Genomic DNA, 142718 nt, shown 5'->3' on the forward strand with positions numbered 1-142718 from the left:
CCAGAAAACCTGAGTCAAACAAAAAGTAATGAGAACGTCTGTTCATGCCTGCCGCCCTTGTTGTTTGCTCCGATCACAAAGGCTCCTTTTTTGTTGTTGTTGCCGTGTTTAATAAGTCTCTAAGCATCTGTCAAGGCAAGCATTCTCTTTTCTATGCCCACCTTACCTCCCTCCAAAACAGTGGGGCTTCTTCCTTCCATTTGGTGTAGCATTAAAAAAAAAAAAAATTGCACTTAACTTTTCCTGGGCCGGCCTAGAAGCGCATCTGTGAGCCTTCAGGCTGGAGAGCCCAGTTTGGCTGAATGTGAATCTGTTTTCTTCCTTCTGGGCATGAAGATCCATTAGGATTCATTGCAAGATGGGAAATGAAAAAAGAAAGAGAAAGAAAGAAAGAAAGGAAGGAAGGAAGGAAGGAAGGAAGGAAGGAAGGAAGGAAGAAAGAAAGAAAAAGAAAGAAAGAAAGAAAGAAAGATCCAACCATCTCGTTCTAACCTCTTTTAAAAAAGTGATAATTAAAACAACAACAAAAAATAAGGATAATTGAAACAAAGAATGTATTCATTTATACACCACCAGGGAATTCAAGCGTAGTTTGTCTCTGGACGAGGCTGGACCCAGCAGCTCAGATAATACCATCCGGACTCAAAATCTCTGCATTCATCAGCTTTGCCTTCTCTGTGGGGTTTCATTTCCTGGCTCCTCTGGGTGTTACATGGCCACTTCACTGAATCAAATGTAGAGGAAGGCAGAGTTTCTCTGTCCAATAGCTTGAAAAGACATCAAGGAATGGGGACTTGTTTTCTCTGGCTGACCCTTCGTGGGTCATGAGCCCTGTCCTCAACCAATCAGCATGGCCCGGAGGAGTCCACCTGTTGGCTTCCTTTAGGTCAAAGGCTGTGAATCTGACTTCACAGGAGACTGATAAAACAGAACACAAGTGGCCACTACCGGATGGAATTAGGATGCTCTGAGAAAGACACATTAAATATCCACAGACTCTCATAGAAGATTCCACTCACAGAAGATGCGGAAATGGTCCTTATGAACACTTGAAAAGATGCCTGAGCTCACTGGTAATCTGGGAAATGCAAAGTAAAACATCAAACAAGAAATAACATTGCCACCTCTCCCATCCAGGGGTGATAAGTGAAAGCTGTACCCAGCTAGCGTTGGTAAGAGTACAGGAACGGGGGGCGCCTGGGTGGCTCAGTCGGTTAAGCATCCGACTTCGGCTCAGGTCATGATCTCGCGGTCCATGGGTTCGAGCCCCGCATCGGGCTCTATGCTGACCACTCGGAGCCTGGAGCCTGTTTCGGGTTCTGTGTCTCCCTCTCTCTCTGCCCCTCCCCTGTTCATGCTCTGTCTCTCTCTGTCTCAAAAATAAATAAACGTTAAAAAAAATTTTTTTTAATAAAAAAAAGTACAGGAACGGGGTGCTCATACAATGACAGTGGGGTGTCAACTGGGGCACCCTTGGGGGACAACAATCTAACAATACATTCTGAAGGTTTAAGTCCTCACTTCTAGAAATCTCTGGAAATCGCTGTGAGTGCCCAAAGACAGGTATATAAATGATGATGGCCAAAGGATTGTTTGTTAAAATGAAGAGTGGAAACACCTTAATGGTCCGTCCACAAGAAATGGACACATTACAAGTAGGAGAGGTGATCACGGTCGCTTCTTGGAGGAGGTGGTCCGCAAGCTGCGACCTGAAGGAAATAGGCGGCTGAATCTATATGGAAGACCCGACAGGAGGGAAAACACAATGGGCGGGCAAGGGTGGTGAAGCGCTCACGACCAGCGTAGACTTTCTGGGTTTGAATCCTGCTCTGCCATTGACTTACGGGAGGATCTTGTGTGAGTTGTTCGCCATTCCTCCACGCCTCAGTTTCTCCATCTGTAGAGCGGGGATAACAACACTTGTCTCGTGGGGCTGTCATGGAGAGTCAGCGAAGGGATATTTGTGAAGCACTTGAAGCTTTGCCCTGCACGGATCACACATCACCGTGGACGTAAGGGTGTCGATGCGACACATCCCCTCGCTCCCCTGGCTGTCCTGCAGCCAAATGGTTTCCTGTTCTCTCCCTGCTTCCGCCCTGCAGGACCTGCATCCCTCCTGTCCACGTGGGGGCGCGCTCCAGCTCAGCCTGGAAACGCGGGGAGCTGAAGTTCCAACGTTACACGCATCAGGTGTGGACAGCAGTTGGGGGTTGAGGCCTCAGTCTCTCCGCCCTGCACCCAGCCCCCTGACCTGTACCCTGCATGGTCCCTCAGGTGACTGCACCAGCCCCGGTTAAGCTGACCGCCAGCGGCACACGGCACAAACCTGCTGGGTTCCTCAAGAGAACCCTCTGCTGGTCCTTCTGCGAGCCCTGTCTCATTTCACGCCCTCACAGAGCTTCCTGGAATCACCTCCTGGGGCGGTGATGAGACTCCGCGAGTCTGGAGGGTCAAACATTTTTTTTAGTTTATTTATTTAGAGAGAGAGAACAAGAGCAGGGGAAGGGTGGAAAGAGAGGGAGAGGGAGAGAGAGAGAGAGAGAGAGAGAGAGAGAGAGAGAGAGAGAATCCCATGCAGGCTCCACACTGTCAACGCAGAGCCTGATGTGGGGCTCGAACTCACGAAATGTGAGATTTTGACCTGAGCCGAAATCAAGAGTTGAATGCTTAACCGACTGAGCCACCCAGATGCCCCTCTCGAGAGTCACACTTGTGGAGGCCCTTCACCTGAGGAAGAAGGAATCAGCAATGTGGTCCATCCCTATGATGGAATAGTATTCAGCCATAAAAAGGAAAGAAGGTCTGATCCTTGCTACAAGGCAGACTGAGGCTCCAGAACATTACCATAAGTGAGGGGAGCCAGACACAAGAGGTCCACTGGTTCTGTACTTCCCTTTATGTGAAATATTTAATTATTTATTTTAAATGTTTATTTACTTTTGAGAGAGAGAGAGAATGTAAGCAGGGACGGGGGAGGGGCAGAGAGAGAGGGAGAGACACAGAACTCCAAGTGGGCTCCAGGCTCTGAGTTGTCAGCACAGAGCCCGACGTGGGGCTCGAACTCACCGACTGTGAGATCACGACCTGAGCCGAAGTCAGATGCTTAACCGACTGAGCCACCCAGGCACCCCTATATGAAACATAAAATATTTCAGGATTCAAACCCAGAAATACATAATACACGGAGTCAGAAAGCAGACTCTTGGTTGTAGGGGATGGGGGAGTTTGGAGAACAGGGAAATGAGGGGTGACTGCTTGGTGGGTTAAGGGCTTCCTTTTGGGGTGATGAAAATACCTTGGTGGGGTGCCTGGGTGGCTCAGTCGGTTAAGCGTCCGGCTTCAGCTCAGGTCATGATCTCACAGCTCCTGAGTTCAAGCCCTGTGTCGGGCTCTGTGCTGACAACTCGGAGCCTGGAGCCTGCTTCGGCATCTGTGTCTCCCTCACTCTCTGCCCCTCCCCCGCTCACACTCTGTCTCTCTCTCAAAAATAAACATTTTTTAAAAATTTAAAAAAGAAAAAGAAAATAGTTTGGAAGCAGATGCAGGTGATGGTTGCACAGGAGTGTGAATGCACCAAACATCACTGAGTCGTTCACTTTATTTTTTTAATGTTTATTTATTTTTGAGAGAGAGAGAGAGAGCCAGAGCATGAGCGGGGGAGGGGCAGAGAGAGAGGGAGACACAGGATCGGAAACAGGCTCCAGGCTCTGAGCTGTCAGCACAGAGCCCGACACGGGGCTCGAACTCATGGACCACAAGATCAAGGCCTGAGCCGAAGTCCTGTGCTTAACCGGCTGAGCCACCCAGGCGCCCCTGAATTGTTCGCTTTAAAGCGATTAACACTGGGGTGCCTGCATGGCTCAGTGAGTTGAGTGAGTGACTCTTGGCTTCGGCTCAGGTCATGATCCCACAGTTTGTGAGTTCCAGCCCTGCCCTGTGCTGACAGTGTGGAGCCTGCCTGGGATGCTCTCTCCCTCTCTCTCTCTGCCCCTCCCCTGCTAGTTTATAGAACTGTCTCCATCAACCTTCTTGACCCTCTGTCCTGCCTCACCATTGGATTCTTCACCGTTGGAGACCTCTGCTGGTCTCCAGCTGACATTACAATGTCATATGTTACAATGTGACATATACGTTACAATGTGACATACACAAATTTGTTCATTGTTGTTTTTTCTCCCTGGAATGTAAGCTTCATGGGGGCAGGAGTTTTGTCTGTTTTATTTACTACCACAGCGCCTTGCCTGGCACGTGGTAGGTGCTCAGTGAATCCTGATTAGGCGGAGGAACATAGCAAGATAGGCGTTAGCATCTGCAGCTCACAGACGGGGAAATGCAGGCTCAGTGATTTGCTAAGGTCCCACGATTAGTAAGTGGAAGACAGAATTTGAAGTCGGGCCATCTGGGGCCACGGCCCATGCTGCAGGGAGCTTTCCTTCATCAGCTTCCCATTCCCTGCTGGGATGAGTTAGAAGTCAGAAAATTAAAGACGTACAGGCCATGACTCATGTCTCAGGCAAGGAAGAGGGAAATCATGACCCGGAGCTGAGTCATCGTTTCTGCTTCCCTATGTGCTGACTCTTTCATACTCTGGTTCTTGGCCTTGCTGGGCTCTTCCCTGGGGTGAAGCCAGGGGCTCAACATAGTCCAAGGCTCCTTCCTCATCTTGACTCTGCCCTCTTGGCTGGGACAGTCTGATCCAGGCAAAACCACACATTCGGTCCAGGCCAGCAGGGCCCAGAGAGACACGTAGATCCTGGAAGCAAGAATCCGAGGCCCCTGTAAGGTCTGAACGCTGGCAGCGGTAAAACCTCAGACAGCAGTCCAGCTTTTAGGTTTTCTTGGATGGATGGTGCCGGGAGTAACTTATTTAAAAACGCTAGTTAAGGGGCGCCTGGGTGGCTCAGTCAGTTAAGCCTCCGACTTCAGCTCAGGTCACGATCTCGCGGTCCGTGAGTTCGAGCCCCGCGTCAGGCTCTGGGCTGATGGCTCGGAGCCTGGAGCCTGTTTCCGATTCTATGTCTCCCTCTCTCTCTGCCCCTCCCCCGTTCATGCTCTGTCTCTCTCTGTCCCAAAAATAAAAATAAAATAATAAAATTAAAAAAAAAAAACGCTAATTAAATCTAAAAAAACAAAAAACCCTGGGGTGCCTGGATGGCTCAGTTGGTTGAGCGTCTGACTTCGGCTCAGGTCATGATCTCGCGGTCCATGAGCTCGAGCCCCGCATTGGGCTCTGTGCTGACAGCTCAGAGCCTGGAGCCTGCTTCGGATTCTGTGTCTCCCTCTGTCTCTGTTCCTTCCTTGCTCAGTCTCTCTCCCTCAAAAATAAATAAACATTTAAAAAAATTTTTAACTTATTTAGCAAAACATGGAAATAAAAATTAGTAAAAAAAAAAAAAACAACCCACTAATTAAGTCACTTTTTAAAAAAGAACACAGCCTTAACATCAGAAAGAGATGGCTGTGAAACCCAGCTCTGCTGCTTATTAGCTGTGTGCCCTTGGCATGCTACGTGACCATTCTGTTCTCCAATTTCCTCACCTGAAAAATGAGGAAATATTGTCTGCTTCCCAGGTTTGGCAAGAGGACAGAACAGGACATTTCTTTCTTTTTTGTTTTTTGTTTTCATTAAAAAAATGTTTATGTATTTATGTATTTTTGAGAGAGAAAGAGAGAGAGAGAGAGAGAGAGAGTGGGAGGGGCAGGGGCGGGGAACAGAGTATCCAAAGCAGAAAGAGGGACAGAGGATCCAAAGAAAGTGGGCTCCACGCTGACAGCAGTGAGGCTGACGTGGGGCTCGAAATCACGAACCACGAGATCAGGACCTTAGCCAAAGTCGGATACTCAACCAAGTGAGCCACACGGGTGCCCCTCTTTGTGTTTTATTTTTTTTAACTTTATTTATTTTGAGAGGTAGGGGAGGGGCAGAGGGAGGGAGAGAAATAATCCCAAGCAGGCTCTGCACCATCAGCACAGAGCCCGCTGTGGGGCTCAATCTCATGAACCATGAGACCATGACCTGAGCTGAAATCAAGCTTAACCAACCGAGCCACCCAGGCTCTGCTACAACAGAACATTTGGAGTGAGGGCCATTTAGCCAGTTTGTTCAGCCTAAAGAAGGAGGAAAATGTGACTTAAGGGCATAAAGACCATGGACTGCTGAGGCCTGAGGCCCAAGGCAGATTTGGGGGGCGGGGGGGGGGGGGGAGGGCAGTTGGAGGTAACGGGATTCTGGGCGTGGGCCCCTGTCTGGCCAGTGAGTCAAAGCTTGAGGCTGCACAAGTGGTTTAACCTCTGGCAGCTTTCCTTTCTCCATCCCCACAAGAGTGGGGGTTGGGCCGTGCTAGACCCTGCCCTGTCCCTCAAAGAATGACAGTATTCCACAAAAGGAAACCTGTGAAGGGACATCACGGTAGGGGATCTGAGGGCAGGGGGTTAAAACTATTACTCTGGTCATACACAAACATATTTTTGTGAAAGACTCTAACGATTCAAATCGATGTACAGCAAAGTACGAAGTTCCTTGCCATCAGCTTCTGCCATCAACAGTTTGGAGCACATCCTTACAGCCTCTTTGCTCTGCATTTATGTGGATTTGTGCACAGGGCTATCAGCTCACGCCAACTGGGCACTGACTACATGTCAGGCACTGCTGAAAGCAATTTACATAGATGAACTGATTTAATCTACACGACCATATGCCACGAATTCCATAATCTCTCTTTTACACAGGAGGAAACGCCGACCCAGAGGGGTGAGGTAACCTCCCCAAAGCCACACGGCTTCAGAGACGAGGGGCTGGGATTCGAACCCAGATAGCCCGGCCCCAGATTCTATACACATGACCATTGCATTCTACTCTCTCATTTTAGAAATTAAAAAAAAAATTTTTTTAAGTTTATATATTTTGAAAGAGAGACAGCACAAGTGGGGGAGGAGCAGAGAGAAAGAGGGAGAGAGAGAATCCCAAGCAGACTCCGAACTGCCTGTGAACTCACTGCTCAAACTCATGAAACCCTGAGATCATGACCTGAGTCGAAACCATGAGTCAGACACTTAACTGACCGAGCCACCCAGACCGTCTCTTAAATATTGTCTCTTTTCCACAAATGGGATCATACCTCCTGCATTTTTTGCATGTTGCTGTTTGCACTTGATACATTGTACTTACTTGCTTGCTTATTTATTTATTTACTTCAGAGGGTGGGGAGGGGAGGGGCAGGGACAGAAAGGGACAGATGACCTGAAGCGGGCTCTGCATGGACAGCAGAGAGCCTGATGCAGGGCTCGAACCCACGAACTGTAAGATCATGACCTGAGGCGAAGGCAGACACTTAACTGACTGAGCCACCCAGGCGCCCCTGCACTTGATACATTTTAGAAAGCATCCCATGTCAGTTCATACTGGGCCTACCTCCCTCACTTCAAGGGTGGCACAGAGCAGGAAGATGCTGTAGTACCTTTGGCAGAGATCTGTTTGTTTTCCTCATTGCACTTAACAGTTTGTAATAATTTTCTCTGTTGCTTTACTTACTTACCATCTGCGACTATAAGCTTCATGAGGACAGGGGCCCATCTGTCTTGTTCACTTTGAATTCCTACTTCGTATCTCAGGGACTGGCTCCGTGTAGGAGCTTAATAAATAGTATGTGCCCCTGGAGAGTAGTTGAATAATTAAATAAATGAACCCAACATACAAAATATATTGACGTCATGTTTCTATAGGCCTGACATACACACATTGCATTGTTTTCCAAATATTAATTAATGGGGCCTTTGGAATTTCCCTGAGGGGCTGGCCGAGGGTGCTTCCATGTGGAAGACGCAGGACACAAATAGAGCGAAATGATTTATTCTGGGTCACTGATGACTCAATGTCTGGGAATAGAAACACACTCCAAAACCTTTGCTCTAATTAGTCAAGGTAATTATTAGGCACAATAATTAGGCATGAATGACCTCAGCCAGGCTGTTTTGTGACCTCTGGAATTTAAGACCTGTACTAATTTTGCTTTAATGGCAGGATTTGTTGTGGCTTGCCACCCCCACCCCTTCCCTGCTTTTTCTGAGCAAACAAACATTTGTCACAAAACACAATCTTTTGGGGGCATCTGGCTGGCTGAGTCGGTAGAGCATGTGACTCTTGATCTCAGTCTTGGGGTTTTGAGTTCGAGCCCCACATTGGGTGTGGAGCGTACTTGGAAATAAAACCTTTAGGGGCACCTGGGTGGCTCAGTCGGTTGAGTGAATAACTCTTGATTTAGGCTCAGGTCACGATCCCAGGGTCGTGTGACCGAACCCCATGTCAGGCTCCACGTGGAGCATGGAGTCTGGTTAGGATTCTCTCTCTCTCCCTCTGTCCTTCGCCCACGCGTGCTCTCTCTCTCTAAAAATAAAAATAAAATAAAATAAAATAAAATCTTTAGAAAACACACACACGCACACACCCTTTTCAATGAGATGCTTGGCCTCACCCACTGTCACATTCTGGAGTCGTCCCTCAGATTACTGCCCTCTGATACAGCTTTTGCTTTTGTGGGATTCTTTTGGTTTGGGGTTATTGTAAGAGGTGGACTCTGGTCCCTGAGAAACTCCTCTCCTGGCTCCTTCGCTTATTGAAGCGATATTTACTGCGCCCCCTTCTGGGAGCAGAGGTCTATGCACCCCAACAGAGCCAACAGGGAGTAAAACAATTCCCACCCTGGAAAAGAATTCTCAGGGCGTCCCTGGCAGGGTGAAGAGGGTTTACGGCATTTTGGTTTCCTCTTTATCTTACTCTTGGCTCGTCATCGCAGCTAGCATTTCCCATGATCTTCCTCTATATGATGCATGGTGTTATGTGAGTTTACTAGAAACAGTCCTAGAAATAGTCCTATGAAGAATGTTATTACTATTAGTGCTAGGATTACCGCCCCCGTTTTACAGATGCACAGGGGCTTAAGTGACTTGCCCAAATTCACACAGTTGGTAGGTAAGTGACAGTGGCAGGACCTGAACCCAGTCTTCAGAATGGGTGCTCTTACCCACTATACCAGGCTCACTATACCAATATTTTGGATTCTCCAGGAAGGTCTCCAAATTCTCTGACATTGTACACCCACTTCTTTTTCTGTTTTATTTATTTATTTAGAGGGAGGGGCAGAGAGAGAGGGAGACCGAGAATCCCAAGCAGGCTCCCCCACTGTCAGCACAGAGTCTGACACGGGCCTCGAACTCACAACCTTGAGATCATGACCTGAGCATTACTCAACTGACTGAGCCCCCCAGGTGCCCCTGCTCACCCACTTCTATACTCACAAGACAAAATTTCCGGGGGACCCTCTGGCTGATGGCAAGGCCCCAGTAAGGCAATGAGTAGGGATATGGAGATGAACCAAAGCCAATGCTTGCCTTAGAGTTGGGGCCGTTTGGAGGAAGGACCGGGACTTTGGAGTGGGACCCTGGCCTCAAATCCTGGCTGGGTCAGTAATTAGGGTTGCCAGATTTAGCAAATCAAAGCATAGGTCAGACAGTTACATCTGACTTTCAGATAAACAGTGAATAACTTCTTAGTATAAGTATGTTCCATGCGTGGGTTGCATTTCATCTGGCAACCTTACAGGTAATTAATTGCTGTGTGACCTTGGGTCCTTCACTCAATCTCTCTGATCTCAGATTCCCTGCTTTCCCAATGAGAAAACCAATTCCCATTGCACAGGGTTGCTTTCAGAAATAGGAAAGGGTGTGGGGCGCCTGTGTAGCTCAGTCGCATGAACGTCTGACTTTGGCTCAGGTCATGATCTCACGGTTTGTGAGTTTGAGCCCCATGTCGGGCTCTGTGCTGACAGCTCAGTGCCTGGAGTGTGCTTCAGATTTCAGACTCTTTCTGTACCTCTCCCGCTCGTGCTCTCTCTGTATCTCTCAAAAATAAATAAACTTAAAAAAAGAAAGAAGAAAGAGTGACTATATTAAGCACTAGGAATGCTGAGGTGCTTCCTAACTGGTCCATTTTCATAGCCCGCTCCAACTTGCCCTGTGCGGGAGCTGGGGTAGAGGGGACTTTGAAAACCAGCTCAGTCCACGGCCTACTGAGAACCTTTTGAGGTTCCCAGGGCACCTGGACTGAAGCCCAAAGGCATCTGGATGTACCTCAAGTCCCTTCGCAGCAGGTGGTGTCCAGGGCAGAGACCCTTCTCGGAAACCACCGCAGTGGCTAACCTAGGATTGTATTCTCTCTGCGTCTCCCCAAGTGCCCAGCTCCAGGCGTGAAGCTCCCAAAGTGAAGCAGGAGCGAAATGCAGGAGATTTCAGGCCTGAGATGTGGAAACAGTCCAGTGGGCTACCACCAGATATCCCTCCGTTTCTCTCCAGCCTCCTGAATCTTCCCCATCTCGGCCACCCCTCCCCAAACGGCTGTTTGCTGCCGAATTGCGATAACCTTCTTGCAGGCTTACCGGCTTCCAGATTAAAACTAACCGTAGCAGAATTTTTAATCTGAAAATTTTAGAGGGAATAAGGGCGCCTGGCTGGCTTAGTCGGTCGAGCATGTGACTCTGGATCTCAGCATCTTGAGGCTGAGCCCCACGTTGGGTATAGAGTTTACTTAAAGAAAAAAACAGGGGCACCTGGGTGGCTGAGTCAGTTGAGTCTGACTTGATTTCAGCTCAAGTCACGATCTCACAGCTGTGAGACCAACCCCCGCATCGGGCTCTGTGCCGACAGTACAGAGCCTGCTCGGGATTCTCTCTCTTCCTCTCTCTCTCTCTGCCCCTCCCACTCCCTCCTCTCCTCTCTAAAATAAAATTTTAAAAATTTAAAAAAGAAAAAAAAACAAGTAGAAAGAATAGAAAAATGGACTAGCTCATCAGCTCACGGTCGATGCTGTTTTCCCAAGTCTAGCCAATCCAAGAGTCATTAAAAAAAAAAAAAGTCTCTTTTGTGAATCTTGCACATCAAAAGCCTTGGCTTTCAAGATTATCATCTCTGCCATGAGTTTCAAAAGCCCGTTTAGCAACTTGGTGAAAGCCAAGAATTTGGCTGTTTGGCCACTTTCTGCTTTCTTTGTTTGAATTGGTTTGGGTCAAGCCTGTCCAAGGGATATGTAATGATTCAGGCCTCAACCTCAGGACTGGGTTTTGTGGGGAGAGGGGTCAGAGGGTTTCTTTTATAAAGGGAACATAGCATTGGTGCGTGTGCAAAACATGCTAGTCATTGCTATTTTTGTTGTCAGAATAATTTTAGTGAATTTCAATGATTTCTCAGAACACTCACAGATGTGATGGCCACTCCTTTGTTCTTCTTTTGTATTATTATTTTTTAAATTTTATTTTAAGTGCATTTATTTTGAGTGAGAGAGAGAGAGAGAGACAGAAATGAGTGCCAGAGAGGGGCAGAGAGAGAGGGAGACAGGAAATCCCAAGCAGGCTCCACACTGTTACCACAGAGTCTGGCTCAAGGCTCAAACTCACACACAGCAAGAACATGACCTGAGCCTAAAGCAAGAGTTCGATGCTTAACTGACCACCCAGGCGCCCCTCCCCCCGCCAACCCTGGTTTTTTTTCCCTGTGTTTTTAAGCTCTTCAACTACCATTTCTCCTAATTTAAACTCTTGCCAGATCCTAACTCCCAACTCTGGGGTGGTTATTCTCTGCACTGAATAAGTCAGTATCCTAGGTGTTTCTGCAAGAGCACCTTCTCAGGGCTGCATCCATCCAGGCTGGCAAACCAGTGGCTTGGCTGTCACCTGAAGCCACATGTCATCTGAAAATCTGATGCTCCTGCTTTGCGTTGCATCATCTGATTTCCGGTCATAAGCATTGGCATTAATGTTGAAGTCAGTCACCTGTTTAAAAAAAAGCACGAAGTCCCTTTGCAGCCAAATCCACTGAAATTTCCCAATGTTTTCCAACACCAGAAGTCTCCCAGAATCAGGACTTAGCCAGACAGGATAATTCAGGCCCAGACAAGATACACACTGAAGGGGAAGGAAGGATGGTTAGGGGTGAGAGCCACTTACTGAGAATAGAATCGCTGGTGTTTATCCTCAGCTCAGCCAACAACTTCCCTGGTGCCCCCACAGGCCACAGCCAGGCTCTGTTTCCAAACGGCAGTTTTCCTGATGACAAAATCGGAAGAGCCTTGTGTCCTTACAGCTAGAGGCAAGAACCCTTGTGTGTTTTTTTTTTTTAAGTGGACCAAATGATCACAATTGGTTGTGATTTTTTTTTTTTTAATGTTTATTTATTTCTGAGAGAGAGAGAGAGCTTGCACAACGGAGGGGCGGAGAGAGACAGGGAGAGAGAGAATCCCTAACAGTCCTGATGTGGACTCAATCCCACCAGCCGTGACATCATAACCTGAGCCAAAATCAAGAGCCAGATGCTCAATCAACCGATCCACCCAGGCACCCTGGGTGATTTTTTTTTTTTTTAATAATAAAGTTTTAGAACAGTTTTAAATTTACAGAAAAGTTGTGAAGATAGTGCCAGCAATTCTCCATATACCCTACACCGTCTGCGTTTCCCGCATGATTTTCCCATATTACAAACACCTTACATTATTATCATGTATTTGTCACAATTGACCAATGTTTGTATTTATTTTGTGGAATTTTTTTCAATGTTTACTTTTGAGAGAGAAAGCGAGAGACCGTGTGTGAGCAGGGGGAGGGGCAGAGAGAGGGAGACACAGAATCTGAAACAGGCACCAGGCTCTGAGCTGTCAGCACAGAGCCTGACATGGGGTCCGAACCCACCAACAGCGACACCAGATGCCATTGAACTGCAGGGTTGTCGATTTTAAAGCTAATTTCCTATTTGGGGCACTTAGGTTATTTTCAGTTTTGGGTTCCTACAAATAATTCTGTAATAAGCTAGGTTGGGTTTTCTGCTAACCAAATCTTTGCATACAGATTTGTTTTCTTCACATAAATTTCTAAACATAGAATCGAAGGGTTAGGGTGACATATTTGAAATCTTTGGATGCGAACTGCTGAACGCCCTCCGCATTTCCACTCTCACCCCGGACAGCGTATGAAATGCCTATTTCTCTATATCCCCACCAACACCGCATATTAAATAGTTGTTTAAAAATCTGTGCAAATTGCTTTGGTGTGTTTAAAAAAAAATTTTTTTTAATGTTTTTATTTATTTGAGCGCCTGGGTGGCTCAGTCGGTTAAGAGTCCGACTTTGGCTCAGGTTGTGAAATCGCGGTTTGTGAGTTTGAGCCCTGCATCAGGCTCTGTGCTGACAGCTCGGAGCCTGGATCCTGCTTCAGAATCTGTGTTTCCCTCTCCCTCTGCCCCTTCCCTACTCACACTCTGTTTCTGTCTCTGTCTCTCTCAAAAATAAACAAACATTTAAAAAAATTTTTAAAGAAATATCATAAACAAAAACAAGTGTTCTGTGGATAGGAACTTCATTGTGCCTCAATTCCTCTTTAAAATAGGAATAAAAATATCAACCTCCTTGAGGAATTATGGGGATCAAATAAGTTAATACAAAGGCGTTATCATAAATATCAACACATGTAGAATCAAAATTAACAACTCAGGAAACAACAGACATTGGTGAGAATGCAGAGGAAAGGGAACACTTTTGTACTGCTGGTGGGAATGCAAACTGGTGTAGCTACTTGGGAAAACATGTGAGGTTCCTCAGAAAATTAAAAATACAACTACCCTAGACCCAGCAATTGCACTACTAGGTATTTATCCAAAGGATACAAAAAAATGCTGATTCGAAGGGGCACATGCACCCCAATGTTTATAGCCAATAGCCAAAGTATCAAAAGAGCCCAAATTCCCATCGACTGATGAATGGATAAAGAAGATGTGGTACAATGGAGTATTGCTCGGCAATGAAAAAGAATGAAACCTTGCCATTTGTAAAACGTGGATGGAACTAGAGTATATTATGGTGAGCGAAATAAGTCAGAGAAAGACAAATATCATATGATTTCACTCATATGTGTAATTTAAGGAACACAACAGATGAACACAGAGGAAGGGAAGGAAAAATAAGGTTAAAAACAGAGAGGGAGGCAAACCATAAGAGACTCTTAAATACAGAGAACAAACTGAGGGTTGCTGGCAGGGTGTTGGGTGGGGGAATGGGCTAAATGGGTGATGGGCATGAAGGAGGTGCTTGTTGGGATAAGCCCCAGGTGTTTTATTGTCGATGAATCACTAATTTCTATTCCTGAAATCATGATTACACTATATGTTAACTAACTTGGATTTAAATAAAATAGGGGCGCCTGGGTGGCTCCATCAGCTAAGCATCCGACTCTTGGTTTCGCAGGCCATGATCTCAGGCTTTCGTGGGTTTGAAACCCACGTGGGGCTCTGCACTGAGCATGAAGCTGCTTGGGATTCTCTCCCCCCCCCCACCCCTCCCCTGCTCACACTGTCTCTGTCTCTCTCAAAATAAATAAATTAAAAAAAACCTAAATAAAATAAAAAAAAAAACCCACATGTGAAATCTTATGTGTGGCTGGGCGACCTTCTATGAAAATGTTATTAAGGATTGCCGCAACATCCAGGTCTTTGTTCTTGGGTGTCAGGAGATAGTGTTAGGCAGGGTCATATGACTGGCTCTGGCCAACAGATTATGATCAGAAGTGATGTGTCACTTCCTATCCGAGGGAGCAAAAAGCCACCGTAAGTAAGACTCTCCAGGCTTCGTCTTCCCCTTCGCGGAGGGTGGAGTCCCAAGACAGAAGCTGCCTGCATCCCTGAGTCACTGTGCATCATCCCATGGAGGGCAGCAGCTGTGATGGATTGTTGCCTGGACCCAGAGCAGGCTCTGCCTGAGCAAGGAATTCACTTCCGTGAGGTTTAGCTGATTCGATCTTCTTGTCATTGTGGTTCAGTCACTGGCAGTAGCCTGACTACTAGAACAGATGTTTGAATGTTCCCAGACAATAACCCACACAGTGCATTTGGGGGATGCAGCGTACCGCCCCCCGAATCCTTCACCCCGCCCTGAGCCTGGGCCTCTCCTGTTCTCTTACAAAAGGCTGTTGCTTCAGCTGCTGGGAGAATTCGCAGAAACACAGTCTGCCAAACATATTGGTACCATCAGCTCTTAGCACCCCTGGGGTACAGGGGACATGATTCTAATTTTTTTTTTCAGTTGAGATCTAACTGGCAATTGACATGTAACACTGTATTAGTTCCAGGTATGCAACATAACGATTCAATATTTGTATATATTGTTAAATGATGACCACAGTAAATTTAGTTAACATCCATCACCACACAGCTTTACAGACCCTTTCTCCTTGTGAATAGAACTTGTAAGATTTACTGTTTCAACAACTTTCCAGTGTACAACACGGTATTATTAACTCTAGTCTCCATGCTATACAAGTGCTGTATTTTTTAAGAAGGAAAGAAAATGTCCTTGTGATTTTGGGATTGTGGTCTGCCAGCGCCATGGTTAACGCACCCCCGTTTAGGAAGAGCTAGGGAAGATGCACATATTTGCACCTGTTCCTTGTGCTGGGCAGCCTCTGAGGGGGTCCCCAAAGATCCACACCTCCTGGTATTCATGCCCTTGTGTAATTCCCTTCCCCATGGTGTGGGCTGAACTCACTGACTTGCTTCCAATGAATAGAAATACAGCCGAAGTGATGGACGTCACCTCCAAGGGTAGGTTATAAAAAACTGTCATTTCTGTCTTGGGCACCTCCTTTCTTTTCCTCTGCTGAAAAGAATCCAGCTGCCAGGTCCTGAGCTGCCCCGTAGAGGCTTAATTAACATAACTATCACCCAAACTGTTTCCTTTCCCAAAGGAGATTACAATAGAATCTTCTTGTAATCCCTCCTTCTGGTCCTTCCCTGTCCTCCCCCACATCCCCAGGCAACCTTTCATCTGTTTTCTGTGGCTATAGATTAGTTTGCATTTTCTGTAAAGGGAATGAATCATAAGGCACGCACTTTTTTTTTTGGGGGGGGGTCTGGCTTCCTCTACTTAGCATAGTTATTCGGAGATTCACCCGTGTTGTACTGTGGACCGAGAGTTCATTTCTTCTCACTGCTGCATAGCAGTCCCCTGTATGGATGCACTATGGTCTGTTTATCTTTCCACCTGTTGGACATTCGGGTTGCTTCCAGTTTCTGCCTATTGCAGAGAAACACAGGGGGGTGCCTGGGTGGCTCAGTTGGTTAAGCATCTGATTTCAGATCAGGTCATGATCTCACACTTCATGAGTTCAAGCCCCGCTTCCGGCTTGCTGCCTTCAGTACAGAGCCTGCTTCAGATCCTGTGTCTCTGGCCCTCCCTCACCCAAATACTAAACAAAAAAAATATTTGAAAGAAGAGCATGTAAGCATAAGTGCGGATATAGGCTTTCTTTTCTCTTTGGTAAATACCTAGGAGTATTGGTGGAAATGGTATTGGAAATGGTAGAGTATTATCGTGAGTGTATGTTGAATTTTATTTTATTTTATGAAGTTTATTTTTATTATTTTTTATGTTTATTTTTATTTTTGAGAGACAGAGTACCAGCAGGGGAGGGGCAGAGAGAGAGGGAGACACAGAATTGGAAACAGGCTCCGGGCTCTGAGCTGTCAGCAAAGACCCCAACATTGGGGCTCGAACTCAGGGAGTGTGAGATCATGATCTGAACTGAAGTTGGACTCTTAACTGACTGAGCCACCCAGGTTCCCCTATGCTTTTATTTATTTATTTATTTATTTATTTATTTATTTATTTATTTTTATTTTTTTTTTTCAACGTTTATTTATTTTTGGGACAGAGAGAGACAGAGCATGAATGGGGGAGGGGCAGAGAGAGAGGGAGACGCAGAATCGGAAACAGGCTCCAGGCTCTGAGCCATCAGCCCAGAGCCTGACGCGGGGCTCGAACTCACGGACCGCGAGATCGTGACCTGAGCTGAAGTCGGACGCTTAACCGACTGCGCCACCCAGGCGCCCCTCCTATGTTTTTGTTTTTAAAGTAATCTCCACACAGTTGGATATTACCTAATTCTCTAAACTCACAATCCCAAGATCGAGAGTAAGATTCCCTACCAACTGAGGCAGCCAGGCATCCTGTATACTGAATTAACATTTTTTTTTTTTTTTAAGTTTATTCACTTATTTTGAGAGAGAGAGAGACTACGGGAGGGGCAGAGATAGAGGACGAGAGGATCCCAAGCAGGCTCTGCACCATCATCATGGATCCTGATGGGCTCAAACTCATCAACCATGAGATCATGACCTAAGCCTAAACTAAGTGTCAGGTTCTTAATGGGCTTAGTCATCCAGGCACCCCCTGTATGTTGAATTTTAAAAGAAACTCTTGGCTTATTTTTCAAAGTGATTGTACCACTCTACAGTCCCACAAACTACTCTGTAAGATGTTTAACCATTCTGGAACTAACCAGTAAACACCACAAGTCCCAGTGTCTGTGACAGCCATCTCCCACCACCCCCCATTCCAAATGCTTCCCAGAATGGGGCGATACCCCCACCTCTGCTAGACCAGAGGCATTCTTGTTCCAGTGGTAGGAACCCCCATTTATGAACCATGGAAGGAAGCTTGTGAACCCATATTTCTTTTTTTACTTCTTTTTTTTTTTTTTTTATTTTAAGAAAGAGCGCGCGTGAGCAAGGGAGAAGGGGCAGAGGGAGAGAGAGAGAGAATCCTAAGCAGCTTCCATGCTGCGCGGTGCAGATGAATCCTGACACGGGGCTTGATCCCACAGCCCTGGGATCATGACCTGAGCTGAAATCTAGAACCGGAGGCTCAACCAACTGAGCCACCCAGGTGCCCCTGTGAACCCATATTTCTGAACTGAGTTCATGGTAGCCAATGTACAAGACGGTAAGAAGAGCAGGAGGTAGCGACTAGTGGTACATCTTGGCTTGGCTTTGCATTTTGTGGTTCTTTGGTTTCTGAAAAGACCAAACTGCTCTTTATTTAGAAAACCACGGTTTACATGTAGCGGAGAAACACCCCGTGGTGGTTGGAACTTACAGTCAGGAACCATTTGTTTTCTATTCTTAACTTTGCCTCTGGCCCTGGAGCCTCCCAAAGCCTCCCTGGGGTAAAAATAAGTGGTGTTTGGTAATCTGGGGCTGAAAGGTGGTACTTAAGTCAAAAGTACACCTGAACTCAGCTAATTTTCTCTAATCACCTGTACCAGCCAAGGATCAGCGGGTGCGGGGGGCTTGGGGGGGGGACGTGATTATGATGCAACCACAACCACGCACTGCAGGACGGCACGGAACAGTGTTGTGATTCTGAAAACCTTCATCCCTGGACCTTATCAAGCTGGAGTGTGCATCAGAATCCCCAGGAGGGCTTGTTAAAGCACAGACTGCCTGGTCCCACCCCAGAGATTCTGATTTCAGGTGTCTGGAGAGGTGCCTGAGAATTGTCATTTCTTTCTTCCCTTCCTTCCTTCCTTTCAGTATGCTCCACGTGGAGCCCAAAGTGGGGCTTGAACTCACAACCCTGAGACCAAAACCTGAGCTGACATCAAGAGTCAGATGCTTAACTGATTCCTACCCCCCCCTTTCTAAAAAATTAAAAAAGATTTTTTAGGGGCGCCTGGGTGGCTCAGTCAGTTAAGCGTCCAACTTTGGCTCAGATCATGACCTCGCAGTTCGTGAATTTGAGCCCCACATCGAGCTCTCTGCTGTCACTGCCCACTTGGGATCCTCTGTCTCCCTTTCTCTCTGCCCTTCCCCAGCTCTCATGCACACTCTCAAAAATGAAAACAAATTAAAAAAATTTTTATTTTTTATTTATTAAAACTTTTTATATTAATTAATTATAGTTTTTATTTTAGAGAATCTTCGTTTCTAGTAAGTTCCCAGTTGGCACACCTGCTACTGATCATGGGGCCACTCTCTGAGATGCGCTTCCTTCCTGGAGGTCTTTGCTAAGGTCAAGTCCAGCTGAGTCAGTGACCTTCAGCTGGGGTGATTTTGACCACCAGGGGGCGAGACTTGGAGACATTTCTGGTTGCCACAGCTGGTGCGCAGTGAGCATTGCTACTGGCATCTAGTGGGTAAAAGCCACGTCTCAAAGCATGAGACAGCCCCCCACAGGAGTTATTCGACCCAGAATATCAACAGTGCTGAGGCTGAGAAACTCTGAACTGCCGAGGAAAGCATAAATACATCAGAAGATTATTATTACAAGGAGTAAATAATACGCAGCCATTAGGAAGAATGCCCTTTAGACCTTTTATTTCTTTTTTTCTTAGGCATTTTTAAAAATGTTTATTTATGTATTTTTAAGAGAGAGAGAGGGAGTATGAGCAGGGGAGGACAAAGAGAGGGAGACAGAGAATCCCAAGCAGGCTCCACTCTGTCAGCACAGAGCCCGACTTGGGGCTTGAACTCATGAACCAGTGAGTCGGATGCTTAACTGACTGAGCAAGCCAGGTGTCCCATTTTCTTATACCTTTTTGAAACTTGAGGAATTGTTTGTGATGGGGGGCAGGGGAGAAAAGGAATACGTTCAACATTATCAGTGGTTTCATTAATTTTCTTTATACTTTATCACTTCCTAGAAGTTTCTTGTTTCTGTGTTTATTTATATGGCATCTGTTTCCATTTAAAAGGACCTAATCTAGTACACTTTAGGAGAGTGTTAACTAGTCGGTGGATACGTGGCTGGGGAAACCCAATGTCTTATAAGTCAAATCAATGGCGAGTTGACAGGTTCTTAACAACTGACTCCCTGAAAAGAAAAGCTCTGGTTTGCAGTATTTGCTGATTTTCATGCTGTAAACATGCCCCCCCCCCCGGTGGCTGATTTCAAGCCACCTCATGATGTCACCGGAGAAGGAGTTGGGTAGATGAGCACAACTGGCTGGCCAAGCCCATAGGAGCCAGGGGCCCTGCTGTTAATTATGGAAATAATTATGTTAATATAAAAGACTTGAAAAATATATACATTTTTTAATGTTTATTTTTGAGAGAGAAAGAGAGAACGAGTCGGGGAGGGACAGAGAGAGAGGGAGATACAAATCTGAAACAGGCTCCAGTCTCCGAGCTGTCAGCACACAGCCCAACGCAAGGCTCGAACCCACGAACCGTGAGATCATGACCTGAGCTGAAGTCGCAGAATGCTCAACTGACTGAGCCATCCAAGAGCCCCAAGACTGGAAAAAAGTATTAAAAGACTGGAAGGAAAAATGGCAAAAGGCTAATAGTAGTACATTGGGATTATGCAAACATTAGAAACTATGAAGCTCCAGCTTAATACGAAATGAATTTGAGAGCGGGGGGGGGGTGGTGGGGGGTGGGTAGGGAAACAGAGGTGGCTCCTAGGCTGGGTTATGTCCTGGATTATGGAGGAATAGAATCACCTAGCCATTCAATCGACGGAATGGGAAAAGATATTTGCAAATGACCTATCGGATAAAGGGCTAGCATCCAAAATCTATAAAGAACTCACAAACTCCACACTCCCAAAATAAATAATCCAGTGAAAAAATGGGCAGTGGACATGAATAGACACTTTTCCAAAGAAGACATCCATATGGCCAACAGGCACATGAAAAGATGCTCAATGTCACTCCTCATCAGGGAAACACAAGTCAAAACCACACTCAGATACCACCTCACACCAGTCAGAGTGGCTAAAATGAACAAATCAGGAGACTATAGGTGTTGGCGAGGATGTGAAGAAATGGGAACCCTCTTGCACTGCTGGTGGGAATGCAAACTGGTGCAGCCGCTCTGGAAAATAGTGTGGAGGTTCCTCAAAAAATTAAGAATACAATTATCCTACGACCGAGCAATAGTGCTACCAGGCATTTACCCAAGGGATATAGGAGTGCTGATGCATAGGGGTACATGTACCCCAATGCTTATAGCAGCACTTTCAACAATAGGCAAATTATGGAAAGATCCTAAAGGTCCATCAACTGACAAACAGATAAAGAAGATGTGGTTTATATATACAGTGGAATAGTACTTGAGAAAGAACGAAATCTGGCCTTTTGCAGCAATGTGGATGGAACTGGAGGGTATTATGCTGAGTGAAATAAGCCAGGCAGAGAAAGACAGATACCATGTTTTCACTCATAGGTGGATCCTGAGAAACTTAACAGAAGACCATGGGGGAGGGGAAGGGGAAAAAAAGTTACAGAGAGGGAGGGAGGCAAACCATAAGAGACTCTGGGATACTGAGAACAAACTGAGGGTTGATGGGGGGGTGGGGGAGAGGGGAAAGTGGGTGATGGGCATTGACGAGGGCGCCTGTTGGGATGAGCACTGGTGTATGGAAACCAATCTGACAATAAATTAAAAAAAAAAAAAAAAAGAATCACCTAGCCATTAATGTTACTTAGCTCCCAATTTCTGGTCTCCACCCAAATTCTAAATTTGTGACAGAGAATCAGTTGACCTGATCCTATGTCAATTGTAGTGGAGGTTGGGGGCGGGGGGGAAGATGCATATAAACATGCGGTGCATGGGGGGGGCATGTGCTGCAGGTGAAATGTGGGTGAGGTAGAAGTGATGGGGGCTGGGAGACTCTGCTGTGGAACGCCCGGTCAAGGAGGACTGCTCAGAGGAAGTGACATGTGAACTGAGACCTAAATGACAAGAAGGTGCCTGACAGCCTGGGACTGTGTTTTGAGAACAGCCAGCAAATGCCTTCCCACTCAAGATGCCGTCTGTGCATTGGGGCACGGGCATCGCTGGGGGCTTATTGGATGCGCACCCACCCAGGGCGCACCCCAGCTGTGTGGAACTGGACTGTGCATTTGAATGAGATCGACCGGGGGGAGGGGGGGGGTTCAGGTGAGAATCACAGAGCTGGGGATTGAATTCGAGAGCCTGCCTTACTGTTTCAGGATGCTGGTTTCGGTCAGGTACTGTGACTCCACTGCATAGACATCTTGCCTCAATGAGAAGCTGTTTCTCTAGTGAGACCCAGGCTGGCAAACGGAACTGAGCCTTTGTTTTTCAGAGCTGTGCCATTTTATTACTTTATTTTATTTTTTAAATGTTTATTTTTGAGAGAGAGAGGAGAGCGCACACACAAGTAGAGGACGGGTAGAGAGAGGGAGAGGGAGACACAGGATCTGAAGTGGCTCCAGGCTCTGAGTTGTCATCACAGAGCCTGACATGGGGCGCGAACTCATGAACTGCAAGATCATGGGCTGAGCTGAAGTTGGATGCTGAACCGAATGAGCCACCCCAGCGCCCCTGAGAGCTGTGCCATTTTAAAACTGGTTTTGGGGGGCACCTGAGTGTCTCAGTCTGTTAGGCATCTGACTCTTGGTTTCAGCTCAGGTCATGATCTCATGGTTCGTGAGTTGGGGTCCTGTGTTGGGCTCTGCGTGGACAGCATAGAGCCTTCTTGGGATTCTCTGTCTCCCTCTCTCTCTGCCCCTCCCTGGCTCGTGTTCTCTTTCCCTCTCTCTCAAAAACAAACATTTAAAAAACCCCCACGGATTTTAGGAAAGTGAAGGAATCACTTAGCAGGCAGAAGCCGGAGGCCTGAGAAACAGCGTTATCATGAGACTTTTCACAGTGACATCACCACCGGGCTGAAGCGTGCCTTCAGCCCAAGCCCTGGGCACCACAGGCAGAGTTCTCACAAGTCGGAAAGGCCACGGGCTGTCTTTCTGAATGCACTTAATTGCCTGTGATTCACCCCTCAGAGAGGAGCCAGAAAGAGAGATCGTTCCTAACCGGAGTACTATCTGATAACTGGCAGCAACTTGCAGCTATAGTTCCAGGCTGAACACCAGCCCTGGAAGGAACACGCTGTTGTAATGGGGCAAAGTTGCATAAAAGGTGGGTAAAAGCAAAGAGGAAGCACAACCAGCAACCTCAAATTTCCCCAAGCTACAGGAGATTACATTTATTTAGCACTGCGCAGATTACTACGTCCTTTACATATAACGAGCAATGGATTGCGTTTAGCTGTTGGTGCAGAGACCCAACCACAGCTGCTCATATAAACTAGAGGGCTTTTTTTTACTTAAATAGTGGTCTGAGGACATCCACAAATTCATCAGACTTCCTCCTTTCTGCTCCACTATTCTCGGCATATGGCTGCCTTCCTCAAGGTTACCTCATGGTCAAAGATGGCTGCTGCAGCCCTGGCTACCTTGTTTGAGTTCCAGGCAACAGGAAGGAGGAAGTAGCAAGAGCAAGAGACCAAGCTAAGTCACTTCCTTTTAAAAAGCTTTCCTGGAAGCCCCACCCAATGACTTCCTCTTATGATTTCATCATCCTCCCTTCCTTGCAAAGGAGGCTGGGAAATGTAGTCCTTAAGCTGGGCACACTGCCCACTTGAATACAATTTAGGCTCTGTTTGCAAAAAATAACTGTCGAATGGATATTGGGAGAGAAGCATGCAGTCTCCAACATGCTTACATTATCCCATTCTGTGCTCAGTTTTGAGAGACCTTTGGGAGAATCTATAATTTCCCCCACAAGGTCTGAGATTCTCTGACACTTTTTTCTGTGTTATAAACAGACTAGCAGTATTTTTTCTTTCTTTTTCTCTGGGGGGGGGGGGAGGGGAGAGAGAGAGAGAGACAGAGAGAGAGAGAGAGAGAGACAGAGAGAGAGAGAATCTTAAGCTGGCTATATCTCATGACCCCGGGTTCATGATCTGAGCTGAAATCAAGAGTCGGATGCTCAATCAACTGAGTCACCCAGGCACCGCAAGATTAGCAGTATTTTCTCTTTTTCTTAAGAAAGGTAGAATTATTTGCCCAAGGTAAGCTGCATTTCATAGCAAGGGGAGGAGAACATATAAGGTTTCAAATCTGTCAAAAATCTTCTTTCACAATTTGTTTTCTGTGTTTCTACAGAAAACAAGAGTTTAGCGAGAAACACGTCCCTTTAATTTACCAAGTGAGGTGAGTTGTGACCACATTTGATCACAGGAAAGTCATGAGAAGGAATCAGAACACGTCCCTCCCACACTCCTTCCCCCACCTCCCAGAAGAGCAGATCACTGTTCCCATACGCGGTGACTGAAATGTGAGTGGGGGGAGTCACCCGCATCTCCAACAAGCCACCCCACCTTTGGAGTCCAGGACTGCACGGTCATAGAATCTCACCCTCAGTAGGAAGCTGAGTGCAGCACGGGTACAATCGAGATGTGGTGTTTTAAAGTATATCCCCATTTCTATGGCATGCCTCCCTTCAAAGGTGGAGCCAGTCCCCCTGGCCTTGACTGCGACCCAGAGTTAGTGGCTTGCTTCCATGGAAGAGACTGTACACATGCTGCATGACTTCTGAGGCTGGGTCATAAAAAGGAGAACTTCCTCCTGGCATTCTCCCTCAGCTCACCCCCTCTGGGGGAACCAGATGCCATGTCTTGCAGCAAAAGTGAAATTCAGAAACCAGCTCAAGAGTGTACTTAATAACGCCAACACTGGTGCTAAACTTGAGCAGGCAACGTATTAAAACCCAAAAAGGACTGCCTTTTTTTAAATGTATGTGCGGTGAAATGTTAAGTAAAAGATGTTTGATTTTATCTTATTTTTATTGACCTCTTGTGCTCACAATGTTATTTGACTTTTCTCATGTCTTTTGACTCATGCCCTTCATTCTAACTTTGAGCTTTCCTGGCAGTAATTGATCTATGAGGCCGCGTGTATGGCCTACTGTGATGAATGCACGCATCATGTATCACGAGAAGCTGTGGGTATCACCCATTCTCTTGACATTGCTGTGTGGTAGTCCAAGAGAGAAGGAAAAAGATGGGCTTCCATTTCAGTTTTAATTCAATCACATGGGGGCGCCTGGGTGGCTCAGTCAGTTGAATGTCCGACTTCGGCTCAGGTCACAATCTCGTGGTTCATGAGTTCAAGCCCCGCGTCGGGCTCTGTGCTGACAGCTCAGAGCCTGGAGCCTGCTTCAGATTCTGTGTCCCCCACTCTCTCTGCCCCACCCCTGCTTGTGCTCTCTCTGTGTCTTTCAAAAATGAATAAACATAAAAAAAATTTTAATTCAGTCATGTGAACAAATAATCTTGGGAGTGTGGAAAGCCTTTCTAAGCCTGATGCAAAACTCAGGAGCTATAAATTCAAAGACTGAACTCTTTAAAAAAAATTTTCAAAGCAAGAAAAATGGAAAAGGATAAACGAAACAGAAAGCCAATGACAACCTGGGAAACTAGACTAGTCAAAGTACAGCCATAAGGAGATAACCTTTTTTCATTTCTTTGATCAGCGAAGTGCAGAGTTTTTGGTTTTTTTTTAATACCATTAGTAAGACTATGGAAAAATGGCACACATGTATTTATGGGAGCCAGTGCCAATTGCTCTGCCTTTCTGAAGCACATTTTCTTTTTCTTTTTTTGTATTTTTTTTATGTGTATTTATTTTTGAGAGAGACAGAGCCTGACATGGGGCTTGATCCCATGAACCATGAGATCATGACCTGAGCCAAAGTCAGGAGTCGGCTGCTCAACCGAGTGAGCCACCCAGGAGGCCCTTTCAGAATATTTTAAAAGGATTTATGTACTGACAAGGAATGGTGTCAAACTATGTTGAGAAAGAAGAGTGCGATAGTACTCATAAAATGATCGTGTGCTTTTCCTTAAAGGGGGGACATACATACGTATAGTTACATACACACATACACAAGGACACCATTTCCAAAGGTTACATGTTAGCTCTTGAGTATAGGACACATGCCAGACAAGGTAGGTGGAATAACTTTTCACTTCTTACTTTCTGTTCTTCTGTGCAATTGGAATTCTTCCATTGAAACAAGGAGTACTTGTTAGAACCAGTGAATACAGAATACGGTGCTCTTACAGGGGATTCTACCTCATGGAATGTATAGGAAAGGAGGAATTAAAGGATGGCCAAGATGGGTTAGTTGTACAGAGACCCTGAGTACGTGTTCCTATACTACTAAAACACTGAAAACAGCCAAAATGCTTTGTGGTGATGAACTGATACATTATGATGGGCCTGTACCATGGGGTACTATGTGACTTGTTAATAAGAAGTAAGCAGGTGACTACTGTTGACATTTAAGGAACATGGGTTTGAACTGCGTTGGTCCACTTATATGCAAATTTTTTTCAGTCAATACAGTACAGTTCTGTGAATGTATTTATTCTTCCTTGTAATGTTCTTAGTCACATTTTCTTCTCTCTAGCTTCCTTTATCGTAGGAACACAGTATATAATACATACATAGCATACAACCTACATGTTAACCAACTGTATATGTTATGATGGATGAGGCTTCCAATCAATAGAAAGCTATCAGTAGTTAAGTTTCAGGGGTGTACAAAGTCACATGGATTTTCAACTGTGCGTGGAGTCATACCCTTAACCTCCACATCGTTCAAGGGTCAACTGTATATTGTTGGCATGGAAAAGATGTATTACAAAATGGAAAATAAAAGGTCAGTTTCATAACAAGCTGTGTAATATATCTTTCGTGTTTAAAAGTGTTTACGTATAGGGGTGCCTGGGTGGCTCAGTCAGTTAAGCATCCGACTTTGGTTCAGGTCATGATCTCGACGTTTGTTCGAGCCCTGCATTGGGCTGTGTGCTGACAGGTCAGAGCGTGGAGCCTGCTTCAGATTCTGTGTCTCCGTCTCTCTCTGCCCCTCACCCACTCACGCTCTCTCTCTCAAAAATAAATGAATGTTAAAAAAAAACTTAAAAAAAAAGTCTTTATGTATACATACCTGAAAGTCTGGAAGGTGTTAAAAATCAAAGTGCAGGGGCACCTGGCTGCCCTAGTCTGTGGAGCATGTAATTCTTGATCTTGAGGTCCTGAGTTCCAGCCCCACGTTGGGCATGGAGCCTATGAAAAAAAAAAAAAAGAAGAAAGTATACATTAACTCACATTTTCTTCAGTCATCAAATGCTACTTACTTTAAATTTTTTTTTTTTCAACATTTATTTATTTTTGGACAGAGAGAGACAGAGCATGAACGGGGGAGGGGCAGAGAGAGAGGGAGACACAGAATCGGAAACAGGCTCCAGGCTCTGAGCCATCAGCCCAGAGCCTGACGCGGGGCTCGAACTCACGGACCGCGAGATCGTGACCTGGCTGAAGTCGGACGCTTAACCGACTGCGCCACCCAGGCGCCCCAAATGCTACTTACTTTAAACGGATGTGAAGTTTCCAGAGTTTAGCTGAGAGATGTCACATGCACTGTGGCTCCTATAGACCTCCCAATTCCAAGGTTGGAGGCTAATCCAGGATCACTTTCTCAGGCCCCTTGAGGACTAATTTTTTTTTTTTTTTTTTTAGTGCCAGTCTATATTGAGTAATTTCGTGGATGTGTGAGGAACTCAGTTCTTTTCTCATTTATTCTCATTGAATCTTGAAAGCAAACCTCAGGAATTTCTGTTATCATCTCCATTTTTGATGCTCAAAGAGTCTTACTAATGTGCCCAAGGTCACTCAGACAGGAAGTGCCTATAAAGTTATTTAGAAAGCCAAACTAGATGGCACTATCTCATCAATAGAAAGAAAAAAAATGTGGTTCAAGTCAAACTAGATTATTACTGGTTTTGTAAGCCTTTTCCATGTCTGTGCCTTTCTTTTTATTTTATTATTATCTTTTTAATGTTTGTTTATTTTTGAGAAAGACAGAGACAGAGTGTGAATGGGGGAGGGGCAGAGAGAAAGGAAGACAGAATCCGAGACAGGCTCCAGGCTCTGAGCTGTTAGCACAGAGCCCGACGCGGGGCTCGAACCCACAAACTGTGAGATCATGACCTGAGCTGAAGTCGGATGCTTAACCCACTGAGCCACCCAGGCGCCCCTTTATTTAATTTAATTTAATTTAATTTAATTTAATTTAATTAAAAAAATTTTTTTAACGTTTTATTTTAAAAAAAAAAATTTTTTTTTTCAACGTTTATTTATTTTTGGGACAGATAGAGACAGAGCATGAATGGGCGAGGGGCAGAGAGAGAGGGAGACACAGAATCGGAAACAGGCTCCAGGCTCCGAGCCATCAGCTCAGAGCCCGACGCGGGGCTCGAACTCACGGACCGCGAGATTGTGACCTGGCTGAAGTCGGACGCTTAACCGACTGCACCACCCAGGCGCCTCTAACGTTTTATTTTTGAGACAGAGAGCATGAATGGGGGGAGGGTCAGAGAGAGAGGGAGACACAGAATCAGAAGCAGGCTCCAGGTTCTGAGCTGTCAGCACAGAGCCTGACGCGGGGCTCGAATTCACGGACCGCAAGATCACGACCTGAGCCGAAGTCAGACGGTTAACCGACGGAGCCACCCAGGCGCCCCATCCCTTTATTTTATTTTTTAATGTTTATTTATTTCGTTTTTAAAAAAAAATTTTTTTTTTTAAAAAAATTTTTTTTCAACGTTTATTTATTTTTGGGACAGAGAGAGACAGAGCATGAACGGGGGAGGGGCAGAGAGAGAGGGAGACACAGAATCGGAAGCAGGCTCCAGGCTCTGAGCCATCAGCCCAGAGCCCGACGCGGGGCTCGAACTCACGGACCGCGAGATCGTGACCTGGCTGAAGTCGGACGCTTAACCGACTGCGCCACCCAGGCGCCCCTAAAAAAATTTTTTTTTAACGTTTATTTATTTTTGAGACAGAGAGAGACAGAGCATGAACGGGGGAGGGGCAGAGAGAGAGGGAGACACAGAATCAGAAGCAGGCTCCAGGCTCTGAGCCATCAGCCCAGAGCCCGATGCAGGGCTCGAACTCACAGACCGCGAGATCCTGACCTGAGCTGAAGTCGGACGCCCAACCGACTCAGCCACCCACGTGCCCCTAATGTTTATTTATTTTGGACAGAGACAGAGTATGAGGGGGGGAGGGGAAGAGAGAGAGAGGGAGACACAGAATCTGAAGCAGGCTCCAGGCTCTGATCTGTCAGCACAGAGCCTGATGTGGGGCTTGAACCCATAAGCTGTGAGACCATGGCCTGTGCTGAAGTCAGACACTTAACCAACTGAGCCACCCAGGTGCTTTGTATCTCTGTGCCTTTCAACTTATGTGTCCCAGTGCTCTGAGGGGCCTCTGCCTTCCAGGAGCCTTGGCTGTGCTTCATGGTCTAGCAATGCTCTCCCCCCCAGGAAGTCCTCTGAAATTCCACCACTGGGAAATACCCATTTATCCTCCTTACAAATCTAACTTTCCACCATCATAGCATAGGCCATATACTGTTTTTACAGTAGCCACAGGTGAGCCTCATCCCACAGCCCTTGCAGGTTGGCTATGAGCACCCAGCAGGTATTGACGTGTAATAATGCTGCTTAGGTTTTATAAACAGCAGTTTAGAATGAAACTGACCAATAGCTTGGGTCTCCAGAGTCATCTCTGTGTGTCTGGAGGTAGGGAGGGGGAGGAAGAGAGGAAGAGAGAGAGAGAACACTCATTTAAGACCTTGGCAAGTCTCAGAAAAATCTCTATGAAAATGCCCTCAAATTAAACATTTTTTGCCATACAGGCGCCTGGGTGGCTCAGCCGGTTAAGTGCCCAACTTTGGCTCAGGTCATGATCTCGAGGTTTGTGGGTTCGAGCCCTGTGTAGGGCTGTGGTGACAGCTCAGAGCCTGGAGCCTACTTTGGATTCTATGCCTCCCTCTCTCTGCCCCTCCCCTGCTCCTGCTTTGTCTCTCTCCGTCTCTCAAAAAATACGTTAAAAAAAATTTCTTTGCCATAAAAATAACAGATTTTCAGATGTTTTCCTACTGTAATCATTGAAAAAATTCTTTTAATATTACAGAATCAACAGATAGTTTTTGCTGTGTTTGTGCAAAAGAGGCAAGCCCCAGGCTGTGTGCCTCTGATAGTGGATGGACAAAATGCATTCATGGCCTGCTGCTCCCACTCTGGCTGCCTGAAAGCTTGGGGTTCCCCTCTAACGCCCACTTTTGCCTGGCATGTACTTTCTGCGCGGCCTCCAACCCCCTTTCTTCCTAAACCTTACCTATCTTTCTAAAGATTCAACCAGGAAGAAGACTGCCAAGATTCTGACCTTGAAGAAATTACTTTTTGGAGACAGCAGTCCTGTAAGAAAACACATCAAGAGTAGATCGTTTCATGTAGTGATACGGGGTATGAAACAGTAAAACCAGGCAATAGGAGAGTAGAGGGCTCTACTTTAACAAGGCTGGTATGACAAGAGCTCTGTGCTTACAGGCCGTTTGAGCTGAGCCTTGAGAACTGAGGGGCGGGGGGAGGGGGAAGAGTCCAGAGAGAGTGTACCATGAGAGCAAAGGCCCTGTGGCAGAAAAGAGCGTCGTGTCCTGGGGAAACATAAAGAAGGCCAGTGTGAATGGGCAGCACAAGACAAGCAGGGGATGGTGTCAGGTGAAAATAAAGGAGGCGGACCCATATCCTGTAGGTCAAAGTGAGGAGGGTGCGCGAGGTGGCAGCTAGTGGGGGATGGTGGCCTGGCCGACTTCTCCAGCCGTGGGTGGCTCCTGCCCCTGACGCCGGAGTCTGGGGTGGCGGGTTTGCCTCTGTGCAGTCATCGCCCGTTTGCGTGGCTGCTTCCACTGGGGTGCCCCGGGGTCGCAGGGGCAACAGGGTCACCGCGCCGCGCGGGTTAACTGGAGGCCGCGCCGTCCACTCGGCGCGGCCACGCGGGTTCCGGCCGCGGGAGGCGGGGGCTGGCGCGTGACGCAGGCTGCCCGCACTTGGCCCCGCAGCGTGCTTGTCGGGACAGGTGCGGGGCCGCCACCCACCCCGGCTTGGGCTCCCCGTCCCGCGCTCCGTTGCGCTGGCGGCCTCCAGGGTGGACTGGCGGCCGCGACACGGGACGCTGTCCCCGAAGACCAGCCCGCTGGCCTTGCCACTTGCGAGTTTTTCGTCGAGCTCGGAGGCCCAAATTGCCCGTGAGAGAAATGGGACACTGAAATAAACAGATGGGGGAGCACTCTGCCAAGCTGGACACAAGTTGGGCGTTTCCTTCTCTTTCTCCACGTGCCTCCTCCCCTTTGGAAGCCCAAAGGGCTGGAGCAGGCTGGCTGCCACCCCCGACACCCCAGCGACTCCGAGGCGCGGAGGCCCGACTTACTTTTGCTTCCCCTGAGGCCGGGAAGCGCCTGAAAAGCCCCCGCGGGGCGCGGTCGCTAGGGCGGGTCACGTGACCCCGACTCGACGCCCCGCGGGGTGGTTGGGCCCAGCGGCGAGCAAGCGAGTGCGCATGCGTACCTTTTATCTCCCTCCCCCCCCGGTTGGCTTGGACGCAACCACTGTCAGCTCCTCCCCCTCCTCCTCCATCCTTCCCGACATATACTCCCTTTCCCCCGCCCATTGGTTACGTCAGGCAGACAGGCTGGAGAACCAATCACGGAGCTGTATTCAGAGGCCGGCACGCGGAACCGGTCGGATCGGGCCAATGGGGGTCCTCGAAGCGGGCGCGCCCCAACCGGGCCGGAGAGCTGAAGCCGAGTGGGCGGTGCTTCCCCAGTCAGCATGTGGGCGGGGGAGGGCGGAGACCAGCAGCCGCAGAGGCGTCGACGGCGGCGGCGACGACGACGTTCCTCAGTCTTCGGGGTGGGCTCGGCGGCATAGGCCGGGCTGTGCGGCGGGCTAGGCGGTCAGCGGCGGCGGCCTTAGGAGGGCCGCGGCGCCATGGGCGGGCGGTAGACGGGTTCGGGCCGGCGACGCGAGGTGCGGCGGCAGTCTTCCGGGCCGCGGCGACCTTCCGCGAAGCCCGGGGGTGGGGAGGCCCGGGGCGGGGGTCGTCCCGGGCTGCGTGGGGCCTTGGGGCGGGGCTCGCAGGCCGTCGGGGTGCAGGAGGTCTGGGCCGCCGCGAGGAGCCGCCGCCGGTCGCTGGGCCCCGTCGCCGGGCCGCTCGACGACGACGCTCCCGCGGGGGCCCCGCCTGAGGAGGACGCGGCGGCGGCGGCGAGGCCGCGGGAGGCCGCGGAGGATGGAGGAGCGGAAGGAGGAAGGCGAGGCCGAGATCCAGGAGCACGGGCCCGAGCACTGGTTCTCCAAGTGGGAGCGGCAGTGTCTGGCCGAGGCCGAGCAGGACGAGCAGCTGCCCCCTGAGCTGCAGGAGGAGGCGGCGGCCGCCGCGCAGCCCGAGCACAAGCAGCAGAAGCTGTGGCACCTCTTCCAGAACTCGGCCACCGCCGTGGCCCAGCTCTACAAAGGTGAGGCCCGCCGCCGCCATCTTGCCGCCGCCGCCCCGCCGCCGGCGCCGCAGCCGCCTCGGGGCCGGCAGGTCGGCGGAAAGCCCCGAGGGCGGCCGCCCTGGCCCTGCCGCCGCGCCACCGCCCCGCCGCCCCCTCCTCACAAGATGGCGGCGCGGGGGGCGGGCCCGGCGGGAGGGCCGCGGCTGAGCAGGGGCCGGCGCTGGGGGCGCCCCCGTTTGGGGCCGCCGGGGGCCCGCCCGCGCCTCGGGCCCGGCTGCCGGCGCCCCTCGGGCCGGGAGGGCCGGGGAGGGGCTCCCACTCACAAAATGGCGAAGGCAGGCGGCGGGGCCGGCCATTGTGCCCGGAGCCGGCCTCGGGGCGGGGACTGGGAGGGGGCGCCTCCGGCGGGCGCGGCTCGGCCCCGGGGGGCTGCACCTCTGAGCCCCGCGGCTCGGCCTCGTCCCCGCCGCGACCCCCTGCCTGCCGTCCTCGCAGCGAGTGTGGGATCCCGAAACCCTGGAACAAAATGGCGAAACCTAATATGGCCGTTCGGAGTGATTGACGCCCAAATAACATCTCTTTCTCTGTGTCTCTCCCTCTCTCTCTGTGTCTTTTGTGTTTCTTTTTTCTCCCCTGCACCCCTCACCCACTTTTTCAGACCGAGTGTGTCAGCAGCCAGGACTTTCTCTCTGGGTCCCCTTCCAAAACGCAGCCACCGCCGTCACCAACCTCTACAAAGGTAAAGATAACCTTGCTGCATTGCCGCCTGAGGGGAAGGGCAGCCTGCGTCAGGGCTTGAGTCCTGCGTTGCTAGGGAGGTAGACACCCCGGCCCGGACTGCCCGAGCCTTTTCTGCTGCCGAACCCGGCCGCCGAGTGCCTGGAGTATTTGGTGGGTAGAGAGCTCCGGGGGTGGCCTGGCCAGAGCACGGATTCTCAGCTGGGCGTTTGACTCCCTCTTCGCCTGCCTCGGGTACATTTGACGCTGGGGGGCAGTTTTGAACGTCATCGCCGAGAGGGGGCTGCTGGATATCCTGCCCTGCAGGAGACCGTGCTCCCCCTCCCCGAGTGTCAGTAGTGCTGAGGTTGAGAAGCCGAGAGGGGTGCAGCTTCTCATCGCAGAAGTCGCCCAGGGAAGAAAAGGGTTTATGGTTTGGTGCCACAGACCGACGTGAGCAGCTCCTGGAAAGGATTCTTGAGAGTTAGGCAACTTAGACCAAGGTACTTTGGTAGCATTTGAGTGCGTTGAAAATCAGCTGATGGGAATAATCTGTGCGCACGTTAACGTACTGTTCTTCCCTAGCAACCTCGAATAATTGCTTTCAGAGCTGCCATCTACCTGATTGTATATTATTGGCAGGAAACGTGTTACCAGAGTTTGTATCGGTAGATTTGTGCTTTATGATAGTGTTTTTTTGGGGCTAATCTCCCGCCCCCCCAGTGACCGGAAGATCTGTAAGTAAAGGTTCTTGCTCTTTGTGCGTTCTCAGTAACGATGGCATTAGATTTTGTGTCTTACGATTTTGAAGATTTGGAAATTTGGATTTGATGTCTTTTGGGGTTAAGGTTCCTGTGGAGAAAGGATTTGAATTTGTTAATCTTAGGAAAAATGTAATTAAATCAAACGTTTTCAAACTTGTAGAAGCTGCTGGTAGCAGTAATGGACTTTGTGCACTTCAGAATTGTCAAAACGAGTTGAAGCACAGGCTGTGGAGTGCCTTTTCAGGTTCTCATTTTTGTGTAAGAATGTGCAAATGGTGGCAGCATTCTATAGGAAAAATGTCCCTTCTTGTGAGATTTCCTGGGTGGAATTTGCAGTTTTGGGGGACAGTAATTTGAAAACAAACTGGTGAATGGAATGTTAATTCTAGGGAAGGAGGAACTCAGTCTAGGCTTGCAAGAAAAAGGAAACGATTAAATGTTGTCTCAGTGGTCAACTTTGATTCTATGTAGGTGAGTTCCTTAAATTTTGACTTTTGAGTGAATTACTCTAACATTTATCAGTGCTTGAGGGTGTTAAGCATTGTCTGGAATGGCTCTTGTTTTCATCCAGAGAATTTTGAAATATTTAATACCTGTTTTAAAAACTCCTTTCTTGGAGTATAATTTGGATATTGTGTAGTCAGTCTTCTTAAGAATCGTAGGTCAAATTTGATAAACCTACATTAAGAGAAAGCATCTACCTCCAACCCAAGCCCGCGGCACCACTGATCTGATTGCCGTGTGTAGTATATAGTTTCTCACTTCCATTAGGTCATGAGTAGAGCTTTATGGTATGCGGTCTTTTGTGCCTGGCTTCATCCACTTCCCATGTTTCTGAGATTGATCCCTTGAGTTCATACTGAAGGTGTGAATTCTGCCCCTCCTTTTTTATTTTTTACTTATTTTTTGCTGAGTAGCGATTTGTTGTGTGAGAGGTACTACAGTTCATTTGTTTGTTGCAGTTGCTTTTTGTTTGAAGCTGGGGGATGGCACCATTTTTGGTGCTTCTGTATGCCAAGCTCTTTGCCTAGGTCATGCAAAAATACGAATGTCCCCTAGATTTTCTGTTCAGTTTTTGGTGCTGTTGTGTGTTTTTATGATGTATCCGTTTAGAATTAAAGCTGGCAGTTTTGTATATTGCCTTAGGTAAGAAGATGCGTTCAAAAGCTGAACTCTGAAATTATCCCTAATTTGATTACTGGATTTGAAATTACTTTTTGTAATATATTGTTTCTGTTCAGAAGATTTAATGAGAGCGCTTCAGTTTTTTAAAAAAAAAAAATCATGTGATGTTCTTGGGTTATTGTGAGTATTAGATTGTTAGAACTCGTTGTATTTTGTGTTGTGTTACTGTAAAGGTAAATCTATCTTTCTTTACCTGTTAGGAAAGGTAAGTTGTGGTTTGTGGTATTTGGTAGTGTGGCAACATAGTCTTAACTGATTGACAGAGAAAGGATCATGCTCTGCAGAGCCTCACGTTCCTCTTTTTCAGGGTGAAGTGCTTGGGGACCAGGAATGCAGCTGTAGAAATAATTAGGTACCTTAAATAGAACTGGTACAATTAGCAAGGTAGTGTCACCAGTGCATGCAGCCTGGAGTAGTGGTAAATCTAAATCATCCTTCATAGCTCTGATTAAACGTTTACGTGTAATTTACAAGGGGAAAGCTTTGGAGGGTCTCTTTAAGTGGACACTGCTTCAGTATTTTATATGATGAAACACTAAAGCTAAAAATGGCTCCTTTTCCAGGCTGGGGACAGAGAGGTTGGCACTTGTACCAGGTTCTTGATAACCCCTAAAGGGAGCACATTGGAAGCTCAGATAGGTTGGTAAAAGCTTAACTGAGGATCTTTTGATTGCTTGTGGGCTTTTTGAAAAATCAAGTGTTAGTGTGGTTTGGCTCGGCTCGAAGGATTTAGAGGAGAGTGAGTTGTCCCTCATCGTGGACAGGATTCAGCAAAATGGAGTGTGTGGTTCCTTCTACTCCACTGAGTAGGGCCAGACTTTGGTATCCTCTTTTGGAAAGGGGAAGAAAAAATCTTGATGGTCGGTTCTCATCTCTACCTTGTTTTGGTAAATATAAAGAGGACGATGTTTGTTTACTTTTCAGTCAGGTTCTGTTCTTGGCCTGGTACAGTTTCTGATGTCTGCAACTGAAGAGGGGAGTGAAAAGTTACTTAAGTTATTTCAATCTAGCCCAAGTTCATGCTTAACCTGGGAAATACTGGACCACACCTAGTGGTTTGCTTCTGAAAGTCCTCCCCTCACCCCCCTGCATTTTCCTGGGTGCCAGTCGCAATCTGTCTCCTGATTCCTCAGTAGGAAAGTACTGGTCTCCTTATGTAATGCTAACATCTTCCTGTTTTGGGGAGGGGGGGAGGTCCTTGCCCAGAAGAGAGATTGGACTGGTGGTTGTCCTGGGATAAGGCTAATCCCATGGGCCTCAGTGGTGAGTCTAAAGTGGCTGCAAGGTACCTTAGCTCTTCAGCAGAGCTCTTGAGCCAATGCTTGCTCTCACCCTACAGGGCCACTTCTCAGCATTTCCCTAGCTGACTTTTCTTCTTTAACGTTTTTGAGAGAGAGTGAGTGGAGGAGGGGCAGAGAGAGAAAAAGAATCCGAAGCAGGCTCAATTCTGTCCCCACAAAGCTTAATGTGGGGCTTGAACCCATGAACTGCGAGATCATGACTTGAGCTGAAGTTAGAGCCTTAACCTATGGAATCACCCAGATGCCCCTCCCGTTTATCTTTAAAATGGTTTTTTTTTTTTTTTTAATTTTAAAATTTTTAGTGTTTATTTTTGAGAGTGTGAGCAGGAGAGGGCCAGAGAGGGAGACAGAATCTGAAGCAGGCTCCAGGTGCTGAGCTGTCAGCACAGAGCCCAATGTGGAGCTCGAATCCACTAACCGTGAGATCATGACCTGAACTGAAGTGGGATGCGTAACTGCCTGAGCCACCCAGGTGCCCCTTAAAATAGTTTTTAATTTTAATTTTTTGAAGTTAGCTCTACACCCAGTGTAGGGCTTGAACTCATGACCCTGAGGTCGAGAGTCACATGTTTCACCGACTAAACCAGCTAAGTGCCCTTGTGTTGACTTTTAAAAACTGCATCAGAAACTTGAGTTGCATAGTGAGTTCTGTCATCTGTGTTGGGAGGTTTCTCTTGATGCTCTTCGGGGGTTAAAGATGTTTCTGGTTCTCCCCTTGAGCACTGTTTGCCCAGGGGGCATGTCTACTCTAGCAGTGCTTAAAGAAAGCCAGCGCTGCAAGAATGGCAGCTGCTGCTATTGTCGGAGTTTGGATTTTGGGCTGTCAGTACTTAGCTGTATGGTTCTGAAGACAGGTAATGGAGGGAGATGCTTCACCATTTGTGCTCCTTCATTTTTTCCCCTGTAACTGGGGATACATTACCCATACCTTAGAGGACAAGATCTGAGTTTAGTGCTGGGGTATCTGGGGCAAGGTGAGTGTTGACCTTGTTGGTATAAAAGTTCTGTTTTTCAGCTTTTTCTGGCTCTGGGAAGTCCTTAAGATAAAGGGAAGAAATTCTAGGTTATTTTTTGCCTTTGCATTTTTTTTTTTTTTTTAATTTTTAAAAATTTAAAATTTTTTTCGCCTTTGTTTTTGAGAGACCACATGAATGGGGGAGGGGTGGAGAGAGAGGAAGACAGAATCCGAAGCAGGGTCCAGGCTTTGAGCCAGCAGCACAGAGCCTGACGTGGGGCTTGAGCTCACGAACCGTGAGATCATGACCTGGACCTAAGTCAGACGCTTAACTGACTGAACCACCCAGGTGCCCCATGTCTTTGCATTTTTTTCTTGTGTTGAAAAAAGCTTAGTGGGAAGTACTTTCCTTTTTTATCTTTCCCTAAAAGGACTAAATGTAAATTGGATTGGCAGGTGAGAAAAATAGCACGATGCCCTTTAAGTCCTTATTTTTGAGATATCTTGATGCCAAATCCTTTTTATAATATGCTGTCTCACTTCCGTGTAGCCATCTTAGACCATATGTGGAGTGAGGGTGAGCAGGATGTACTGAGAATTTGGGCCCAGTGGTGAGCATTTGGTGTCTAAATCAGTGGTCAGAGAAAGCATGTTCTACTTGGAGATAAATAGAATTTCATCTCCTTAAAATTTGACTTAGTGGACTTGGTTTGTGACTCACCTGTAAAAAACCCATTATTGACCTTTGAAGCTTTGTTCAGAAACGCCTTAATATGGATTATTGTTCTCTAAGTCTTAAGTTTTATTTTTAATATAAGGAGTAGTGGCCTCAATCGCTAATATCCCTTGTGGATTCTGTCAGTTTTTGTAGAAGACAGTCTTTTTTTCCCTTGAGTTTATTTATTTTGAGAGAGCGCGAGCAGGGGAAGGTCATAGAAAGAGAATCCCAAGCAGGCTCCACACTGCCAGCCCAGAGCCAGATGCAGGTATTGGCCGTACAAACCGCAAGATCAGGACCTGAGCTGAAACCGAGTCGGACCCTTAACTGACTGAGCCACCCAGGCACCCCGACAATCTTTTTCTTATATACAACTTTTCTGTAAAAGGATGTTTTGGATGCAAATAAAGCAGAAATTACAAGGCAGACAGGCTTCAGTGGTGTGGGCATGGGTTGGCCCCTCTCTGGCTGGAAGGCTGAGGATAGGATGGATTTAATTCAGTCTGCCCTGCTCTCGGCTCTCTACACTGTGTGTGTGCACGTGTATGTGCAAAGCACGAGCTTTGTTTTGGGGCTAGTTTCAGTTCGTTGGCAGCTTGCGTCTTCGGGTCACTCGCTGACGCTGAAGAGCCCTGGCGCTTCTTTTCCGGGAGCTGCCAGCAGATGACTTCTTTCTACCGGCTCTTGGCCAGAGTTGGGTCACATGCTTAATCTGAACCAGTATCGTAGGTACTGTTTGGGGCTGTGCAGATGAGATGAGCACTAAACCACGTGTTCCACCTCTTGAGTGAATGTGAAGAAAGCTCGCCCTAGAGCTCTCCAAACAGAAACTTTGGAATCCCTTTCGGAGAGGCAGGGTGAGGACTGGATGCCAGGCAGATGAGGCCACTGCATTTCTTCCCTGGCTCCTTTCCATTGTTGTGTGTGCCGGGTGAAAATTGAGTATCTAAGTAGCTACAAGGGAGTGCTTCTTTTTGGATACACTGCTTTGTTAGGGAATGTAGGAGTCCTTTTCTCAAAACTGTTGGAAAGGCTTTTATTTTGCCTGTAGCTCAGATCTTTGTATGTAACGAAACCTTTTTCATACTTATTTGCCCTGTGGCAGACTGGTTGGTTAGTGCCGACGCGTTTCTAAGTTCAGATATTTAGTCATTAGTATTCCTTGCAAATGTTACTTTGGTCTAGCAGTATGTTCTCACAGTGTGTAGACCCTCTAAGGAGAGTGGGAGACGGTTTCTCTTTGGTTGGGGAAGAACTGTGTCCCTTCACCTGACTCCCAGGCACGGCCCTCTGAGCCTCAGGTCCAGTTCCTTGTCTCTGAAATGGGGAGGTCTGCTCTGGCTAACTCCCATAAGGTTTGTGAGTGTCAAAAAGCTATAAACAGTGAGATTGGGTTAATCTTGTCGGTGTCGCAAGTAACAAAATTGTGCATTTGGTCTTCATCTCGGTAATCAGATGATTCTGTGCCTCTTGTCCCCTGCCAGTGGGGACAGGATTAGACCTGTAAAAATCTGGAATTCCGTTTCAGCTGCTTATATAAAACCCCCCTTTTTTTTTTTTTTTTAAAGTATGAAACATGGGACATCTACCATGACTTGTCCGAGTCCATTTGTGTTTTGAATAAGGAAATGAATGTGTTGTGCTTAAAGGTTGGGTTGACATTTTGATGCCCTTGGGGTTTGCCTAACCTTCAAGCTTCTGGCCCTGCTGCACAGAGGCTTTTTGGCTTCAGTAAAATAGCTTTGCACATAAGACTGTCCCCACAGTTTCTGTGCTCTGCATTTCTAGAATTTGGATGTCTGTTTGTCAAGGTTCAGATGTAGTCACAGCAGTCTTGGGCTGAGAGCCTTCAGAAAGCCATCCTTGCGCATGTTTACGGTGCTGCTGTTCACTAAATCAACCTGTGATGACGTTAAAATCTAGCCTAGTCAGGCCTAAGATTCTCCAGTAAGTATTCATTTGTCTCCTGTTTAGTGCAAGGTATGATGGGAGGATTTTATTTTCAACCAAGCAACAGTTTAAAGTCCTAAACATGAGGACTGTATTTGAAATGCTTTAGGGTCAATCAATGTGACGTTTTCTGTTTAGGGAAGTAACTGAGATTGGGTTAATCTGGGTGGTGAGGTGATTGGATTCGCCTTTCAGGATATGCTGTTAATGGTACAAAACCAAATTGGGCCCGGCAGTGTAAAAGGGTGTACCTGAAGACCTTGAATGTCATTTTTTGCTTTTCTCTTCCTGTACCTTCTAACCTGTAAAAAAAAGTCCATGTTTTAGAAAATGCCTCATATTTAGTGTGTTCTTGGTTGGTTCTGTTGTTTCAGACTCAATCTCTGAGGTGAAATAATTGGTCAATTGGGAAGACATTTTTTTTAGTTGTGTAAATTTTAAAAGAGCTTCACAACTTACATAACCGTCTTTCATCTAAACCAGTGAATAATTGGATTTTCCAACTTTGTTCAAATCTGTGATTGAAGCATCAGGCCCTCCTTTGGTGGGCCTGGCTGGCGCTCAGTTCGTAGAGCATACAGCTCTTGATCTCAAGGTTGTGAGTTCAGGCCCCATGTTGGGTGTGGAGCCTACTTCAAAAAAGAAAAAAAAAAAACCAGTCCCTTGCAGATCTGATTTTTGGGATTTCCTTGTGTTCTCAATCAGAACAAACCAAAATTTAGCTTTCTTCCCTGAATTGTCATTTTTTTTTTTTTAAATAACCGCTTCTGGTGGCCCCCTCCCTTTGGCCCTTGAGTTTTGTATCCAGTTTATGGAGAATTTTTTGGTGTCTGGTTTGCCAGGTGTACATTTACACGACTACTTCATCTTGGTTTGCGCTGTGCAGTCCTATTTGCACTTGTTTTTTGTACTCCTTTTGCACTTCCAACTTTTCCCCCCCTCTGTACTTCCAATTCTGGGCCTGCTTCCATTTGGTTCTTGAAAAATAAAATTTCCTCACTCTGTTTGGAAACCCCCTTCTCCAGTTATGAGCTTGAGTATAATCATTCTTTTAGGTAGGGTGGGTTTGTAGAAACCTGGTTGCTTCTAGGTACACATGTATGTTTGGTGCTGTGGCACGGGATCAGTTTTTGCTCAAAGACGTGATTTCTCTGAAAATGCTTCCGGTGCTTTCAGAATCTCTTCTTTTTAGATCCGGCTTTCCCAAGGTCATTTTAGAGTTTACCTAGTCCTGATATTAGCTTCAGTGGAGTCTTTAAGAGATGGAAAGTGCTATAGTATCCTTCTAAATGCTGTTTATCTTTAAAATGAATTTCATGCTTGCTTTGTTTCTGATGAAAGGAGAAATCAGAAGCTGTTCGTTCACATTGTAACTTGGTGTTCTAGTATGAGATACTAGAGAAATTACTTTGTTCCCAAGCTGCTTTCTCTATCTTTAAAATAAGAATAATCTTCTTCTCAAAGTTGTGATGGAGTTTACTTTTTTTAAAAAAATTTTTAAATGTTTTTATTTATTTTTGAGACAGAGACAGAGTGCGAGCAGGGGAGGGGCAGAGAGAGAGAGAGACACACACACAATACGAAGCAGGCTCCAGGCTCTGAGCTGTCACCACAGAGCCTGATGCGGGGCTCAAACTCAAGGACTGTGAGATCAGGACCTGAGCTGAAGTCAGACCCTTAACTGACTGAGCCACCAAGGCGCCCTTGGAGTTTACTATTTTTAAAGCGTGCTCCCATAGACAAATTCTTCCATTAAAAAAACTTTTTTTTTTTTTTTTTTTTTTAATAACAACAGGGATTTGTCATCTAAAGAACAGGCCTTGTTATAAAGTTCTGCTTGTGCTGCCCTCTTGCCATCTTGTTTAATAATGCAAATTCATGGCAGTTTGGGATTCTCTGTGATGTCTGGATTATTGTGTTTCTTTCTGGAACACAGCTCTTTTTTCTTTTTCTTCCTTTCTTCCCTCCCTCCCCCTTCCTTCCTTCCTTCCTTCCTTCCTTCCTTCCTTCCTTCCTTCCTTCCTTCCTTCCTCTTTCCTTTTTTCTCTTTTTCTTTCCTTTCTCTTCTCTTCTCTTCTCTTCTCTTCTCTTCTCTTCTCTTCTCTTCTCTTCTCTTCTCTTCTCTTTCTTGAGAGAGAAGGAGAGAGCAGAGGGGGGGCAGAGAGAATCCCAAGCAGGCTCTTCCCACTCCATCTGCGTGGAGTCCGTTGCAGGGATCAAACTCCCAAACTGAGATCATGACCTGAGCTGAAATCAAGAGTTGGACACTTAACTGACTGATCCACCCAGGTGCCTTGGAACCATCTTATTTTCTTTAAACTTTTTATTTATGTATTTATTTTTGAGAGAGAGACAGAGCACAAGCAGGGGAGGGACAGAGAGATGGAGACAAAATCTGAAGCAGGCTCCAGACTCTCAGCTGTCAGCACAGAGCCTGACTCAGGGCTCGAACTCATGAGCTATGAGATCATGACCTGAGCTGAAGTTGGATGCTTAACCAACTGAGCCACGCAGGCACCCCGAAACCATTTTCTTTAATGTCAATAGAAGTATACTCATGATTTTCTGCTAGCAGAGCAGTCCAACTAAAAATAAATTGCAGTGGCTTAAATTTCCCGGTTCTTTTTCCAACTGTGTAAAATCATGGGAAGAGCAGAGATTGTTTTTTTGAAAACTTGGGCTTACTGTATACTGGGAGGGGTAGTACTTACAGGGAGACTGGGAGGCCAGTCGGAGATTTTAGATGCAAGGTCTTTTGGGAATGATTATGAATGATGGGAAACTTTTGGGGGACTGGAAGCAGAATCCAAGTGTATACTAGGGAAAGGAAGCCTTTTCTGTTTCCACTGTGCTGTTTGGTGTTGGTGTTGACTGGTCAATCAGAATTAATTTTTCCTCACTTCTAAATTGTTTGCTGCTGCCTTCAGTGTGTTCCCAGTTCTTGGTGCTGAACTGATCTGTAAGAGTGTATCCCCAAAATGACATGGTAAATGTAGGTGGCCTGAGTGCTTTGTAATATTTAGTTCTCTGTTGAATGATGTGATGCTCCTATTTAGAATTGTGAGAATTCACATCCTTCCTTTTATTCTTTTTAAAGTTAATTTGAGAGAGAGAGCACGACCAGGGGAGGGACAAAGGTAGAGAGATTCCCAGGCAGTCTCCACCCTGTCATTGCAGAGCTCAACGTGGGGATCGATCTCACTGAGCCAAAACCAAGAGTCAGACTTTAGCTGACTGAGCCACCCAGCACCCCAGGAATTCACTCTTTTCTGAGTGTAGAGCTTAGTGGTTAAGAATCATGGACTCTGGAGCAAAATTCCAGCTCTCGTATGTATTCTTACACTTTGGTAGAGTTACTCGGTGTAATTCACTTCCTTGTTTCCTCATTTGCACCAGGGGGACCGTAGTACCATTTTCAAGGTCGTCTTGGTATTTTTTTTTCTAAAGTGAAGCTGAGTATAGTACTGATACACGTTTAATAACGTATCCATCAGAGCACCTGGGTGGCTCAGTCAGTTAAGCGTCTGACTTCAGCTTAGGTCATGATCTCTGAGTTTGTGAGTTCCAGTGCCTTCCAGTGCCGTGTTGGGCTCTGTGCTGACAGCTCAGAGCCTGGAGCCTGCTTCGGAGTCTGTGTCTCTGTCTCTCTTTGCCACTTCCCCACCCATGCTCTGTCTCGAAAATAAACATTAAAATAATTTTTTTAAAGTAATGAATAAAACTATTATTTTTTTAAGGAACAAGGCAGAAGCTCTAGGACTGTGATGTTAGCTCTGAATTTAGACCGTGAAGATTTAATGCCACGTATAACACTTGAAACATGGATGAAATACCATTCAGTTGACTAAATTACTGATAGATCTCCAGAACCCCAATCTTCATGATGCTCATTTTGGTTAGCTCCTGAAATGGTTTTCTCTTAGGAGAGAATGCTGCATGGCTCTGCTGATCATGATGTATCTTTTTTCTTGTTCTTTTTTCCTAACAGAAAGCGTGGATACTCATCAGCGAAGTTTTGATATTGGAATTCAGATTGGCTATCAACGACGCATAAGGATGTGTTGGCTTGGGTTAAAAAGCGCAGAAGACTATTCGTAGAGAAGATTTGATCAGCTTCCTGTGTGGGAAAGTTCCTCCACCACGAAACTCTAGAGCTCCCCCAAGACTGACTGTAGTGTCCCCTAACCGAGCTACTTCAACGGAAACTAGCTCATCTGTAGAGACTGATTTGCAACCCTTCCGGGAAGCCATAGCTCTGCATGGTAAAAGCCGTTTAAAACATATTTCTTTGGAAAAGTGGTTAAGAGTGTGCCTGTGGACCCCTTTACACATTAGGTTTAGGTCCAGATATATTGTCTTGTGTTTTGTCTCTTACTAGTAACTAAATGCTCCAGAAATGTTTACGCAGAATGTAAGCTAAGAACTTACCTGGGCCATTTTTGAATGTTAGCTAGCCTATCCTAAAAAATGTTTTTAGAAAGTTAGTTTGAGCTTATCAGTGTCACAGTAACAGAATCTTGCAACGTTGATTAGAATTTATTGCTTTATACTTCTTATTGTACATGTTTTCCTATTATTCTGAGTCAAACAGGAAGTTCTTGTGTCTTCAGAATTCTGTTATATTTCCAATTGCCTGGAGAACCTGGTTAGCAGCAGGCAAGTGAGGCAGGAAATTGTTGGGCTGTTCTCCTGGGGACTCCCTTTGGCCCTGTAAGTTACTGAGTGTGCCTGTCAAAGGTGAGAGTTGATGACCCAGGTGGGAATGGACAAATGTAAGAATGATTGATTTTCCTTATGTCTCTTGTCCCTTAGGTCCTTGATTTGATAGTCAGGACTGTCAGGACAGTCCATCTCTATCTCCCCAGGCCAGACCTGCCAGAAGGCGGCATTCTTGGCCAAGGGGTTTAAGTATTACTGGAGAAGCCTGGGATGTGCAGTCAACAAGTCTGTTGTTTGTTCCTCTCTCATACAGATTTCCAGATAGAACTGGGAGAGGTACTTACAGGACATTTAATACTGCTGTGAAAATAAAAGAACAACAAAGTAATGAGACTTAGTAGATACAGAAAAGAAAACTTGAATGGTGCATGTGATTGAGCAGAGAGAAGCAATTAGTGAATTAGGTCAGGAGTCCTGTTAGAAGTCAACATTTCTGGGCCACAGTATAGGCCATCTAAAAAACCAAGTAACCTTGTAGTAAAAAGGGTGGGATATATATGCAGAGGACATCTATATCCTTGAAGCTTTAATGCTTATGTTCTTGTTCTCTTCGGCGGACCTTGATTCTTTACCTACAACCCTCATCAGAACCTGGGGTTGGAACAGTGTTTTTTTCCCTTTTGATAGTTTGATAAGTTAAAAATACATCTGTTGCAAGAGAAAGTCCCTGATGTATGGATATAGTACTTAGGACTGCCACTGTCTCATGTAGTGGAATAGTCATGCATCAGAACCTCTGACACTCAGGCAAAAAAGAGGTCCATCTGGTCTTTGTTACAGAGTTCACATCTTTTACCGTTAAGTTTGGAACAAATGATTGGAAGCGTGTGTAGTGTCAGGTGACTGTCCTGTCTGCGCATGGTAGGGCCGTATGCGGTTGCTTCTCTAAGCATTCTGATTTTCTTTATTGTCAAGTGCAATTTAAGATTCATTCCATACCTGTCTCGTTAAGATTTCCTTTTTCTCTATTCTGCTATACTTAAGAAGATAGTTTTAAGACACACAGATGCCACTCTTGTTACGAAATGTTAGTGGCAATTGTATACCTTGTGAAAAGGCCAGCTTCCCCCTAACCCCTCTTAGACTGTTCAACTTGTGGTTTATTATTTTCCTGAACTTCTGTTGGAGTTTTAGTAACAATGTAGTTTTAAGAAGAGATTATTTATAATTTTGACTTAAGTTTAAATTGTGAGGTTTGAGAAAGTTCATAATTATAAAGCTATGTAGAAAAATAATCTTTCCCTTCAATAAAGTTACCCATTAGCACAAGTCCAGAATATAGTGGAGACTCAGTGTACTCTTTACTCTTACTCCTAAGGTTCATACCCTGAATTTGTGTCTTAAAACAGTCTAGTAATATGGCCTCTTGAAAGAGTGTACAGAAACATAATTGCATCGTGTCTTGTCCTATAGTGGTTTGTAGAGGACATCGATGTGTTGAGAATGCTAGTCTGGTTTGAGTGTTTACAATGACTGGAATGATTTCTAGAAATAGGGCATTGTAAACTAAGTTGTAAGGTAGATTAATGACCAACTTTGTAACCAGCTGTCCTAGTGATCTGATTTATTGGATAGTCTATAAATTGAAGTGAAAGCTGTTTAGATGATCTTTTAAAACATATTTGGAGACATCTCAGGGCACATACTTGTCAGAATTTAGTTTTGCATATAATTTGCTTAACCAGATCTGTGAAATGTAATTGAAGTCAAATTGAAGTTCTTAGGAATCTGCATTGGAAGGAGAGTCTAAATTTATGAAGTTTTAGGGTATGGGGTGGTGGGGGAGGGGTGCATAGGAGAAGCACTGTGTATTGAAGCAAACTTCTTAAGTTTATAACCGCAAACATGAGTGTAGGGGGTTCACACCATTCTATCCCTTTTTATAAGACAGGATGGTTCCCCCCCCCCCACACCATAGTTTTCTTTATCAGTTCCTAAACCCTGTACCAAGCACCCTAAATCTATCTAAAATACACATTTTATTTGAAGAAAAATGGCAAAGATTAAGGTACTTACAGGTACATTTATTTCTTACACTGTGTGTGATAGTAAGATCCTCTGATTAGTACCTCATCTGCCTCAGACCGAACCCAATTTCAGTCATACATCCATCAGATGGTTAGCAAGCAGTTTCAGTCAGATCTGCTGGTTACTGAAGCTTACAGAACATAATCAGTCCTGTTCTTGTTCTGGCTCTTGTCTGCAGCATAGGTCGCTTTTTTCTGAGTGCCATGGCATCTAGTCATCTGGATCTTAAACTCACCAAGAAGTCCGGGAAACACAGGCATGTGCTACACGTGCAGCTAGGACCTGCCGCCTCATTTTTAACGTAACAGAAGATTTCAGATGGACCTAAAATCCTGGACCATTTTGGTGGTTCTCAGTCTCCCTTTCTGATGATGTGGCTTAGGCATGCCTTCTCATCTGGAGTTTTCCTTTCTTGGTCTTTTTTTGTCTGCTCCTTCAGCCTCTGACGTTCCTCAGGTTCTTGACTGACTTAGATTTCACTCCCGCGGTTTCGAGCTCTCGCCACCTTCTGCAGGCCCCTTGCTTGCAGTTTTGCCCACTTCCGGCCTGCCAGGCGCGCATGTTCTCTCCTGTCCACCACGCCACCCCTGCAGGCAGGGCTCTCACACAGGGCTTCACGCGGACTCCCCTTCCCGCCCCGTCAGCAAATACCTGGCTTTTCCTCATGGAGCCATCCAGATGCGTACATGGCAGATTCTCTGCTGTCTCTGGGAATATATAAATGAAGAGTGCTTCCTTTTTTACTGAGGCCAACACATACTTGGAAAATTTAATGTCCTGAGCATGGTTTGTGTATGATGTTCTAAGGGCAGAAAGGGACATTTTACAGTGCAGACTGGCTGTACGTTAAGGGAAGGCTCTTTGGAGAAGATAAACCCTGGGCTCTTGGAATAATCTTCCTGCTCTTGCTTCCTGCCTCTGAGATGACCCAGTTGCCAGTCCGTGTTTCCTGAGGCCACTGGGGCAGTCCTTTCCGTCTCGTCACTTGACTGAAAAATGACTTTTGTTGATGGAGAAATACGTTGAAGTCAGAACCCAGCACTGAAAGGCCCTTCTGATTGGATCTTCACCGTGGGTCAGATATCTTAGCTATACTGTCTCATGTGTGAAATAGCTCCGTGCTCTTTTCCAGTTCTTTCCCTCCGCCTGCTCATACTTTAAGACTGATCAAACGCTTCTTCCCTAACGAAGCTTTCGTTCTCCCTTCTGAAGCCTTCCTTGAGCTGTTAATCTGCTCTTTCTCTTTAGATTTGCTTCTTTGGCTGTCCTTTCCAACATGGGGCTACCTTAGGGCAGGGCCTGGTCTTAAAGTTTCTGCCTTTACTAGAACTTGGCAAAGAACCTGGTGTTAGATGTATTCTAAGTTGAACAGAGAGTTCAGAGGTCTGTTATGTGAAAATATATAGTACAGTGGGTGCAGAGAACCTTTAGAAAGAGTTGAGGATCACAGATCCCCAGATGACTATAATAAGGGTAGAAGTAATGGTGTACCTTAGGAGAGCTACAAAGTAAACTCCTTAAATTAGAACAACCAAGACTTGAATGGGTTTTGAGGATGATGTACCATTACAGCTATTTTAGTGTTTACTTAGTGCAAGCAACTCAGCTTAGGAGGTTCTCATTTAACCTTACACTTGCCCGGAGTTACTACCATTTTGTTGATGAAGAAAGGGCGTATCTGGCTGTGATGGAACAGATGAGTAAGTGGTAGAATAGGTATTCCGGATCTGCCTGTATACACACTCTTAACCACTGTGCCTCCATATTTGTGCATTTATGGTCCTTCCCCCATGGGGTTAGGGGTGGAGTGGGGTGGGAAAGATCCCTAGGCTTATTTTTCTTCTCTAAAGACATCAGAAAATACATGAAATTTGTATCTTGGGGTTTTCGCCATGGGTGAACCTTGAGAAGTAGGCTTGAAGGTGAATGGTTCGGGGCCTGTATTTCTGGTTTATTTAGTAGGAAGAATATTTATTTAGGCTTTTGTGTGTAGGCTACATTCCCGGTATGACCTTGGGCAAGATGGTTTACTTTTCCAAGGCAGTCGTCTTTGTAAGGTGTTAGGTTAAATGAGAAGCAAGGTACTTACCCTTTCATAATACCTTTTTACCTTGGGAGAAGCGGGATTTTCGGTTAGTTCTGAGTCCTGTGCAAAGAGTGCTCTCTTTGCCTCTGGGTGGCATTTTATTGCAAAAGTAGACCTGGAGATCAGGTAGCCTTTGAGGGTACTTTTTCCCTCCTCTTTTCAGTAAGGATGCCCTTTTAAATTGCATATATTACTCCAGAGGGGAAGGATAATTTAAAACTTACTGTTTATAACTTATGTTGCTTGCTAGGATCTTGCACTTTTTTTATCTTGATATAAATCTGTGGAGTTAGTGAGGTTCTCTTTCTACTGGATGGACAGATTTTGACTTGACTTGCCCAAGCTAGTGTTATATCTGGAAAGCCTTAGATGAAATCTGGTCTCCTCGTTCTGAGTTCTGTTCATTATCACGCGGGTTAGGAAAGGGTCGAGAGTAAGATTGGGGCATACGTTCCTGGAAGGGGGGAGAGAGCTGATTGGGAGAAGGAGCTGGATACCAAGTCAGACTTCGCTCGCTCTTTTGATACCGACATTAAAGCCTCCTCACATCATCTTGTGGATGGTCTTTGTAGGTTCTGGCCCTGGTTCAGACTGTTCTGTAAAAAACAGAAACACTTGGTTTGTGTTCCAGAAGTCATTTTGATGGCATTCTTGACTGAAGTATTAGGAATTAACATCACTGGGCCTGGGTCGTCCTGTAGAATTCATCAGTTCAAACTCAGGCCCCTAGCATGCAGGGTGTCGTGTCATAATAGGCACTGCCGTTGCTGACATTGGCATTTGGCTTTAGGATCTCCCATTGTCCAGTTTTAAGTTCCTTTGGTGTTTAAGATAGGAAGTTTTAAAAAGGCAGTGGGATGCTACATTCACCAGTGTAAGTACTGAAAGAGGCTTAGGCAACCCAGCATTTACATGACCCTGGAGAATTTCAAACAAAGGAAAGTTTGTTTTTTCAAAGAAAGCATTTTGTGAGTTAAGCCAGCAGCTCTTTAAGTATTGAAGTCTGAAGTCTGAATCCTTTTTAGTTTGAAATCCTGCCTTTTTTTTTTTTTTTTTGGTGACTGTGGTCTTATGAGTTCTGATTTCTGCACTTCATGTCCTTCCGTGGAAGGGGTGGTCATTTAAAGATAAAGGATATATTGTCATTATGCAGCCTTTTCTATTGCCCAGCATTTTACTGAAAGTAAATACCATGCAGTCTATTAGAGACTAGTGGTAGGGGCCTGTGTGATACAAAGAGGAGTTAGGTAATGTCTTTGAGGAATTTCTAGCCTGATAGATTTCTATGAGAGCATTTGAAGTGTTCAAACCTAGGCAGTCAGATTGACGCACGGTACATTGCCTTCAGAGTTCATAGACTCCATTTATGGCTACTTGCTTTTTTTGCCTTTAGTCTTCTCTGGGCTACGTACATGGTGATTCTTGTTCTCTTAAATCATTAAGTTGCTTGACAGATTCTTGGACATGGAGAAAACTGGGTGTAGGGCTTTTCAGAAAATTGTGTAAGGTGAGGTAGGAATTTAACTTAGGAAAAATGTAGGGCCTATTCCTAGTTTGTCATACTCAGGGTATAAAACTGATACCACCTTCTCCTAGGGTTTATGGAAAGCTGTGATTCCAGGCAGCTTGAACCAGTAGGGTTTTCGTACTCCTCTGAGCACAGGTTTTTGTAGCTTTGGTTAATTTGGTCAGCACATCGTTTGGCCTGTGTGCTCTAGAGTGGTACAGAAGAGAAGTTAGGAAATTCCAGTGAGAGCAAAGCTTCTTGATACAATTTCACCTGAGATCCAGTACATTTAAGAAGAAATTAAGTAATCGTGCTTGGTTCTGTCTCTTCCTTAATGATTCTTGTCCCCTTCCATCCTAGAGCTAAATGTTTAGAAATACTCTGACCGCACCGGTGCTTAGGTTAAGCGATTTTACACTGGTGGAGTAGTGTAAAGGAGACTCTTGTAACACTGCAGAGGACTAACTGGAAATCCATGCACCTGTCAAGGTGCTCCCTTCTCTTGCCCACACTCCCTGTGCAGCGTGTGGGACAGTGCTAGAGACTTACTGTGTGCGTGTCTGCATCTTCCTGAAATAACAGAACTGTCAGTAGTTATTTTAACAGCAAAATATTTTTTTAAAAACTTATTTGGAAATAAAGATGTAAGAGATTTAATGCACCAAAACAATCGCCTCTCTTAAATGCTTAAAAAAATGATTATTTCAAAGAAGGTTCTTTAATTAAAATTCATCTCTGAAGGCTGGGATCTCTAAATTACGGCCTTTGTTCAAACCAGCTTTTGGGAATGAGGAAAACGAAGGCAATTAACAGCATTAAAATTTTTGATGAAAACTTGGCATTTCTTTATGTTAAGATTAGATATTAGCTGCTGAAGTTTCTGGGGTAGGACTTCACTAAAGCTACCATCAATGATACAAAATTGTTTGGAAGTTGCAGTAAAATTTTCTTGGACAGTTTTTCATTGATGTGAAAAAGGAGTCCATGCAGCCATGCCTCAAAGCCAGTTCGTGCACCTAGTACTTAATGTCCTCTGGTAGTTTACGAAGCACTTGAACATTTGAGTTTAAATTTTCCACTAGTCTTCTGATTTACAAATAACATTCTCTTGGAAAGTTTGAAAATTTCCAAAAAGTAAAAAATTCAGTATCTTGTTATCTGACTATACAGAGATAACCACAGTTAAATGTTTGGTGCATTTTCTTTCAGTCTTTTTTTTTCAATGTATAAATATTAAAATTATTTCATAGTTGAGATCATACTGCATATATGGTACTGTATCTTTTTTTCATTTTAACGTCGTGAGCATTTTTCCCATGGCATTAAAATTGTCTTTGAAAAACTGAAAGCATTGGGCTGTCGGCATAACTGAAAATGTTTTCTTGGTGTGACACATGTATCTTTGTAATTGGTTTGATTTAGTGTGCTTTACTTCAATAAAAATTCAGTATTACAATTTACATATTGGGGTGGGGAGTGGTATCTACTTCAAATTACTAAAATCTTAGTAGAATTCTTTTTTCAGTGATTTAAACTCCTTCCTTGGTGCATTTCAAACACGACATTTACACACAAGTGCTTGCTTGCTTCAAAACCTCAGAACACCACTTTGTGCACAGGGAGCTCTGTCCATTTGAATAGTGCAATTCATTTGAAATGCAAGAATGCCAGTTTCCTAGGGTTCCAGTCAGGAAGTTCTCACTTGGTTCAAATTGTGGGGATTTCAAATCCCCTCTCATGCTGCAGATGAAAAAAACTGGTGGAGCGTATCTGCCGAGCGTTCTGAGCCTGTGCTGAGTGGATCGACAATGACAGTCCTCCGCCTTTTCTCCTCTGGGGCTGGCCCTCTGCTCTCAGTCTTAGGGAGTTGGGGAGCAGGTAGAGAGTGTAGAGGCGGCCTCCAGGCCACCGGCTGCTGGACGGAGGAAGGGGGGGGTGCATCGGTCTGCATTTGCTCTTTCTGTGCCTATATGTGATCTAACTATGTGCTGGTAAACTGGAATTACATGTAATTAATTCTGAAAACAGGATTATCTTATTATCTGAAGCATGAACTTGGTATGAAAATAATAGTTATGTGCTGCTCTTAACATTTGACCATGTAACCTAGATACCTATAACCTGGACTGTAACTGTTTTAGCTCCAGTGGGAGCTTTCTTTTTAAAGTATGATTAAATCATCCTAATCTTTTTTTTTTTCCCCTCCCTCCTGCACTAATCATTTAAAACGAATGCAGAAACTTTAAAACTGCTAAGTTTATCTTGTATTAAGCAATGGAGACTTTTCTGTCTAATCATACTACTTGTTCTGCTTTTTGTCAACTGATACTCCCATAGCCCTTTTGAAAAAGTGTGTTTTGGTAGAAATTAAGTTGTATGCCCTCGGGCTGTACAACTTAGTTTTTAGTTCTGAAGCATGTTCAGACTCTCTGTACTTGTATAGGCCTGATTGTTCATGTGGCTTAGCTAAGGTTTCCTGAAGCATCTTCCAGTAGCTGTCATTGGTTTGTAAAATAAATTTGGGCTGTTTAAAATATATTTTTTGGTTGTTAATCTTAATTTTTTTTTTTTTTGACACGAAAGTGTTTTTGGGGAAGATTTTCAGCTAGTTAAATGTTGAAAAGAATTTTCACTGCTGAGAGTAGGTAGGAGGAAGCTCATGTTGCACATTGTGGTTGCACTTGAGCTGCCCAACTAAAGCCCCCAGTCATACACTCAACAGAAGAAAGATGGCAGTTGCCCAGCAGTTACTGGGGAATTTTCAAATTGACCAAATTGATATTTAATGTCTCTTCTTTTTCACGGAGAATAGCAGTGGAAACAATAGAAGTGTTTGCTTGATGTGCCTGTTCACTTCTGGTGGAGTATTCTGCGAGCCTTGGGTATTTGTCCTTAGGTGTTAATAAACATGTTGCTATGTTAACAAGAGGGGTTCAGGGTGGGGGGGGGTTGTTAGTTCTTTTGATGGTTTCAAATGATAAAGGGGATTAATTACTGAAGTTAGCCAAGTTTCGTGCGGAAGGCCTAAATTTTGCAGTCTAATTATCTTAGGACTTCCTGTGTTAGGAACCAGCTATGAAAAGGTTCTTGTTTTAATTTCACGGACACCTTTTAGTAGTTTGTTTCAGGCCGCTAGGTTGGAAAAAAGAAAGCACAGCACACAGAACTTGGGGGAAAAAAAAACATGCCAGCAATTTGGGAATAACTTGAGTTTTTAAAAACTTGATGGCAGAGATTTAAGAGACAAGAGCCACCTGGGTTTATTTCCTGGCTTTGGAGAGGGGATGAATGCCAGCAGGTTTGGGTTTCAGTGCATTTCAAAATGGATAGACTTTGAAGCACTCCCCTGTTTGCAGAATTGAGCGAATGCTGTGTGCCAGGCACCATGTACGTTAGGTGGAGATGAAGCTACACGATTGTACCGCGTTGCATGAAATGAGCCCAAGATGTTTCTTTCCCTTTTATTTATTTTTTAATAAACCTGCATGGCCTGAGGAAGAAGCAGAGTGTAGCGCCTTTTTGATGTTAAATGGGAGAGGTCCAGCAGGCAGTTAGAACTGTGGATGGGCCCATGTGCGCAGGAGAGATCCCCTGTGCTGTGGAAAACGATGCCCGTAGGTAAGCTAAGGGGTAGAGGACACCACCTTGCGTGGCACCCAACTTGTCCAGTGGAAGTGAACCCCGCAGAGGCCACTGAGGAAGGAGCTGGCGGGCTGCGGACAGGAAGGAGTGGAGAGTTTCAAGCAGGAGGGAAGCGGAGCCAGCCAGAGACTAAATAGGAGAGAGGTGGCAGAGTCAGGAAAGGAGCCTCAGGGCGCAATAGGTGCCGGAGGAGCTGGGGGCCAGGCGTCAGCAGGTGCACACGGTGGAAGAGAGGCGCTGGCCAACCTACCAGAGCTACTTGGCCATGCGCATCCGCTCTCCTGGTGGTGTGGGAGCACGAGGCCTGAGAGAGGCCAGGCGCAAGACCCTGTAGCCGCTTCATGCTAAAATGTTGACTTGAAGAGTGTAACAGTCAAGGGGAACATGAGATTGTGCTTAAGTTTTGAGTCGCAGCTCTTGCTTACTAGCTGTGTGACCTTGGGTCGTTACTTAACCTTTTAACCTCCATTTCCCATCCGCAAACAGACTATACGGATGTCGTAGGATCACTGTGAGGATGAAAATTAAAAGTACTTAACGTAACACCTGCCTCACACAGGAAGTACTCCCAAGATTAGTGCCTCTATTATATTTTTTTAAATAGGCACCAGCCTTGCATAATGGCTTAGAGCTAAGGAGTGACGTGCCCACCCTTCCTCTCGCCACCAGTGGGAGGGAGGACGCATCTTCCACAGGCAGAGCAAGGAGGGGCTGATGGCTACCAGGTAGGGAGTTTGAGAGCAGGAAGAGGTGTGGGCTGCAGAACACAATCAGCATAAGGGAGGCTGTTGAGGCCTGCAGCCTGAGAATGTTCACAGAGTATTTGTAGAGTCAGAATAATGTCAAAGTTGATGTGGTAGAATTTTTTCTCAGCATTCAAATTTAAATCACATTAACAGTATAAACTAGAATGGGCCCCTACCAGACCAACCTCTAAGCTCATTTTAAAATCTGAGAAGTTCTGTTCTTTGGGAACATGGAGTATCCTAGGTCATAGTCTGTGAATTTAGTCAAGCAATAACAAAAACCCTGTGTGAGGCTAGAATAACGTAAGGGGAAGTTCGTAAGGGAAATCCACCGTTCGTGATGTTAGGTTTTCAAAATCAACGCTGTGGTTAATGTTTCCTGGCGTCTCTTGGGCCTTTCACAGGTTCATCCTGAACATTTCAGAGTGGAACATATGTTTGCCTCCTTAACTGTTCAGGAATCTGAGGGATGAGTGTCCAGCGTTGGGTGCTGGGTCTATTCTGGATTTAATTCAACCTTGAAGGCAGCAGGATTTTTTTATACCGCCATAGGCACTACCTCCTTCTCAGAGGGATCATCCACAATGATAAGTGAGGTTGTCCCGAGGAGACCAATCAAGTCCAGACCTTGGGCGGTCGTATAGCTTGTTTCATCCAAGGGCAGACTCACTTTGTGCTTGAGGTCCCTGTGTACTTTTTCAGTAGTGACCCCTTTTTTGGGCTGCAGCGTGCACGGTTTTGGATGATCATTTGGGGGAAGTTGGAATGAGCCCACTCAGACCTAGAAATCATCGCTCCCCTTCGTGCACATACACACACTATAGGGGGATCTATGGGGGTCGTGACTCTGGATAACCAAAATGTCCTATTTAAAGCATGCGCTTGCTGTCCTCAGCCATAAATTATAAGTATATACCCAGTAGAGTAGACGGGAGGGTTTTGTGATCTGTGTGTCCACCTTACACGGTGCTTGCGACAGAATATGCTTCCCAGAGTTGGTAATTACCAATATTGTAAATAGTGGTAGTCTTCCCAATGAAACATCTATGCCAAAAGCCCGGCGATTCGTTTTTCCAGAAGAAAACATAACTGCCCCCGGTGACTCCTTAAGAAAACAGGCAGACCTCCTTTGACACTATGAAACATTGAAAGTAAAGTGGGTTGCTTTCAAGAGGGTTAAATAATTGAGCAACTCTAAAACCTTTTTTCTTCTTCCTAGGTCTTAGTGGTGCAATGGCTAGTATAAGCGTGCGTTCGAGTACCCCAGGCTCTCCTACACATGTAAGCAGTGGATCGAATGCTAGTCGAAGGAGAAATGGACTCCATGATGTCGATTTGAACACTTTCATATCAGAAGAAATGGCACTCCACTTGGACAATGGTGGAACTAGAAAGCGTACCTCAGCCCAGTGTGGCGATGTCATTACAGACTCACCAACCCATAAACGCAACAGAATGATCTAAACTACAGACATTTTCACACCCACCATGCTGCTTGAAAGCCACTCGATCCTCCACATATACTCTTATTGCAAAGGAAACATGAGGCCATCTTCCCTTGTTCACTGTTTAAGACAAGTGAATTCTATAGTGGTTGCCATAAAAAGGAAGCTCTAGGTATTTACAGTAGATGCCTCTTGTAACCATGGCTTTCTTAAAACTATAATCCTAGCAGAGGACATCAGACATCGTGTAGTCATTAGCAAGATCATCATAGGCAAACATATTATCCGTTCCAAGGCTAAAAGTGACCTTAACTGTATTTATTCTCAAAGGGAAAGGAACTATCAGATGTTATTTGGTTATATAGAATGCTTCCCCCACCCCCTCATACCCCCACCCCCCTTCTTCTTCTTTTTGGTCCATTTCCTGCTGCGTTGAGTATTTTGCTTCAACAGTATTGCCAGGTTCCTAAAATGATCTCAGACCCACGATTTGGCTTCCTCGTCAAATCTGCAGGCTTCCAGTTTTTGCAGCGGCCCTGTACCGTGCACCTGGTCTCTCTGTAGTCCACAGTGTGCAACTTCTAATGATGGGACTGTGCCCTGGTTTTAGTTTTCCAAGCAGTTTCTAATTCTGGTGATTGTGTGATGTAAAGAGGTGCTATGATGGTCATGCAATTAATACTTAATATTGAATCAATACACGGAACTTTATTGGATTCACTTTGTGTGTGTTAGCGCTCTAAAAGTAGCAATATGATTATTAAAGTGCCCCCCCAGATTGACCCCGTAGGCTTAAAATACTCCTGTTTTAAGACAAGTACTACTTCCCACGCAGGGTACTGTTCCTTATGGTAAATGTAAACTTGTAGACTGCATTCAAGGGGACCTACGGTAGTGAGGTCATGAACTTGGAGGATGGGCTTCCTTTTTGGCTCTGCATTAGCGAGAGGGAGATGGATGGTGGGGGAGGGTAGGTATTCCAGTCTTTCGTGTCCTTTTCTATCTACATTTTTCATGAATGCCCTACTTTGTGCAGTTTTCCATTGGAGTTGGTGGAAGATAAAGGTCTTCGATCTGCCAATAATGTGATCGCAACTTAAGTAGCAACCCCCCCACTCTCCAGTCCCCCCTCCCCTAAAGAGTGCAGTTTGGAATCTCATTCTGGAAAAGATGGAATCGCATGGAGGCTTCTCTAGATGTTAGTTAGACCTAAATAAAGGTTCTGAGTAGATTCCTCTTTTGGTCCCTTATAAGACCTCTTGTAGCCACAATGTTTTAGAGCATGCTTCACCTTCATTTTTAATATCTTGAACTGAATGATAGTCTTTTTTAGATGAAGAACTGATGTCAGCCTGCCAGGTACTGTAATTTATTCTATCATATTATTATGTTATATATCAAGTAGGACAGTGAAAATGTTTCCTTGCAAACTTGTAGTCCAGTATCAGTTAACTTCCTGTTTTTATCCTTAAAAGACCACTGCAAATCAGTGGAAGGGTTTTTCCAGTAATTACTCACAGCACTTTGTTAAAGTTTGCAATTCCTTCAGCCATTTAATAATATCTTTCTGTGAAGAAACTTTGCTAAGTTAACCATAATATTCATGGACTGGGTGGGAGGTGAATGGAATGTTAGGAATGTTCTGTATTCGTATAGATATAGCCCTATTTAAAACAAAAAAAAAACCCCAACAGAACAAAAGTCAATTCCATAGTAAAACTTAGGACTGAAAGTGAGGTATTTGAAAATTTTTGCAAAAAGTGGATCATTCTTTTTTGTTTGAATATAATAGCAGGAAGAATTATACCTGAAACAGACGAGCCTGTGTATTAGGAATACTTTTAAGCTTCCCTTTGGAATATGCCCAGAAATGCATTTGGAGTTACCATTGTTTTTTTTTTTTTTTTTTCCATCGTTGTAAATTTAGATTCTGGAATTGGCGTTTGGTGTGGTGTGAAGCGTAGCTCACAAGTGGCCAGACCCCCTGTTCCTGAAGGATTTTGAGATTGAGGAACGCCTGTATAACCCTCCCTTTATTGCCTTGGTTCTCTAGTTCCTCCTTCCGAAGAATAACAGGTTTTTTTAAATTTTTATTTTTGGTTGTTTTTTTTTTTAGTGGTGCTCTGACGCTGAATCTCAGTACCCTTTACTCTCGATTGTCAAATTTTGATAAAACATGTGCCATTTTCTTTGGTTAGAGAAAGCAGGTCTTAATGTCTGCCAGAACACAATTTATATGCCTTATTGGCTCCATTAAACTTTTTAAAAACTTTAGCATTCGTTACTTTTTTCCACTGCATTGAATCTCAAATGCGATTTGTCAACCTCCTCATAACTCCCCCCACCCCCGCTCTGTGTCCCCTGCTCTCCCGTGCCCACTGAGCACAGAATAACTCTTCACATTTAGGAGTAGAAAGGGAAACGATTTCTCTCTCATAGGAAACTTAGTTCTGACTGCTAGAATTTTGAAGCCTTTGATTGTGCCATTTTAGATGCAGACAAATCATGGAAGATTGCATATTGTGTGGTACTTTTTAAATGACATTGATTTTCTTTTTTCAGTCTCTTGAGAACAGTGTAGGCTGAATTTTAAAACTGAACGGTTTACTCTGTGGGAACAGAACCTCCCTTCATCTTAAGCTAGATCCTCGATTCTTTCAGACCTCATGGTTCATGAGACCTGTTGCTGTCGCCCTCACTTGGCATGAGTGGGTTGAGCTCATCCTTACTTACCCTGCAGTGTTCCGAGCATGGCTGAAGCATTCAAAACTTAATTACAATGTTTAGTATTTTATAGAGCAAAATTAATGGAAAGCATTTGGCTGAACTAAAGACCCACAGTCAAATTCTTCAATGTGGTTTACCCAACTGGAGTCATGGTACACACCTTAAATCATTCAATGAATAATAATTTAAAAATCCAAAAAACTATGGGGCTTGTCTGCGGTTTTGTTTTGGTCACCACATCCGAGTTAACTTTTTTGATCGAGTCAAGTTCAGTCTTTTAGAAAAGAACCAGCCTTCCTGCCATTTCCCCCCACCCTGAGGGCTTTTGAGACCGATTAAACTCACACAGCTGTGTCTTTGGGCCAGAAGGGCTCCCTGCAGCAGTGAGAGCTGGGCTGGCTGGCTCCCCCTGTAGGTCGGGTGTGGGGGGTTGGGTGGCCAGGGCCTGACAGGGGCGGGGTGTGGGGGGGTTGAGCCAGCCTCAGTGCAGTGAGGACACAAGAGGCCGAGGGATGATCTGGAAATGGAGAGAGTGGGGACCTAGTTGGGAACACGGGCCACATAGTTAATTTTAGAAAATTACCATGAATGAATCACTAAATTTTTGTCATGATTTTTTTTGAGGGGTATTGTGACTATGTCAGTATATTTATCTCATTGCATCAGATTTCGTATTGTTTGTTAGAGCTTGCCACTTAATTAGATGCATGACTCAGGTGTCCATTTGCAGGGTGGTGGGGAATCTTCACAGATGTATTCCGGACTCTAAGGGTCGCGGGGTGACTCGAAAGGTTCTGCCAGAAGAAGAAGTTTTACTTTACGGTTCAAAAGAAACTGAAGATTCATCCCTTTAATTGAGTTACAGGAGGTTGATGTGGTCAGATGCTCATGGTATCTGCTCCCCCTGCCATGAAAGCTGTTACGTTTCTGGTCAGTTCAGGTGACCAGAAACCTCATGCTGGCCAGCTTGCAAACGCCATACTTCAGGGTTTCCGAGCTGTGTGATGGTTGAGAGGGGACCGTATTTTGAGAGAGGAGCAGGCCTTCACGCCCAGGCTGGCCGTCACGTCACTCCATGTGTTGTACTGACGCATTGGACTTCTTCCTACAAGACGTGCACCATCTTCGCGGAGTTCAGCAGACGGCAGCCTTCGACACGCACAGGTTTGGAGGGTCCGACGCACATCCTGTGACCCTTGGTAAAGCCGGGAAGTCTCACTGATGCTGTTGCGAGTTTCCAGTGGCCTCTTATTTCAGTTGTATTGCATTAATGCTTTAAAAAAAGTTAAAACTCCCCCAAATCCAGCCACACAGCCACTGAACCGTGTATACACATCTTTCTGTGCCAGAGTACGTATGCTGATACTTGAGCAAATAGTAGTAGCTTCTCAAAATTCGTGCTGTGCAGTAGTGAATATTCTAGTTTCGTTAAGTTTCTGTAGGATACATTTCTGCAGGTAAAATGGTTCAAAGGAATTCATGTTTAAAATATTAATGGGTCCTACCAAAGGACCTTCTGCAAAGTGCTGGTTAAGGCTCACGCCAACATGGTTCTCCCAGCACTTGAACCAGCATTGGGTATCTGGACTATTTGCAGGCAGGGGTGATCTTACCATTTTCATTTGCTTTTTTGCCCCCTTGCATGAAGGAAGAATCTTTGCTTGAAATCCTGTGGATTTGAATGCTGGCTCCACCACTTACTAGGTGTGGGAACCTGGGTAAGTTTGCCTCCCTGGGCTGGTTTCATCATCTGTGAAATGGGGTGTATTAGGGGAAAAAAAAATGTGAAGCTCAGTGACTTGAATTTCTTGGGTACTTTACATCTACATCTATAATCTGCCTCTCATCAGTGGTACCTTGAGCACTCTGGAATGTGGCTGATAATATTTGCAATGGCATGTTAAGAAAAACGTAACACATGGTTTTTTGTTTTTGTTTTTGAAATGGCACACAAGTCGGGGAAGGGGAGGGAGGGGCTGGAGGATCCAAGGATCTGAAGCGGGCTCCTCACTGACATCACTGAGCCCTGTGTGGGGCTCAAACTCAACGAACCATGAGATCATGACTTGAGCTAAAGTCGGACGCTCAACCAAATGAGCCACTTGGGTGCTCCAACACGTGCATTTTTGTAAGGAAAATTAAAATGTCAGAGAGACCTTAGTAGAGAGGCCGTTTTAATCTCTCCTCCCCAAAGGTAAAAGCTGAATGGTTTTGGAGAGTAACCTTCCTAGTATTTGTGTTTTATGTATGTAGCCATTAAAAATACGCACGCTGATCGATAGGTGTTTAGGAATCAGTGTCGGGTAACCCACCTTGGGGACATCAGTCGTGGGAAATGAACTTGGGATTTCCAGTCTTGGAAGTGGACTGATTTCACCGTGTTCTGGTGCAGTTTGAAACCTGACAGCTTCAGGAGTCTTAGGTTTTATCCAGCTTCAGCAGTGAGGAACCTCAGCAGCCTGAATACCATGAGAAAGGTGGCCCTGGGGGGACTCAGGGCAGTCTGCCCCACCACGTTCCCGGCCGCTTTCAGCACCTGAGCCGGCGGACAGATGCTCGATCCAGATGTCCTCTACACATCCGCCAAGGTATGTGTCACTGTGACTTTGGGATTCGAGGAAGATTCTCAGACCATCGGTTCTCTTTAGGGGTGGGGTGGTGGTGCCAGGGCTCAGATACCTCGGGGGATGGGGAAACACCTACCAAACTGTCCTTGAGTGCCGTGGGCAGAGGTTGGTGGCTTCCCCCATCTCTTCTCTCAAGGCGAAGCTCCTAATCACAGTGGTGAGGTTGGTTTCAAGGTGTATCTAGAAATCAACTACCAGGAAGTTCTGATTTGGTGTTTGAGGCCTAGGTTGACATAAACCTATGGACTCGTATTTGCTTACACTTTTTATTTGGTATCTTAAGGCTTTTCTCTTGTCCATCTTCAGTGTTTCTCTGATGTTTTGGGCTGCGATCCACAGTATGAAATACCCGTGGCATCGAGACCTAGTGTGGAGACATACACATACACACAGTAACCAAAAGAAGTTAGAGTGCTCCTCTCTTTCCGTCCGGTGCACAGCACTTCACAGTTTCTCACTGGTTCACGAAACAGATTGCTGTGTGTGATCCTACTACATTGACTTCACAGCAGCTTGAAAACCCAGGCTCTCTGGACATCAGTGGCTGGCACAGAGTAGGTTCCTGGACGTTTCTTGAATGAGTGAGCAGGTACAAGGTGCCTTGAGATTTTCTAGGTTTTCACGAAGAGTCCCTATTTTTCCTTCTGGGCTTTCACAGCGTCTCCGGAACCAGGGTGTGGTGGTTAAGAGCTGAACTTTGGGGTCAGTGGGGGGGAGACAGGCCCTGCCATGGGTCTGGGGAGATTAAAGCGCCTGGGATGACCCCTGGCTCGTAGTAATAATCACACACACGTTAACCATTAAGTATGGTCACCATCATCCATCTGGTTGGATAAAATTCCCTTTTCAGAGTCTGAGAGGGATCTCTCCTGACCTCTGTGCTCCCCTGCAGCCTTGGTTCCCCCCCCCCCCCCCCCACAATTTCCTCTCTTCCTCAGATTTCGTGGTTCTCAATCTGTGCGCACACCAGAACCACCTGTGCTCAGGCTGTACCCGACAAACTAGATGGCACTCCTTGGGGTTGGCCACAGGTACCAGCATTTTCCAGGCCCCTCCAGTAGAGAAACACTGTCTGAGGGCCTCAATGTGTTCTGCAGAAGGGAGTGTTGCTCTGGCCCTTTTCCAGATTGTTTACTGGGCAGGTGTCCAGTGACATTGGACTCTGCCCGCCCTCCCTCAGCGGGCTGCCTGCCCGTCCACCTTCAGTCCCTCAGGCTTTGAGGAAGTCTGGACTTGACCAGTGCATTCCTCTGGGGCAGGGTGTTTTCCTGGGCTTGCTTGGCAGGAGGAAGTTTGCACCCACAAGGCTTCGGGGCGTGGTGCATCCTGGCTCACCAGGAGTGACCCAGCAAGTATGCCGTCCCCAAGACAGGCTCTCCACCTGGTTGGGAATGTGTCCCCTTGGGAGAGGTTTCAGATAGATTCCTGGACTCTCCTCCCACACACACACACTGAACGCAAAGGGTCTGAGTTGGGGACAGGGTATCTGAAAGAATACCTAAAACGGATCCTAAGTCCTGCCACCTCTGTTGACATTTAAAAAAATTACATTGCTAGTACGTGCACCGGGGGGGAGATTGTACAGAAAGGTCCTGGGTGAAGAGTTGTCCTCTCCGGAGCCGTCTCCCTGGCACTAACCTGTGCACGTGTGGCCTGGAGCTGAGTGGGGCCCGGGGCCGAGGTTGACAGGACAGGGAAGAGCCTGGGCCTCCAGTGTGTGGGCTATTGTATCATCTAAACCTGTAACCCTGTCACAGACACGTATCATGAGGACCAATCCCAGGATATCAGGGCGGATCTGTCACCACCACCCCCCTCCCCCAAGTCTCCCTATCTCGTCTAGAGGTGCTGGGTGTACCTTATAAAACATTGCTGTGTATGTGCACACATACAGGCATACAGAAGGGGGTCAAAGCCACTCCAGTCTGCACTTGTGTTTTCCCGAAGTAGCCCTTCCCAGCCTGTGTATCTTGTACTGTGCCCTTCGGGAAGGGCTGGAGACACCTGGGTGCTCGCCCACACATCCACTCTTCTGTCCATTTACCAGGCGAGAAGCTGAGACTTCGGTGACTGGCTTTGTGGCCACCGCCCTTGTGCTGTTGGCCACTGCTGGGGGAGCCTACGGCCTCGTGGTCATGGTGTCACCTGTCTTGGCAAGTTCTTTAGCCACCCTGCTTCAGTTTCCCCATCTATAAGGGGGTTGTGAAGATGAAATGAGGTAATGCCTAAACCTAGAGGGTCCCTGGCCTGTGGTGAGCCCAGAGGTCTTAATCCTGGCAATATGTCTTGGCTGTGAGACCGTATGTGCTCCATTTCTCCACGGGGAGCTGATGAGGTCCTGAGGCTGGTAAGTGGTGGGTTGGAAGTTGCCCTCAGTGAGAAGAGCGCTCTGGGGGGAGGACCGGAGTGCGTTGAGGTCAGTGGACTGTTTAGGTGCCGAGTGTCACCAGGAAGGGTTTAGGTGACACTCCCGGGTTCGGCATGGACCCGCCTCAAAAGGCAGGAACTGTTCCCAGCAGTGCCCTCAACCGGCCCACAACACGAGCAGGTGGGTTCCCGAGGAGCTGCCTGGGACCCAGCAGCCCAGAGATCAAGGTCAAGTTGACTCGGCTTCCTGGACCGGGCGGCTTCTGTCTACTGCGTGGGCTTCCCTCCAGCTGTGGAAGCCAGAGCGCCAACAGATGTCCCCAGCATGGGTAACTGGCCGGGGGGGTCGGTGGCCCCAGTGCTTGTGTGCAGTCCTCCCGGCCCAGCCAGTGGGGAGGCCCCATGAAGGCAGGATGGGGGAGTGGGGGTCAGTTTGCAGTCCCCCAGCGTGGAACTTGCCCTTTCTGAGGCCGGGGGGACCAAGCTTGGGGCACAGGTGCTGTCACCCTTGCTGGCATTCTCAGTGGGCGCCATCAGTGAGGATTTTCCATTTTCCTTCCCTGGGTAGGATCTGGCAGTGTCCGGGGTCCACCCCACTGGAACCTTCTCCTGTAGAGGTGTCTCCCTCCTCCTAACGTTTGCTCCTGCTGCAAGGTTTATGAAGACTGGAAGTCTTTGGAATTTTCTCCGTGTGCCCCTGGGATGTCTTTCTTCTGCCCCCTTTATGAAAAGGCTGTCCCCTTCTTTTCTGGTTCATCTTCCTTATCCTCTTGCAAGAGAGCCCGTCTGACCCTCTCTGGCTCTTGCATTGTTCTCTGCTCTCTCATTTATTCCTGGAAGGTTTATTTACTGGTCTGCTTTTGTAAGTGTGTTCCTTGTAGCTCATCTCCGCTCCTGTCTCCAAGTAGACCACCAGTAAGTAGTGGCTGAAGGGATGAGGGCATCTCCACTGAGACGGGAAGGGAGTGGCCAAACCAGGTCAAACCACATCCCAACCCCGGGTCTGCCTGGCTTCCAACCTATCTAGAAGGCACTTGCACACATTTCTTGTTGAACTGGCACTCGGGTTCCAATTCACAAGGATTAGGGGCACCTGGGTGGCTCAGTCAGTCGAGCGCCTGACTTCAACATGAGATCATGGTCTCGAGGTTTGTGGGTTCGAGCCCTGCTTCGGGCCCTGTGCTGACAGCCTGGAGCCTACTTCGGATTCTGTGTCTCCCTGTCTCTCTGCCCCTTCCCAGCTCGCGCTCTATGTCTGTCTCTATCAAAGATAAACAAACATTAAAAAAAAATTCAAATTCTCGAGGACTGGGGAGTGTGGGGTGGTGTAGGACTTGGGCAGGTGATCTTCACCCGAGCCTCAGTTTGCTCTTCTGGAAAGTAGGGATGACACAGGTGACGACCTTACAGTGTGCGAGCCCATGTAAATGATTGAGCTCTGTCTTAGTATGTGTGCAACAACCCCTGCTGTGGGGGTCCGGCCAGCAACCAAAAAGAGATGCCTGAGTGATCTGCCTGACCCTGGTCAACTCCAGTGAACTTGGGTGGAGTGTGAGATCTTGTGTCAGCTGCACCCCAGCCAGCCAAGCAGTATGAGCAGATGCTGAAATCTCGTCACACTTCCTGCTGAGCCAAGCACCCCAACGATGCCTGACCCCAACAGGGGGACCTCTGAGGTCGCCCTTGAGCGGCAGCTCCCTACGGCTGGGAGCCCTGCATTTTCCTGCGGTGACTCATTTCCTGTTTGGGGCTGGAATTCGGAAGACTGTGAAACAGCTCAGCGAGCTCCATGGAAACTGGTGGGCCCGCCCACCAGAGCCTTAAAGGGACAGTCCTCCCAGGGCAGGACTGGGTGGAGGTGAGGGTGGGTGCGGGCCCTGGTGGTGAGTGGGGTGTCGATGAAGTTAGGATTTGAACCCACGGGGTCTGCGGCCAGATCCCACAGCCCTCCCCTTTCCCCCTAAGGAGCCCCCCCCCCCCCCCCCCTCCCAACCCCCCTTCTCTGCTGCCCAGTCCAGTTGCTGATCTGGTTTGGAAGGACCCTCACTGCCAAGACCTCACTGAGTAATTTGGTCAACCTGGCTGCCTGTCTTGCCCTGTATCCTCTCCTCTCAAGTTGAGTGACAGTTTCCCAGGCTGCAGGTGAAAATCCCAGGAGATCCTGTTTGTTGGGGGTGGCACACACTCAGGACGTTGATGGGGACAGGTGAGTGAATCTGGCAGCCCTGAGACCCCAGTGAACTGCAGAGTGCACTTCCCACCAAGGACACTCAGTTCATGTGTTTAAAGACCGACCCTGCCTTTCCATCCGAGCCCCTGTGGATGAGGCTATCCTTGGGGCAGGACCCGAGGGAAGCAAACGGGTGGATGCTTTTCTAGGCTCCTTCAGAAACAGCTGCCCAGTTCTCTGGGCCTCCGCTTGTCCGCCTGTACATGGCCCCTCTCACCAGCCCTGGATTTGGGGTCCAGCGTGCTGAGCAATCTGAACTGTTACTTGCAGAAGCTTGTTCTCAGGCTTTAGACCCTGCTTCCTGTACCTCTAACTCCCTCGCGTTCCCAGGCTGTGCCACATGGAGTGCTGGTGGTGCCCTTGGCCTGGCCTTCAGGGCTCTGCCTCAAGAGTCCCTTCCTGGGATGCCGTGATGGCTGTAGTTCTTCCCTTAGCCTTTGGCAGAAGGCGAACCCCGGCTGTGGACAAAGCAGGCTCTGGCTTCTCAGTGTGGAACAAGCTGGGGACCAGACAGATAGAATCAAGTCTGCGAGTCCTGGAGGAATTGATGTGATGGCACATGAGAGGGGCCAGGCGTCCTGATAAGCGCATATCTCAACTTCCTCTTGGGTGCTTTATGTGCAAATCCCTTGGTGTGATGATGGCATGTGTGTGTGCCTGTCCTGCCAGTGGAGAAGCTGGGCTCAGAGAGGTTGTGTGACTTGTGTGGGAGAGGCCCAGTGGTGACTCCACTGTGGGATTGTGTTTCTCTGAAGTCTGGACTCTCCTCTCCTGTGTGACTTTCCCTTACCCGAAAAAGGCACAATCCTTACTTCCCTGGAACTTGTGATCCAGCAGGCAGCGTGACATTGGCGTCATTTCACGCGTTTAACTTTGCTTTTTATTCGCGCCAGTTAAATGGTATTTAGTGGTCTCGGCGTAGAGAGAGAACATCGCCTCTTCTCCCATGCAATCATGCTCTTTATTACAAGAATGGGATTCTTTATTAAAGCGGCTGGTTTAGAATATTATTATATTATGTTATGTTATGTTATATTATATTATATATATTTATTATATTATATTATATCATATTATATTATAAATAAGCCCATTATTTAAGGAAATGGAACACCATAGAAGGACTAAAAATAGTAATGCTGATGTACGGTCTCTGGACGTAGGCTGTCTGGATTTCAATCCACTGGTGAGCTGTGTGGCCTTGAGGAAACCTGCTTGACTTTTCTGTGCCTCCGTTTCCTCATCTGTAAGTGGTGGGGAATGATAGCTTTTATTTAAGTTGCTATGAGGCTTACATGAGTTTAATGACTTAATATTTATACACTCTTTAGAATGGCACTTGCCATCTAGTTAGTACAGACCTTGACCCAGAGCAGAGCTAATGGCCTCCTTTGTCCCCCCGAGTCCCAATCCTGGTTCTTTTGCAGAGGCAACCTCTGATACAATTTTGGTAGTTTTTTTTCTAGGCCAGGAGTCCGCAAACTACAGCCTGAGGGCCATGTCCAGCCCACTGCCTGGTTTTGCCAAGTTTTATTTACACCTGTTCACATTGTCGTCTTCTTAGGTGACAGATACCTTTATGGTTCACAGAGACAACAGTATTGATGATCTAGTCCTTTACAGAGAGTGTTTGCTGCCCTCTCTTCTGGAGCATTTCTTATGATTTAAAACATAGATGGACTGGGGCGCCTGGGTGGTTCAGTCGGTTGAGCATCCGACTCTTGACTTTGGCTCAGGTCATGATCTCATGATTCATGAGATGGAGCCCCATGTCGGGCTTTGTGCTGACAGCACAGGGCCTGCTTGGGATTCTCTCCCTTTCTCTCTGCCCCTCTCCTGTGCACTCTCTCTCTCTCAAATAAACATGGGGTACCTGGGTGGCTCAGTAGGTTAAGTGTCCAACTTCAGCTCAGGTCATGATCTTGCCGTTCCCAAGACAGCTGGAGGAGCCTGCTTCGAATTCTGTGTCTCCCTCTCTCCCTTCCCCTCCCCCACTCCTGCTCTGTCTCAAAAATAAACAGACATCAAAAAAAAAAGCGCCTAACAAAAAATAGATGGACTTCTACCGTAAGCATTTGTTTAGCGTGTCTGCTTGTCTTAATGTTAGATCGACAACCTCCTTCCTTCTCTGTACATGGTGCCCTGCCTGCCCGCTGCTGGTCTTTCAGATTTGGCGACACCATAGCTTATTACCCACGTCCGTGATGTCATCTAGTTTATTTCTAGTCTGTTGCAAAAAAGTGCTACAGTGAACACCTTTCGTGCCCATGTGTGAGACTTCTAGATCCCAAGAAGTGGACATTCTGGGTCAAAGCATACATCCATCTAAGAGTTTATGATTGAGGGGCGCCTGGCTGGCTCAGTCGGAGGAAGGTGTAACTCTTGGTCTTGGGGTCGTGAATTTGAGCCCCACTTGGGGTGTAGAGATTCCTTAAATAAGAACTTAAAAACTAAAAGTTTATGGTTGAGACTATACAGTTTTCTTCCCCGAAGGCCGGTTTTTACTTAATCTCTGGCTCGATCCTCAAGTACCCACTTCCCCGTCTTCGCCCTGGAGTGCTGATTCTTTTCAAATTAACTTACAGTTGGATTTATGGTTCTAATAAAAGTCCAAAGGGATTTTTGGAAACGGGTCAGCAGTATTTAAGTTCAGCTGAGTGAATTCACAGCTGAGAATAGCTAAGGCAATTTTGAGAAACAAAAGAAATTAAAACAAATAGTAATAATTAAAAGTTAGGTATCGGGGCACCTGGTGGCTCAGCCAGTTAAGTGTCCGACTCTTGATTTTGGCTCAAGTCATGATCTCGCAATTCATGAGTTCAAGCCCCGTGTTGGGCTCTCTGGACAGCATGGAGCCTGCTTGGGATTCTCTTTCTCTGCCCCTCCCCTGCTTATACGCACACGCTCTATCTCAAAAATACACAGTAAAAAAAAAAAGGTTAGGTATTAGCAGCAGGATAAAGACAGGATGGAACACTCCCGGAAATAGTCTGGTTTATGTAAGAACTTGGTGGTCGTGAGGAGATGGTGCAAAATGACAGGGGATGGACTGGTCACAACAGGTGGCATCAGAAAAATTGACTATATGGAGAAATATTTTTGTTAGAGCATCACTTCATGCTCCCTGACATATTGACAGAGTTAAATGTAAATTGACAGAGTTAAATGTAAAACCTAAACCATGAAAAACTGGAGGAAAATATATGTGAGTATTTAACTTTATAAGCATCAAGTTATTGGGGAAAATATTTTTTAAAATAAAAGCTTGACTGTAAGAATAAATTTAAACCGATAAAACAAAATGGAAAGGAAAATCAAACTCACTGTGGCAAGGATTACAGATTTAATCTCTGTATATCCATATATGTGTATCTCTATTTATACACCTCCACGCACATACTTGAATAAGAAGGTAGTATGCCAAAAAGGAAAAATAAAAAAAAATATGAATAGGGAGTTTTCAGAAACAGAAATAAGAATGACTGACCAACCCGTATATGAATAGAAATTTCAGCCTTTGTGAAACCCAGATTTGAGAAGGAGATACTGTGTTTTGAATACAATTTTTTTCTATTTATTATTGAATTGAATTGAATAGAGCGAGAGAGTGAAGAGTGCGCAAAGTGCAGAGAGAGGGAGAGAGAATCCCAAATGGGCTGTGTGCTCACAGCAGGACTCGAACTCACAATCCGGGAGACCACCTGAGCTGAAGTCGACCCCTAACTGACTGAGCCACCCAGGTGCCCCTCCCCTCGAGTAGTTTTGGAAAGATGAGTGGCTGGTACTCAGCCCTGGGAAGTCTGAGATGATGTTCCCTGGCGGAGTTAGAGAATGAGAATATATATAATGTATATGTGTATATATTATATATATAGTCCCAGTTTCCTATCCTATATTTCCATTTCTAAATATTAATCCCAACAGGGAAATAATCAGACTTGTGGGAGATGGTTGTTACACAACAATATGAAGTGTAGTATTTGGAGAACAAGGCAACACACACACCACATGACAGGGGACTGATTAAACATACCAGTTTCACTAGCTGGGAAAACCTGAAGCCTGTATAAAGCATGTTCTTGAGGAATATGGTAAGAGATGGGAGGGGCCCCTGGGTGCTCAGTTAAGCATCTGACTTGGGCTCAGGTCATGATCTCACGGTACGTGAGTTCGAGCCCTGCATTAGGCTCACTGTCCGCGCAGAGCCCCTTTCAGATCCTCTGTCTCCCTCTCTTTCTGCCCCTCCTCTGCTCGTGCCATCTCTCTCTCTCCCCCCACTCTGTGTCTCAAAAATAAATAAAAAATTATTTAAAACATGGGAGAATGCCCATAACATGTACAGTGTGATATACGATCTTAGTTTGACTGGAACAGTGCCAGCAGCAAGTTTTCAATAAATGTTAGCTACAATCATTATTGAGAACTTCACCCCCTCAAGTGATCTTTCACTCGTGTGTTCATTCATTCCTCAGTTGACACGCATCTGAGTATCCCACCAAGTATCTGAGCTGCCTTCTGCCTCCTTGCAGTTCGGCCTTTCTGGAAACAGGCTCTGTTTCTGGCAAGGCACTGCCACCTAGAGGCTCCTGGCCTTCAGGGCGGCTGTCCCTTGCAGCCCCTCACTTTGACCCTAGGCGCAGCTGATGAAGGCCCTCACTCACTGCACATGCTCTCCCTGGGAGAGCTGCTTGTTCTCTAGAAGCCTCTGAGAGTGTCAACGCTAGAAGGGCCCTTCCAGCTCCCTTATGGCAAAATCTTTATATGGATCGAGGGAGCCTTTGGGGCAGTGTTTCTTAAAATGTGGTCCTTGAACCTGCATTAGTGTCGGCAGGTGGGGAACTTTTCTTTTTAATATATATATATTTTAATGTTTTTATTTTTGAGAGAGAAAGAGTGTGCAAGCAGGGGAGGGGCAGAGAGAGAGGGAGACACAGAATCTGAAGGCAGCTCCAGGCTGTCAGCACAGAGCCCGACGCAGGACTTGAACCCATGAACTGTGAGATCATGACCTGAGCCGAAGTTGGACGCTGAACTGACTGAGCCACCCAGGCACCCCTGGGCAACTTTAATAGTAAAGATCTAGGACCCATACCAGTGCCCCTGAATCAGACCTCGCTGGAGGGAGGCAGGGGTCCTGAATATCTAGGCTTTTTTTTTTTTTTTTTAAGTTTGTTTATTTTGAGAGAGACTGAGAGCAGGGGCAGAGGGAGAGGGAGAGAGAGAATCCCAAGCAGGCTCCACACTGTCAATGAGAGCCTGACTCGGGGCTTGAACTCACACACCTAGAGATCATGAATTGAGCCAAAATCAAGAGTTGGACTCGACCTACTGATCAACCCAGGTGCCCCTGTATAGAATTTTGCCACACTCCCCAGGTTATTCTGATGCTGGCTGGAATTTTAGAGCCAGCCACCCAGACCAGTGGTATTTTATAATTTAAAAGGGGCTGGAGCTGGGCACAGAGCCTTTGACTTTCTCCTTCAAAACATACACAGATACATTTCAAGAGGTTCCTTGACTCTTTTAAGATTAAGAAAAAATTAGTTTCAAACAGAGAGGGAGGCAAATCATAAAAGAGTCTTAAATACTGAGAACAAACTAAGGGCTGATGGGGGTAGGGGAGAGGGGAAAATAGGCGATGTGCATTGAGAGGGACACTTGTTGGGGTGAGCACTGGGTGTTGTGTGTAAGTGACGAATCTCAGATCAAACCAAATCTGACCAAAGTCAAGAGCACACTGTATACACTGTATGTTACCTAACGACAATAAATTATATATATTTAAAAAAAATATTTTTTAGAGCAGTTTTAGGTTTACAGCAAAGTTGAGAGAGGGGGTACACAGATTTCCCACATAATCTCCTTCCCCCAACACCTGTACAGCCTTACCCACTATCAACATCCCTACCAGAGTGGGACATTTGTTACAACTGGTGTCAAAAAAGCTTATAGTTTATAGAGGAGTTCATCTGGTGGTGTAAGTTCCATGGATTTGGACACATATCTAATGACATGTATCCATCATATGGCATCATACAGACTAGTTTCACTGCCCTGAGAATCCCTTGTACTTCACCTATTCATGAGCCTGGGGCAACCACTGATCTTTTTACTGCCTCCATCCTGTTACCTTTTCCAGAATGTTCTACAGTTGGAGACACAGTACGTAGCCTTTCAGGCTGGTTTCTTTCACTTAGGAATGTGCATTTAACTTTCCTCCATTTCTTTTCATGGCTGGAAAGCTCATTTCTTCTTCGTGCCAAATAAGATTTCATTGTCTGGGTGTACCACAGGTTAGGAATAGAGATGCTGTAAACATCCTGTGCAGGATTTGGTGTAGACATAAGGGTTCACCTCCTTTGGTAAATACCAAGGAGTGTAATTCCTGGATCATATGGTGGGGTATGTTTTGTGTTGTAAGTAACTGCCAGACTGTGTTCCAAAGTGGCCCTGCCATTTTTGTCTTCTCATGAAGGAATAAGGGTTCCAGATGCTCCATATCCTTGCTAGTATTGGATGGTTTTGGTGTTCAGATTTTGGCTATTTTCACAGGTACTTGATGGTATCTTACTGTTGTTATAATTTGCATTTCCTGATGATATGTGATAAGGAGCATGTTTTCATATGTTCACTGGCAATCTGTATTTTCTTTGCTGAGGTGTCTATTAAGGTCTTTGGCCCATTTTTTATTCAGGTTGTTTCTTTCCTTATTGTTGAATTTTTTTAAGATTTATTTTTTTAGGTGCACCTGGGTGGCTCAGTTGGTTGAGCGTCTGACTTCGGCTCAGGTCAGAATCTCACAGTTTTTTTAAGTTTTTTTAATTTAATGTTTATTTATTTAGTGAGAGAGAGAGAGAGAGAGTGCAAGCAGGGAAGGAGAAGAGAGAGAGGGAGACACAGAATCTGAAACAGACTCCAGACTCTGAGCTGTCAGCAAAGAGCTAGATGCAGGGCTCAAACCCACAAACCATGAGATCGTGACCTCAGCGAAAGTCAGACGCTTAACGACTGAGCCACCCAGGTGCCCCTAAGATTTTTTTTTTTTAAATTTTTAATGTGTATTTATTTTTAAGAGAAAGAGTGTGAGTCGGGGAGGAACAGAGAGAGGGAGACACAGAATCCGAAGCAGGCTCCAGGTTCCAAGCTGTCGGCACAGAGCCCAACGGGGGGCTTGAACTCATGAACGGTGAGATCATGACCTGAGCCAAAGTCGGACGCTTAACGGACTGAGCCACCCATGTGCTCCTTCAAGATTTTATTTTTAAATAATCTCTACACTCAATGTGGGGCTCAAGCTCAACCCCGAGATCAAGAGTCAAATGCTGCACTGACTGAGCCAGCCAGGTGCCCCCTTATTGTTGAATTTTAAGAGTTCTTTGTATACTTTAGATAATGGTCTTTTATCAGGTAGGTTCCTTGCAAGTATTTTCTCTTGGTTTGTGGCTTGTTTCCTAATTCTTTTGGTGGTGTTTGTTTATTTTTTGAAATGTTTCTTTATTATTTTGAGAGGGAGAGGCAGCCTCCCTGGCAACTACAGCTGTGTGGCCATGTGACCAAGCTCTGGCTTAGGGGGCGTAGGTAAAGTAGAAGGAAAACTCCTAGGGAGTGTTGCCCTTCTTGTCTTTCCTCCTGCCCCTGAAGAGGATTATAGGTGTAATGGCTGGAGCTGGAGCAGCTCTCTGGAACACGAGGACCTTTTAGGAGTCGAGAATGGAAGGTGTGCATATTAGTTCTCCAAGATAGAAGAAAGTCACTTCCCTAACACCATGGAGCTGTCACACCAGCCTTGGACCCTTTTATCTCAGATTTTTATGTCACAGAGAAGTAAACATACTTTATTTAGGTCACTGTCATTTTGGGTCTCTGTTACTTGTAAACTGATCTTCGTCTTAATAAATGCATGACCTCACAGATTTCTTGGGGAGACTCAATGAGATATTGTGTGCAACGCACCTGTCATAATACCAGGCACATTGTAAACACTCTGGAAAACTAGTAGGTTCTGTAGCGCTCAGTTATAACAACTGTCCCTCATCTCCAGTGAGAGCTGCACAGAGGAGTTCTTCTGGAAAGAAAAATGGTTAAGATTGTGTTGTTACCTTCCTTTTGCTTCCAAACAGTTACAAAAAGGAAAACAGGATCATCGTAAACAACTAATTCAGCTAGAAATGACTTCACTTTGAGCTCCTCTGTTCTCCTGTTTACTCATTCTAGCTGACAAAGCCGGGCCTCACAAATTTGTATGGTATTTTCATTGGGAGCTAAGTCACACGTTCTTTTAAATAGCTGTATTTACAAACACGCAGCTCAGTTGTTCCACATTTTTTTTTTTTTAATTTTTTTTTTTTCAACGTTTGTTTATTTTTGGGACAGAGAGAGACAGAGCATGAACGGGGGAGGGGCAGAGAGAGAGGGAGACACAGAATTGGAAACAGGCTCCAGGCTCTGAGCCATCAGCCCAGAGCCCGACGCGGGGTTCGAACTCCCAGACCGCGAGATCGTGACCTGGCTGAAGTCGGACGCTTAACCGACTGCGCCACCCAGGCGCCCCTTTTTTTTTTTTTTTTTTTTTTAAATTTTTTTTTCAACGTTTATTTAAGTTGTTCCACATTTGAAACCCAGCCTTTTAAAAACAATTTGGTTCCATTCTTCTTGGTTTTCTCTCTTTCAAAACACAAGTTGGAACATTTTCCGGGAGTCGGTGGCCCCCAGTTCAACTTTATGCTCTAAGATGGTCCCCTTTATTGACTGTTTAATGATTTCTCCTGTGTCTAATTAATGTCTGTTTTTTTAATTTTTTTTTTAATGTTTATTTTGAGAGAGAGGGAGAGAGAGAGAATGAGAATGAGCAGGGGAGGGGCAGAGAGAGAGGGAGACACAGAATCCGAAGCAGGCTCCAGGCTCTGAGCTGTCAGCACAAAGCTCGATGCACGGCTTGAACTCACAGACTGCAAGGTCATGACCTAAGCCGAAGTCAGATGCTCAACCGACTGAACCACCCAGGTGCCCTTAAGTTAATGTCTGTTGACTCCATCATTCTAAGGTCCTGTTTAACTGTCAGGTTCTCTGATTCGGCAAAATGTTGCCAGTCTTCAGGACACAAACCTTGATTCCTAAGGAATCCCGAGGGTAAAAAAGCAAGGACAGTCAAGCTGAAGAAAATCGTCACAAGGTTTATTGTCAATGGTTGAAAGAAAAGACAAGAGGATCAAGATGGTTACTCTTTTTTTTTTTTTTAAGTTTTTTTAATTTAAGTAATCTCAACATCCCATTGGGGGCTTGAACTTCTAGCCCCAATATCAAGAGTTGCACACTCTACTGACTGAGTCAGCCTGGTGCCCCGGGAGGGTTACTGTTTAATGTTTAAAAAAATACAAAAATTGGGGCGCTTGGGTGGCTCAGTCATTTGAGCGTCCAACTTCGGCTCAGGTCACGATCTCGTGGTCTGTGGGCTCAAGCCCCGTGTTGGGCTCTGTGCACACAGCTCAGAGCCTGGAACCTGCTTCGGATTCTGTCTCCCTCTCTCTTTGGCCCTCCCCTGCTCATGCTCTGTCTCTCTCTCTGTCAAAAATAAATAAATGTTAAAAAATTTTTTTTCAAATACAAAAATTTAACAATATTAAATATAACGTGTGGGAGGAAGATGATGACCATACTGTTTTACATTGATATAATTTTCAAAAATGATAAATTTATAATAACTTCATTATATTGTTAATATTAAATAATATAAAATACTATAATATATTAATAAATACAAAAATAACGTATACTATTTTATATTGCATAAACAGCATTTTATGTGTTAACTCCATTTTATTTTATTTTATTATTTTTTTTAACTTTATTTTGCAAAAGAGACAGCATGAGTGGGGAAGGGGCAGAAAGAGTGAGGGAGAGAGATAATCCAAAGCAGGCTCTGTGCTGTCTGCACAGAGCCCGATGTGGAGCTCGAACTCACGAAACTGTGAGATCATGACCTGAGCCGAAATCAAGATTTGGATGCTTGACCGACTACATGTACCACTCCGTTTTACAGTACAGGGAAAACACTTCATGCAGGACTGTAGAACTTCGTGGGCTGTGTTTGGGGTGCCTGGCTGGCTCAGTTGGTAGAGCATGTGACTCGATCTCAGGGTGTTGAGTTTAAGCCCCACGTCGGGCATAGAGCCGATTTAAAAAAAAAAAAAAGAAAAAGGGCTTGGGGCACCTGGGTGGCTCACTCGGTTGGACATCTGACTTCGGCTCAGGTCATGATCTCACCGTGAGTTCGAGCCCCATGTGGGGCTCTGTGCTGACAGCTCAGATCCTGGAGCTTGCCTCAGGTTCTGTGTCACCCTGTCTCTCTGCCCCTCCCCTGCTCATACTCTGTCCCTCTCTGTCTCTCAAAAATAAATACACATAAGAGGCTCCTGGGTGTCTCAGTCAGTTAAGCATCCACTTCTTGATTTCAGCTCAGATCATGATCTCACAGTTGTGGGATTGAGCCCTGAATCGGGGTCCATGCTGACAGAACAGAGTCTCCTCTCTCTCTCCCCATCTCTCTGCCCCTCCCCTGCTTGCACTTTTCTCTCTCTCTCAAAGTAAATAACTTAAAAAAAAAAAAAAAAAAAAGAACTGAAGTTCACATACAGGCAGGACCTCGTGTCAAAGACCAAGAGTGGAGCTGCAGGCGGCATTGAAATGATTTTAGTGTGTATGCAGTGAGTGCTCTCGGTGACCTTGTCCTTCGTCCTGCACTCTCTACAGAACCCCACATTTCTTTGAGCTGTCTATAGTGGTCTGCTAAGGCTCCCGCTGCTGCAAAGCACCATGAATACGTTGAAACAAACTTTTCTCTTCTCACAGTTCTGGAGGCTACATGGCCAGAAACAAGGTGCTGACTCGGCTGGTCCCTTCTGAGGGAAGTGAGAGAGAATCTGTCCCAGGCCGCCCTCCTCCAGCACTCCCTGGCTCGTAGGTGATATCTTCTCTCTGTGCACGTCTTTGTGTGCAAATTTCCTCTTTCTATAAGGACATCACTCGTACTCAAGGCCCACCCTCACGCCCTTATCTGAACCCGGTTACCTGTGTGGGTCACATAGCTCCACACATGGTCACGTTCCAAAGTCTCAACAGCTTTTTTTGGAGCAGGGCCCAGTGCAACCCATAACATCCACCCCCTTCAAAGGGAGATCCCACAGGTGCGTGGCCGGCCAGGGCTGCCCCCTGCACTCTCTGGCTTTCCATATTTGCACATTGTGTCTCTCTAAACGTTTGAGCTCCGTATTTATCCATGCAGGGCGGTGGGGGGGTGGGAGGGCAGTGTTATGCAATGTTTAGTGCAGGAATCAGTGAGGGATCTTTGACCCAGTCCAGATGCCCCCATTCTGGGTGAAAAGGTGGAGGACAAGGAAACTGTCCAAGGTTCCCTGGACCCAGGGAAGGAACAAGATTCTCAGGAAAGTCTTTGGGAGGCTGCACAGCCACGTGGTGGAGAAGGAGGGCCTCGGGGACACCTGCGGCTCTGGGACTCGTAGCTAAATGACCTTGAGCAAGTCACGTGACCTCTGTGTGTCTCCATTTCCTCACGTGTAAGATGATGGTACTTACCTTGTGAGGGTTAGAAGACGGGATACGTTCAGGGTGCCTGGTGTCTCGGTTGAGCATCCGACTTCAGCTCAAGCCATGATCTCTTGGTTTGTGGTCGAACCCTGCATCTGGGTCTGTGCTGACAGCTCAGAGCCTGGAGCCTGCTTCCAATTTTGTGTCTCCCTCTCTCTGCCCCTCTCCTGCCCATGGTCCTCTCTCTCTCTCTGTCTCTCAAAAATAAATAAAACATTAACAATTTTATAAAAAGAGGTCACATGTGGGGTGCCTTGTGCCACACCTGCACACACATCTGCACACACATCTGCACACACACACAGTGCCCACTAAGGGTTAGCTCGGTGTTGTCACTTTCCAGGGTCATTCATTCCTCCTGTGTTGAGCCTGTCCTGCAGTCCTGCCCAGCCTGATCGTGGGACCATCGGGTCGGGGTGGGGGGATTGGGCTTGCAGTCAGGTGTGCTGAGGCAGAATGCTGGCCTCTCCCCTTCTTGGATGTGCAACCTCAGGTCCCCGAGGCTCAGTTTCCCCATCTTTAAATGGGGCCGATGGGTATTACTAATCCTAGAGAGTCATTGTGTAGCGTAAAGACCATTCCTTCTTTCACACATACTTCCTGTGGTCCTTTTCTATACACCCTAGGGTCTGTCTAGATATTGAATACATTCACAAGGGAATTATTTAGCAAGTTGGGAGGATATAAGTGCTATCGGGAAAAACAAAGCAGAGAATGGGGAAGAGAGAAAGTGGCAATTTTGTGAAGGGACCTTTGGACAAAGACCTGAAGGGGAAGAGGGAGTGAGTCATGAGGAAACAGGAAGTGTAAAGGCCCTGGGGCAGGAGTGTGCCTGGTGGGTTTGAAGGAAGGCATAGAAGCCGGTGTGGCTGGAACAGAACAGGGGAGTGGAAATGAGGAGGTGAATGCAGAAAAGGACAGAGGCTGCTGGAAGGACCTTGGTCCTACAAAGAGGTCAAGTGTAGTCATTGGAAACACTGCACATGTTTTGGGGGCATTGCTTTGCCCCAGGGATTATGCTGGGTGTTGGGCCTCGAAGAGCTCAGCCCTGCCCTTGGAACCACTGGGGGTTTGCAAAGCAGCTTTCTGGGGAGTCCTTGGGTCTCCATCTGGGTCTGCTTATTTTGCGACCAGAAATGGGTGTTCTGAAAGCCTTTGGAAATGGAGCAAATACACCCTTTCAACATCTCGTGGCTTATTTATTAGAAATCACTTAATTGGGGCCCCTGGATGGTTCAGGTGGTTAAGCGTCTGACTTCGGCTCAGGTCATGATCTCGCGGTTTGTGGGTTCGAGACCCGCGGTGGGCTCTGTGCTGACCGCTCAGAGCCTGGAGCCCGCTTCTGATTCTGTGTCTCCCTCTCTCTCTGCCCCTCCCCTGCTCATGCTCTGTCTCCCTCTGTCACAAAAATAAATATGACATTAAAAAGAAAAAAAAAAAGAAATTACTTAATTTATTTTTTTCCCTAGGGGTGGCTGAAGCCCCCTGCTTGCCTGGCTTTCTTTTTCTTCTGCCCCCGATGATGGCTGAGCTTGGTTCGTCTGCTTTTCCTGTAGCCGTCCAGGAAAACGCTGCCAGCCTTCGGGACCGACACGGATAATATATTCTTATGAAGTGCATTTTTATTATTATTCAAATCTTTAAGATGTCAGTCCATTGAATTTGGAACTGGAATCAGATGGGGCCACTGGACTCAGCTGTTCTCTGCCCCCTCCCCCTTCCCCCCCAGCCCCTTCCTGGTTTTGTTCACTCCAGATGATGCCAGTTCCTGTGTCCTTTATCTCTGGTCCTTCCCTTTTCTTCTTCGCTGCCTCCTTATCTCTGTGTTGACTCCCAGCAATATCAACATTGGGACTGGGTGCTGCTGTGTTAATGGCGTCCCTGGTCCCCCTCACTAGATGCCAGTAGCACCCGCCTCCCCAGTTGTGACAATATGACACTCACCAGACACAGTCACCTGTCCCCTGGGGACACAGTTGTCTCGAGAACCGCTGGTCTGTCCCCTTTTCATCTGTGTGTGTCTCTGATTAACTTTCTCTCTCTCTGTCTCTGGCCAACACGAGCTGGTAGTTAGGGTGGAACTGTCCCCAGGGCCTGGGAGCCAGGCTGTGCCCTGTCTCTTGGCTGTGCTCTGCCTCCTCCTCAGTTTCCATGCGGTGGGCCATGAGCTGGTGGAGGAGTAGGATTGAGGCCAGAGGCCGCGGGAACTTTGGGAGTCTCTCCTTGCATGAACCTGGGAATCTGGAGGATCCCAGGCTTCTCTCCAGCCTCGTGTGGTCCGTTCGAGACCCACCGTATTGGGCTTGGATAGACACATGTAGTGGCCTGTGGCCTGTGTCCAGGATTCCAAAAGATGCCCGAGCAGGTCGAGTAACTACGGCACTGGAGCTGTCCCTGTCTCCTGCGGGAACCCGAATCTGAACAAATCAAGTGCCCAGTGTCTCCTGAGTCCCCCATGGTGTGGGCGCTGGCCTGGCCCTGGTCAGCCGCTGGTAAATTCTGGGCTGTCACGTGAGCCATGCTGGCCCAGAACCCAGCGGTGCCTGCTCCTTGCCCTGGGCGGGCGCATGCTCCCTGCCAAAGGCATTCCCAGAGCACCGTCACCTCCTGCTCCCTTACTTGCCACATCTGGCCCTGACCTCCCATCCCACGGAGAAGCTGGGAAGTGGCTGGTCTGAGGGTCTCGGTTGTGAGCACCCTCGGGTCCCTGAACCACAGAGGGAGGGGTCCAGGCAGTGCTGAAGACGGACAATGGCAGAGCAGACAGGGGACTCACAGACCCCGCTTGAGATCCAGATTCTGCAGCTCACCACGTGTGACCTTCAAGCATATCACTTCACCTCTCTGAGCTTCTGTTTTCCTCTTCTTTTTTTTTTTTTTAAGTTTATGTATTTTGAAGAGCAGAGACTGCGTGAGTGGGGGGAGGGGGCAGAGAGAGAGAGAGTGGGGGGTGGGGGAGAGAGAGGATCCCAAGCAGGCTCCGTGCTGTCATTGCAGAGCCCTGTGTGTGACTCAAGCTCATAAAAACCTTGAGATTGTGACCTGAACCGAAACCAAGAGTCGGGTGCTTAATCGACTGAACCACCCAGCTTCCCCTGTTTCCCTCTTCCACATTATAGCAATAATACCACCCAGTGGTGTATGTGGCTTATGTACACCCAGAGTGGATTGTTTTAACACCTTTACTTTCTTTTTTGGGCAGCTTTATTCAGCTACATTCACATGCCATATACTTCACCCACTAAAGTATATTTGTGGTTTTGAGCATATTACATTATTGATTTAATATTTGTGGTAAAATATGTATCACATAAAATTACCACGCTGACCATTTAAAAAAAATTTTTTTTTAATGTTTATTTTGAGACAGAGCATGAATGGGGGAGGGCCAGAGGCGAGAGGGGAAACACAGAATCCGAAGCAGGGCTCTAGGCTCCAAGCTGTCAGCACAGACCCAGATGCGGGGCTTGAACTCACGGACCGTGAGATCATGACCTGAGCCGAAGCTGGACTTTCAACCAACTGAGCCACTCAGGCACCCCTAAAAAGTTTTTTTTAAGATGTTTATTTATTTTTGAGGGAGGGAGAGAGAATGCAAGCGGGGAAGGGGCAGAGAGAGAGGGAGACACAGATCTGAACAGGCTCCAGCCTCTGAACCGTCAGCACAGAGCCCACCGTGGGACCTGAACCACAAACTACGAGAGCATGACCTGAGCCGAAGTAGGCAACTCAACCAACTAAGCACCAGGTGCCCTCCACACTGACCTTTCAAAGTGTGCAAATCAGTGGCATTAGTTACATTAGGGACAAAATGATCTGTGATAGTAGCAATCACAGACACTTGAGTTTGCCTCATATCACGAAAACACTTAAAAAATTAAATTTTTAATTGAAGTACAGTTGACATAATAGTATATTATTTCAGGTGGACAGCACAGAGATTTGACAATTACCTACATTACGAAATGCTTAGCATGAAAAGTGTAGACACCACCTGTCACCATAGAATGTTAGTATAACATATTGGCTGCATTCTGTCTCTTGTACTTTTCATCCCGGTGACTCATCTGTTTTATAACCAGAAGCTTGTACCTCTTCATCCCTGTCCCCTATTTCACCCATCCCTGCCACTCCCCTGCTTCTTTTGAACAAAGGATTAATAGGGCGCCTGGGATGGCTCAGGCGGCTGAGCGTCTGACTGCAGCTCAGGTCATGATCCTGTGGTCCTGTGAGTTCCAGCCCTGCGTCAGGCTCTGTGCTGATGGTGCAGAGGCTACTTGAGATTCGCTCTTTCCCTCTCTCTCTGCTTCTGTCCCACTCGTGCTCGCTCTCGCTCTCTTTAAAACAAACAAACAAAACAAAACAAACACCAAAGGATTAACAGCTAAAAGAGAAGCGTCCAGTTCAGTTTTAAACATGTTACTCGAATTCACTAAATTGTTCTGTATGTGAATTGGAACTCGCACTTGCCGAGCAAAAAGAGCTCACCGCGCAGGTCCCGCCATTTCGAGGTCCTAAGCTGTAAACACAGAGTGACAGAATGGGAGTAAGTCCAGCTCTGTCTCCCTGTCACTGTGCCCTCCTTGACCGTGTTGACTCTGCTGCTCGCACCCAGGGACACTGAGCGCCACGCGGGTGTTGGAGATGTGCATTGCCCCCTGACGGAAATGCCGAGGTGCCCCCAGAGACCAGGAATTTTCTCCCAAACAAACACGGAGCCGGGTCTGTTTGGCTGTGTAGCTGGGCGTTCTCCGAATTCACTTCTGGAGAATGCGATGTTTATTAAAAGGTGAGTAATAAATATGTGCTGATTTGAAGTTTAGGTATATATTATTAAAACTCAGCGGAGCCCTGAGTAATGTATAGAATGGGGAGTCACTATGTTGTTGCCTGAAACTTATAAACACTGTATGTCAACTGTAACTTTAGTAATACGTTGAAATCCCCCTCTGTCTCCAACAGAAACTCAATGCTACACTGCAAAGACGAGGTAGCCCCCTTATTGTCTGCCCCGGGAGGCCACCCCACGTCCCACCAGGCTGTGGATTAAGGGTCAGCGTTCACATCGCAGGAAGGACCCAGCGCGCCTCACTGTGTGTCGTGGGCATTTGATGGATGACGCCTCTGTCATGGTCAGTATGGGCTATGGCCTTTCCATTGACAGGGTTCCACGGCCTGTTTAGGAATTTCTGCATTTACTCATCTTCGGTGTGGTCCTCATGCAAGGTGTAGGTCATTGTGTTCCCGTCTGGAACCCTTCTCCAACAGGACAGGTGTATGGAATGTTCAAGAATCGAACTTCATGCTGTTTTTTCCTGTGTAATTTGCTGGGGAAGAAAGAGTAACCTGCAGTGCTCTGAGCCTTCTACTTTGGGGATATCGTTGGAGCTCACGGAAGATCCCCTTTTTATTAAAGTCCTCAAAGTAAATTCCCGGGGACCAAGCGTCCACATGTCACAGACAGGAACAGAACAGCCAGGCATTTAAGGCTAGGCCGGGGGCAGTGACGTGGGAAAAGGCTCTGTCCCAGAGTAACCCTGGATCAAATCCTGACCCTGCCCTCCCAGCCTACCCCTGCCCCCTCCCCTCCCCTGTCCCAGAGCCTCCCCGCCGCACCACACCTACACGGCCCAGGCTCACACCCCCACTTCAGGGATGAAGAGACGCTGATGTTAAGTGAACGGCGTCCTGGATGCGCAGTGCAAATCTCCCAGCTCCCGAGTCCTGGGGCGCCCCACATTTGGACCCCTGGATTCCCTGGAATTGTATGTCTGTGTGTGTGCCTATGGGGCTCCCTGGTAGCTCTTGGTCCCAGGCAGGCCAGTTGCTCCGGGCCAGCTGCCTACCTACCCCGTGGCTCCTAGAAGTCTGAGGCTGCTTTGTTGGAGATCCATTTGGGTGTCCTTTTTGCCCCGCATCCGTTCCTGGGGTGTCCTGAACAAAAGACCAGGCATTGGGTGGCTTAAACCTCCAGAAGTTATTCTCTACCGGTCTGGGGGCCAGAGTGTCTCCACAGGGCGTCATCCCTCCCAGGACTCTGGCTCCAAACCGCCAGCTCCTGGTTCGGCCCCCAGCCCCTGGTGTCTTGGCTTGTAGCTACCCCACCCCAGCTCTCCCCATGACTCTGTTCGACCCCCCCTTATACAGACACCCGTCATTGGATTTAGGCCTCTCTCCTCAATTTAGGTCTCATCTCAACTCTTGCACCTGTGAAGATGCTATTTCCAAATCAGGTCACATTCTAAGGTTCCAGGTGGACCTGAATTTTGGTGGGGGACCCTCTTCGACCCATACCAGTCCCCACCATCGTCCTGATCCCCCATCCCGAATCTTCTCCGTGACCCGTCAGGGCAAAGGTCTCTGATGAGGTGTCTTCTCTGAGGGGTCATTGGATCCAGCAGCACAAGGATCCAGGCCTGGGAGCCGGATGACCGTGAAATGGTAGCTTGGTGGGGGGAGGGGATGAGAAGGGAGAGGCCGGGTGGGGTCGGGGTCCAGGTCCAAGTCCAGGGCTAGGATGGGAAGCCAGCAGGGCAGCTGGAGACACTTTTTCATGTGGTTCCTGCTTGTGATGAGAGAGTGACAGACAGGATCTGAAGCTGGAATATTCTCTGGGGCGGGGATAGTTCTCTGCTGGGATCTGGAGCTGGGTCATGGAGGAGTGCTGTCTGTGCAGCGGTTCTCAGGCCCCACACTCAGATCCTTGCAACCAGAATTGCCGGGGAGGGGAGTGGGGGTGGGGCAGGCCGTCCTGGTGGCTGCATCTTGCAGGGGAGGCTGAGCATGGCTAAGCTGGAGGTCCAGTCCCTGCAAGGCTTGCACAGCCCCCCCCAACCCCAACCCCCCCCCCCCCCCGGGGGGGCCAGGGTGGATTGCTCACATAGGTGACCTTGAAAAGCCCCTCATATGGAAACATACTCGCCTCTGCAGGGCCCAGAGTGGGGGCTGAGGGTCCCCGGGGTGATAACTCATGCAGCATCGGGCGCTTGGGCAAGGGGGGCATGGCTGAAATACCGTTCTTGGGGCTCTGCCCCTGACAGCCTTGCTTCTTTCCAATTACCCTGGTGACTGCAGTGATAAATCCTGTCCGCCCAAGTCTGGATGCTGGGCACGCTGGGCCCTACCTCCTCCCTTCTGAGTGACCCTGGGCCTTCTTCCTTGCAGACCCTCCTGCCCCTGACTCTGTAGGACAGAGGAGCCAGGTGCCCTAATGCTTTTCTGGGCTAAATTGTGCCCGCCTCCCCCACCCCATTCATAGGCAGAAGTCCTAGCTCCTAGCACCTCCCATTGTGGCTGTCTGTGGAGGTGGGGTTTTCAGAGGACGTGATTAAGTAACAAGAGATCACTAGGGTGGGCCTAATTCAGTATGATTGTTGTCCTTGCGGGAAGAGGAAATGTGGGGGCACCTGGGTGGCTCAGTCGGTTGAGCATTGCGGACTCAGGTCCTGATCTTGCGGGTTCATGGGTTTCGAGACCCACGTCTGGGGGCTGTGCTGACAGCTCAGATCCTGGAGCTTGCTTCAGATTCTCTGTCTCCCTCATCTCTCTGCTTCTTGCCGCTCATACTCTCTCTTTCTCTCTCTCTCTGTCTCAAAAATAAACAGAAACAAAAAAAAGAAGAGGAAATTTGGACGTAGACACGTGTAGAAGGAGAATGTCATGGAAACACGCAGATGGCTGTCTGCCCACCACAGAGAGAGGCCACAGAAGAAACGCAGCCTGCCTGACACCTTGCTCCTGGACTCCCAACCTCCAGGACTGTGACGGGACAGGAGAAATCCCTGTTGTTCAAGCTGCCAGGTCAGGGGCGGCCCGGGCCCCGTTAAGTGGCACGTGCTCCCACCCGGCCCTGGGACCTTGGGGCCAGCCACGATTGACGTAGCACTTGTTTGCAAGCTTTATTTCCTTGACCTCATGGTTGATTTTTCCACATGAAACCCTATGTCGCTCCTCAAATGTATGACAGAAAAGCGGGAGTGTTCTGGCTGTGCTGTTCAGCATCCTTATTCTCAACGCCCCTGCAGCCCCGGGCGCTTTCCTTAGAGGACCCTGTAAACACCCCTGCACAGAAGAGTGCTACTCATTTTGCAGAAGAGTAACTTTCTGCAGAAAAACGTGAAATGTGTTTACTTCTTTTCCTCTCGGTGCTGCTACATGCCTCACGGCTCCAGAGAATCAGTGCAGTCCAGAGTCAGGAGATGCGGTGTAGAGTGGAACGCTGGGTTTGCAGGCCCATGCCAGGGCTCAAGTCCCTCCTCTCCACTCCCTGGCCAAGTGCCATTTGAACAGGTCACCTGAGCTCTATGAGCCACGTTTTCTCCTCTGTAAAGCGGCACAAGGTGCTGAGATGTGCGTGAGTCCAGAAGCCGCCTTGTAGAAGAAATGTGAGTTTCGGAGTCAGTTCCGCGTGTGAACCCGGCTCTGCCGCCTCGTAGCTGTGTGGCCTTGGGTAAGTCGAGTGACCTCTCTGAGCTTCTTTCACGTGTCACAAAATATTCTTTAGATTTTTTGTAATTACGTTTTTAATTTGATTCCAGTATAGTTGACATACAGTGTTACATTAGTTTCAAGTGTACAATATAGTGATTCAACAATTCTATATATTTCTCAGTGCTCATCATAATAGATAAGGGTACTCTTTGGATTTTTTAAAACAATCGAGAAATGTAAAAACCATACTTACAGGTGGTTGCACAAAAACACAGCGGGCTAGATTTGGCCGGTGGGCTGTAGTTTGCTGACCTGCAGGTTAGACTGTGAAAGCCTCCAAAGCGGTGAGCAATTTCCTTTATATTCTCAGCGGGACTCCCTGTAGATTCAGCAAATGGCTGGTGAATGAGAACGTCTTGCTACGTCTTAGAGTAGTAATGTGGCTACTGGCTGGAGATATGAATGTGAACATGGCATGTTGCCAGTACAGAAGGTTGTTCTGGAAAGACAGAAGCCCCTTCCGGGGGGAATTTGCATCTTAGGAGAGAAGGCAGGGAGACCTAACACCTTGGAAGTTGCTGCAATTCTGGAGAAGCTGCCCTGGCTCCTCAGCCACTCCCCACTCAGCCAGCAGGGGGCGCTAGAGGACCGCTTTCCTTTGCGTGTCCGGGCAGCCGGGAAGCCTTGTCTGCGGCGCCCTGCCAGGAGGTGGGGAGATGCTGGGATGGCCCAGACGACCTCCGAGTGTCTTTCTGCCCATTGAAGCTTGGCTTTTTTTTTTTTTTTTTTTTTTTTTTTGCCGAGGAATCCACAGGGATGAACTTCCCGGAGCTGGCTGGCAGCCGTGAGTTCTGCAGGAGCAGCCCCCTGGCCCCAGAAATGCAATAAAATGAGAACATGCCTCATGTGCAGGGGGCTGTCTGTCATCCTGGAGTTTCAATCTTTCAGAATCGCAGCGACCACAGCTTTTGGTGTGTATGTATGTGTTGATGGAGGGATTAGTGGGGCGGGGTGGGGGGGGAATGGGTGGGAAGCCAGGACTTCAGATTACAGGCAGGCCCAGGAGACACATGGCAAACACCAGGCAGGAAGGAAACGGTCAGATTTGGGCTGTTTTGGGTGCTGAGGACCCACGAATGACACTCTCTTAGTCTTGAAAACCTCAGAGAAAGCCGAGGGGTGAGACCATCTGAAAACCTCTATGGCCGCCTGTGCTGGCTGGGCCCGTGCTGCATATGGTCTGCTCTGTGATTCTTTGTGTCCCTATTTTACAACAGGGAGAAAAGATCACAGGTCCATGGCGTTCAGCATGGTTTTCTCAGCAAGGATCCCGACCAGTAGGAGCTGCTCAGAAGTGTATGTCCTGCCCACCCCACCCCTTCCAGGGCCCCCTGCATTAGACACTGCAGTTAGGGGCCAGCAGCTGACCCCTGACAAGCCCTCCAGGTGAGTGGGATGCATGCACCATGGCGAGAATCACGGGTGACCTGTAGCTGTTTTCAGCCTTGGCTGCACTTTGCAACCTCTTGGCTTTCAAGCCACAAGGGGACCACGCCTCAGACCTATTGCATCAGGCCCTCTAGCTTGGGACCGGCACCTGTGGTTGATTCGAAGCCAGCCAAGGTCAAGCCCGGTGGTGCACTGGAAGGTGGTTTTGGGGTCAGCCAGACTCAAGTTCAAATCCCAGCTTTCTCACTTGCTGGCTGTTTGACCCTGGGCAAGGCACACCCCTTTCCTGGCCCCCAGGAAGTTTCCTGTGCTGGACAATGTGAAATCCTCGTCCTGCCTGGCAGAATTTGTTTGAGGACTGAGCAAAGCGTCCTATGTATGGAAGCACCTAGAACAAAACCTGGTGCCCCGAGGGAGTTCAGTACATGATGGCTCTTCTCTGCTCCCTTCTGTTGGACTCTGGGATTTTTCCAGAGCAGGGACCACATCCTAGTTTTCTTGCATCCCCAGGGAATAATTCATCGCGTGTGCCCTGCACGGCTGGAGAGAGCTGGGGAAGTGGCCATGTGAGAGGCTCAGCTACTGGTTTTCTTCCCTTACAGCCCGGCTGCCATGGGCTAGGATCACCTTTCTCTGCATCGTCTTAACTAAGGTCAGCCCTGGTGTCTGTTCAAACGACAAACGCTCGGTCCCCTTGACCTTCAGGAATCTATCCTGGTACAAACGAAATGGCCAGAATGTTAGGATATGTGTGCAAAGATATTTATTGGTGTGTCGTCTGCCCTGGCAATAATTGGAAACATTACTTTACCAATAGGTGAATATAAGAATCAATTCTGGCACATTCAGTATTATGGAACATCATGGGTCATTACGAAGAATTAGGTAGATCTCCCTGTATTGATCTGGGAGGCACACTATCTATTGTTCAGCAATAAAGCAACTTGCTGATTCATGCCTATGACATGATTCCTTTTTTTTTTCTTTTGAGGAAAAAGAGCCTCCATGTTATATGTGCATTTGTGTGTGTGGTGCAGGGGTTCGGAGGATGGGGCAATAAAGATAAGCAGAGCATGGAAGAGTATGGAGAATGTTACCTTGTAGGATTGCAGGGCAGGGCTGAAACCCATTCACTCATTCGTTTCGTTCATGGTTTTGTTCAATTCATAGTTATTTATTTAAAAAAAAAAGTTTGATGTTTATTTATTTAGAGAGAGACAGAGCGCCAGCAGGGGAGGGGCAGAGAGAGAAGGAGACACAGAACCCAAAGCAGGCTCCAGGCTCTGAGCTGTCCAGCACAGAGCCTGAGGTGGGGCTCGAACTCACCGACTGCGAGATCATGCCCTGAGCCGAAGTTGGATGCTTAACCCACCGAGCCCAACCCAGGCGCCCCTCACTTAATATTTTTAGGGCACTGCAGCTCTGGGGAAACGGCTGTGAACAAAACAGACCAAGTCCTTGCTTTCAGGCGGCTGGAGTGTCCCGGGACACTCCATTTGAGCCCCGCGAGGAGTGTCCTTAGGTCCTGGACACCCTAGGGTGGGGAGGGTCCCCCACGAACTTGCACGTCAGCACAGGGAAGACGGGAGAACAGGTGTTAGGGGATGCAGATGTTTTGGTGGGAAACCAGCGGTTTCTGGAACTCTCTTGATTTGCTTACAGTGAGAATGCCCCCCGCCCCCCACTGCGGCCGCCCCTAAGTTCCAACGGGCTGTCAGAGATTGAGGAGAGCGAGGGCTTGAGCAATCCAAATGTCCCAAGAGTCAGCGGCCCAGTCTCGCTTTTGCTGAGTTGGCAGCAGGACCTAATTTGTTAATTAAGAGGCATTGAGAGCTGTCCTCGTGTTTTGATTAACCTGATGGCCTTCCCAGCACCACTGGGTTCAGCTGTAGACGTCGCCGCAGCTTTTAATGAAATGATCTGGAGGGCCATTTGGAGGCACTTTGCCATTATTAGGCAGTCATCGAAAACCGATAAACTGAGCTGGCAGCCGAGCCGGCCGGAGCCGTGCCAACGAGCACTCGGGTCCTGGTTTTCAGGCCCCACGCTGCATCTTTTAGTCATGCTTGAGGGATCGCTGCCGGCCTTTTCGGCTTTCACCCGATTTGCTCTGCACTGGAAGTGCAGCCGGAGACGGCTCATGAGCTCAGAGGCTGTGGCAGACGTGTTGGTGTCCTGCCACGTCCCCCTGGCCCCGGGGTCTGCCATCTGTGAGTACCTGTGACACCCTAGGACTCTGTGCAGGGTTTCCCTCGCTGGCCCTGGGCGCGGCTGGAAGTGTGGGGGGTCATGTGGAGTTGACTTGTGTCCCCCACAAAGATGTTGAAGTCCTAACCCCCAGGAAATAGGCGCTTTGCAGATATCAAGCTAAGGTGAGGTCACTGGGGCAGGCCCTACCCCGTATGACCGTGTCCTTATAAAAGGGGTGAAGTCTGGGGTCGCCTGGGTGGCTCAGTTGGTCAAGCGCCCAACTTCGGCTCAGGTCAAGATCTCACGGTTCAAGGGTTCGAGCCCGTGTCGGGCTCTGTGCTGGCAGCTCAGAGCCTGGAGCCTGCTTCCGATTCTGGGTCTCCCTCTCTCTGCCTCTCCCCCGCTTGTGCTCAAAAATAAATAAACATTAAAAAAAGGAGGGGGGGCAGTTATCTGGACACAGAGGCGGACAGGAAAATGCTGTTTGAACCAGGAGGCAGAGATCAGGGTGATGCCCCCACCGGCCAAGGGACGCAAAAAGATGCCAGCAAGCCCGCGAGGCCGGGACAGACACCCAGAGCAGATCCCCCTCCTGGCCTCAGAAGGACCCAGCCCTGTCCTCACCTTGAGCTCACGCTTCCAGCATATTGGAAGACAGTAGATGTCTGTGGTTGAAGTCCCCGGTTTGTGGTGCTTCCTTGCCGTGGCCACAGGAGACCAGTAGGGGAGTTCCACACACTGCTGCCCCCACGGAACCTCCTTCCAGGAGGGGCGGACAGGAATTGGTGGACAAGTACCCTGGAGGGATGCTCTGCTTCCCCAAGAGCCCCCTGCTGTGGTGTGGGCTGAAGCCCACTTGCCCAGAGCAAGACCTGTTGACAGGCGTGTCCTGTATTGACCTCTGTCCTTCTTTCCCCGTCTCCTCCCTGTGTTTTCCTGGGATCATGTCCCAGATGAGCAACCTGCACCAGCATTTTCTTCTCAGGGTCTGGCTTCTGAGACAGGCCTTGATAGTAGTACGCCTCATGTGCACGCGTGTGTGTGCATGTGCATGTGTGTTCACACTGTGTGGTGGAAAGACGCTGTTCACAACCTCCGTGTGCGGGAAAGGTAGCTCTGTGTTCCGATCCCTGCACGGCTGTGATCAGTGTCTTCCTGGAGGAGACAGAGCGGCAGGGCACGGGGCTGCTGGGCAGCATGAGGTCCCTCCACCCTATGCTCCCCTGTCCCCAGTCCCTCTCTCTCTGGATGCTTGCCAGGACTGACGTTCTTGGTGCAATTGTGGCTGAGAGACGCTAGGGCACAGGCTTATTTGAATTTTAAAACTATGTTACTGTTATCCAAGTATATGAAAACAACAACGTGGAAACATTTGGAGTCAAGATGCGCCTGGGTGGCCCAGTCGGTTGAGCGTCCGACTCTTGGTTCCAGCTCAGGTCATTGATCTCGCAGTTTGTGGGTTTGAGCCCCACGTTGGGCTGCGTGCTGACAGAGCAGAGGCCTGCTTAGGATTCTCTCTCTTCTGCTGCCCCTCCCCCGCTTATGCGCATGTGTGCGCACAGGCTCTCTCTCTCTCTCTCAAAATAAATAATAAACTTAAAAAAGGTGGAGTTGCCCTTCACCTTGTCTGTTGCTATTTCCTTTCTTGACTATTAACTGATTTGGATATAGATACCGTCACAGACAGATACAGGTACAGACAGATGCACCTGTAGATAAGATATACACATAGAAACATACGTTATGTGTGTGGATACAGGTTTGGATAAACACGTAGATATATCTGTAGGTATACATAGACATAGGTAGTGTATTTAAAAATACTTTTTTAATTTGAAAGCGATAGGGAGGGAGTGAGCACAAGCAGGGGAGGGGCAGAGAAAGGGGGACAGAGAGAGAACCTGAAGCAGGCTTGGTGCTGACAGCAGAGAGCCTGGTGCTTGGCTCAAGCTCACCAACTGCGAGATCACGACCTGAGCCAAAGTCAGACGCTCAGCCTACTGAGCCTAAGTGCCCTGGGAGAGAGAGTCTTAAGCAGGTTCCATGCTCAGCGCAGAGCCTGATGTGGGGCTTGATCCCACGGCCCTGGGATCATCATGATCTGAGCCAAAATCAGGAGTCTGACGCTCAACTGACTGAGCCACCCCGGCACCCCTAGGTAGTGTATTTTTAGATTTACATATCGTTGTGTTGTCTGTGTGGTCCGGCGACCTTGCGTTATCGTTAGACAGTTGTCTTGGACGGTTTCTGAAACGCGAACATCTGTCCCCGCCTTGTACTTTTCATCCAGTCCTCTGTTAATTGTCAGTTAAGTTGCTTCTATTTCTTCTGTGGCTCTTCCCTACAGTGCCGCAACCATACACATTTTAACAAACACGGAGATATTTTTGTATTTGTGCAAGGATTTCTGTAGAACAGATTCCTGGAAGTAGGATCCCCAAGTTCAAAGGGAAGCACACTTAAAATTTGGGGAGGCATTATCCAGTTGCCCTCCAAAAAGGTTGAACCAACTTTTGCTCCCGGAGTAATTTAATTTGAATATTAAAAAGGACTGTGACCTCATTTTTGTACTTTAAGCTGGTGAAGTGGGGCAGATCCGTGACACGTAAATAGGTTATTACGGATCCAGCAGGCCTGAACCAGCTCCCACTCGGCAGTGCCTTGCTGTTTATTTCCACTGCGTGCACTTGAAAAGAAAATAACCCGCACTCCTTTAATATGTCTTATAATCTAAAATTCCTCTGAGAGATGGCAAGTCTTTCCGGCATGGCTGTGAAAAACACGCCCTGGGTAACTGCACGTGTGGAAGTCACGTGGAACAGAGTCACTTCGGGCCCTTGTAGTCCTGCGGCTGGAAGCAGATCTGCTCCAGCTGGTGCCGTGTGCCTCTAGGGATGCTTGTTCGGCAGCAGTAGCCGGCTGATACAGAGCTTTTTTCCTGTGCTCTCCTCCACCTTCTATGTTTTACCCCACGATCTCTGTTACTAAGAGACATTATAACGATCTGCTTACTTCTCTAAGATCATCACCAGACTGTTTCACCAGAAGGTTGGTGGTAGCCTGACTCTACATCACACGCCAGCGTCATTCCCCTCATTTCATCTCGTCACGTACCCATCGTATCCTCTCACATCATCACAGGAAGAAGCGTGAGGGCGGATCAGTTGGGTATTTTGAGAGAGACCACATTCACATAACTTAGCACAGTATATTGCTATAACTGTTCTATTTCAGTATTAGGTATCTGTTGTTCATTTCTGTGCTGATTTATGAATTTTAACTTATCGAAGGTATGTGTGTATAGGGAAAAAAAACTAGGTCTTGTAATAGGGTTCCAGTGCTGTCTGCGGTTTTGGGGTGTTCACCGGGGGTCCTGCACGTAGCCCCGAGGATGGCGGGATGGAGAGATAAATGAACGACGGAAAGAATCAGTGAGCTTAAGGTGCTCCCATTCCTTGGCTGTCCTGGATCTTTCCAACTTACATTTCTTTTTTGACGAATCGCTCTAATTTGGCCAATTTTTATTATCTGCCAGAACTGAACATGCAGAAAACCCAAACCTTAGCTAACGCCATACGTGCTCAGCGCTGGTTTACGAAGCACTCCTTCCTCCGCTTTTGCTTTGCTTCGTGTTTACAACGCTTCTGGTGTGAGGTATTGTTCCTCCCCTTCCTGGGAGGGCCCCCTGAGGACCAGACGGGCGGGGCTTGGCCCTCCGCTCCCTGGCTGGCAGTTGGCCTGGAGGAGGCTTGCACTTGGATCTGTTGCTGTCTCCAGGGTCTTCCCCCGGTGGGTCTCACCCGTCACCGAAATGACCCGGGGTCCTTCTCCGAGACTGTGTGTGTGGTGTTTGAGTCTGCTCTTCTCTCCAAGAAGTGTCTCTTGTCCCCTGGGGTCCAGGGAAACAGAGGGTTACTTTTTTATGGCCAGCCAGGAAAATATTAATGAAAAATGAACCATCGGTGAAATTAATTTCAAAGATTTATGCATTCCCCGTGACTAACAAGCCTGCACCTGTTCATTTGACACCTTTTAACAGCTCCCCGCTCACCCCCCCTTCCCAGCCTCTTAAAATTCTCCTCTTTCCCTGAAGGCACCTGGTTGGTGTGTCGAGCAGTGAAATAAATGTACAGTGGGATAGAGACACGACTTGTTAATTAAAAGGCTGCTCTGCTGGTTCACAGTCAGGAAGAGATGAGCCGGACCGAGCAGCAGGGGATCCCGGTGGGGAGATGGCGGAGGGGTTGTTCTGGGCCGTGTAAACGGCCCCGGTGCAGTGGGACCAGAACAGACATTGACGAGCTTTCCCTCTGAGCCCCCTCCGCCTGCCCACACTGGGTCACCCTTCCCCTGCGTGGTCATGACGGACCGCTTGTTGAATAAACGTGCAGCAGGGGGTCACCCGTCCCCATCGCCCCGCCCCCATCCATCGCGGGTGGGGGGGGCAGCATTTTTCTCTCCCTGCCCCTGCGCCTAGATCCTGTCGTGTTTCCTTGTGCGCTTTGATGGATGGGCGCCTCCATGGACGCCTCCGAGAGACTGACTCGATGGGTCCTTTCTGGCTGGCGGCTCTCAGGTTGGAAGCTTGCATTTTGGACTTTGTCAAAAGCTACTCTGAAATCTGAAATTTGGGGAGCCCCCAGGTTAAGCGTCTGACTCTTGATTTCAGCTCAGGTCGTGATCTCATGGTTCGTGAGTTCAAGCCCTGCGTCAGCTCTGCACTGCCAGTGTGGAGCCGTTTGGGATTCTCTCTCTCCTTCTTTTTCTCTCTCTCTCCCTCTGTCTTCTCCCCCACTCTCTCTCTCTCCCTCTGTCTTCCCCCCTCTCTCTCTTTCTCCTCTCCCTGTCTTCCCCTCCCCCCACTCTCTCTCTCTCTCTCTCTTTCTCTTTCTCTCCCTCTGTCTTCTCCTCCTATCTCTCTCTCTCCCTGTCTTCTCCCCGCTCTCTCCTCTTTATCTATCTTTTTCTCTCTCTCTCTTCTCTATTTCTCATCCCCCTTGCCTCTCTCTTTTCCTCTCTCTCCCTCTGTCTTCTCCTCCCCCACTCTCTCTCTCTCTCTTTCTCTATCTCCCTGTCTTCCCTCCCCCACACTCTATCCTCTCTTCTTTCTCACTCTCCCTCTGTCTTCTCCTCCCCCTGCTCCTCTCTCTCTCAAAATTAAAGAAAAGAAAAGAAAGAAATCCCAAATTTTCTTTTTTTTTTTTTTTTTTTAAATTTTTTTTTTTTCAATGTTTATTTATTTTTGGACAGATGAGAGACAGAGCATGAACGGGGGAGGGGCAGAGAGCAGAGGGAGACACAGAATCTGAAACAGGCTCCGGCTCTGAGCCATCTAGCCCAGAGCTGATGCGGGGCTCTAACTCACGGACCGCCCTGAGATCGTGACCTGGCTGACGTCGGCGGCGCTTAACGACTGTGCCACCCAGGCGCCCCCAGAAATCCAAATTTTCTATCTGTGACAACTGGGCTTTCTTTGGATGTGGCCCCATCTGTGACCAGTCGAATGTCTGCTTCATTCTCAGTCTCCTTCTCTCAGCAACATGAAAGTATTTCTAGAAATTTCTCATTTTCTAGCCTTTCAATGATCTTTTGCCTGAGGTTGATTACCCATCTCCTTCCTTAACAGAAGGGCGCCTGGGTGGCTCAGCCGGTTAAGCATCCGACTTCGGCTCAGGTCATGATCTCGTGGTTCCTGGGTTCGAGCCCCATGTTGGGCTCTGTGCTGACAGCTTGGAGCCTGGAACCGGCTTTGGGTTTTGTGTCTCCCGCCCTTGGTGCCCCTCCCCCACTTGTGCCCTGTCTCCTTCTCTCCCCAAAATAAATAGACATTAAACATTTTTTAAAAAGAGCTTAAGAGAGATCGAGGGATAACACATGTAGCGTGCATGCCTCGTAGTATGTGGCTCAAATGCATGCCTCCTAGTATGTAGCTGGGTGAATGTTTACAGATGTATACACCTGTGCAAGCACAGCCCAGATCAGGATGGCATATGGGATACTTCCACCTTCCTCAGAAAGTTCCCTCAAGTGCGTAATTGAACGTGATAGAAGTCAGAAGAGCGGTTCTTTCTGGGGAAGAAGGTACTAACGCAAGCTTCTGAGACTTTTTGAGGTGCTGATTCAGTAAGTCCCAAAAACCTTAGTGAGAGGTCATTGTCAGGGGCTGGGATTTCTCCAATGCACATGGGTCATAGACCCTTCCCCTGGCAGGTACGATCTCCCGTATGGCCCAGGAACAACCCAGATGAGACAAGAGACAGAGCTGGGTTGGAATGTTATCTCTGTGAATTGAATAGAAGCCAAGTGAACTTCAAGTTTGCCTAAAGGGGCACCTTTTGGCTTAGGTCTCTCTGTATCCCACAATCTCCTCTCAAATTTAAAGACTCTGAAGACCATGTTCTCAGGAGTCAGATTCTTGATGACACTGTGGTCGGCATCTGGACTCCTGATGCTTCCTTCTCTCTCAGAGAGAAGGATTTCATGTTTGCAATCTTAATCTCTTCATGCCAGAGGGGATTCTAGGTCTTTATCTTGGTGAATAAAGGCTATATATCTAGAAGGGAAGAGGAGTTAGCCGCCATGTCCTAAGACCAATGGAACAGACCAAAGGGATGTCTGAATGGCCCATGTCTGGTCATTCAGTCGAGTCTGCTAAATCCCTAGCAGGGAATGGAGGGTAGTTGAGAATTTTAAATATTGTTGCTGACTGGTGGGATTAATTTAGAAAGTCTTAGACTATTAGGTTTCTATAGGTTTTTTTTTTTTTTTTTTTTTTTTTTTTTACTGTTTATTTTAGAGAGAGAGAGAGAGAGGACAGACAGAGTGTGAGTGGGGGAAAGCACAGAATCTGAAGCAGGCTCCAGGCTCTGAGCTGTCAGCACAGAGCCCAACATGGGGCTCGAACTCACGAACTGTGAGATCATGACCTGAGCAGAAGCTGGACGCTTAACTGACTGAGCCACCCAGGTGCTCTGGTTTCTGTAGGTTTAATACAGGTTGCAGCCCTTAGATGTGGGGCAGGGGATCTGAAAAGAAAACGTGGAGGTGAGCAGGCAGGAAGGTGGGAAAGACCCTGGGATGGTCCCTTTTCTCTCTTCCCTGTGCATTCTGGAAATGTGCTCACATGGGGTTCTGTAACCAGCGAAGGACTGAGGGTTTGCTGCTGGATGGTTTCCCTCTGCAAATACCTTCCTGCCTGGAGTCCCATCGACATCCTCCTCCCCAGTGCATGTTTGCTCATGGCTGTTGCTCTTGGGTGTGGAGGCAGAACCAAGGATGTTGGTGACCTCCAGAGACCCCCAGGAGTTGGGGGACATCGTCTCTGGTGTTGGGGGCCCTTCCTGGAGGAGCTACAGCCTGTTCCCACGGTGGGAAGGAGCACAGGCTTTCCCAAGTTGGGATCCCAGCCCCGCCAGGACGAGCTGTGCCCCAGGAAGGTGCTCAGCTCTCTGTGCCTTATGTCCTCATCCACGACATGGGATGGTGATGACAGCTGGACCCTGTCTCACGGTGTTGTTGCATGCTGAAAGAAGTTAATGTGTTGTCTGGAGACCCAGTGAAGACTACGTTTCTGCTACTGTTATTTAGTTCGGATAACACAGACTCAGTTTCGATCTCCCATCCAGTATTCCTCAGCTGTATGACCTTGGGTCAAGTCCGGAGAGCTTTGGTTTTCTCTGCTGAGAAGAGGGAGCGTCCTATAATATCATAGGACTGCCGGGAACAGTAAAAACATGACCACCACCATTACGGATCTGCACAGTGGGTACTCAAGAAATACTACTCCTCACCAAACACGTGACTGGCTGAGGTCTAAAATGTGTTCAGAGGCCGTGTTTTGAACTAGAAAGGCTTTTCCAATAGACACCAGGCTCCAGGGCTCTTGGGTGGCTCAGTCCATGCTGCATCCAACTTCGGGCTCAGGTCATGATCTCACAGTTTGTGAGTTTGAGCCCTGCATGAGGCTTCGCTGTCAGTGTGGAGCCTGATTGGGACCTCTGTCTCCCTCTGTCTTTTCCTTTCCCTGCTCATGCTCTCTCTCTGTCTCTCAGAAAGAAAATAAAACATTAAAAAAAAAAAAAAAATAAGAAATCACTCTCAAGAACTGGTAGTGTCCCAAGATGGCCCCGCTGCATTCTGTTTCTAAGGTTTTGAGAACATTTGCGTTATGAAATATTTCAAATCTCAGAAAAGTCAGGAAATAATATGACACGCGTGTACCCACCCTCTGGAGTGAACAGATGTCAACATTTTGTCATATTTGCTTCAGATCCCTCCTTTACAAGAAGAAGAAAAAAATATTCTAGTTCCAGCTGAGACGAGCTATTTAATCGAGAATGTAGCTGAATATTGGTTCTGATGTGTGGTCTTTTATGGGTACCGGGGTCGCCGGTATGAATACGTGAGTTCCCCGGCCTCTGTGAGCTCACACATCAGTGAACAGTGAAGGTAACTTGAGAACAGAGAATTGTCCCACCCTGGGGACGTGTGATGCAGTGATGGAAAGCCCAAGCACCATGGTGGCGATGGGAGCACAGGTGGTCAGAAAAAGTTTCTTGAACAAAGCTCCCTCCAAGTGTGCTTTGGACAATGAAGTCGAATTTTGTTGGGTGCGTTAAGGGAGAAGTAGGCTTTCCAGGTGGAGGGAACAGCACTTGCAAAGTCACGGAGGCCAGACGTCCTGACTCTTTACACTGTGAGATGTATTGGTTCCTGTGGCTTCTATAACAGATCAGCACAAGGCTAGTAGCTTAACAAACGGAATGTGTTGTCTCACTGTTTTGGAGGCAGGAAGTCCTAAATCGGGGTCAGCCAGGCTGTCTTCTTTCTGAAGGCTCTGGGAGAGCCCGTGTTTGTGTCTGGTGGTTCCTGGGAATCCCTGGGGCTCCTGAGTTGCTTTATCTGCCTCACTCTGGTCTCTGCTTCCCCCACCACATGGCCACCTCCTCCCTGCCAGTCTGGTTCTCTTCCTCTGCTCGTCTTAGGGGACACCACTCCAGCCCCCCTCCACTATGACCTCATCTTAATTCGACTAATGACATCTGCAACAACTCTGGGGCTCAAGGATTTTTACCCCAGGATGTCTCTCTCCATACGGCGAGCGTGCGTGCATGTTTGTATATACACATGTACACACGCATGTGTGTGGGGATGGAAACACGTATCTTGTAAGTTTTTCCTTCTGCTCTGCTCTAAATGTCACTGCTGTAGTTTGTAGGCAGAAGGAGGCATTCGTGGCCTGGCTAAGGGTCAAAAGCATGCATTCTTGCATTGATTTTTTTTAATGTTTGTTTATTTTTGAGAGGACAGAGCGTGAGCACCTGGGTGGGGCAGGGGCAGAGAGAGAGAGAGAGAGGGAGAGAGACCCAGAATCCAAAGCAGGCTCCAGGCTCAGTGCATAGCCCGATGCGGGGCTCGAACTCATGAACTGTGAGATCATGACCTGAGCCGAAGTCGGACGCTCAAAACCGACTGAGCCACCCAGGTGCCCCTGTATTGATTTTTGTTTCCTTTATTGGCAATGGTTTTTTTTTTTTTTAAACAAAGAAAATTTTCCTCTGGATTTTGCCAAGCCAGGGAATCAATGGATTATGGAACGTGTCTGGGGGCTCGGTCCAGTAATTCCGATATTTCCAGCATCTGGTAGGTGCCACATGATTAGGCTGTGGCTGGTTCCTTTGTGCCATTTTTAGGTGGCTGGTTGTTGAATATGGCAGGTGCCAGGAAGACCTAATTCATAAAAACGGGCTGGCGGTTATGGTCTGAAAGTAAATGAATGCCAAGTGTGGGCAGATGGTTTCTGGAGCATTTATGGGTCTGAGACAGTGCACAGAAAAGGCAGTTGAATTTTGGGGTGTTGAACGGAGCGTCTGGAACTGTCAGAACCTGAGGACCGGCTGGGGACGGCAGAATGGCTCAGGACGAGGGTGCCAGCATACCCCTCATCGGCGTGGCGCACTGGGGTGACCAAGACGTTGATTTTGCACCCGTGACCTCTGGGCCCTGCAGCATCTCTGTGACGTAAGCAGTTGCAGATTTTATGGTTCACTCCAGGGCTGAGAAAACCGAGACCGGAGAGGTGATGTTGTGTAACGTCAGGGCTTCTCTAGATGAGTACGTCGGGGGGCACTGCCCCCCACCCCCCCTTTCCCACATCCTAATGGTGGCCTGGGCCTCTTCTTCAGTCTAGGAGGAGGTGTTGTTGTCTCAGTGAAGGACTCACAGGGAGGACCCCTCTTGGTCACAGGTTGGGGTGTTCTGGGGCTCCCAGGCATCACATCTCATGCCTCTTTCTTGCCAGTCATCACACCCTGCTCCTGAGGCACTTCTTTATTCCCTCCACACCTCCTCACACCCCGTACCGCCTCCTTTCCTTAGTGGGGACCTGGAGGACTGTTCACTCCCACCCCCCACCTGCCAGGTGTGGTGCAGAGCACTTTACATCCCTTTTTACTTTTTTGTTTTATTTTTTTTAATGTTCATTTATTTATTTGAGAGAGAGAGAGAGACAGAGAGAGAGAGAGAGAGAGAGAACATGCATGTGCCCAAGAAGGGGAGGGGCAGAGAGAGGGGGGGAGAGAGAATCCCAGGCAGGCTCCACACCGTCAGTACAGAGCCCAATGCGGGACTCAAACTCACGAACCTTGAGATCATGACCTGAGCTGAAATCAGAGTTGGATGCTCAGCCGACTGAGCCACCCGGGCGCCCCCAGTATCCATTTTAAACCACATCACCAACAGGAGGGGGACTGTTGCTTGTATTTGTAGATGGAGAGATTCGGGCAATGGGAGAAGTTGATTGTCCAAAGTCATTTAACTGGATTAGTGCGGCAGGGTAAGTAGGCTTAGTGTGGCTGGAATAATTTCAGTGGCATAATTTCATTGGGCTCGTAGAGTGATTCGGGCAAGGGGTGGTGGTCTAGAGGGAATGTGTGAGCCTGATGACGGGGGGTGGTTGGGGGATGGGCTCGGGACTGGCTGGTTTGCTCGCAGAATGTGTGTTCCAAGGTGAGTTGTTGGCTACCTTTAGGAATCAACTAACCCTGGGTGGGCCAGCCCTTCTGAATCAGCAAGGCTCGAAGATGTCAAAACATCAAGAATATAGACTAAAAAAAAAGCATGATTAATACCGAGCCCAATTCTTTTTGAGCACAAACCACTTCCTTTCTCCTGCACCCATCCATCCTTGTCAGAGACCAGGAGAGACTTCCTGAGACTGAGAAGAAAGCAGCATCCTTTTTTTTTCTTTTTCCTGCCTCTGAAGGATTATTTCCACGGTCCAGAGTTCGTGTGCTCTTTCTCTGCATCTTTCGCCTCTGAAACCACTTCCTGTATCACGTCCACCGTGGCGTGGGACTGTGGCTGGGCCCAGGACTGGGTGGCTGTCAGGTCTCTGGGTTTAAAAAGCATTAACTACACTGGCCAAAGGCACCATGACGATAATAGTGAACAGACAAAGGATATTCAAACCTTGGACATTTTGCCGCGTCTCTTTCCTAGGGCTGGAGCCCAGGCTGGGGATACTGCACTGTTAACTCTTACAGTCGGCAGGGAGGCAGGCTCTGGGGATCAGAGACTTTCTCCACCCAGTGCTTGGAGGTGACACTCCAGGGGCTCTGTCTGCCTGCTGTGGTTCCCCGGGGAACTTGGCCACGGAAGTTTCGGCTGAGCTGCAGAGGAAAGGGCAGAGAGGTCTGTATCTGAGATGAGAGCCTGTGTTGGGAGCCTGTGTTCACATAAATACTTGGTCTCTGTCTGGGAGTCGCGTAGTAATAACGAGAATAGTAGCTCACACTTATGGGGCTCTTGTGGAGCTAAGCACTCTCCATGCATCATCTCTTGAATTCTTACAGTGACTCTGTGTGGTGGGCATGAGTATTGTCTCCGCCGTACAGAGGAGGAGACCATGGAAGTAGCAATAATTGGTGGAGGCATGATTCAGAATCAAGCAGGCCACGTGGGGGACCCACGCTCCGAATGCCATTTAACAGATGAAGAGTCAAGACTAAAAGGTTAAGTGACTTATTATCTGTCCTGCCAAAGCAGACACAGCGAGTGACTTATTAGTTCCTGAAGGTTCTCGACCTTCAGAATCACCAGGGGTGATTTTGCGCTCGTTCTTCCCGGCCCCCGGGACATTTGGCAATGTCAGGAGAAACTTTGGGGGGCAGGCAGGATGAGCGATACTAGCGGGTGGAGGCCAGGGGTCCTGCTAAGCATCTTCCAGCACATAGGACGCTCCCACCACAAAGAATGACCCAGCCACAAACAGCAATACTCTGCCTTCAGGTCACATGCTTAGAGCCAAGCCAGGACCTGAGTTCTGGACTCCAGAGCCTTGGCACAGTGCCTGTCACGTGATTCCAAGCAAAGGTGGTCACTTGGTACCCTGTGCTTGTGCCAGTATTGGTTATTGGCTCTCCACTCAAGGGAGAGCCTGCAACTCTCCCAGGGAGGCTCTCCTTCACCCCCTGCGCTCAGTTCCTCACTGGGGGTCTCTGTCCCAGTGCTCGTCTGTTCGCTGTTTATTCTAGGAGCTTCTCCACTGGACAGTGGACCTTTGAAGGGGAGGCTGGCATGAAGATGGTGATGGTGGTGATGTTGTGATGATTCTTCCTGGAAGGCGAGAGGGGGAGCCTCTGGGCTGAGGATCCCAGAGTGCAGAGGGCTCTATCAAGAGGAAGCATAGCCCTCTTGGCTGTGGCTCGGGAGCTTTCCCCGTGTGTGACCTCCCTGTTGTCTTACTTGCCCATCCTCAGATAGGTCAGACCTCGCCTTTTCCCCTAACTCAGGCCTTGGTAGTCTGTCTGAAGCCAGTGGCACCTGGTGGTGAAAGAGTGCTTGGCACAGCCCGGGGCTCATAGCCTGGAAAGCGACGTGCGTGAGCCTGGCTTAATTTTCCACCACGTTAATACTAACAGGAGACAGTTGGCTGGGGGTGCGGGTTGTTGCAGGGGGGGTGGGGGTGGGGAGCACCCACGGAACACAGCGCTCGCGGTTCAGAAAGGTGGGAGGGCAAGGCTCTTGGCCAGGCCTCTGCTTCCTCACTGTAGCCTCCAGTTTAACGCTCTGTAACATGGGGGCGCCGGCTTGGAATATACCTCCCTCTCCCTTGTCCGTTCTACTCTGACATTTTATACCGGTCTTGCCCTCCACCGTCTAACGTGTGGGTGTCCGGGGATGAGTCGGTGGCAGGATGTAGGTCAGCCCCTTCTCGTGCCAGGGAACTCACCACCTTCTCGAGCAGCCCCTCTTTGTGGGTGATGGTAATAATAAGAGCACCATTTTTGGGCTGCTGGGTCCTCCGTGGCATGATTCCTCTCGGCTTCACGGCGATGCACCTGAGGGAGGTGTGACGAGGCGGACAAATGTCAAGAAGTTTGCCCACGACTGCACGACGAAGAAATGGCAGCACCGGGACTTTAACTCCAGCTTGTTTGACTTTATTTTAAAAAAAAATTTTTTTTAAACGTTTATTTATTTTTGAGACAGAGAGAGACAGAGCATGAGCAGGGGAGGGGCAGAGAGAGGGAGACACAGAATTGGAAGCAGGCTCCAGGCTCTGAGCCCTCAGCCCAGAGTCCGACGCGGGGCTCGAACTCACAGACCGTGAGATAGTGACCTGAGCTGAAGTCGGACGCTTAACCGACTGAGCCACCCAGGCGCCCCCAGCTGTTTGACTTTAAAGCCCTCGGTGTTTATTAAGGGAATTAGCTGCGGGACACAGGTGCCCAGACGGGTACCAGATGGAGGGGAGGTGAGTCCCGGCCTCCTTGGAGAATGACGTTGTCCCTGGCGGGTGGGTGACAGCAGAAGGGTGGAGAAGGCAGACCCTTGGTGTGACAGTACTGAGTAACCCCTGATTGAGCACCTGCCATGTGCCGGGTACTGTGCTAAGCACTCTGTGGCCGCTATGCCGTTTAATTTCTCCCACACCACCAGGAGGCAGGTACCGTTATTTCTGCCTTTGGTCTTAGCTTTCTGTGGCGACAGAAATCACACACTCGGCGGCCTGGACAACACAGTTATTATGATACGGTTCTGGAGGTCAGAAGTCCGAAATGTGTCCCTGGACTAAAACCAGGGTGTCAGCAGTGCTGTGCTCCTTCCGGGGGACCCCCCGGGACAGTCTGTTTCTTCCCCTTTCCCAGCTTCTCCACCCGCACTCCTTGGCTTGTGGCCACTTCCTCCATCTTCAAAGCCAGCAGCATTGTACCCTCACAGTTCTTTCTTCTCTGACTCTGACCCTCCTGCCTCCTCTCAAGGACCCTTGCAATTTCCCTGGCCATCGGGTAATCCGAGGTCATCTCCGCATCCTAGAACCCTTCACTTAAACACATCAACACGTTCTCTTTTGCCACCAAGGTAACATATTCGTAGATTCTGGGGATTAGGATATGGACCCCTTGGGGGCTGTTAGTTTGTCTCCCACATCCATTTTATAGGCCCAGAGAGGTTATGTGACTTGCTTAGAGCTGCACAGCCTGTAGGCGGGGACTGTGGGAGCCGGGGTTCTGATGCAGACGGTCTCATAACCACCCGTTGAGTCCCCTACCTGGCATGTCGCCACCGCTCCTGGGAAAGCCACGTTCACAGAGCGACACGTGGACGTAACCTGCCTGTTGGGTGGGAACAAGTGGCTATTTCTGCAGGGATGCTCTCATACTTGGGCGTAATGGTGGGACCTCAGGACTAGTCATTTGGTGCATTGCGGAAATATTTGCCGAGACTCCTGCTACATAGTAAACAGAGATCCCTATTGCCGTGGAGTTTATAATCTGGAGAGAGGACACTAGACCGTAGATCAGGAGCCAAATAAATAAGCCAGTCATCTAGGAGGCAGAGGTGATGGCTTGTGAGTACCTGGGCAATGGGTCGAGCCCTTCTGACCAGTGGGCTCTGTTAGGGGCTGGGCTGGGCTGTGCCTTCAGGAGCACCCCCCGCTGCCTCGCACGGAACGGGGGGCCATTGCCACGTTTTGACTCTCGCAAGCCAGGAGACTGATCCTCCCGTGTGTTTTTGCAAAGAGCTGGAAACTGCCGTGGTTTATAACTGTCAGCGACTGCCACTGCACAGAGCAGCGTTGCTGAGCCCGCTCTTTCTGGGAAAAGGAGAAAGATGATGACATTTCCCATAGCCGCCTCCCCCTCTTCACGGAGGCCGGTGTTCTATACCCAGAAGCTGCCTTGAAGAGCTGGCACGTAGTTACGTTTGAGTTTGCAGATGATGAGAAAGAGAGGTTCAAAGTGGGTCTGACCTCGTGCCAAAACGTCTTCCATTTCTAACAGGACGCTTTGGGAAAGGTTTGGGCTTTGGGGTCACAGACACCTGAGCTTGGATCCTGGCTCTGCCGTGGGCACTGAACGACTTCCTTGCCTTTCTGAGGCTCAGTTTTCGCATCGATGGTATGGGGGGAGACTGCTTACCTCACGTGGTGTGGGGAACGTTCAGTGAATCTGTGTGTGAGGTGGGCAGTGTTGTTGTAGTGGGGGAGTCCGCGGGGAGACAGAGTCCCATAGCAAGTAGCTTTTGGTCTAATGCAGGAAACAGACAAAAACAATCAATAAGCACAGAAAAACAATGTCTTAATAAGTGCTCTTTGGGGTAACATGCCCTGTGTTAGAGACAAGGGGGGTGGGAAACTGCTCTTGCAGGAGTGATCGGAATAAGTCTCTTTTATGAAGGGAGACTTACGTGAAGCCTAGAGGGTGAGATGTAGTCAGTCATGGGAGTGTTGGGGAAAGGGAGACGGCATGTGCAAAGGCCCTGGGGCTGGGCACACATGAGCTTATTCTAGCAATGGATAAAAAGTAGCGAGTGAGGAAGACAGGACATCGTAAGATGAAGCAGAACAAGGAGGCAGGGAACAGTCATACAGTGGCTTGTGGGAGTTTAGATTTTATTCTAAGTAGGATGGACGAGTACATTGAAGGATTTTAAGCAGGTGGAGTGGCTTGACCAGAATTATGCTTTTATTTTTTAATTTTTGTGTTTTAAAAGATTATTTTTTTGATAGACGGAGAGAAACAGCACCAGCTGGGGAGGGACAGAGACAGGAAGAGGGAAAGAATCCCAAGCAGGCTCTGCATTGTCAGCACAGAACGCACTGTGGGGCTCCATCCCATGAACCGTGGGATCATGACCTGAGATGAGATCAAGAGTGGACGCTTAACCGACTGAGCCACCCAGGTGCCCCCAGAATCATGGAGGCAGCAGGTGTCCTACAGGTGTGGGGTGATGGTGGCCGGAGGTGGTAGAGCGGGAGAGCCAATGTCTAACTTCAAGATGCAGGTGTGTTTTATTTATTTATTGAAAAAAATTATTTTTACTGTTTGTTTATTTTTGAGAGAGAGAGAGAGAGAGCACGAGTGAGGGAGGGGCAGAGAGAGAGGGAGACACAGAATCCGAGGCAGGCTCCAGGCTCTGAGCCATCAGCACAGAGCCTGACTCGGGGCTCGAACTCACGGACCGCGAGATCGTGACCTGAGCTGAAGTCGGACGCCTAACCGACTGAGCCCCCCGGGCGCCCCAAGGTGCAGGTGTGTTTTAGAGCAGAATCAGTAGGAGTCGATGTCTGGTTGTGTACAGATTCTTTTCAATAACAGGCTGGTATTTTTTAAAAGACAGTCTTAAAAATGTATGCGTCACCACTAACAAAAATGCCAGTCTTCAGACCATGTCTTACCAGCACTTTCTTTTTGACACACATTGTGGTTTCTCAGTCTTGTGCCCTCGTCGCTTGGGGCTGGGTCACTCTCTGTTGCGGGGGGTGGGGGGGTCCTGCGCACTTGTAGGCGGGTTAGCGGCATCCCTGGCCTCTACTCACTGTTTGCCTCTTTCCGTAGTGGTGACAACCAAATGACCAAATTGCCAACAGTCCCTGGGGCGCAATACTGCCCCCCGCTGAGAACCAATGACCCACACACATTGTTGAAATCAAAGACCATGTCCTTGCTCTTGGCCCTGGGATCACGTGAACAGCTTTGTGTTGGGGTCGGAATGACAATGACGGTGATGGTGTTGTGACCATTAGAGTCAGTGCTGATTCTGGTTACTGTATCAGACACTGTTCGAAGCCCTGAACAGGATTACCTGCTTTAATCTTGTCAGTAGCCTTCAATGTCGGTTTCATCGTTACCCCCATTTTACAGACCAGGAAGTGGAGGCAACAGAGAGGTGAAGAAGGTCGCCCAGGTCCATGCAGGGGTTAAGTTGTGGGGTGGAGATCCGAAGGGTTTGTGATTGTCCTAAAGGCACTGGGTGGCCCCTGGAGGGTGTTAAGGATGCGACAGGCCGGATTTGCACATAAGAAACATGACCCCGGAGGCCGGGGTGGAGGATGGATCCCCAGTAGGCGAGCAAGGCTGCAGGCAGGGAGGCCAGCCTGGAAACCGATGCCAAAGCCCAGGCGTGGAGGAAGAAGCTACCACAGTCCCCGACGGAGAAGCAACTTACCTGGGAGAGTGAGGCCACCCATTCATTCGTTCATCCGTTCATCCGCTCACTCGTTCATTTCATCGCTCTCGACGGAGGATTTCTGTGCGCCTGGTGCTGTCCTAAGGCACCAGGATATGCTCTTTATAATCTAGTGGGACGAGATAGACACAAAATAAATATAGCAAAGCAGCAAACCAACCACCCCAGCAATGCCGAGGTGTGCTGGCATTTTCTGTGAGGGAAATGAGACACCGAGGCAGATGGGCCTGAAGGGGACCCTCCTCCAGGTGGGGTGGCCATGGAGGGGTGCTCTCTGAGGTGGTGGCTTTTAAGCCAAGCCTGTAGAAGGAGAAGGGGATGTTCAGGTGAAGCCTGGGGAGGGGGGACTTGACAGTGACAGATCTCTCTGGCAAGAATGACTTGGGCTGTTCTAGAAGGAGCGGGGAGGCCGGAGCTGGGGAGTGGAGGTGGGTGGGGAGTTGTGTGCGAAGGCCGGGAGGCTGGCCTTTAGTCTAAGAGCAAGGAGGAGCCGTTTGGAGAGTTTGAAGCAGAGGGGTGCTGTTGCCCGGTTTAGGACGACGAGGTCTCTCTGTGGCAGTGCTGGGGGAGAACGGACCATCCCCAGCAGCTCCTACGGCCGATGCCTGCGGGGACCTGGGGAGATGCGATCTGAGCCCGGAGGGAGGGCAGGAGCCACGAGGAACGAGGGCATCGCCCTCAGACCCCAGAGCTGCCCTGGGGGGAGGGCAAACCCTCCCACCTCCAGGAGGTCGAAAGCTGGGACTCAGACCCGGTGGGAGCACCTGGAGACACGAAGTCACGCGGCCTCATCTGCCGCCAGCACATCTGCCTGCTGGAACCTTCCTCACCGAGTCTATTTCTGCTCCCCTTGGCAGCTCTGTGGAAATTAAAAGGCTATTTGCAGTGACTAATGTTGCTAATTCTGATCAAACAATTTAAAATTCATCCTTCGCCATATCGGAGACCCGCTAGGGAACAGAATTAACACATCATTCGTGGCAATTTTCAATGACGGTTGGTGGAAAACAAAAAAAGGCATAAACACTGGTCCTAATTCAAACCACTGCTCATTAAACAGCCTCTTCTATAATATTCCATCTTGATCCATATGATTGCTCCCTGTCTGCTCCCAGCTTTGTAACAGAGAGCGGGGACCCTGACAAGCGGACTGCTGGCTCCAAGGCGCTAGAAACTTCCCCGGAGCCTGGCAGGGATGCAGCTCCTGCCCACCCCCGCCCCCTCTTTCCACCCAAAGCCAGCTGCTTTTTTTTTTTTTTTTTTTTTACTTTTTAAAAATTTTTTACTTTTGAGAGAGAGGCAGAGACCAAGCAGGAGAGGAAGAGAGAGAGGGACACACAGAATCTGAAGCAGGCTCCAGGCTCTGGGCTTTCGGCACAGAGCTCGATGCGGGGCTTGAACTCACGAACCCTGGGATCGTGACCTGAGCCAAAGTTTAACGCCTAACAGACTGAGCCACCCAGGCTCCCGCTAAGCCAGCTGCCTTTGAGTCATCCTGTCCTGAGACAGGACGTGGCCCCTGTCGCCAGAAGTTAAAATTCAACAAGCCAAGTGTTAGAGAAAGAATCAAGCTTCCCCGTGTTCCTCAAACTTGAGTCCTTCTTGCATCACCGTGCTGTTGTGACCATGTCCATGTTCTATTATTTCCTTAATTAAAGCCAACCCATTTAAAATGTGATGAATAAAAAAAATAAAAAAATAAAAAAAATGTGATGAACATATGCATTTGATGTATACAAGAATTTTTGTAACAGATCATATATATTAGTTAATATATTCATTGCATTTTAAACAGATAGCTTGAGAGCATTATTATAAATGGAAAGCCAACATCACAAACGATAGATAAACAGTAGGTGCAAAATAGATACAATGTTTTAAAAACATTTGACAGTTGACTTTATACCCCTTGGGTTTTGTTTCCTGTAGGTTTCTGTCCTGTCGGTGCATGTGTGTTTGTGTGTGTGTGTGTGTGTGTGTGTGTGTGTGTGTGTGTGTGTGGTAAAATACATGTAAAAAATGGGCAGTTCAAATGCAATTAAGTACAGATTTGCAAGCCTTTGGACCATTAGATAAATAAGAAAAAAGTAAAAAAATGAATTGACAGTTGCAAACTAAAAGCTTATGTGTGAACAACCAGAACAAAAATAAACAAGGTCTTAGACTCCAGCTGGATATATCTGCCAGTGAAATCTACTCCGGGAAGCCAGGAGGCAGAACACAGACTCCTCTGGAGCATCACGGAAGACCTCCTGGAGGAAGTGACCTACGGTCCCAATGGCTGTGTTTCTTGGGGGTTCTGTGGGAGGCTTTTTAGTCAGTAGAATCTTAAAAGATTTAATTGATTTTTTTTTATCCTAAATACTGAGTGCTGGCAATTGTCTCTGGCAGGTGTGTGTGTAAACCAACCTAGATATTCTAAGCTCCAATATTATGATAATGTCTAGTCTTCTTCGTAATTCTGCCCTTCCCATCACCATGGCAACCCACAAAACAAAAAAGGCAGGAGGACTGGCGTTTGATCTTATCTTGCCTGGGCCTTTGTCACATCCTTTGATATTCCCTGAGACCCAGCACCTTTGGGAGTGCAGCATTGTGTGTTGAATACCCTGGGTTACCTGGAATGGTACCAAGATTCCTATCAAAGAGATGTGGGGAAGTAACTAGAAATTGTGAAGCAATTAACTGGAAATCACAGGAAAGCCATTATGCAAACTGTGGCAGGTTTTATTTTCCAAAGATGGCATCCCCTGGCCCATGGACTCTGCTAGAACCTTGCCAGCCCCATGACCCTGGATGGGCATGGGTGGCTGTCTTGACCAACGGAGGATGGCAGAAATGGTGGTATATGACTTGAGGTCGTAAAAATGCTTGGCACATCCACCTGTTTTCGTTCTTGGAAATGAGCCACCAGGCTGGAAGGATGCCCGGGCGTCGTATGGAGAGGCCCAGGTGAGGCGGAACGGACGTCCCCAGCCCCCAGCCCTGGCTGGCGTCCCAGCAGGGAGATAGCCCACACTCGTCTGTCATGAAAGCCCTTGGTCTGCCTGCCCCAGTGGGTGCTGCATGTAATGGAGCAGAGTCGTCCGCACTGAACCCCCCCAAATTATATATTTGTGAGGAAAATAAATAAATCTCGTCTGAAGCCACTCAGTTTTGGAATGGTTTGTGACTTGGAAATGGAAACTCCAAACAGGGACATGTCTCGCCAGCGTTGTTGGCTTTGTGGATGGAGAAGAGGGTTTTTTACCTGTTGCCTGCACTTCGGTTCTGTTTTATTTTGTTTTATTTTTTTTAATGTTTATTTTTGAGAGAGAGAGACAGAGCGCGAGCAGGGGAGGGGCAGAGAGAGAGGGAGACACAGAATCCGAAGCAGGCTCCAGGCTCTGAGCCGTCAGCCCAGAGCCCGACGTGGGGCTCGAAATCACGGACCGCGAGATCATGACCTGAGCCGAAGTCGGATGCTTAACCGACTGAGCCACCCAGGCACCCCTTCCAGTTCTGTTTTAAAATCAGACCTCCCTGGGGCGCCTGGGTGGCTCAGTTGGTTAAGCGTCCGACTTCCACTCAGGTCACGATCTTGCGGTCCGTGAGTTTGAGCCCCGCGTCGGGCTCTGGGCTGATGGCTCAGAGCCTGGAGCCTGTTTCCGACTCTCTGACCCGCCCCCGTTCATGCTCTGTCTCTCTCTGTCTCAAAAATAAATAAACGTTAAAAAAAAAATCAGACCACCTTGGGGCGCCTGGGTGGCTCAGTCAGTTGAGCGTCTGACTTCGGCTCATGACTTTGGCTCAGGTCATGACCTCCCCGTCCGTGAGTTCGAGCCACACGTCGGGCTCTGTGCTGACAGCTGGGAGCCTGGAACCAGCTTTGGATTCTGTGTCTCCCTCTCTCTCTGTTTCTCTTCTGCTCACCCTCTGTCTCTCTCTCAAAAATAAATAAACATTAAAAAAATAAAATAAAGTCAGACCTCCTTATGATGCTCCACCACAGTTGTCCACAGTGATACCCAAGCAGTGGTTTGAAAAATGAGCTCAGATAAAGCCTGGGGAGTGGCATTGCCGGTGACAGGCACTGCTGGGAGGGAGGCACCAGGCACCAGCAATGAAGAAGGCACAGTGTTTCCGCAGTGTGACGGAGGGAGTAGAGGAAGGGGGAGGAGGATGGATGGGTCAGTAGGGCCACAGCCTGGACAGCCTGCCGGGGATGCTGACGACCAGAGAAACCGGTGACCTGCCCCCAGTCCTACAGTAAAGTTGTGCGGGTCTGGATCCCAATTCTGGGTCCCCTGGCCCCCAGCACAGAGCAGTGTCATAACCAGGACCTTGAACTTCAAGTTCAAACGCCAGCCTCCTGCCCCGTGTCAGCATTCTCCTTTCAAAATAAGACGGGTGGGGCAGTGATCATGGCGTGTACCCCACGGGACTGTTTTACAGATTCAGTGAATGAGTTAACATAAAACATTTAGCACACAGTAGGTGCTCAATAAATGCAGCTCTTACAACTTTGAGGGTAGAGGGGGTAGGAGACGGTGGGTAGGGTGAGCACACTCAAGCTGATAAATTCAAACCTGTGCGTTTTCTGATCTCGCCAAGATGTCTCTTCAGATTTTCCAGGCGTTTCGGAGTTGAGAGGAGGTGAGCAGTGGACTTTGAAGTAGGAAATGCAACCTCACGCTCACAAGAATCCGCCTGCCCTGCAGGAAGGAGGCTGTGCTTGATTATTTAATTGAGGTCAGGCAGGCTACACCGGGCTGAGACTCCCCTCCAGACTCCTGGGGAAATCTGTGCTTTTAAGCCCCTTTCTCAAAGGCTCCTTAACGGACTTGCATTGTCTCCGGACTGGAATGAGGATTTTTCCTGCATAAAATGGAGATGTGACTTGGAGGGCATACCCTGTGCCCAAGGGGAATGCTCCTTCAGTGACAGGAATCCCCTCGGGAATGGCAGGAGAGGTGAGGCGGTGCAGGGATGATTGAGTGACAAGATGAGGACTCGAATGGGTCAGTTAGTGAGTGAGTCAGCAATGCTGGTGAACTCCTGCTTTGCTGGACTTTTGCTCCAAACCCAGTTCTCCCACCATGACCTGACTAGCTTTGAACATCCCCAAAAGTGGAGCCTGACTTGCAGGGGCTTGGGCACAGAGCAGGACGAGGTCTTGTTGCTGGTGAGGTGCTGTGCGCCCCGGGCTCGCCTTGCTGGGATTCTGGAGGAACCACAGAACACAGAGTGACACCTCCCTGTACACCCGAGGAAGGATGTGGGATGTGGCTGGCGCCCCTCACCGCCTGGGCCCCTCAGGTGGGCCCGGAGAGCGCGGTGTAAGGCTGTCTGAGCCCCTGTGTTAGCATTTGTGCTCTTTCCCTCTTATCTCTGTTCCGGGTCACTGGGCTCCCTCTCAACTCAGCAGCCTGATCGTGGGATCATTCGATCATGGAAATTCCCACCCCGCTCCCTGGCTTGAAACAGTTCAATGGACTCCCTTTTCTCTTGGGATAAAGACAAAATGTCTTCAAAGGACTTCATGGCCCTTTGTGATCTGGCCCCTGCCTACCTCTCAGCCTCAGGCTATGCCCAGCTTCCTCTTTGCTTCCTCAACTCCAACTGTACTGGCCTTTTTCCAAATTCTTGCCCTCGCCAATACACACATCCTGCCTCAGGACCTTTGCACACGTGTCTCCCTTTGTGCCAAATGCTCTTTGGGTCAGTTAACTCCACTGTACCCTAGAGGTCTCAGTTCAAGCGTCGTTTCCTCAAGGAAACCCCAAACGGGGTCTCTTTGCCTTGGTACCTGCTCTGATGGTTCCCGTACTTCTCCGTTCTGAGCCTGGTAATGGTTGGTATTTTACATTCATTCGTGTCCTCCTTTGATTAACTGGTGTCGCCCACTGAGCCATGAGCTCCACAAAGGCAGGGAGGGTGTTTATTTCTGCTTATTCCTGTCTCTCCAGTACATGTCCTGTGCCTGGCATACAGTAGGCAGTCAATATCTGTTGATATATGCACTGTACTTCTTAGTCCTCCAGCTTTTGGCTCTTGCCTGTTTGCCTGCAGGGCTCAGATTTGGCTGTGCTGGTCTTCCTTAGAAGCAGCCTTTTTTTTTTTAATTAATTTTTTTTTTTTTATGGAGAGAGCATGTGTGTGCATGGTGGGTGGGGAGGGGCACAGGCTGGGGAGAGAGAGAATCCCAAGCAGGCTCCATGCTCTGTGCAGAGCCCGACGTGGGGCTCGATCCCAGAACCCTGGGATCAAGAGTCAGACACTCAAGTGACTGAGCCACCCAGGCACCCCGACAACACGTGCTATTCTTAAGCTCTCCTAAGAGTCTGCGTGCTGGGGCTTGCCATCACTCGGTGGCTGTGTGACATTGGGCAGGGGACCAGCCCCTTCCCACGTGGGTTCCCTCATCTGTAAGACAGGTGGGACTCCACTCTAAGGCTGTTTATATTGGAGCAGCTGGAACATCGCCTGCACCGCCTCTCTGCTGCCACTTCCTGCCCCTTGCTTCGTCTGGTTCCCAGGACCTCAGCCGGAGAGAGGAGCGCAGGGGGCTGGGAGAGCTGGGGGAGCATGCTGGAGGATCTCGGGGGGCTGACTTTTCACCCCTTCTCCTTGGCTGTCGATTGCTGTAACAGCTGCACTTTTGGCTTCTTAAAAAAATAAAAGTCAGTACTCCATGAGGTAACACCTTTCGTAGGCTGCCTGACGCAGGCCACAGGGGATGGGGGTGGGGGACGGATCCCTGGGGCTGCAGGACCAGGACCTAGCCCCCCCGCTCCTACAGCAGCAGCCGTCTCTGGGGCATGAGTTGCTGATGGCTGCCTGGGACACCTCATTCCAGCTGCCCTTGGCCAGGAGCTCTTGCCAGCAATAAAGTAGCTTGGAAGGAATTCATCCATTCAACAAACAGTGATTGAGTTCCTGCTCTGAAGGGAGCGGATTGGGTGTGAAACAGGTGCAGGCTTGGCTCCCGGATCGTCTCTGCTGTCCTGAGCGCCTGTGGTGCTCCTGGTGTGTGCCTGGAATACATCCGGCACCCGATGAGTGGGTGTTGAATGATGGACTGCGTTTGGCTTTGATCGGTGAAGCCTGTTACTTCTCTGAACCTCAGTCCTCCGTCTCTGAAATGGGCGTAGGAATAGCCTGTCCCCAGGGCTATTGTGCAGAGCTGGGACCCCACGGGTCCTCTCTAGGTGGTGGCTTTGATGCGGATTTGAAATCCCTAGCAGAAAAGTACTTTTGTCTGGAATCGCACTATACCTTCACCTCCTCACTTCTGCGGCCAGGAATCCAAATGGTTTTTTCTCTTCCCTAATTAAATCTATTTGCTGCTCTCTTTCTTTTGTTATGTAATCTGAGATATTAGACTCTGGCTGTGACGGTTGAATTCTCTTCTAGTTATAAAAAAAGGGCTCGCTCTTTTTTCCATTAGCTCTGACGGAAATCAGCTGCCTACCTCTCCTAGCTCCGGGGGTAAAGCCTAGGCATCTACTGCCAATGCTGAATACAGGCAATGGAAGGGAGTGGGCAAATGTCCCCCAGCTGGTGGAGACCAAGAATTGGGTCGTCCTGAGACTGAATCTGGTAATGAGCTGTGTGATCCGGGGCAGGCCACCTCACCATTCTGGTGTCAGTGTCCTCATCTGTAAAATGGGCCTCAGGATCCCCACTATGTGGCGTTAGGGTGTGGTTCTGGGCTGTGCTAAGATTATGGACGTTGAGGATGGATGCTGTCGATAGGACACCTTCTTCCCTCCCGCCTGTCACCGGCTGCTTCCCGTAATGTCACACACCTGGGGGAAACACGGCCCCCTCTCCGGGCCTGTCCGATGTGCCCCATGGGGTCTGTGGTCAGAATTGCCGGAAGACCAAAGGAGCACACGACACTGTTTTCCTAGATTCCCTTTCCCTGTGGTTGGATGGATAGATCTGGGTGGTGGTTTCTGGATCTGACTTAGACCCGCAGACTTTATTCCTTTCCCTTTGCCACGGCGTCTCCCCAGCGGGATGGGAGTGATGGTCCAGCCTTAGTGATGGTCCCAGAAGAGGAGCCAGACACATCTGGCTTCGAGGGCACATCTGAGAGATGGCTACACAACAGGGCTCCCACCAGGACAGAAGGGAGACAGGGTGTGGCTGTGAGGCTGAGTGGTGGGAGAGAGAGGTCTGGGAATCCCGCCCCCCGCATGTTAACCGCGAGGCCACAGGGATGTGGCTCCCTTTCTCCCCTCATCACGTCTTCATCCACACTGCTATGGGGGATTCCCTGGCCCCACGCTCCAGATCTTGAAAGAGAGGCAGGGCCGGAAGGGGATCTCAGGAGACACCAGGTGGAGCCCAGGGGAGTTTTGACGTCTCAGCTCCGCGGCCCCTCACCTCCAACGCCATGTCCTGTGGTCTGTGCAGAAGGAAGCTGACGGCTGGCTGTTGTGAGATCCCTGCATGGCCTCCTGAGTGAGTGCAGCCTACAAGCCCCCTCCGTCGGCCCAGTTCCCAGAGTAGCCGGAGGGCAGAGGTGGGCAGGAATGGGCAGTGGGGACTGGGCAGAGGAGGAAACCTATCTTTCCAAAGTCTTTCCTCTGCCACTTGACAGGGCTGCGCGTTGGGGAGAGGCCGATGTCTTTAGAGAGGCTGTTGGTAGCCTCCCCTGGGCTCGAGCCCGAAGGAGCCTGCTTGCTCGAGGTCTCCGCTCTGTCTGCGGCTTACCTGGTGGGGGCTGGTGCCTTCTCTCGGGTTCAGAAGATGGGGTGTGCGCGTGTGCATGCATGTGAGTGTGCACCCATGTGTGAGTGTGCGTGTGTGTGTGTGTGTGTGCACATGTAAAGGAGGAAGAGAATGGTCCACAGAGAGGGAGTACACAGCATTAAGAGGGAAGGAAAGGAGGAGGAGAAAGACAGCAGAGAAGGGAGTTGAAGGAAAGGGAGAGCGCAAACGGAGAAAGAACATCCCTATCTTGGCTCCGTTCTTTCTCTGCATCTTGCAGGGGGAGGGGGACCACACAGCGGGGTGGGGGGCGGCTGGCTCTGGACCGTCCGTGGGCCACATGTCTGCTCTTTCACCTCCTGCTGGAGGGGGTGCTGATGGGGGACCTGGTCACTGCTATTCTGTTCAGGAAGCAGGACGCTGCTGGCTCACATGGAAAGAAACTTCCAGCCCACTGGGCGCAAACCCCCTGCTGGGCAGCCCACCAGCCCTGGTGATGACGCTGACCAAGGAAGGGGAGCAGCCCCCTGCGTTGGTTCTCGGGGTGCAGAGCCAGGGGGAAGGGAGGCAGGGCTGAGTGGTAGGTTCGATTCTCATTAGCTGCTCTGTCCCTGCCCAGCCAGCCTTTCCTGCGTCCACTCGGGAGAGGAAATGAGAATCTAATGATGTCGGAGTCTTGGTGGGGGAGGTGAACTTCCCGCAGCCTGTGCACGGGCTTGCAGGAGGCTGTGCAGCCGCAGGCGTGGCCGTTAACCAGCCCGGCAGCACCCAGGCCAGCTGCCGCAGAAGTAATGCAGCTACATTTGTTTCTAGCAGGGGTCGAGGGGCAGGAGGCAGCCCAGCCCGGGGCTGCGGGAAGAGCTGCGGTCAGGCCGAGCTGGAGTCGCATCCCAGCCGTACCGCTTTGCAGCTTTGCACGCCCCACGACTGCCCTGAGTCCCGGCTGCCTCATTTGTAACGTGGAGCTGATCATACTCAAAGTGCATTTGCTGATGTTTATGGGGTACTTACTATTTCAGATGCGTTAGGGCATTAATTCTAATTTATCTTCCTAACAAGACTGTCTGGGTTTCTATTTCTGCAGAGCTTCGTGGCAGGATCATTGTCTCTCCCACTTCTGGGGGCCGGCTGGGCTCAGCTGGGCGCTTCTGCCCTGGGGTCTGCCGTGCAGGTGTGGGTCAGGTGCAGCTGCTGGAATCAGTTCTGTCCCCCGTGGGACGGGCTCAGCTGGGCTGGATGTCCCCGGTGAGTCTTCGCACACAGGCACCCTAGTGCTCCTGGTCTCTCTCTCTATGGGCTCCCAGCCTCCAGGACCTTCTCCTGTGACCCTGTCACAGCTCGGGAATGTGTAGTTGCTCCTATGACAAATTACCACACATTTGGCAGCTTGGATAAGACCCATTTATAAGGCTGCAGGGGTGCCTGAGTGGCTCAGTCGGTTAGGTGTCCGACTTTGGTTCAAGTTGGAGCCCTGCATGGGGCTCTGTGCTGACAGCTCAGAGCCTGGAGCCTGCTTTGGATTCTGTCTCCCTCTCTTTCTCTCTGCCCTTCCCCGGCTCATGCTCTGTCTCTCTCTCCTTAAAAATAAATAGACATTAAAAAAAATGATAAGGGGGCAGCTTTGGAGGCCAGCAGTCCAGATAAGGGTGGCTGCATGGGTCCTTTTTGTTTGGGGTCTCACAAGGCCAAAATCAAGGTGTAGACGGGTCGTTCCTTTTAGAGCCTTTGAGAGTGAATCCACTTCAAGCGCATTCAGGTTGTTGGCTGAATTCAGTAACGTGTCCTTGTAGGACGGGGTCCTCGTTTCCGGCCGGGGGCTGGTCTTGGCTCCCATAGGCTGCCCCTGTTCCTCTCCATGCGGTCCCTCCAGCAAAGGCGGGCCAAGTGCCTTATGTGCTCCAAATCTCCCTGACTTCTGTGTGTCTCTGCTTCTAGCCAGGGGAAGTTTCCTGCTTTCAGGGCTCATACGATAGACTGGGCCAGCCCGGGTGATCAGGACAGTCTCCTGAACTTGAGGTCCATAACCTTAACACACCTGTGTTCACAGGTTCTGGGGATTCTTCTCTGGACAACTTTGGGGACTGTTCTGTCCCCCAGAAAGAGGGGGATAGGTGTGTGACCCAAAGCGAGGCGGATATAGCTGTTCCTTCAGAGAGGGACAGTCTGAGGGATAAGACAGCCCACTGAGGGGCACCTGGGTGGCTCGGTCGGTTGAGCGTCCGACTTTATCTCAGGTCATGATCTCACGGTTTATGGCTTTGAGCCCTGCGTCGGGCTGTGTGCTGACAGCTCAGAGCTGTCTGGACTGTAAGCTTTTCTGGACTGTAAGCTTCAGGAGCATGGCCTGTGTCCTCTTTGGTCCCCTCTGTATCCTCAGGATATGCTGAGCCTGGATCCAGAGCCGTCTCCCTCCTCTGGCCCTTGTGACCCCCTTCAGGGAAGCAGTCTCCCCAAGACTGAGGGGGTGCCCACAGTACTGGCATTGCTTTGGATTCAAGTCCACCATCTGGGCGTTCACGGCAGCCCCACTGGAGGAGGCATCCTGATTGGGTCCAAGCTGGTGACCTGTCCCTCCCTCTGGTCCTGGGAGACTGGCATAGTTGTTGGAGGCTCAGGAGATTCCTTGATGCTCCTGAGACTGACGTACCAGGGACTGTGTCTGCTTAGTGGCTGACCACAATGACACCAGCTGGAACCAAATGCATATTACCCCATTGATAGATTGCATTTGCAAGATCCGCTTCTCCTGCGGTCTGTTTGGTAGCGTGGCACTTCGGGGGCTTAAGGCACTGTTAGCTAAGTTTTGCAGACTGGCCTTGGCCAACTCACAACAAAACAGAGTTACTTTGGAAGCGGAGAATCGGGTTCAAATGTTGGCTCTTTCGTTTCCCAGCTCTGTGGCCTTGGACGGGTGACTTCACGGCTCTGAGCCTCACCTTGCTCATCTGTAAAATGGGACCAATAACAGGAGGAGGAATGGGGAGTGAGGTCAAGATAGTTATTCTCTGTGTTTCCCCCTTGCAGGGTCAATCAGGGTCCATCGCATCTCTGGACTGAGGGTCACAGCCCCCGTCCAGACAGCCCTCTGCTTTCTTCTCTTTCCCTATCCCTCTCTCTAGATTCTGGTAAAGGCTTCCTCCTCCTCGCCCCAGGATTATCTTCCAACAGACCAATTTCTTCTTTCTCATCTTTCTCATCCTTGTGCCCTCCGTGCTGCTTAAGCTCCGGTTCCCTCCTACCTCCCTGACCCTCCTGGGGCTTCTCAGCATCTTTCTCTGCAGGGCCTGTGTTCTTGCCACTATGAGATAACCCTTCCTCTCAACCTACTTACTGAGGAATCAACTGATAACAGATTCAAGCAGGGGTTCTCTCTCTGGGGTCCAAGCATCATGTAGGATTTGCATCTGTCCACATTTTTTTTTTTTTTAATTTTTTTTTTCAACGTTTATTTATTTTTGGGACAGAGAGAGACAGAGCATGAACGGGGGAGGGGCAGAGAGAGAGGGAGACACAGAATCGGAAACAGGCTCCAGGCTCTGAGCAGTCAGCACAGAGCCCGACGCGGGGCTCGAACTCACGGACCGCGAGATTGTGACCTGGCTGAAGTCGGACGCTTAACCGACTGCGCCACCCAGGCGCCCCTGTCCACATTTTTCTAACAAGAGGGTCCCTAGCCTCCTCCACCTCACCCCCCCATCCTCAAATCATAAAAAGGTGAGGAAGCACTGGATATTAGGTATCTGTCACTTCTCCCAGGGTCCTTTGATTTTACAGATGGCTTTTGAATAGCCAAAAGAATGAATCTCTAATGGTGGAATTATGCATTCTTTAGTGGTTGGGAGCACACAGATAGCAAGGCGTGGGGCGGCCGGTAGCCTCCTCAGGTGGTCCTACCCAGACCAGGCTTGCCCGACAGTCGCACTAATGCAGTTTAATGTACAGCTGCCAACTTTACTATCCCAAAGTGGGAAAGCAAAGTCTGAGAGATTCCTGTGGGATTCTAAAGAGACCAGGTTTGCCGTTCTCTAAAACTTTTCCAGGGGCGCCTGGGTGGCTCAGTCGGTTAGGTGTCCAACTTTGGTTCAAGTTGGAGCCCTGCATGGGGCTCTGTGCTGACAGCTCAGAGCCTGGAGCCTGCTTTGGAGTCCGTGTCTCCCTCGCTCTCTGCCCCTCCCCCGCTCATGCTCTGTCTCTCTCTGTCTCAAAAATAAATAAACATTAAAAAAATTGTTTTTTAATAAAAAAATTTAAAAAACTTTAAAAATAAAACTGCTCCAGAGCGAAGGAGAGAGACAATACTCATAAAAACCAACACGCTAAATAAATTAAATGGACCAGACAACAGAGAACAAAATAAATCTCGCAACCAGGGAGTTTGGCTGGCTGATATGGGCTGGTGAATATTTAAGTGGGGGAGAAAGGGAGAGAAGAAAGGAAAAGGGAAGTTGCTCCCTCTTTTGCTGGGGCGATTGGATGGCTATCCTTAAGGATTGGGAAGCAGAGCTCACACACCCTGGTTTCTTAGCGACATGAGGCGGCATCAGGTGGTCTGGCATGAGTAAGAGGGTAGGTCTTTTGGGGATGGAATCCTTCCTTCTTTTCCTCCCCCCCCCCTTTTTTTTGTTCCCCTCCTCCCGCACTCTCTGCCTGTTTCTGTTTTTGTCTGTTGCAGCAAGCCCTGACAAAATGCTAGGTGTGGAAGGAGGCACTTTTACCAACATTGTCTCAGATTTGCACCTTGCCAGCTACCCGACCTTGGGCAGGTGACATAACCTCCTTGAGATTTAGTTTCTTTTGTTGGTGGAGGGGCTGTGGGGCTTCCATAAAATGATACATCTTTAAAAAAAAATTTTTTTTTAACATTTATTATTGAGAGACAGAGAGAGACAGACCACTAGCAGGGGAGGGGCAGAGAAAGAGGGAGACACAGAATCTGAGGCAGGCTCCAGGCTCTGAGCTATCAGCACAGAGCCCGACACAGGGCTCGAACCCACAAACCGAGAGATCATGACCTGAGCCAAAGTCAGATGGACTTGGCTTAATAGACTGAGCCACCCAGGCGCCCCATAAAATGATACATCTAAAGCCATGAGATACTGTCTTTTCACCACAGTCCATTAATAAATGTTAGCTCTTCTCCTTTCTCCTCCTAACAAAATTAGCCAGCCCCTAATGCATCTAATTAATAAATGTGCATTTGAAAGATAGTGACACAATGAGCAATGAACTGTATGTGTCTCTTGTTAAAAGGAGGGTACCTGGACACAAAGGGGTTGAAGTTGCCTGTTTATAAACGTTGTGTGGGGAGGTGGTGATTCTGGTTTTAAGGTGTGGAGTAGAGGGCAGTTTTTGAAATGCAAATGTGCCTTGTGTTGCCATGACAAAGATGCTGGAGGAAACAGAAAATCACAGAACTCCAGAGGCAGAACAGGTTTTCAAACAAAATACCTCTATTTTCTCAGCCCAGATTGGGACAGAGGGCCAGAAGGGTGCAGGTGTTTTCATGGGGACAGCAGGACAGAACCATATTGTCTAGAGTTTGAGATGCTTTCCGCTAAGCCTTTTAAGAGGTCTGAACCCAAAATGCCTTTTGTGTGTCTTTAATGTTGATTTTAAGTCCAGAAAAGCTGTTATATACCTACTGTGCATCTTACAGGCAATGGTATCTTAAAAATCAAGCAAATATGAGTTTGAAATCAAAGCTGCCTGAATCAAAGATTGGTGCAGAGTTCTCTTTTGTGCTAGAAAGAAGTAGACCAGTTGTGTGCTAAGAGTCCTCCTGGCACTGGATGGCTGCTTTTGTGCTAGAAAGAGGTAGACCAGTTGCCCGCTAAGAGTCCTCCTGGCACTGGATGGCCGAAGGTGTTGGCGCTCTCCTAGCCCTTAGCACCTATTTCTACCTGCTCCCCTCTTCCTGCGTTGGTATCCTGAGGGCCCTCTGGGCTAACAGCTTGATCTGCCTGTGCCTGGGGAAGGCTGCCAGTGTTCACACTCCTGGCTGCTTCCTTCTGCCCATGAGGGCCGGGAGAGGGGGAGAAATACTGCAGGTGCCTTGCTCCTTTGATGGGAAACTGAGGTACGTTCTGCACTCTCTTGCTAGGGTTGCCCAGTGGTACTGAGCTCTATTTTGCATACAGGGCATCTTTCTGGGTAATGCGTGCTTGGTTGTCTGCCTCTCTTTCCCTGTCTCGCGTTCCTGTTGATGTGCCTGCAATCCCTCCCAAAGAAACTGCTTTCACTAGTGTGAGAAATAAGTCCACCGACCCAATCAAAGGAGGGACGTGGAGACTCAGAGCACAGTGAAGTGAGGCTTTAATCAAGTTCTTGCAAGAGCAGGTGTCTGATGGCCACTCACACTTGGGGCAGTTACAGCAGACAATTTATCTCCTAGCTTTCAGGTCCCTCCCCTGGTTCCTCATTGGCTGAGCACTACAGAGGTAAGTCCCTCCCCTGGTTCGTCATTGGCTGAGCACTACAGAGGCGAGTCCCTCCCCTGGTTCGTCATTGGCTGAGCACTACAGAGGTAAGTCCCTCCCCTGGTTCGTCATTGGCTGAGCACTACAGAGGTGAGTCCCTCCCCTGGTTCGTCATTGGCTGAGCACTACAGAGGTGAGTCCCTCCCCTGGTTCGTCATTGGCTGAGCACTACAGAAGTCACAGCCTTACCCAGAAGTCCCCTGTGCCATGTAAGGCAAAACGTAGTCTCATTGGCATAAACGTACATTCCTTGAAGTGATAGAGACTACAGTTCTTTGCCTCATGCTCATTGCAAAGCCCGCGAAAATAAGCTCTCGACAAGGAAAGGGGAAGAACCAGGAAATGGAGTGTCTAAGGGTTTGGGATTCCATTTTGGGGATGGAGAGGTTTGTACATTTTCCAATAGGTTGTAAATCTATCGTTAACTAGACAGCACAGCTTGTATTTGTTATTTCTGAAAATATCCCTTCTCACAACTAGATCACGTGTTAGTTAGTTGGTTAGTTGTATGTGAAAGGACCTTGTACATTGAAGAAGTGCCTGCAGCATGAGTCTCGTAATTGAGAGGCACCGTGACTTGGGGGAAGGACACAGACTTTAGGGTCAAACACAGCTTTATTCTGTCTCTCATTGGCTGTATCTCATCTGCATTCCCTTGGTCAAGTAACTTAACCACTTTGAGATCCATTTCCTCATCTGCTGCATAGACATGCTCATCAGGGTACTAAGGATGTATTAGTTAGCGTATGAAGCTGTAACAAAGAAGCCCCCAAATGCAGCAATTTTAAGTAGATAGAAGTCTGTTTTCTCTCTCACACAAGGGTCAAGGTGCATGCTTCAAGGCTGACATCTCCATGAAGTCTTTCAGGGATCCAGGTTCCTTTTACTTTGTTGTTCTGCTAATAGTGGCATGGCCACGTGGAAGGGAGACTAGCAACTCCTTTTAAGGAGGTGACGTGGAAACTCATCACCTCTGTTTATTTCCCACTGGCGAGAGTTAGTCACATGGTCTCACCCAGTTGCCAGGGAGGTTGGGAGATCTCATTTCTATCTGAGCTCCAAAGCTATGTGTCTTGCCAAAATTTGGAGAAGAAGGAGGGATCACAGGAGGCAGGTAGCAGTTTCTGCAGTAGGAGTGATTTCTACCTCATTGGGTTGTTGTGAGCTTCAGCGAGATCTCGTCTCCAAGAGCTGTCACGTGATAGAGCCTTGATGATTTAGTTATTATTTATCTTTATTGTTACGGTGGCAGACAGGAGGTTCTGGATCCTGAGGATGAGCCGAGAAGGGGGCATCTGTGCTAAAGCTGGGATCCTTTCAGGGACCCCTTGGTGAAGCCAGATGTTTTCACTTCCCTGTGCTGCTCCTGTGAGTTCTGTGAGCATCCCAGCCCTGGTCCCCGGGAGCCCACCTTCGTGAGTGAATCTATCCACGATTGGGCAGGGTGGTGGAGTAAGCTGGCGGAATTCAGCGTTGGCTGGGATGGCCATGCCAAAGACATTAAATCCCGGCTCACCTGTCTAGCCCACCACGTCAGTGAGATTCCACTGAGGGGTGTTCGTCCATGGGCTGGCTAAGTGAGAGAGAGAGGATGGGGATATGGTGAATAAAGAAGGAGCCTGAGTATGAACTCTGACTCCTACTGTCTTTGATTTGAACCTGCTGGGTGGCGTTAAGCAAACCTTTGTGTCTCTCTCGCCCTCACTTTCCACGTCTGACTCTGGTCTTTTAGGAGTCTAAGGCAGACCAACCATTGAGTGGTTATTCACTTCCCCTGGCCTGGCTTTCTCCAGGTTTATTTGGGAGGAAAAAATTCATATTTGGGGTCGGTTTAGCTTGGGACTTAGGAACGAGGTCTGCGTAGTCATCCATTCTAGTGGTGTTTATTGAGCACCTACTGTGTACCAGACTGTGCCCTTGGAGGCTCACAGTTCGAGGAATGTGGAGAAACAGACAGGCTTCCCATAGAGGCCCACTGATGTGGTTTTGGGGTGATGGGGTCCGGAGCGAGGGCCAAGAGACGTCTTTGGTGCCAAAAGGTGATTTTATTAAAGCACGGGGATCCCTGGGCAGAAGAGCTTCCATATCCTATGGAGTTGGGGGAGGTAAAGGCAAATGAGAGGCCTCCAGAAGGGCTTGGATTTGCTAAAGAGGACTCCTAAGACACCCGAGGCCTTGCTGTTGTCAAGCTTAGGTTGTTTTCCCTCTAGTAAGGCCTGAACATGGGACGGTAGGGGTTTCTGGAGAAATGTTATACTCTGTATTGCCTCAAGTATTTGTCAATGGGCTGCAGGTTATAAAGAAATTTAATTTTACCTGCCATTTCCTTCTTGACTTTGTTCCCCACATCACTATGCAGGGGAAGGAGATATTGGGGGCTCCAGGAAACTGAGTCTATAGGTTTCTGGAGATTAGGCTATTAGTAAGATTGCTTTTTTCTTATAATTTACTAAGACATTTGTAAACTGATGGTGACTCCTGTCCTGCGTGGCTGTGATTGTTATCAGTTAACTGTTTGTTTTCTTATCTTTCCTTTGTTCCTGGGCAGCCTGGAGTGCCTGAGGAATGTCACACAGATCCCACCTAGTCCGGAGAGAGGGAGGGGTGGGTGTTGCCTTCAGCTCCCTTATCACCCTGAGTGTGGGAGGGTGGACTGCGGGTGTCAGGGCTGACCATGCCCAAAGACTTCAGGAGAAGCAGCAGTGGTTTGCATTAGTGACAGGAGTGGCTGATGTTTGCTGAGCCTTTACCAGGTGCCTCTGTGTGTAGGGAATTATAGGCAGTAACTCACAGGTCTTTCCGTGAGCCCTGAGAGGAAGGTTGTATTATTCACACCAGTGTGCAGACGAGAAGGCCACGGATCAGAGAAGTTAAGTAACTTGCATCAAATCACACAGCTAGTAAGAGGCACAATTGCGGGTGGCAGGGTGGCACCTGGGTGACAGTTCAGAGCCTGGAGCCTGTTTCGGGTTCTGTGTCCCCCTCTCTCTCTGCCCCTCCCTGCTTGTACTCTCTCACTCTCAAAAATAAACATTAAAGGGGCGCCTGGGTGGCGCAGTCGGTTAAGCGTCCGACTTCAGCTCAGGTCACGATCTCGCGGTCCGGGAGTTCGAGCCCCGCGTCAGGCTCTGGGCTGATGGCTCAGAGCCTGGAGCCTGTTTCCGATTCTGTGTCTCCCTCTCTCTCTCTGCCCCTCCCCCGTTCATGCTCTGTCTCTCTCTGTCCCCCCCCCCCAAAAAAATAAATAAACGTTGAAAAAAAAACATTAAAAAGAAATTTTAATAATAAGAAAAGGAGTCACAAATTGGGATTTGAAGCCAGGCCTCTTGTCAGCAAACTGCAGTCCCATAAGGCAAATCCTGGCCCATGGTTTGTTTTTGTAAATAAAGTTTTATTGAAACATAAATCTACATTCATTCATTTACATATTTTCACTTGTTCATTTACATGTTTTACATTCATTTACATATTTTCTGTGGCAGAGTTGGTCCTGCACGGAGAGGTTTGCTGAGCCCTGCCTTATTACATTGTCATTGAATTTCTGGTTATTCAGAAACAGTCTGGTTATTGCCCCTTCTTACACCAGGTAGGGAAACCAAGGCACAGAGAGGCAACGTTGCTTATCCAGGGTCACACAGCAGAGCTCTGGCCACAGTCTGGTCTGGAAGTTTTGCTGTAACAGTCCTCCCAGCAAGGGCTGCTCCTTCTGTTTAATTTTCACGTTTCACATAGCATGGGGAAGAGAAAAGGTACTTGTTACAGCTGCCTATGAGCAGATGTCAAAATATTTTCGGTAGCACCAGAAATGTGCATCGGGAAGGAAAACCTCAAGGACCGGAACTTTCAATATTTTTCCTTGTGGTGGCCACATATCGGGAGCTTTGGCAGCCTGCCCAAAGTGGTCCGTCCGTGGGAGGCTGTGGGGACGGGCTGGAAAAAGCTGGGAATGATAGCACCGGGCTCATGGGTGGCTGTAAGGGTTAACCAAGGAGATACATGCAAAGGGCCCAGACTGTGTCTGACAGCTAGTGGGGGTCCTCAAGGAATATTCTTAGTTCACAGCAGTATCCGATTCCTGTGGGCTGCTCTCCCTGGCTGAGTTCTGTCACCTGCAAGCTGGCTGTCCCTGCTTGTGTAGCCTCAGATCAGTAGTCAGGGTCTCCACCAGGTAAGGCTGCAGGTGGCCCCCTCTGTCACAGCTCGAGGCCCCCATTCATTATAATTGTTCCTCAACTTGCCTGCCTCGTGCCCTCAGGGCTGTAAGCTGCCCCCCCCCCCCCCAACCAGTGCTCAGGCTGTGGGTCACTTAGCCCCAGGCAGCACAAGGTGATGTTAAGAGCCATTCAGAGCCTGAGGAGGATATGGGATGGAGGGGCCCACATGCCTTTCTTGTTGCTGTTAATATTTTGTTACAATTACTTCTTTTTTTTTTTAATTAATTTCACTTCATTTTATTTTTATTAAAAAATTTTTTCAAGTTTATTTATTTATTTTGAGAGAGAGAAAGAGAGGAAGCAGGGGAGGGGCAGAGAGAATCCCAAGCAGGCTCCGCATTGTCAGCGCAGAGGCTCGAATCTACGTGAGACCGTGACCTGAGCCGAAGTCAAGAGTTGGACGCTTGATCAGCTGAGCTACCCAGGCGCCCCTACTGTTACTTGTACTTGGTGCAAAGTGTGGTTGAAAATGCGGCAAGCTTGGGAAAGATTTTTTTACGCCCTGCACCACCACCCCACCCCCCCCCAGGGTCAAGCACCACACCTTACATCATTATAGGAACTTTAAAGAAACAAACCGAGGTTCAATTCTGAAACTTGGTCCCCCGCAGAATGAAAGCCTTAGAGGAGATAAAAGGGTCGGCTCTTTTGAAGCAGGGTTATTGCCTTACATCCTTGAAAGCGATCAAATTGTGGATCCTCACAGGAGAACGGGTGGTGGGGGAGGGAGGGCGCTCACTCCCAGCCCCTTCCAGATGGTGCCACTTACCAATTCACGTGTCCTTGTTCTGCAGGCACTGAGGGCCCCCGGGCTGATGGCGGTCACACTTTCAAGTGCTGAGGGGGAGCAAATTGTGAAAGCCCTATAACTGAGCTAGTGAGTGGACATCACTTCACACAATGCCTGGCACGCGGCTTCTGGACCGTTCGCCGTTATCCCTCCCGTGGAATGAAAGCAGTTCCTGCCTGGGGTAAGTGCGTTAGGGGCCTGCAGTGCGTTGAACATCAGCCCTCCTCCTCCCCCTGCCCCCCCACCCCCCCCCCAAAAAAAAAGGTTTGTCCACCCAGAACAAGTGAATGTGACCTTATTTGGAGAAAGGATCTTTGCGGGTGTAATGAAATCAAGATTTTGAGGTGAGATCATTCTGGATTACCCAGGTGTCCCCAAATCCAACGACCAGTGGATTTGAGAGGGGAGAAGATCCAGATGGAGGGGAAGGGATACCGAAGAGAACACCATGCAGTGATGGGCAGAGATTGGAGTGGGGACATCTACTCTCAGGCCAAGGAAGGTCAAAGATCGCGGCCGCCACCAGGCGCTAAGAGAGGAACATGAGTCAGATTCTCCCTCCTAGCCTCAGAAGGAACCAGTCCTGGCCACGCCTAGATTCAGACATGGTCACCTCCAGAACCGTGAGACGATAAATTGCTGTTGTTCACAGCTGCCCGGTTGCCTGTAACTTGTCGCAGCAGCTGCAGGAAGCCAATATGGTACCCGACTTGGATGGTGCACTTTTCTTTTCAAATCAACCTGCTCCACAGTGTCACTCATGATCACACAGGGGGTCACTTTATAAAAAAACAAAAACAAAACAACCAAGAACCATGCCCATTAATTACCCTGCCTTTATGGATGAGGCGCCTGAAGCACAGAGAGGTTGAGTAAGATGTTTGAGGTTACACAGCAGGCAAGGGGCAGAGCCAGGTTTTAACCCAGTCGTCTGGCTTCAACTTCAGGCTGTTAACCACTTGAGACTGCTACCTCTCACCCCTTGGAGCTCTCAGCAGGTGGGAGGGTTCACAAGGACATCTTGAATTCCTCCTTGCTCATGCTTTTCTTTCTTTTTTTTTTTTTTTTAATATGAAATTTATTGTCAAACTGGTTTCCATGAACACCCAGTGCTCATCCCAACAGGTGCCTTCCTCAGTACCCATCACCCACCCTCCCCTCCCTCCCACCCCCCATCAATCCTCAGTTTGTTCTCAATTTTTAACAGTCTCTTATGCTTTGGCTCTCTCCCTCTCTAACCCCCCCTTTTTTCTCTTCCCCTCCCCTATAGACTTCTGTTAAGTTTCTCAGGATCCACATAAGAGTGAAAACATATCTGTCTTTCTCTGTATGGCTTATTTCACTTAACATCACGCTCTCCAGTTCCATCCACGTTGCTACAAAAGGCCAGATTTCATTCTTTCTCATTGCCACGTAGTATTCCATTGTGTATATAAACCACAATTTCTTTATCCTTGCGTCAGTTGATGGACATTTAGGCTTTTTCCACAATTTGGCTATTGTTGAGAGTGCTGCTATAAACATTGGGGTACAAGTGCCCCTATGCATCAGTACTCCTGTATCCCTTGGGTCAATTCCTAGCAGTGCTATTGCTGGGTCATAGGGTAGGTGTATTTTTAATTTTCTGAGGAACCTCCACACTGTTTTCCAGAGTGGCTGCACCAGTTTGCATTTCCACCAACAGTGCAAGAGGGTTCCGGTTTCTCCACATCCTCTCCAGCGTCTATAGTCTCCTGATTTGTTCATTTTAGCCACTCTGACTGGCGTGAGGTGATATCTGAGTGTGGTTTTGATTTGTATTTCCCTGATGAGGAGCGACGTTGAGCATCTTTTCATGTGCCTGTTGGCCATCCGGATGTCTTCTTTAGAGAAGTGTCTATTCATGTTTTCTGCCCATTTCTTCACTGGATTACTTGTTTTTCGGGTGTGGAGTTTGGTGAGCTCTTTATAGATTTTGGATACTAGCCCTTTGTCCGATATGTCATTTGCAAATATCTTTTCCCATTCCGTTGGTTGCCTTTTAGTTTTGTTGATTGTTTCCTTTGCGGTGCAGAAGCTTTTTGTCTTCATGAGGTCCCAATAGTTCATTTTTGCTTTTAATTCCCTTGCCCTTGGGGATGTGTCAAGTAAGAAATTGCTGCGGCTGAGGTCCGAGAGGTTTTTTCCTGCTTTCTCCTCTAGGGTTTTGACGGTTTCCTGTCTCACATTCAGGTCCTTTATCCATTTTGAGTTTATTTTTGTGAATGGTGTGAGAAAGTGGTCTAGTTTCAACCTTCTGCATGTTGCTGTCCAGTTCTCCCAGCACCATTTGTTAACGAGACTGTCTTTTTTCCATTGGATATTCTTTCCTGCTTTGTCAGAGATGAGTTGGCCATACTTTTGTGGGTCCAATTCTGGAAGCCCTATTCTATTCCATTGGTCTTTGTGTCTGTTTTTGTGCCAATACCATGCTGTCTTGATGATGACAGCTTTGTAGTAGAGGCTAAAGTCTGGGATTGTGATGCCTCCTGCTTTGGTCGTCTTCTTCAAAATTACTTTGGCTATTCGGGGCCTTTTGTGGTTCCATATGAATTTTAGGATTGCTTGTTCTAGCTTCGAGAAGAATGCTGGTGCAATTTTGATTGGGATTGCATCGAATGTGTAGATAGCTTTCTTGTGGAGGATCAAGGGCTCCACCCAAGCCCAGCTCTCTTTGCTCACTCCCACCCCTCCCTGGTCTCTGTCCCATTTTCTGATGCCCTCCTTCCCTGGGTGGGGGCCTTCGTCTCACACAGGAAGGTGGAGAGAAGCCTGATCACACCTCACATGTAAACCACTTCATCAGCACCTTGACCTTCACTTGCTACACCCTCTCCTCTCTTTCTCCGAATGTAGAGAAAGATTGTAGTGCATGAACTTGGGTGCTGGCCATTGGGATGGAGGGCAAGGGCTGAGGGCAGGGCAAATCTAGGATGTGCAAGGCAGACCCTGGTTCGACTGGATTGGAAGGGGCTGGGAACATCAAGAATGACTTCTCAATGCTCGGTGTGGGTGACAGGGAAGATGATGGGAGAATCTCTCAGTCTGTGGGAGCTGTCGTAACAAAATACCACAGACTGGGGCAGGGGTGGTGGATGCTCAAACAACAGACATTTATCTCTCTCAGTTCTGGAGGCTGGGAGTCCAAGATCAAGGGGCAGGCAGACCTGGGGTCCGGTGAGAGTCTTTTCTTATAGCTTGCAGATGGCCACCCTATTGCCGTGTGTTCGTATGACTTTTCCTCTGCCCCTGTTCGACTGTCCCCAAATGGGGACACGAGTCCCATCGTGAGGGCACACCCTCATGACTCAGTCCAACTCTGAGCGCCTCCCACATACCTCACTTCTGAATATCAAATACCATCGTGGCGGTTAGGGCTTTAACACAGGAGCTCTGGGGACAGGGTTGGGGGTATGCAGACATTCAGTCTGCAATAGACAGGAACGCGGTTTGGGAAGGGAGGGGTGGGTGGGATGTAGATTCAGTTCCTTCAGCTAAAAATAGGTGTTCGGGGGTTGGATGAACCAGACCCGAGGTTGGCAAACTTTTTGTGTAAATAGATAGTAAGTTTTTCAGGCTTTGTGGCCCATGTGGTCTCTGGAACAGCCACTCAATCAGCTGCTGTGTGCGGGGGTGGGGGGATGATCCGTCCACAAATCGATGAGGCTGTGTTCTTTTTCTTTTTTAATTTTTAAGTTTTTAAATCTTTAGTTTTGAGAGTCAGAGCACGAGTTGGGGAGGGGCAGAGAGAAAGGGAGACACAGAATCCGAAGCAGGCTCCGGGCTCTGAGCTGTCAGCACAGAGCCCGACATGGGACTTGAACTAACGAGTGGTGAGATCAGGACCTGAGCTAAAGTCGGTCGCTTAACCTACTGAGCCACCCAGGGGTCCCTGCTGTGCTCTGATTTAATGCCGTTTACAAAAACAGGCAGCAGGGAAAACATCTCAAATGTCCAGCAGACAGACAGACACACAGATGAGCAAAATGTGGTTTACCCACATGATGGGACAGTATTGAGCCTTGAAAAAGAATGGGGTCCTGATGCCCGCTCTGATGTGGATGGACCCTGCGGTCTTCGTGCTAAGGGGAAACAGCCAGATGCAAAAGGGCACACAGTGCAGGGTTTCATATCAGTGGAACAGGCAATTCCATAGATAAGAAAGCAGGTCACTGGTTGCCATGGGTGGGAAGGCAGAGTGGGGAATGAGAGCTTCACGGGCACACGTCTCCTTTTGGGCTGACGGAGATGTTTTGTAACTAGATAGAGGTGGCTGCACAAGCCACATGGGAATGTGGGGCGCCTGGGTGGCTCAGTTGCTTGAGCGTCCGACTTCGGCTCAGGTCACTATCTCATGGTTCGTGGGTTTGAGCCCCGCGTTGGGCTCTGTGCTAACAGCTTTGGATTCTGTGTCTCCCTCTCACTCTGCCTCTCCCCTGGCTCATCCTCTGTCTCTCTCTCTCTGAAAAATAAACATTAAAAAATTATTTAAAAAAAAAAGAAAAGATGAACACTACTAAATTGTAACTGTACGATGAGTAACTTTGTATTATATGAATATCACCTCAATAAACAAAACCAGAAACAACACACAGGCAGTGGACGGGCTGGGGCTCTGGGCTGCGGTCTGCTGGCTCCTAAACTAGGTTAATCTTTAAAGTGTCCTGCTGCGGGGCGCCTGGGTGGCTCAGTCGGTTGAGCGTCCGACTTCAGCTCAGGTCACGATCTCACGGTCCGTGAGTTCGAGCCCCACATCGGGCTCTGTGCTGACAGCTCAGAGCCTGGAGCCTGTTTCGGATTCTGTGTCTCCCTCTCTCTCTGCCCCTTCCCTGTTCATGCTCTGTCTCTCTCTGTCTCAAAAATAAATAAACGTTAAAAAAAAAATAAAAAAAAAAATAAAAAAAAAATAAAGTGTCCTGCTGCTCATCTAAGATTCTTTTTTTTATACAATTTTTTAAATGTTTCTTTCTTTATTATTAAAAAAAAATTTTTTTTTAATATATGAAATTTATTGTCAAATTGGTTTCCATACAACACCCAGTGCTCATCCCAAAAGGTGCCCTCCTCACTACCCATCACCCACCCTCCCCTCCCTCCCACCCCCCATCAACCCTCAGTTTGTTCTCAGTTTTTAAGAGTCTCTTATGCTTTGGCTCTCTCCCACTCTAACCTCTTTTTTTTTTTTTTTTTCCCTTCCCCTCCCCCATGGGTTTCTGTTAAGTTTCTCAGGATCCACATAAGAGTGAAAACATATGGTATCTTTCTCTATGGCTTATTTCACTTAGCATAACACTCTCCAGTTCCATCCACGTTGCTACAAAAGGCCAGATTTCATTCTTTCTCATTGCCACGTAGTATTCCATTGTGTATATCAACCACAATTTCTTTATCCATTCATCAGTTGATGGACATTTAGGCTCTTTCCATAATTTGGCTATTGTTGAGAGTGCTGCTATAAACATTGGGGTACAAGTGCCCCTATGCATCAGTACTCCTGTATCCCTTGGGTCAATTCCTAGCAGTGCTATTGCTGGGTCATAGGGTAGGTGTATTTTTAATTTTCTGAGGAACCTCCCCACTGCTTTCCAGAGCGGCTGCACCAATTTGCATTCCCACCAACAGTGCAAGAGGGTTCCGGTTTCTCCACATCCTCTCCAGCGTCTATAGTCTCCTGATTTGTTCATTTTGGCCACTCTGACTGGCGTGAGGTGATATCTGAGTGTGGTTTTGATTTGTATTTCCCTGATAAGGAGCGACGTTGAACATCTTTTCATGTGCCTGTTGGCCATCCGGATGTCTTCTTTAGAGAAGTGTCTATTCATGTTTTCTGCCCATTTCTTCACTGGGTTATTTGTTTTTCGGGTGTGGAGTTTGGTGAGCTCTTTATAGATTTTGGATACTAGCCCTTTGTCCGATATGTCATTTGCAAATATCTTTTCCCATTCCGTTGGTTGCCTTTTAGTTTTGTTGGTTGTTTCCTTTGCTGTGCAGAAGCTTTTTATCTTCATAAGTTCCCAGTAATTCACTTTTGCTTTTAATTCCCTTGCCTTTGGGGATGTGTCGAGTAAGAGATTGCTACGGCTGAGGTCAGAGAGGTCTTTTCCTGCTTTCTCCTCTAAGGTTTTGATGGTTTCTTGTCTCACATTCAGGTCCTTTATCCATTTTTTTTTTTAATTTTTTTTCAACGTTTTATCTATTTTTTGGGGGACAGAGAGAGACAGAGCATGAACGGGGGAGGGGCAGAGAGAGAGGGAGACACAGAGGGAAACAGGCTCCAGGCTCTGAGCCATCAGCCCAGAGCCTGACGCGGGGCTCGAACTCCCGGACCGCGAGATCGTGACCTGGCTGAAGTCGGACGCTTAACCGACTGCGCCACCCAGGCGCCCCAGGTCCTTTATCCATTTTGAGTTTATTTTTGTGAATGGTGTGAGAAAGTGGTCTAGTTTCAACCTTCTGCATGTTGCTGTCCAGTTCTCCCAGCACCATTTGTTAAAGAGACTGTCTTTTGGGGCGCCTGGGTGGCGCAGTCGGTTAAGCGTCCGACTTCAGCCAGGTCACGATCTTGCGCTCCGTGAGTTCGAGCCCCGCGTCGGGCTCTGGGCTGATGGCTCAGAGCCTGGAGCCTGTTTCCGATTCTGTGTCTCCCTCTCTCTCTGCCCCTCCCCCGTTCATGTTCTGTCTCTCTCTGTCCCCAAAAAAAAATAACGTTGAAAAAAAAAAAAAAGAGACTGTCTTTTTTCCATTGGATGTTCTGTCCTGCTTTGTCAAAGAAGAGTTGGCCATACGTTTGTGGGTCTAGTTCTGGGGTTTCTATTCTATTCCATTGGTCTATGTGTCTGTTTTTGTGCCAATACCATGCTGTCTTGATGATGACAGTTTTGTAGTAGAGGCTAAAGTCTGAGATTGTGATGCCTCCCGCTTTGGTCTTCTTCTTCAAAATTACTTTGGCTATTCGGGGCCTTTTGTGGTTCCATATGAATTTTAGGATTGCTTGTTCTAGCTTCGAGAAGAATGCTGGTGCAATTTTGATTGGGATTGCATCGAATGTGTAGATAGCTTTGGGTAGTATTGACATTTTGACAATATTTATTCTTCCAATCCATGAGCAGGGAATGTCTTTCCATTTCTTTAAATCTTCTTCAATTACCTTCATAAGTTTTCTATAGTTTTCAGCATACAGATCTTTTACATCTTTGGTTAGATTTATTCCTAGGTATTTTATGCTTCTTGGTGCAATTGTGAATGGGATCAATCCCATTTTTTTTTGAGAGAGACAGAGACAGCATGAGTGGGGGAGGGGCAGAGAGAGAGAGAGAGAGAGAGAGAGAGAGAGAATCCCAAGCAGGCTCCGTGCCATCAGTGCAGAGCCCGATGTGGGACTTGAACTCATGAAATTGTGAGATCATGATCTGAGCTTAAACAGAGAGTCAGACACTCAACCGACTAAGCCACCCAGGTGCTCCTGAGGTTCTTTGATTGAAGGATGGAGTGGGGACTAGGAAGGGGACATTTGAAGACATCTCCTCATTCTTTCCTTCTTTTTCCATTCCTGTGGACTCCACCTTGGGGACTGTGCTACCATGAGATTACAACACCAACCACAGACCCAACTGGCAATTTAAAATATTCTAGTGGCTACATTAAAAAGGTGAAAAACCCCGGGTGAGATCAATTTTTTTCTGTTACCGGTATTTATTCATTTTGGTTTTTTTTAGCCCCCAAATAAGGCATATGAACATATTTTGTTAACTTTACATTTTTTTATTCCAGCCAAAATCTGATGGCCTTGATTTTTCTTTTCTTTAAAAAAACTTTTTTTAATGTGTATTTATTTTTGAGAGAGAGAGAGACAGATTGTGAGCAGGGGAGGGGCCGAGAGAGACAGAGACACAGAATCTGAGGCAGGCTCCAGGCTCTGAGCTGTCAGCACAGAGCCCGATGTGCGGCTCGAACCCACGAACCACGAGATCATGACCTGAGCCGAAGTCGTACGCTCAACCGACTGAGCCACCCGGATGCCCCTCTTTTTTTCCAATTATTATTATTTATTATTTGATTTTTATTTAATTTATTTTTAAATTTACATCCAAGTTAGTTAGAATATAGTGAAACAATGATTTCAGGGGTAGATTCCTTAATGCCCCTTACCCATTTAGCCCATCCCCCCACAACCCCTCCAGTAACCCTCTGTTTATCCTCCATATTTAAGAGTCTCTTCTGTTTTGTCCCCCTCCCTGTTTTTATATTATTTTTGCTTCACTTCCCTTGTGTTCATCTGTTTTGTATCTTAAAGTCCTCATATGAGTGAAGTCTTATGATATTTGTCTTTCTCTGACAAATTTCACTTAGCATAATACCCTCTAGTTCCAGCCACGTTGTTGCAAATGGCAAAATTTCAATCTTTTTGATTGCCGAGTAATACTCCATCGTATATATATACCACACCTTCTTTATCCATTCATCCATCAATGGACATTTGGGCTCTTCCCATATTTTGGGTATTGTTGAAAGTGCTGCTATAAACATTGGGGTGCATGTGCCCCTTCGAAACAGCACACCTGTATCCCTTGAATAAATGCCTAGTAGTGCCATTGCTGGGTCGTAGGGTAGTTCCATTTTTAATTTTTTGAGGAACCTCCATACTGTTTTCCAGAGTAGCTACACCAGTTTGCATCCCATCAGCAGTGCGAAAGAGAGCCTCTTTCTCTGCATCCTTGCCAACAACTGTTGTGGCCTGAGTTGTTAATGTGAGCCATTCTGACAGGTGTAAGGTGATCTCATTGTGGTTTTTGATTTGTATTTCCCTGATGATGAATGACGTTGAGCATTTTTTCATGGGTTGGTTGGCCATCTGGATGTCTTCTTTGGAGAAGTGTCTATTCATGTCTTTTGCCCATTTATTCACTGGATTATTTGTTTTTTGGGTGTTAGATTTGAGAAGTTCTTTATTGGATGCTAACCCTTTATGTGATATGTCATTTGCAAATATCTTCTCCCATTCCATTGGTTGCCTTTTAGTTTTCAGGCGCCCCTCTTTTTATTTGAATAACTCCCCAAAATTTTCACTGAGGTTGTCCTTATATAGAAAATAAAACACATAGAAAAACAAAAATTGAGGAGTGTGTCAGTGTTTCAGTACTTTGAGCACATTGTATGTAACCCCACGCTCACTCTTACGTTGAGGAAACAGTTAAATCTTACTCTTCTTTGTATATGTGAGGCTTTGCTAAGGTGAGATAAATTAAAAAAAATTTTTTTTAATGTTTTATTTATTTTTGAGACAGAGAGAGAGCATAAGCCGGGGAGGGGCAGAGAGAGAGCGAGGCACAGAATCCAAAGCAGGCTCCAGGCTCTGAGCTGTCATCACAGAGCCCGACATGGGGCTCGAGCTCACAAACCGCAAGATCCTGACCTGAGCCAAAGTCGGACACTTAATCGACTGAGCCACCCAGTCAAATATATTTATTTATATTAAATAAATATATTTAAATATATTTAAATTTTTAAATATATTTTGCTTAATACAATATATGAAAATTGTCATTTTTTACAGGAAACCAGTGTAAAAGTTATTAATTTTGCATCCTTTTTGGGTATGAAATCTTTGATGTCTGTTGCATATTTTACCTCCACAATTCAAACAAGCCCCGTTTCAAGTGCGTGAAAGCCTCACAGGCCTTGGGGCTACCGTAATGGACCACAGACAGGCTTAATGTTCTAGAGCCTTCTCTAATATGATCACTCATCCAGATCACACCCACTGCATGATCGGGGAGTCTTTGCTTGAATGTATCCAGTGACACTTTCTGCCGTAAAAGGCAGTGGACCCGACGGTTGGAAAAAGTTGATTAAGAACATGCTCCCTTATGTAGAGTGGACCTTGTTTCTCTCTGTGGTCCTCGTCCTATCTCCCGGGCTGAACAAGTGTGCATCGTTTTCTTCTTGGAAGTCTCTCGGGCGCTTCAGTGTGGGGATTTGCAGTCATTCCTCCCTGCCAGCATCAGTGGCTCAGCTCGGCAAACATTTATCCAGCTCCTGCCGTGCTGGGCTCACTGCCTGGAAGGTTACAACAGACAGAGATGTGCGGCGGCAACTTTCTCCTCTAAGACCCCAAGGAGCATCCCTGTGTCTTAAGAGTTTCGGAGAGGGGCGCCTGGGTGGCGCAGTCGGTTAAGCGTCCGACTTCAGCCAGGTCACGATCTCGCGGTCCGTGAGTTCGAGCCCCGCGTCAGGCTCTGGGCTGATGGCTCAGAGCCTGGAGCCTGTTTCCGATTCTGTGTCTCCCTCTCTCTCTGCCCCTCCCCCGTTCATGCTCTGTCTCTCTCTGTCCCAAAAATAAAAATAAACGTTGAAAAAAAATAAAAAATAATAAAAAAAAAAAGTTTCGGAGAATCATCGTGCAGAGCTGAGCCCGTGACATGCCTGAGGAGGTGGGCTCTCGGCAGTTCCAGGGGATCATCTTTGTGGCTCTCGTTGGTTTCCTCCTCCTTGGGGGACAAATCTGGGGTCAAAGCTCCCTTGAATTGGGGAGATTGCTCAGAGGATAAAGATACTGATGTAATTAGTTTCAGGGACAAGAAGGAGGTAGGTCTTTTCAACTATGACCACACTAACGTCAGGGACAACAAGACGTTCATCATGCCCTCATGTTCTCTTCAGAGTCTCCCAATGTCTTTTGGGATAGGTGTTCGTTTCTACTCTGTAAGGACCACAGAATTGCAGCTGAGAGAGGGGAGGTGGCTTGCCCAAGGTCACACCTGCACAGGGCGGGGGCCGGGAGCTGAATACTCACCTGTCTGAATCCTAAACCCATATTTGCCTCCCACAGGTCTCCAAGTCACCCACAGTAGAGATTAAATTCTGCATTTCTGCCTGGCCTGGGGCCCCCCCGCCACCTCCTACCACTGAGGAATTTTCTCATCTGTAAAAGGGACGTGAAAAGAAAGGAAGGAAGAAAGAAAGAGACTTGCATGGAAGTTCACTTCCGGGACAAAGCGAGGTGGTGGTGTGAAGGATGCTGGGTAAGCGGCCAACCCCACCGGGGATGATGTGGGTGTCACTGATGATTGTTGCTGGGCTACGTTCCATGAGACCACTAATGTTAGATCATATGCCATCTCCAAACATGGTAATTTTGATATGCTTCAGCCTTAGTTCTTGCTGAGGTTTTTCCCAGCTCGCCATCCATCTGGCACAATATGTTAATCAAGTTTTCCAAACAGACGCTAGAATACGTTGTCGAACGTAAGGATTGATCTTTGCGTAGTGTGTTAAGAAAAACAAGACAAAAGAAACCACCCCAAACAGGAAGACTGGTGTTTGTCAAAGTGTAGAGTGTGTGGGCACCCATTCTGTGGGCGCCACAGATCATTCCAGGGGGTCATCGGACCCGACGTTAAATAACTGCGCATCTTGTGGTGGAAAACTAATCTGTCTCCAGTTCTCTCCCGTTCCCCTGCGGGCTCCCAGGCGAGAGTCTCAGCGTGGTGTCCTCGGTCTTTAACTCTTGCCGATCTCCCGTTTAAACCAGAAGGAGCAGGCCTCAGGCTTATCTCATTTTTATGGTTGATTATGGAAAGTCATGCCAGCTCTCTGTTGGTGGGGATAGAAGATCTTATTGGAAAAGTTATTTATTTCGGTAAGCAAAGCAGTGTGGTTTAAATGAAAGTATTAAGTCAGTAATTATAGGTATTGCCCCGAATGGTGAGGGTGATATGAACCTTGTGATGTTGGGAGACACGGTCCCAACTGAAGGTGTGCGTGTGAGTTGTGTGTTGGAATCACGCAGCCCGTAAGTTTGCTTTTCTAACCATAGAGGGAGTCCCTGTGATGCAGCTGTTTATGAACCAAGGTAAATCATTTTGAACAGCAAACAGCAGTGCACAATTAAAATCCCTCAGCAATTAAAGGGCAACTCTGTCACCTGTTATGAAACACCCACAGGAATTAATAAAGCAGCAAGGAGGTTATTTTAGAAAGGCGTCAGAACTGTACCAACAGCCCCAAACCTAAGTGAATTTTCTCTCCTCTTTGGGGAGGCGGTGGCCAGCCAGATGACCTTCACTTGATTTTATCAAGTTTTGTTTATTTTTGAGAGAGAGAGCGTGAGTTGGGGAGAGGCAGAGAGAGAGGGAGACACAGAATCCGAAGCAGGCTCCAGGCTCTGAGCTGTCAGCACAGAGCCCGATGAGAGGCTCAAACTCACTTGCTGTGAGATCATGACCTGAGCAGAAGTTGTACACTTCACCGACTGAGCCTCCCAGATGCCCCAACCTTCACTTGATTTTATACTAAGCTAGTGAGGCTAGCCTTGTCTTTGGCAGCCACATCTAATGAAGACAGTGTGCGGAGAAGAGATAGGTGTCTGAAATCCATTCTTAACTGGAGAATCGGAATTAAATTGGCCGTGCATAGGATGCTTGCTGAAATCTCATGATTGCAGGCAGAAGGGTGGGAAAGGCACTGAGAAATTGATACCGTAAAGCCTTCTTCAAGAGCTGTGCCCCTTTCAAAAAGAGGGGGTCCTTCCATAAGACACAAGGCAGCTAGCCTAGACTTTGACGTAGCATCGAGGAATGGAGGTGAAGACAAGGCAGCTGGATCGTTCTTGGGTGCAGAGACTAATAAGACGTGACAACTAAGTTAACTATTTGAGCCTTGATTGGATTCTGGATTAGTTAAGTAATTAATAGAGAAGAACATTACTGGGTGTATTGGGGAGATTTTCATATGGGCTGCATCTCAGGTACTAATATCGTGTGACTTAAATCTCACGGGCGTGCCAACGATGTTACCACACGGTGGTTGCATTGGAGAATGTATTTGTTCTTAGGAAATACATGCGGAAGTATGTGAGGATGAAATGTCATGGTGCCACCAATTATTTTCAAATAGTTCAGCCAAAAAAAAAGAGATAAGCAATGTGGCAAAGTGTTACTGACTGGTAAATCTAGATGAATCTATGTGTTTATGAGCCTTTTATTAAAACTTTTCTGTAGGGTGGCAGATTAAAGAGGTGGGGAAGGTTTTCTGACCGCACTAATGGGCTGTGGGGAGATGGGGTCAGACGCGTCACTCCGTGGTTTTCCTTGCGTCTGTGGAAATGAGAATCTGGCAGGTTAAGTGTATCAGTGGAACTCCTTAAAGGTTCTGGTTGCAGTGAATGGTTTCAGGTTAGCACACCTTCTGTGTGAAAAAGGCTCGTAGCGAAAGAGATTCTTTTCTGGGCTTCAGAGGCATTAAGAGAGCACAGAAGCTCCCTTGGCGTCGGGATTTTCTTCTCTAGAAAGAAGATCATCTTGACCTTCTGGAACAAGATGATTCTGCTCTCCCTGCCTCAGGTGTCTCAGGCTCATGACATCTTCTTGTACAAGGGCAGTGATTCTGAGTGTGTAAGCAGGGCTGGTGAATAAACAGCACACCTTGCTTTTGTTCCTACTCCTGAATCCATGCAAGACATCACTAGTCAATTTCAACACAGTGCTCCAGCCAGCCACTACTAATCGATCATGGAGAACTAGTCCCTTGACATTCTGGACAATTTTGTTTCCCCTGAAAGTTTTCAAAGCAAAGTAAGTATAAATTCAAGTTGCTCTAAACCTGTTACCAATGGTGTCCTGGTCCTTGTGGCCACTCACCCCTCTTCACAGCCTTCTCTTGCCAACATAATAAAACAGGACATTATCTTGCCTAAAATCACGTTTTAACATTTTGTGGGATGCCAAGAAGCCGGCTTCCACGCCTGGGGACTCCACTGAGCTAACGCGTGACTCTTTTTCCGACACTGGAACTTCTCCTGGTTGATCCACTGGGCCCCTTGGTGCCAACACTTAAAAAAAGTTCATTGAAGCATATTTTACATATTGTATAATTCGTGCATTTCAAGGGTATAATTCAGTGATTTTTTAAAAAAAATTTTTAACGTTTATTCACCTTTGAGAGACAGAGAGAGACAGAGCGTGAGCGGGGAAGGGGCAGAGAGAGGGAGATGCAGAATCGGAAGCAGGCTCCAGGCTCTGAGCTGTCAGCACAGAGCCTGATGCGGGGTTCGAACCCACGAACTGCAAGGTCATGACCTGAGCCGAAGTTGGACGCTCAACCGACTGAGCCACCCAGGCTCACCCTATAATTCAGTGATTTTTTAAAGTGAATTTACCAAGTTGTGGAGGCCCATCAACCGAGGTCTTCAGACTCAGACCGGGACTCACATCATTGGCTCCTCTGGTTCGTGGTCTTTGGGTTTGGTCTGGAACCATGCCACTGGCTTTCTGGGCCTCCAGCTGGCAGGCGGCAGATCCTGGGACCTGTGGGCTCCAAAATCCCTCATAATAAACGTCTCTCTCTATTTACATATATCCATTGGTTCTGTTCCTCGGGGCACCCTGGCCAATACAGAGGTCACACGGGGGGACTAGTCATTTCCCTTCCATCCCTGTGGGTGCACAGATGTGCTCTGGGGCTCCTTCGTGACCATCACATGGCTGGAGTCTGCAGAAGGGCCTGGGGCTGGCCTGTGCGGCTGCTGGTGTCCATAAAAGGCTTCTTTTGGCTTGTTTTTCTGTGGCTAATCCTGGCTGCAGAATGTGCTGGAGACGCCCCAGCAGATGGAGCGGAAGGAGATGGCAGTGGAGACAAATACCTGGAGAAATGCTCCGTGGAAGGGAATTGGGGTCCTTTTATCCACAGCACACACCACAGAATTACAGTATCTTGGAGCTGGAGGAAATGAGGGGTACACGGGGGAAGTCCCACAGATCCATCTGGAATGTTCATTCAGCCCCTCTTGTTTGCTGCGCCATATTGTTCTCTTGCTCTGGAGAGCAGTAACTCCTAGGGCCCGATTTTGATATCTGAGGCTGAATCACCCCTATAGCATGCCTGAAGGATGACCTTCCTTCCTTAACTTGATCACCTCCAAGGACAGGGTGCTCACTGCCTCACGTGGGTCAGGGGAGCCGAGACAAATGTGCTCCTCCGTAACTATTGCCAATGTGGACATGATGCCTGCATTTTGGTAGAACCACGAGGAAAAAAGGATGTGTCTTTTTTGCTCACCTTTTCTAAATGCCAGGTTCCTGTTACAGGTGAGCATACAGATGGCGGGATTTGGATCCATTTCCTCTGGCTGTGTTATTTTTTATTTCATTGGTAGTTTCCGGAAGAATTTTTTAATTTTGCTGCTGGTCTTGATAGTTTTCACTCCCCTCCTTCCTAGAACACTTTCTTTTCTTGGCTTCGGTGTCCATTCTCTCTCTTGGTTTTCTTCCTAGTCACTGACAGCTAATCTATAATTTCCTTTTTCTTCCTCTCCTCTGCCCCAGATGTGGAATCAGACATTTCTCCACTGATCCCTGGTTTCTCCTGGTGGGGAGCAGTCCTCGGAGTCCACAGCTAGGACGCTGGGTTTTTTTCTTAAATTTTTAAAAATTATTTATTTTTGATAAATAATAATACATTTTAGTAATTTATTTTTGAGAGAGAAAGACAGAACATGAGCAGGGGAGGGGCAGAGAAAGAGGGAGTCACAGAATCTGAAGCAGGCTCCAGGCTGTGAGCTGTCAGCACAGAGCCCGACGCGAGGCTCGAACTCAAAAACCGTGAGATCATAACCTTAGCTGAAATCAGTCGCTTACC

General features: G+C 48.0%; 1 protein-coding gene and 2 long non-coding RNA genes across 6 annotated transcripts; 2 read left to right on the plus strand and 1 right to left on the minus strand.

Moving 5' to 3' along the window:
* Positions 1-553: 553 nt before the first annotated feature.
* LOC115504088 lies at positions 554-26810 on the minus strand. 2 transcript variants are annotated; one of them, XR_004343037.1, is made up of 5 exons: positions 26629-26810; positions 11994-12092; positions 2327-2442; positions 1845-1897; positions 554-1078 (listed from the first exon to the last, which is right to left on the minus strand). It is a non-coding gene; the product is annotated as an uncharacterized LOC115504088 (long non-coding RNA). The 2 variants fall into 2 exon arrangements; XR_004343036.1 differs by having other exon boundaries at positions 1845-1985.
* A 4582-nt stretch (positions 26811-31392) lies between these two features.
* On the plus strand, positions 31393-58717 carry CE3H16orf72 (chromosome E3 C16orf72 homolog). Its single transcript, XM_030300769.1, is given in 6 exon segments — positions 31393-32043; positions 32684-32764; positions 43604-43663; positions 43666-43698; positions 43701-43877; positions 55563-58717. Coding segments are annotated over 6 exon segments (822 nt in total). The 5' UTR covers positions 31393-31817; the 3' UTR covers positions 55808-58717.
* A 1824-nt stretch (positions 58718-60541) lies between these two features.
* Positions 60542-88186, plus strand: LOC115504087. Of its 3 annotated transcripts, none has more exons than XR_003965579.1 (5): positions 60542-61103; positions 81959-82132; positions 82306-82475; positions 84948-86744; positions 87051-88186. It is a non-coding gene; the product is annotated as an uncharacterized LOC115504087 (long non-coding RNA). The 3 variants fall into 3 exon arrangements; XR_003965578.1 differs by lacking the exon at positions 60542-61103 and adding an exon at positions 76282-76695; XR_004343035.1 differs by lacking the exon at positions 60542-61103 and having other exon boundaries at positions 81638-82132.
* The last annotated feature ends 54532 nt before the right edge of the window (positions 88187-142718 follow it).

The sequence above is a fragment of the Lynx canadensis genome, chromosome E3 (assembly GCF_007474595.2).
Source record: "Lynx canadensis isolate LIC74 chromosome E3, mLynCan4.pri.v2, whole genome shotgun sequence".
NCBI lineage: Eukaryota > Metazoa > Chordata > Mammalia > Carnivora > Felidae > Lynx > Lynx canadensis.